This window comes from Oncorhynchus tshawytscha, linkage group LG33, assembly GCF_018296145.1.
Source record: "Oncorhynchus tshawytscha isolate Ot180627B linkage group LG33, Otsh_v2.0, whole genome shotgun sequence".
NCBI lineage: Eukaryota > Metazoa > Chordata > Actinopteri > Salmoniformes > Salmonidae > Oncorhynchus > Oncorhynchus tshawytscha.
Genome location: NC_056461.1, coordinates 12,827,940 through 12,948,889, shown reverse-complemented (window position 1 = coordinate 12,948,889; position 120,950 = coordinate 12,827,940). Strand labels below are relative to the sequence as shown.

The 120,950-nt window shown below is 45.0% G+C and overlaps 1 protein-coding gene across 9 annotated transcripts; it reads left to right on the top strand.

Annotated features, from left to right (window-relative positions):
- The first annotated feature begins 10,637 nt into the window (after window positions 1–10,637).
- On the top strand, window positions 10,638–108,753 carry LOC112214278 (filamin-C-like). Of its 9 annotated transcripts, none has more exons than XM_042310995.1 (49): window positions 10,639–11,535; window positions 42,955–43,203; window positions 52,865–52,962; window positions 69,947–70,097; window positions 74,380–74,498; window positions 74,647–74,724; window positions 74,958–75,120; window positions 75,411–75,611; window positions 76,100–76,222; window positions 78,051–78,188; window positions 78,372–78,498; window positions 78,851–78,987; window positions 79,688–79,881; window positions 80,054–80,311; window positions 80,788–80,911; window positions 81,145–81,305; window positions 81,403–81,493; window positions 81,722–81,891; window positions 83,443–83,560; window positions 83,989–84,251; window positions 85,639–86,236; window positions 89,146–89,319; window positions 90,535–90,697; window positions 91,010–91,170; window positions 92,300–92,467; window positions 92,596–92,719; window positions 92,989–93,145; window positions 93,484–93,600; window positions 94,303–94,492; window positions 94,639–94,662; window positions 94,805–95,052; window positions 95,791–95,883; window positions 96,804–96,903; window positions 96,995–97,135; window positions 97,243–97,371; window positions 97,584–97,757; window positions 97,946–98,107; window positions 98,325–98,528; window positions 99,566–99,718; window positions 99,875–99,997; window positions 100,260–100,514; window positions 101,204–101,473; window positions 103,883–104,020; window positions 104,142–104,257; window positions 105,723–105,855; window positions 106,180–106,356; window positions 106,602–106,820; window positions 107,242–107,454; window positions 107,638–108,753. In XM_042310995.1, the coding sequence occupies exons 1-49, from the start codon at window positions 11,127–11,129 to the stop codon at window positions 107,823–107,825; spliced, it is 8,484 nt and encodes a 2,827-aa protein (XP_042166929.1). In that variant the 5' UTR covers window positions 10,639–11,126; the 3' UTR covers window positions 107,826–108,753. The 9 variants fall into 9 exon arrangements, with proteins under 9 accessions (XP_042166930.1, XP_042166929.1, XP_042166928.1 ...); XM_042310994.1 differs by having other exon boundaries at window positions 100,260–100,535; XM_042310996.1 differs by lacking the exon at window positions 95,791–95,883 and having other exon boundaries at window positions 10,638–11,535; window positions 100,260–100,535.
- Window positions 108,754–120,950: the final 12,197 nt, after the last annotated feature.

The following is a 120,950-nucleotide window of genomic DNA, read 5'->3' as shown; positions in this document are numbered from 1 at the left end:
ACTTGCCTGCAATGCATGGGACCTTTTCAGTGTCGTTGCTGTAAGCTTGACACGACACATTCCAATGATAGATTGACTTAACAACAGCCGCGATGTGACACTGTTGTCATGGAGAAGAAATCAGAAATGCGTCAGAAATGCGCTTTGCGTTGAGTGAGAACGGTGGTGTTATTTTAGAGCTGTCGGAGTTAAACGGTCTTTGTCCGAGAACACACCACGACTATGACTGAGAGAGCAGTCTGACATAAGTGTTTTCTTTTCGAGAGGATCGTTTGTGAGAAACGTGTACAGAATGCAGTAAGCGTTATAGCTGGTGCCTGGATTTGTAGTGTGCTGTCATGACTGACAGTTAGTTGGCTTGTTTCATAGATGTATGTAGGCGAGCTAATCAGCTAACATTCTGTGGGTGTGTAGGTGACAAGACACTGAAAGCGTGCTTAGCCAATATTCCTCTGTATTCCTATTGTAGAGTAATAGCATTATAAATATGTATAGGTAATTAGTGCTTCTAATTTATGCTAAGAATCAATTCATTACGACTATAAGTATATGCTATTAGTTTCAATACGTGATTCATAATCATAAACGTATGATAGGCAATTAGACACTGAGGTGACCTGAAAAACATGAATGCTTATAGGCTATGTATAGAATATTTTTTTCTACAGTGCAGAGACAATATAAGAACTCATTGGTAGGTAAATGCATGCTGCAGTGTATGTAAAAACAATATCTGTAGTTGTGGACCAACATGTGGTATTTGTATTGTATTGTAAATAGGAAATAGTTTAGCACAGTTAAATAACATGGTTTGTTGATTTGAGAGCAGTTCTAGATTGAGCAGAGGGTTCTTTTTGAATTGGCTGAACACAGCCAGTGCATGAATAGTGTATATGTGTAAGAAACCGTAACATGTTTAGATATTGCATGTTCGACTTAACTTGCATGCCTATAGATGGATAGATCTAGTTCCTGTAGTCACAGTAATTTCAGCCAATCCGTTATGACCTTATTAATGCATGACTAATCAGAATCATTTGTGATTTTTTTCTCTCTCACTATGTCAGTCTCTCTTAGTTGATTTACTACTTTACTGGGTTGTCACTATTAATATTTTCACTTTGGTTTCATACAGTCTATTCTATTCTATTGTACTCTACTTTATTCTACTTTTCTTCTTCAATTGTCTGGTCTCTACAGTGTGTATAGATTTATGTGGAATTTATCTTCTCTGTTGTGCTTCAAATACTGTAAATTCCACTGACTGTGTATTTTCTATTCCAGCATGGAAGCTTAAACAATAAGGGAGAGACACATTACGGAAACTATTCTACATGTCAAAACAACCTGTGCTCTTAACTAGAAACTGGCTGCTGCTCACTGTATGTGATGATGTGAAGTTTGACCTTTGAACTTATGTAAAGCTGCTGCTCATTCTGTATGTCTCTCTGTCTGGTTCTGTGTGACATGGCTACTGTCAATGTCTGTTTTATGCGGTGCTGAATCTGATTTAGCCATAGTCTCTACTACAACACCTTGCCAGTCAATGTCTCTATGAGCTTTTACGGGGTAATGAGAATATTGTGAGTATTTTGGTAAATAGGCTGTACATTTTGTAAATGAACTGAGAAATAAAAGTAGTTTATCCTTATTCTCTCTCTCTCTCTGTCTAAACTCAGCAAAAAAAGAAACGCCCTCTCACTGTTAACTGCGTTTATTTTCAGCAAACTTAACATGTGTAAATATTTGTATGAACATAACAAGATTCAACAACTGAGACATAAACTGAACAAGTTCCACAGACAAGTGACTTACAGAAATTGAATAATGTGTCCCTGAACAAAGGGGGGGGTGAAAATCAAAAGTAACAGTCAGTATCTGGTGTGGCCACCAGCTGCATTAAGTACTGCAGTGCATCTCCTCCTCATGGACTGCAACAGATTTGCCAGTTCTTGCTGTGAGATGTTACTCCACTCTTCCACCAAGGCACCTGCAAGTTCCCAGACATTTCAGTTCCCAGACATGGCCTAGCCCTCATCCTCCGATCCAACAGGTCCCAGACGTGCTCAATGGGATTGAGATCCGGGCCCTTCGTTGGCCATGGCAGAACACTGATATTCCGTACTTGCAGGAAATCACGCACAGAATGAGCAGTATGGCTGGTGGCATTGTCATGCTGGAGGGTCATGTCAGGATGAGCCTGCAGGAAGGGTACCACATGAGGGAGGAGGATGTCTTCCCTGTAATGCACAGCATTGAGATTGTCTGCAATGACAACAAGCACAGTCTGATGATGCTGTGACACACAGCCCCAGACCATGACGGACCCTCCACCTCCAAATCGATCCCGGTCCAGAGTACAGGACTCGGTGTAACGCTCATTCCTTCAACGATAAACACGAATCCGACCATCACCCCTGGTGATGTAAAACCATGACTCGTCAGTGAAGAGCACTTTTTGCCAGTCCTGTCTGGTCCAGTGACGGTGGGTTTGTGCCCATAGGCGACGTTGTTGCCGGTGATGTCTGGTGAGGACCTGCCTTACAACAGGCCGAGAAGCCCTCAGTCCAGCCTCTCTCAGCCTATTGCGGACAGTCTGAGCACTGATGGAGGGATTGTGCTGCTTGTGGTGTAGCTCGAGCAGCTGTTGTTGCCATCCTGTACCTGTCCCGGAGGTGTGATGTTCGGATGTACCGATCCTGTGCAGGTGTTACACGTGGTCTGCCACTGACAGGATGATCAGTTGTCCATTCTGTCTCACTATAGCGCTGTCTTAGGCATCTCACAGTACGGACAATGCAATTTATTGCCCTGGTCACATCTGCAGTCCTCATGCCTCCTTGCAGCATGCCTAAGGCACATTCACGCAGATGAGCAGGAACCCTGGGCATCTTTCTTTTGGTGTTTTTCAGAGTCAAAAATCAAATCAAATTGTATTTGTCACATACACATGGTTAGCAGATGTTAATGCGAGTGTAGCGAAATGCTTGTGCTTCTAGTTCCGACAATGCAGTAATAACCAACAAGTAATCTAACTAACAATTCCAAAACTACTGTCTTATACACAGTGTAAGGGGATAAAGAATATGTACATAAGGATATATGAATGAGTGATGGTACAGAGCAGCATAGGCAAGATACAGTAGCTGATATCGAGTACAGTATATACATATGAGATGAGTATGTAAACAAAGTGGCATAGTTAAAGTGGCTAGTGATACATGTATTACATAAGGATGCAGTCGATGATATAGAGTACAGTATATACGTATGCATATGAGATGAATAATGTAGGGTATGTAAACATTATATAAGGTAGCATTGTTTAAAGTGGCTAGTGATATATTTACATCATTTTGTATCAATTCCCATTATTAAAGTGGCTGGAGTTGAGTCAGTGTCAGTGTCAGTGTGTTGGCAGCAGCCACTCAATGTTAGTGGTGGCTGTTTAACAGTCTGATGGCCTTGAGATAGAAGCTGTTTTTCAGTCTCTCGGTCCCAGCTTTGATGCATCTGTACTGACCTCGCCTTCTGGATGATAGCGGGGTGAACAGGCAGTGGCTCGGGTGGTTGATGTCCTTGATGATCTTTATGGCCTTCCTGTAACATCGGGTGGTGTAGGTGTCCTGGAGGGCAGGTAGTTTGCCCCCGGTGATGCGTTGTGCAGACCTCACTACCCCTGGAGAGCCTTACGGTTGAGGGCGGAGCAGTTGCCGTACCAGGCGGTGATACAGCCCGCCAGGATGCTCTCGATTGTGCATCTGTAGAAGTTTGTGAGTGCTTTTGGTGACAAGCCGAATTTCTTCAGCCTCCTGAGGTTGAAGAGGCGCTGCTGCGCCTTCTTCACGATGCTGTCTGTGTGAGTGGACCAATTCAGTTTGTCTGTGATGTGTATGCCGAGGAACTTAAAACTTGCTACCCTCTCCACTACTGTTCCATCGATGTGGATAGGGGGTGTTCCCTCTGCTGTTTCCTGAAGTCCACAATCATCTCCTTAGTTTTGTTGACATTGAGTGTGAGGTTATTTTCCTGACACCACACTCCGAGGGCCCTCACCTCCTCCCTGTAGGCCGTCTCGTCGTTGTTGGTAATCAAGCCTACCACTGTTGTGTCGTCCGCAAACTTGATGATTGAGTTGGAGGCGTGCGTTGCCACGCAGTCGTGGGTGAACAGGGAGTACAGGAGAGGGCTCAGAACGCACCCTTGTGGGGCCCCAGTGTTGAGGATCAGCGGGGAGGAGATGTTGTTGCCTACCCTCACCACCTGGGGGCGGCCCGTCAGGAAGTCCAGTACCCAGTTGCACAGGGCGGGGTCGAGACCCAGGGTCTCGAGCTTGATGACGAGCTTGGAGGGTACTATGGTGTTGAATGCTGAGCTGTAGTCGATGAACAGCATTCTCACATAGGTATTCCTCTTGTCCAGATGGGTTAGGGCAGTGTGCAGTGTGGTTGAGATTGCATCGTCTGTGGACCTATTTGGGCGGTAAGCAAATTGGAGTGGGTCTAGGGTGTCAGGTAGGGTGGAGGTGATATGGTCCTTGACTAGTCTCTCAAAGCACTTCATGATAACGGATGTGAGTGCTACGGGCGGTAGTCGTTTAGCTCAGTTACCTTAGCTTTCTTGGGAACAGGAACAATGGTGGCCCTCTTGAAGCATGTGGGAACAGCAGACTGGTATAGGGATTGATTGAATATGTCCGTAAACACACCGGCCAGCTGGTCTGCGCATGCTCTGAGGGCGCGGCTGGGGATGCCGTCTGGGCCTGCAGCCTTGCGAGGGTTAACACGTTTAAATGTCTTACTCACCTCGGCTGCAGTGAAGGAGAGACCGCATGTTTCCATTGCAGGCCGTGTCAGTGGCACTGTATTGTCCTCAAAGCGGGCAAAAAAGTTATTTAGTCTGCCTGGGAGCAAGACATCCTGGTCCGTGACTGGGCTGGATTTCTTCCTGTAGTCCGTGATTGACTGTAGACCCTGCCACATGCCTCTTGTGTCTGAGCCGTTGAATTGAGATTCTACTTTGTCTCTGTACTGACGCTTAGCTTGTTTAATAGCCTTGCGGAGGGAATAGCTGCACTGTTTGTATTCAGTCATGTCACCAGACACCTTGCCCTGATTAAAAGCAGTGGTTCGAGCTTTCAGTTTCACACGAATGCTGCCATCAATCCAAGGTTTCTGGTTAGGGAATGTTTTAATCGTTGCTATGGGAACAACATCTTCAACGCACGTTCTAATGAACTCGCACACCGAATCAGCGTATTCGTCAATGTTGTTGTCTGACGCAATACGAAACATCTCCCAGTCCACGTGATGGAAGCAGTCTTGGAGTGTGGAGTCAGCTTGGCCAGACCAGCGTTGAACAGACCTCAGCGTGGGAGCTTCTTGTTTTAGTTTCTGTCTGTAGGCAGGGATCAACAAAATGGAGTCGTGGTCAGCTTTTCCGAAAGGGGGCGGGGCAGGGCCTTATATGCGTCACGGAAGTTAGAGTAACAATGATCCAAGGTCTTTCCACCCCTGGTTGCGCAATCGATATGCTGATAAAATTTAGGGAGTTTTGTTTTCAGATTAGCCTTGTTAAAATCCCCAGCTACAATGAATGCAGCCTCCGGATAAATTGTTTCCAGTTTGCAGAGAGTTAAATAAAGTTCGTTCAGAGCCATCGATGTGTCTGCTTGGGGGGATATATACGGCTGTGATTATAATCGAAGAGAATTCTCTTGGTAGATAATGCGGTCTACATTTGATTGTGAGGAATTCTAAATCAGGTGAACAGAAGGATTTGAGTTCCTGTATGTTTCTTTCATCACACCATGTCACGTTAGTCATAAGGCATAGCCCCTCTTCTTACCAGAAAGATGTTTGTTTCTGTCGGCGCGATGCGTGGAGAAACCCGTTGGCTGCACCGCCTCGGATAGCGTCACTCCAGTGAGCCATGTTTCCGTGAAGCATAGAACGTTACAGTCTCTGATGTCCCTCTGGAATGCTACCCTTGCTCGGATTTCATCAACCTTGTTGTCAAGAGACTGGACATTGGCAAGAAGAATGCTAGGGAGTGGTGACGGTGTGCCTGTCTCGGAGTCTGACCAGAAGACCGCCTCGTTTCCCTCTTTTTCGGAGTCGTTTTTTTGGGTCGCTGCATGGAATCCACTCCGTTGTCCTGTTTGTAAGGCAGAACACAGGATCCGCGTCGCGAAAAACATATTCTTGATCGTACTGATGGTGAGTTGACGCTGATCTTATATTCAGTAGTTCTTCTCGACTGTATGTAATGAAACCTAAGATGACCTGGGGTACTAATGTAAGAAATAACACGTAAAAAACAAAAAACTGCATAGTTTCCTAGGAACGCAATGCCTCTTTAGTGTCCTAAGTTTTCATAACTGTGACCTTTTGCCACCGTCTGTAAGCTGTTAGTGTCTTAATGACCGTTCTACAGGTGCATGTTCATTAATCGTTTATGGTTCATTGAACAAGCATGGGAAACAGTGTTTAAACCATTTACAATGAAGATCTGTGAAGTTATTTGGATTTTTACTAATTATCTTGGAAAGACTGGGTCCTGGAAAAGGGCCGATTTTTTTTTTCTTCTGAGCTCATGTGTGTGAACTCAACTAATCTGAAAGCAATGTTACTGTAAAAGAATGCTCATGAACATGCCGTCTCATATGAACAATCCTGATCAATGTTATTTTGCCATATTCCAGAAACATCCTAATCTCAGTTGGATTGAATACACCACATACATTTCTAAGTGAATTGCATACTACAAGCTTAAGACAGTTCGGTCCGATCTTTATTCGCTGTGTGACTGACCTGTTGACAGGTCAGAGAGGAGGTTCCAAAGGAACAGCGTAAAGAGGAAAGATGATCAACACTCCCTGCATCGTAACCCTCTGCAACCCTATCACACCCCTCTTGGTCCTTAACTGTCTCTCCCTCCTCCAGGGGTTTTATATATAGTTCCAGCGCTCAGTGTCAAAGCCTCTCACTCAGATCCATTACATGACCGCACATGATGGACGCACCCTATTCTCTACTATACACAAACTATTCACTATACTCTAGTCATTATACAGTTACGATGCACACTGTAGTGCGTGGCTGACTTCCTCATATGAAGTTGTTGCATGTTGAGTTTATATTTTTGTTTTCTATATATATTTCTATATATATTGTCCTTTATTATTTCACCTAACCCTACCACCCCTCCCCTAATTAGGCATCTACTTCCAGTTTATACATACTATATACTATATACATACTATATATATATATATATACATTCTGGGCATCCTCACTGAACTTCTGGAGAGAGTTTGCTGCACTGAAAGTAAAGGGGCTGAATAATTTTGCACACCCAATTTTTCAGTTTTTGATTTGTTAAAAAAGTTTGAAATATCCAATAAATGTCGTTCCACTTCATGATTGTGTCCCACTTGTTGTTGATTCTTCACAAAAAAATACAGTTTTATATCTTTATGTTTGAAGCCTGAAATGTGGCAAAAGGTCGCAAAGTTCAAGGGGGCCGAATACTTTCGCAAGGCACTGTAGATATTCTGGGCCTACTGCCTCTGAGTGTGTGTGTGTTCCCTTCCTGTGTCCCCCACTGTTTAAGCTAACTCTCCTTATTGAGGGTAAAGGAGTCAACACTGACCATTACAGCTGCATTTCTGAATCATACAGAGCATCCCGGTCCCATTAGACAACGCTGCCCACTGGCATTCAGAGTTGTGGCACGCATAATTATGATGAAATTATACTATTGGAAAGCACAAAAAGTTGCGAGTAACCTGTGTGCTGCCAGATACATGTCTAACTTGTGTATTTTGTTTTTGTAAATACTGAAGATCTGACTGATAATCAAGAGGTGTCATATCAAGGTGGAATGTTGGATAAAGAATCATACTCATCACATTCATTGTTACTCTAGTCCTCTGATGCAACCATTCTAGTTCTGCTAATTTATCAGTTGCCAAAAGAAGATTTACGTGGGAAGATCCAGTGATGACATCATACATTAATTCCTGTGATATTCTAGAATTTTGACAATGTATATAAACGTGTGTTACAATGACTCCTGACAAATCCTCTTCTTCTCTAGCTATAATCACCAAACTGGGCAAGAAAGCTAAGGCTTTTTAAATGTTCAAAAGTCAAATTTGTCTGTAAAATAACTCATGCATAAATGTAATGTAATTCAATAACGGAAAAAATACATGTGGCTTTGTCTCCTGTTCAACACTTGACTTACAAATCTGTCTTCCTTTGAAAACAGAAAACATTCCACTTCGGTCAGGATGGCTGCCCTCAGTTGTCCACATTGTGAAGAAGACATTCTGGGTGTCTGAAGTGTCTGCACCAAGGGCCCAGCCTACCAAAGACTGCCTAGAGCTGAAGGACTTCCAGTCTTACCTGGTGCTGGATGTGTGGGAGCCTAACATGGAGTCCCTTCAGAAGTGCAGTGTCCTTCTTGCTGCCTCCAGCCAACCTGGCCACAGCCAACCTGGCCACAGCCAACCTGGCCACAGCCAACCTGGCCACAGCCAACCTGGCCACAGCCAGAGCTGAAGAAGGGAGAGTCACCCTAACCTCTACTGCTACTCCAGGCCCAGCCATTGTGAGAGGCATAGGGGGAGAGAAGTGATGTGGCTTGGCTTCTCTGATGAGAGAAACAGTCACCAGAGCCATGACTTACTGCCAGTGCAGCATGAAGAGCTCCAGAGAGAACCAGCAGGACCTCTTCTCCCAGCTGTCCAAGTCCCGTAAGAGGAGCAGGGAGGGTGGGGAGGACCCTCAGGCCAACCCAGACTCCAAGAGTAGCAGAGTTGAGCACCCCACCCACAGCATTGTGTGCACAAGGTACTAAAATGACAGACTTTTTGATTCATGAAATGTTATGCAAGTTTTTGTTTTTCACATTTGCCGTGTTTTGGAATGAGTTTGAGTATTTTTGGTATTTTTTTTGTTAGAAATGTCTTACCTGTTATTTAACTCTTGAGTGTCTGTGTGTGGTAACTGCCAGGTAACTGCCAAAATAAAGGAAACATCAACATAAAGCATCTTCATAGGGCTTTGGGCTACCACGAGGCACCAGAACATCTTCAATGTGCCTTGGCATCGATTCTACAAGTGTCTGAAACTCTATTGGCGGTATGCAATACCCTTCTTCCACGAGAAATTCCATAATTTGGTGTTTTGTTGATGGTGGTGGAAACTGCTCTCTCAGGCACCGCTCCAGATTCTCTCCAATAACTGTTCCATTGGAATGAGATCTGGTGACTATGACACACACACACACACACACACACACACACACACACACACACACACACACACTCACACACATACACACTTTAAACCCATGCTTCTTTGAGACCCCTCTTTCAAAGTCACTGAGATCTATTATTCCAGCCATTGTAGCCAAAATAATGGGCAACTGGGATTTTTTTATACATGACCCTAAGCATGATGGGATGTTAATTGCTTAATCAATCAATCAATCAAATGTATTTATAAAGCCCTTTTTACATCAGCAGGTGTCACAAAGTGCTTGTACAGAAACCCAGCCTAAAACCCCAGAGAGCAAGTAATACAGACGTAGAAGCACACTGGCTAGCAAAATCTCCCTAGAAAGGTAGGAACCTACGAAGAAACCTAGAGAGGAACCAGGCTCTGAGGGGTGGCCAGAATACTTAACCCCAGACTGTTCTTCAAGATGTTCAAACACTCATAGATGACCAGCAGAGTCAAATATTAATAAGCTCAGTGGTTATAGAGGGTGCCACAGGTTACCACCTCAGGAGTAACTTTCATTTGGCTTAATTAATTCAGGATGAAAGACCCTCTCTAACCTCTTACGTATGTATGGACCCTACATCATGGGTCAGAGGTCAACCGTGACCACATAGCTACCAGTGTCACTTCCAGGAAAAGACTCAGGCCGCATAGCATTTACATAGCTCACCACAGAGTCAGCCATGGGGCGGACAACACCAGACATGCAATCAAACACTGTTTTAACATTACCCCATTTGGTTGTGTGTGTGTGTGCGAGCGAGCAAGCGCGTGAGTGAGAGAGAGAGCGAAAGAGTGAGAGACCAAAAGAATGAGAGAAAGAGAGCCGCTTTTGAAACCCCTGTCAACCCAAGAATCCGGTATGATCTTCCTCTTGTTAATTAAGCGTCAAAAGGTTTGATGTTATCTTATTAATAAGTTAGCTTGTCATGTGAGTTTATTTATTATGTTGACAAATATATATGTTTATAAACACAATTCTGCGTCAGTGGACATATGAGTGACAGCAAGAATAACCCTGGCTGGTAAAGGTTGGATCTGTTGAAGACGCTGGCATCATTTTTCCCTTCATAGTCCAATTGTTATTAAAGGCCCAGTAGGCCCTGGTCACCGTTCACTTTTACAACAACCTCAAAGCTCCGTCCCCCTCGCCCAATTTGGAGAGCCTAAAAATAAGGAGAAGTGTCACAACTGTTATGGCGCCCCAGGGCCAATCGTTGACCCCCTTCTCTTATGTTACCCAATGGTGTTGCATCTCGCTATCTTCGTCTGATTAGAGAATACCCATCCTGCAGTTGTATATGGTCATGACGGGGGCATTCCAGGGAGTTGAGGGGCCTGACGTGAGCTTCAGGGGTGCCGAGCTTTTTAAAAACCTGTCCTGCCTAGAGCTTCATTTAGCTACTCAAGTGTAACGGACATCACCAAGCAGGCTGCCGCCGCCGAATTCGTAGGGCTACTAGCGGTCCTGTCCACAGACAACGCCTTCATCTTTCTACAGTCTATTCTTCTTCCGTGCCAAGGTGTCTATTAGGATGCAGTCACCACTTTTTTCACAATTCTGATAAATTTAAAGCCAGGAGACCGTCCACATTGGAAACGATAAACGGATTATTTAATTAATCCCACTGACAGACTGCTTGGTTTGACAAACTCCACTCCCATCACAAGTACAAACAAAAATCTCGTTTACTCTTGCTTTCATATTTTTCCTAGTTTTACAACTTTTTTCACGGCCAATGCGCAAGCTTGGCACTGCCCCGCAATAAACCGTTTTTTCTTTCTTTCCACGCTCCCTTGCGTGCCGTAACGTTCACACACTGGGCCCACTGAATGTGGTATAAAAAGGGCACGGAAACCGACAACATGATGAGCAATAATACGTACTACGAGCAGCAGCAGCCGCCGCAGTACTACAAGAGTACGGACAACGGGGACGACGAGGAAGAGATGCCGGCTACGGAGAAGGACCTCGCTGAGGATGCGCCCTGGAAGAAAATACAACAGAACACCTTCACCAGGTGGTGCAACGAGCACCTCAAGTGCCTCAACAAGCGGATCAACGACCTACAGAAAGACCTGACCGACGGGCTCAAGCTCATCGGTCTTCTGGAGGTTTTGAGCCAGAAGAAAATGTACAGAAAGTACCACGCCAGACCTAACTTCAGACAAATGAAACTGGAAAATGTGTCCGTTGCGCTGGAATTCTTGGAGAGAGAACACATAAAGCTGGTATCGATAGGTAAGTGGTGTTTGTATTTAGGACCGATATAGCGCAATGGTTGGGTTTCTCGGGACATGTTGAAAGTTGATGCTTTGTCCACTCTGTCTGCGATAGCCACTTTTGGGGGTGCCGTTACTGTTTAGAGGGCGTATTTGAGTCAGGGGAATGAGTCTGAGATTGATTTATCCTCAAAATGAATTAAACACATTTTGATCTTATAGAAAAGTAATGCGCAATGCAGCTTTTTATTTATTAGAGTAAAACGTATTCCTAGTTGTGTTGTTGATTGTTCCATGAATATATTGTTCAGAGTTGTGTTTTCACTGTATACACTTCTCCATAACTGTTGTTGCATGCATTATAAACTGCATAACTGAAATGCACGGTACTTTTTGACGCAAATTACGCACGTCGTCGATATGTACTTCTGTGCGTAAGAGTGACCAGACCACGGCGCGATGTGTTCAGGATGCGCCAAACAAGAAATGTCCCCTTTCTGACTGCCCGACAAAGACTGCTTTCAGCTGGATCCGGGAAACAGAGAGATTCTGGATTCGGTGCATGCCTTTGGATCCCTGTGTGTTATTACTGTGTATCTCATGCATGGTCCCATTAGAAACGATATTGCCAATTGAGAGTCATTACAATCTCAGGTTTAACCAACTTAGCTGCTGTCATTTGTTGTTCATGAAATGAAATACTGAATGAGTCATTTGGAGCGTTCTCATCGAATGGATAGTCTACAATTTGGATTAGGCAATGTCTTTATAGTTGCTTCTGAATGATGTAGTGATTTGGCATCTCTATCTCATGTGTTCAAGCATGTGGACCAAAGATGAATAAGTAACAAGTAGTCTACAAAACATTTGTATATATCCAGCTATTTGTATATACACTGAGTGCACAAAAGGAACACCTGCTCTTAGGAACACCTGCTCTTTCCATGACATAGACTGACCAGGTGAATCCAGGTGTAAGCTATGATCCCTTATTGATGTCACCTGTTAAATCCACTTCAATAAGTGTAGATGAAGCGGAGGAGGCAGGTTAAAGAAGGATTTTTAAGCCTTGCGACAATTGAGACATGGATTGTGTATGTGTGCCATTCAGAGGGTGAATGGGCAGAGACAACATATTTAAGTGCCTTTGAACAGGGTATGGTAGTAGTTGCCAGGCACATCAGTTTGAGTGTGTCAAGAACTGCATCGCTGCTGGGATTTTCACGCTCAACAGTTTCTCGTGTGTATCAAAAATGGTCCACCACTCAAAGGACATCCAGTCAATTTGACACAACTGTGGGAAGCATTGGAGTCAACATGGGGCAGCATCCCTGTGGAACGCTTTCAACACCTTGTAAAGTTCATCCCCCCTCCTTTTGCCCTCAGAACAGCCTGATTTTGTCTGGGCATAAACTCTACAAGGTGTCGAAAGCGTTCCACAGGGATGCTGACCCATGTTGACTCAAATGCTTCCCACAGTTGGCTGAATGTTCTTTGGGTGGTGGACCATTCTTGATACACCCAAGAGACTGTTGAGCATGAAAAACCCAGCAGTACCCCGTTCAAAAGACATAAATATGTTGTCTTTCCCATTCCCCCTCTGAATGGCACACACCCAATCCATGTCTCAATGGTTTCAAGGCTTAAAAATCCTTCTTTAAACTGTGTCCTCCTGTTCATCTACGCTCATTGAAGTGGATTTAACAGATGTCATGAGTAAGGGATCATAGCTTTCTCCTGGATTCATCTGGTCAGTCTATGTCATGGAAAGAGCAGGTGCTCTTAGTGTTTTGTAATGTAATGTTTTAGAACCAGAGGCTCCAGGATGTAGGATTTGTTCTTGGAGAACCAATAACAACATCAGAGAGGCAGGGGCTCAGCCTGATGTCCCTAACTGGTTTTAATGTGGATTCTGATGATTTTTTAATATATTTTTTTATTAGGATCCCCATTACCTGTTGCAAAAGCACCAGTTAATCATCCTGGGGTCCACATGAAACATGAAACATGACATAATACAGAACGTCGATAGACAAGAACAGTTCATGGACAGAACTACATACATAAAAGGCACACGTAGCCTACATATCAATGCATACAAACAAACTATCTAGGTCAAATAGGGGAGAGGCGTTGTGCTGCGAGGTGTTGCTTTATCTGTTTTTTGAAACCAGGGTTTCTGTTTATTGGAGCAATATGAGATGGAAGGAAGTTCCATGCAATAAGGGCTCTATGTAATACTGTACGCTTTCTTGAATTCGTTCTGGATTTGGGGACTATGGAAAGACACCTGGTGGCATATGATTATGATGATGATGATATGATTATGATGATGATGATGAAGCAGCCAGCAGGACAAACAGTAGTGTATTGTTAAGACTGGCCTTGTAGAGGGCTCCTCTGTTGCTGAACCTTATAACAGTGATTTATGAATGCACCTTGTGCTCAGAGAATGTGGTTCTCAGGAAAACATTGATTTTTAACCTTAATTTAACTAGGTAAGTCAGTTAAGAACACATTTTTATTTTCAATGACGGCCTAGGAACAGTGGGTTAACTGCCTTGTTCAGGGGCAGAACAACAGATTTCTACCTTGTCGGCTCGGGGATTCGATCTAACAACCTTTCGGTTACTAGTCCAACGCTCTAACCACTAGGCTACCTGCCGCCCCAAAATAATCCTTGGCTGAGCGTTCTGCCTTAAAACTAATCAATGCTACAATATTTATGCTCAGAATCTAAAACAGGTTCATGAGAAAAGGCGGCACACCAAAGCATCCTTGTTGTCAACATCTGTTGTGCTGATGTGTTGTGGCTGATAAGAGCATGGCAACAGCCATCAGTGGTACAGACCCCAGTTCCCACTCTGGCCTTTGTTGTTTTCTTCGTCTTATACATTGTTTACTTTCTGTCACATACAGTGCCATCAGAAAGTATTCACACCCCTTGACTTTTCAAACATTTAGTTTTGTTACAAAATGGGATTCAAATTGATTTAAATATCCTTTTTTTGGGGTCAAGGATCCACACAAGATATATTACTGTTACATTTTTCATGAATTATTAACTATCAAAATAAAGAAAGTCACACACTCCATGTGTAATGGCCCAGCAATTTAATGGGTATTTACCAACGTTTCGGCATCACTGTGCCTTCCTCTGGGTCATGAATGAAATAAAATATCATCGATTTTTTTCTTCCTCTTTGACCAAACTCTATGATATTTAATTGTATTTATGTAAAATAAAACAGTAATTTAATAGATACGTATTCATCCCCTTAAGTCAATAGATGTTAGATTCACCTTTAGCAGAGACTACAGCTGTGACTGTTTTTGTGTAAGTCTCTAAGAGCTTAGCATACCTGGATTGTACAATATTTGCCCATTATTCTCAAAAACATTATTCAAGCTCTGTCAAGTTGGTTGTTGATCATTGCTAGACAGCTATTTTCAAGTATTGCCATAGATTATCAAGGCGATTTAAGTCAGAACTATAACTAGGCCACTCAGGAACATTCAATGTCATCTTGGTAAGAAACTCCAGTGTATATTTGGCCTTATATTTTAGGTTATTTTCCAGCTGAAAGGTGACTATGTCTCCCACTGTCTGTTGGAAAGCAGACTGAGCCAGGTTTTCCTCTCAGATTTAGCCTATGCTTAGCTCTATTCCAATGCTTTCTATCCTAAAAAACTCCCTAGTCCTTGCCGATGACAAGCATACCCATAACATGATGCATCCGTCACCATGCTTGAAGAGTGGTACTCAGTTATGTGTTGTGTTGGATTTGCCCCAAACATAACGCTTTGTATTCAGTACAAAAAGTAAATTTCTTTGGCAATTTTTTTTGCATTATTACTTTAGCGCCTTATTGCAAACAGGATGCATATTTTGGAATATTTGTATTCTGTAAAGGCTTTATTCTTTTCACTCTGTCATTTATGTTAGTATTGTGGAGTAACTACAATGTTGTTGATTCATCCACAGGACAAAATCCACAGGTCCAATATCTGTTAGGGCTACCCAGGATGCAGTGTGATAAAGGGGAAATGGGTCTACAAGCAGACAGAGTCATTGGGAAGGGTCGGACCAGGGTGGCTGAGTGACATTGGTGAAAAGAGTGATCCTTTCAGAAGGGCACCTGCCATGGCTCTCTCTCTCTCAGTGGGGGGTGGAGGGGAGTGTTGGCTAACAGAAGAGCTGGAGAACTCACACACTCACACACTCATTCACTCTGCCTTACTCCTTCACACACATGATACACACACACTCATGGATGCCAGCAGGCAGGGAAGGAAGACTAGAGGGTGTGTGACATGGAGGTTTGGAAATCAGTGTGTGTCACAGAGTGTGTGACATGGAGAGTTGGAAGTCAAGTAAGTACGGGAAAGGTTACTGCCACAGGAAATTCAGACTGATATCCCCCTCCCCCCTGGTTCTGGTGGTTTGGCCTTCCGGCTCTCTGGTTGTCTGGTAGTCTGGTAGTCTGGAGGGGCAGTGAGGGGCCAGCCTGGCCCAGGTCAGCTTCACTCATTTGGGGAAGGGGGGAGCTGATTGATGAGCAGACAGCTGGGCTCTGGGGCTCTGGGCTTCCTCCACTAACAGGCGCCTAAAATAGACCCACATAGAGCCCCAGAGTGGCATGGGGAGAGGGGGCGGGGGAGAGGACTGCGAAAGAGGGGTTAGTTAAAAGAGAGGAGGCAGGGAAGTGGGGAGAATGAGAGGGGTTAGGAGAGAGGTTGTGGAGAGAGGGGGTCGGGAGAGAGGAGAGGGAAATTACGAGGGTATGACGGGGCGAGGAAAAGGTGACTGAGACCTCTGGCGCTGAGGGGGGTTTTAGGTGGGGGTCCTGAATAGTTGCGTATCCCTTTTCCCAGCACTAAGACACAGTAGTATATGACATTATGACTCAAACAGACCATCCGTTATGACATTATGACTCAAACAGACCATCCGTTATGACATTATGACTCAAACATGCCATCCGTTATGACATTATGACTCAAACAGACCATCTGTTATGACATTATGACTCAAACATGCCATCCGTGATGACATTATGACTCAAACAGACCATCCGTTATGAAATTATGACAAACAGACCATCCGTGATGACATTATGACTCAAACAGACCATCCGTTATGACATGATGACTCAAACAGACCATCCGTTATGACATTATGACTCAAACAGACCATCCGTTATGACATTATGACTCAAACAGACCATCTGTTATGACATTATGACTCAAACATGACCATCCGTGATGACATTATGACTCAAACAGACCATCCGTTATGAAATTATGACAAACAGACCATCCGTGATGACATTATGACTCAAACATACCATCCGTTATGACATGATGACTCAAACAGACCATCTGTTATGACATTATGACTCAAACAGACCATCCGTTATGACATGACTCAAACAGACCATCTGTTATGACATTATGACTCAAACATGCCATCCGTGATGACATTATGACTCAAACAGACCATCCGTTATGAAATTATGACTCAAACAGACCATCCGTGATGACATTATGACTCAAACAGACCATCCGTTATGAAATTATGACTCAAACAGACCATCCGTGATGACATTATGACTCAAACAGACCATCCGTTATGACATTATGACTCAAACAGACCATCCGTTATGACATTATGACTCAAACAGACCATCCGTTATGACATTATGACTCAAACAGACCATCCGTTATGACATTATGACTCAAATAGACCACCCGTTATGACATTATGACTCAAACAGACCATCCGTTATGAAATTATGACTCAAACAGACCATCCGTGATAACATTATGACTCAAACAGACCATCCGTTATGACATTATGACTCAAACAGACCATCCGTTATGACATTAGATGGACCTCCGCTTACTCATAAAGTTAGAACTTACTCTGCTCTTTGATGAATGAGTACATCTCTCTCTCTCTCTCTCTCTCTCTCTCTCTCTCTCTCTCTCGCTCTCTCTCTCGCTCTCTTTCTCTCTCTTTTTCTAATTCTCTCTCCCTCTCTCTCTCTCTGTGTCTCTCTCTCCATCCCCCCTCTCTGACTCAGTCCTGATGAGAGAAAAAGAGAAGTTGAGCGGGGCCCTCTGATTGGTTGGTAATTTTATTTGACTGCGGTATGATTGACCCCATTGTGGGTTCACATTGTAGTTGTGAATTTAACAGGGGGGAAAGTTGTGGTATCTCCAGTAGTAACTGTGTGTATGTGTGTATGTGTTTCCTGTATCACTATCCAAGGCTAAATACTGTGGTTCTGTAATGGGTCTCTGATATGACTGTGCAATGTGGTGGGGAGCAATGACAGAGAGAGAAAAGGGGAAGAGAGCAGTATGGAGAGAGAACGAGGGAGAGAGCAGTATGGAGAGAGAACGAGGGAGAGAGCAGTATGGAGAAAGAACGAGGGAGAGAGCAGTATGGAGAGAGAACGAGGGAGAGAGCAGTATGGAGAGAGAACGAGGGAGAGAGCAGTATGGAGAGAGAGCAAGGGAGAGGGCAGTATGGAGAGAGAACGAGGGGAGAGAGCAGTATGGAGAGAGAACGAGGGAGAGAGCAGTATGGAGAGAGAACGAGGGAGAGAGCAGTATGGAGAGAGAGCAAGGGAGAGGGCAGTATGGAGAGAGAGCAAGCAAGGGGAGGGCAGTATGGAGAGAGAACAAGGGGAGGGCAGTATGGAGAGAGAAAGGGAGAGGGCAGTATGGAGAGAGAACGGGGAGAGGCAGTATGGAGAGAGAAGGGCAGTATGGAGGGAGAGAGGGCAGTATGGGAGAGGGAGAACAGTATGGGAGAGAGAGCAGTATGGAGAGAGAACGAGGGAGAGAGCAGTATGGAGAGAGAACGAGGGAGAGAGCAGTATGGAGAGAGAACGAGGGAGAGAGCAGTATGGAGAGAGAACGAGGGAGAGAGCAGTATGGAGAGAGGGAGAGAGCAGTATGGAGAGAGAGGGGCAGTATGGAGAGAGAGCAAGGGGGAGGGCAGTATGGAGGGAGAGCAATGGAGAGAGAGCAAGAGAGGGCAGTATGGAGAGAGAGCAAGGGGGAGGGCAGTATGGAGAGAGAGCAAGGGAGAGGGCAGTATGGAGAGAGAGCAAGGGGGAGGGCAGTATGGAGAGAGAGCAAGAGAGAGGGCAGTATGGAGCAAGAGAGCAAGGGAGAGGGCAGTATGGAGAGAGAACGAGGGAGAGAGCAGTATGGAGAGAGAGCAAGGGAGAGGGCAGTATGGAGAGAGAGCAAGGGGAGGGCAGTATGGAGAGAGAGCAAGGGAGAGGGCAGTATGGAGAGAGAGCAAGGGGAGGGCAGTATGGAGAGAGAGCAAGAGAGAGGGCAGTATGGAGAGAGAGCAAGGGAGAGAGCAGTATGGAGAGAGAGCAAGGGAGAGAGCAGTATGGAGAGAGAGCAAGGGAGAGGGCAGTATGGAGAGAGAGCGAGGGAGAGAGCTGTATGGGAGGAGAGGGAGAGCAGTATGGAGAGAGAGCAAGGGAGAGAGCAGTATGGAGAGAGAGCAAGGGAGAGGGCAGTATGGAGAGAGAGCGAGGGAGAGAGCAGTATGGAGAGAGAGCGAGGGAGAGAGCAGTATGGAGAGAGAGCAAGGGAGAGGGCAGTATGGAGAGAGAGCAAGGGAGAGGGCAGTATGGAGAGAGAGCAAGGGAGAGAGCAGTATGGAGAGAGAGCAAGGGAGAGAGCAGTATGGAGAGAGAGCAAGGGAGAGAGCAGTATGGAGAGAGAGCAAGGGAGAGAGCAGTATGGAGAGAGAGTGAGAGAAAACGAGAGCGGGAGAGAGTGCAGGGAGAGGATGGAGTAGAAAGAGAGGGGGATAGAAGCTGGATGATAGAGGGAGCGAGAGAGCAGTATGGAGAGGGCGAGAGAGAGGGTGGTGAGGGTGACTGGTTCTTACGTTGATGGTCTCACTCCTTCAGCAAGTCTCTGGGGTGTGTGATAAAAATGTAACCTTACCCCCAATGTTACCCCAACACTCTGAGAGGTTCCAAGTTACCTCCTGGTCTCCTGGTGTTAGGCAGTGTTCAGGCTCTGTGGTAGTAGACCCTATGGGGTAGTAGAAGTATTAACTGTTGCAGATCCCTCCCTGATATCTTACTTTACTGGAGCTGAGGGAAATGAGTGAGACCACTCTCTCTCTTTCCTCATCTTTCTTTTTGTCTCTCCTCTCTCTCTTTTCATCTCTGTCTCTGTCTCTGTCTCTTCATCTCAGCCGCTCTCTCTCTCTTCCTCACCCTCTCTCTCTCTCGCCCGACAACAGTGTCTCTAATTGTTAGCATGTGTCAGAGGCAGTCAGCTCAGAAGAATGTCCGAGCAGGGCCAGAACCCCCCAATCACCCCCTACCCTACATGCCACACCCCCTACCTCTCTAGCAGCCACCAAGGATAAGCAACTCTGGCTAGCCAAGAGAGGAGAATAACTCTGATTGCACCACCACCTCCCCACAAAAACACCTCACCCCCAAAACACCTCACCCTCTGTTAATATCTTTCTTTATAAAGGAAGTCCTCTATGTTGGATTGATATGGTTTCTCCCCCCACAGACTTCCAGCCATTTCTCTTGTGTCGTGTACAGCATTTAGATACAGAGGACTTAGGAAAAGGTCCAGCTTTTCAACAGCCAGTTGAATATGTCGCCTTATTGTTAGAGGGCCATGTGTTTAGTGTTGCAGTCTGGGTAGAGGGAATTGAATGGGCTATATGTAAGATCTTTTAATTGGGTGGAAGCACATCAAATCAAATGACAACATCAGTCTCACACTGAGAACCCCTGAAATGATATTGGTGTAATAATCATTTTGCTCTGTTATATAGTATTCTGTGTAAAACAATATATATTTCCATGTATCTAATCCAGCTGTCAATTTTGCATTGATGTACTGTCTATTTCCACTGGTTATCAGAGGAGGCTGAGGATATGCTCTGTATTTCATCTTTGGATTCAATGAACCTGAGCAGAAGTACAGGTATATGAGATTATAAAACGGTTGTGTCTAATACTGGATGCTCATTGGCTAAAACCGCAGTCCAGCCGGTGTCTATTCCACAAGTTACCACCGGCTAAATCTATGACGTTGAAATGCCCATTTACTCTGTTCCATCTCACTGCGCAATCCACTGTCTCATCATCTCAGCCAGGCAATTTATAAACTAGATCTTCCCTGTAAAAAAGCATCTAGAAATGATCTCCCATTTCTTTTAGACTAACATTTAGTTTTCAACAGCGGAGATTAGCAATAACCTTGCCGTCTGTCTCTCCGGCATTTGCAACATATTGAAATTCCTTCTCCCATCTGTCCGATGGTAATGAACGTGTCGGGAGTCTGAACGAGACAGACAGACTGGCATACACACAAAGAAATGTCTGTAGAAAAACACTAAATGCAGCTAGTTTGCTGTCATTCCAGCTTCAGTTTCTTCTGAACAGAGAGCAAATGTTCTACGCCAGGCGAAATCGCACATCATTAGCTCATTTTTATGGATGTATAAAAAAAAAAAAATCATTAGAAAACAGCTTAAACAAACTCAAATGCAGCTACTTTGCTGTTATTCCGGTTGCACTGTTTGACGTGACTGTGTTAGACAAAGTTGGCTAGCTAGCAAGCAAGGGATAAGAAGGTTCACAGCCATCATGGCAAGTGAACATTTTGAACGACGGACTGGGTCACGTCCATAGTTTTAGATCAAAAAGACTTAACGATTGGGCCACGTATCTAGCAACCGGACCGATTGAACGAACGACCAGCCTGCTTGGGTATCAACCCTTGATTTGTGTCTGGACTATATCTCGTGGAGGGTGAAATACAGTAGTGTGAATAAATGAATCAAAATAATGTTTTTAATTCAAATATGTCAATCATTATTTGAATATGTTGGAATCTCATTGTATAAAAGGGATAATGCCCTCGAAGCCGTTGTTGTTAGGTCCGAGACGAAGGCCTAACAGCACCTGTGCCAAAATCCTTCAAACACCAGCTTCTCGGGCATCACTTAATTAGAATTCATCCATTGTCTCCTCTTCATTCTCAGTGGCACAGATGGTCAGTTTGCCTGCTCTCTCTCTCTCTCTCTCTCTCTCTCTCTCTCTCTCTCTCTCTCTCTCTCTCTTTCTCTTTCTCTTTCTCTCTCTCTCCTCTCTCCATCTCAGTGGTCTGCGTGAAGCGTGAGGAGGAGCATAGTGAGAGGAAGAAGTCCGTCCACAAGTTAAATGTTCCAAAAGGCACTGCTCGTAAAGGTTTTAGCACGGCACCACAGCCAGGGTCAAACGAGGACCACAGAGCAGTTTCCACTGGAGAGAGAGAGGGAGAGATTAGGAGCAGAGTGAAAGATAAAGTAGAGAGGAGACACAGAGATATGGACAGGAAGAGAAGAGTGGAAACAGGGGATAGGGTGAGTGGAAGAGTGAAGAGATGGACAGGAAGAGAAGAGTGGAAACAGGGGATAGGGTGAGTGGAAGAGTGAAGAGATGGACAGGTAGAGAAGAGTGGAAACAGGGGATAGGGTGAGTGGAAGAGTGAAGAGATGGACAGGCAGAGAAGAGTGGAAACAGGGGATAGGGTGAGTGGAAGAGATGGTCAGGGAGAGACTGGTTCAACATAATGTGTTATTCCAGAGACTGACGTTTCCAACAGACAGACCTACCAGACAGTTGACATTCCTTTGAGTCCAGCCAAGAGAGCCAAAATCACAAGGTTGTTTGGGATGAGATATTTTGAATCCGTGTCAATACATGTTTATTATGACTAGCCACAAAGTTTTTTCACCGATGACGAGCGGGATTAATCCAAGGGGTCCTGATGATGGTGATGTTAAATGTCAGGCAGTGACACAGCCGCCTGCTTCCTGTGAGGATGTTTGGGTATATGAGTTTCCAGTACATCACTTTGTTTGTTACTCTGTCCACATAGACTTGGCACCATAAACATAGATAACGGTCCGTGTCCATAGCAACAAAACGTTTCCAAACCACATTTCCACAATTTCTATGTTTAAGACAGATGTGATGACCTAATCGTTGCGAGTGGAAACAGGTTATCAGGATTAAGCCATCTGGACCACAGGATTACACAGTGGGGGATATAATATGAAGGGAAGAATAACGGATGAAAGAGAGGGGGGGTGGGGGAGAACTCTGGAGTTGAGAATGGGGTTTGGATCTGACCTCTCCCTTCGACACATACAGGAGCCACCTAACATCCAGTGCTGTGGTGCCTGGCAAAGGTAGGTTATCTAAATGTGTGTGTGTGTGTGTGTGTGTTTGTGTGTGCTCGTGTGTGTGTGTGGGGTTTGTGCGTGTCTGTGTGTGTCTGCGTAGACTAAGTCACTCACATCTGGAGTGTCAGAACAGAGAGCAGTCGCTTCTATAACCTGATTGGTCAAAGTGAGAGAGACAGAAAAGCAGAGAGGTAGAGTTCCATTGAAAGGTTCCATTGTGCCCTGTTTCAGTGACGTCACCATTAAGGTCCCCTGTCAATGTCTGTCATGCTGTTAAAATAGCCCAGCATTACACACAGTATAATGTAACCTAGCGTATGTGGAGTGCCCTCCATGCTAAATAAACAACCTGTTGTAGTCTATGCACACACTTCTTAGCACCCTGAGAAATCGGCAAGTGCATTCTGGGGCAGTTGGTGTCAGGCACAACTGCTGCTAGCAGCCCAACAATCTGACCCCTTAATCCATTTCACCCAAGTCTGCTCCCTACAGGGTTGCTAGGTCTGACCCTAACTCTACTTCCCTCTGCTCCCTACAGGGTTGCTAGGTCTGACCCTAACTCTACTTCCCTCTGCACCCCAAGGTGTTGCCTGATCTAAGCCCATATTCATCTTCACTCTCCTCCTGGTCCCTATGGCGTTGCCAGATTGGACATTTTGTTTATCCAGGCGCAGGCCTCTCTCCTCACCTCCCACAGAACAGGGTAGGTTCCATTGGGGTGCTGTGAGGTCAGAGCAGGGGAAATAACAAGATGGAGGGGGAAAATGACTGATAACATGTTTAGGATATTTCTCAGCCTCGACACAAATTGGGGATTTTAAGGAATCTGGCACCCCGCCGAATGCGCTGATGACGGTTCAAGGCAAGGGAAGGCTGGGGGAAGGGAGTGAGGGTGAGGCGAGGCAAGAGGAGTGATAGCAGGGTGTGGGGGAGGGCCCAGCTGTGTAGTGCCCAGATGTTTGGCCCTCAGCATGGCGGAAAAAATGAATAATTAACCCTTTGAACCCTCTGCCATTCATGAACTTCTTCCCTTATGGGTCATAAGGCCACTGCCACTCCACACACCTCTTTACCTGGGACAGATCAGAAGTGAGAATGAGGAGAACAGCTTGAGTCTTTCTCCCTTATCATACCAGGGATGAATGTGTGTCTGAGTGACGCTGGGACATTACACACACGCTGGGGAGTTCAAATGATATAGTTCTAACACCCACATCCTTGATCAATTAGATGTAGTTCCTTTTGAAGCAGCTAAAATGGCTGGCTGTTCATTCTATGGGCTAAGATAGGGTTTCTACCTGTCACTCTCTCCATCTATTTTTGGCTCATGTTTGCCTGTCTCACGCTGTGGGCCCTGGGATGTGTTCTTTGGTGAGGTTTTTTTCATGAATGACTGTTCTGGGTCTTCTAAGATGTGCTTGTGAATGGAGTTTAAGGCTCTGTCATTCACAACATGCTTCATATGGTGACTTTAAAGGCTTATGAAAACGTCAGAGGATTTTACGCACACACATACATGCACACGCACGCACACACTTACACACATACTGTATGCAAGCATGCATGGATACACGCACACACAACACACACACACACACACAAATACACACACACTCAAACACATACACTCAAACACATACACACACTCTCTCTCTCTCTCTCTCTCTCTCTCTCTCTCTCTCTCACACACACACACAAGCACATGCACATATGCACTCACATACACTGAGTGTACAAAACATTAAGAACACCTGCTCTTTCCATGACATTTACTGACCAGGTGAATCCAGGTGAAATCTATGATCCCTTATTGTGTCACTTGTTAAATCCCCTTCTATCAGTGTAGATGAAGGGGAGGAGACAGGTTAAATAAGGATTTTTAAGCCTTGAGACATGGATTGTGTATGTGGGCCATTCAGAGGGTGAATGGGCAAGACAAAATATTTAAAGTGTCTTTGAACTAGGTATGTAGTAGGTTCCAGGCAAACCGGTTTGAGTGTGTCAAGAACGACAATGCTGCTGGGTATTTCATGCTCAACAGTTTCCTGTGTGTATCAAGAATGGTCTTCCACACAACAACATCCAGCAAACTTGACACAACTGTGGAATGCATTGGTGTCAACATGGGCCAGCATCTCTGTGGAATGCTTTCAACACCTTGTAGAGTCCATGCCCTCACACCTTGTAGAGTCCATGCCCTGACACCTTGTAGAGTCCATGCCCTGACACCTTGTAGAGTCCATGCCCTGACACCTTGTAGAGTCCATGCCCTGACACCTTGTAGAGTCCATGCCCTGACACCTTGTAGAGTCCATGCCCTGACACCTTGTAGAGTCCATGCCCTTACACCTTGTAGAGTCCATGCCCTGACACCTTGTAGAGTCCATGCCCTGACACCTTGTAGAGTCCATGCCCCGACTAATTGAGGATTTTTTGTGCTGCAAAATGGGGTGAAGCTCAATATTAGGAAGGTTTACCTAATGGTTTGTGTACTCAGTGTAAGCACGCACACACGCACGCACGCACACACACACACACACACACACACACACACACACACACACACACACACACACACACACACACACACACACAGAGATGGCTGCCATGTGTTTCCTGATCTGACAGTAGATTAGTGTTTAATGATCCAGTTTCAATGCAAGGCCCCCAGCTAACTTCCTACAATTCTATACATTTTGTCATGGTGCAGAGGAAAACATTTGCATTTTTAAAGCTAAATTCATGCTATCCTATACATTGTGCCATGAGGCGGAGCATTTCCTTCACAGTTTTACAGCCAATTTCCTGTAATTCTATTTTTTTTTTGCCATGGCTCACGACGTGTTCAAACGCTATCTGGGACCCTTGGGGCTGCCGGAGTATGTGTTATACCAGTGATACCATCTGTATCTATCTGCCATTCCGCAGCACATCTACCACTCTTCAGAAGACAAACTCCAAACTCTGCATTCCTGTGTAGTTCTGATCTACAACTTTGTGAAGTTAGTTAGCTTATTTCAGTTAACTAGTATGTAGTAACTATCTCTGTTTCTTCGTCTGTGTCTGTGTCTCCTGCCCTGTTCTGTTTTTAGTCTGTGCTTTCTCTCTGTAGTCTGCTGACTGTCACACTGTTGACCTATTCCCTGCTCACCACGCACACGCGCACACACACACACACACACACACACACACACACACACACACACACACACACACACACACACACACACACACACACACACACACACACACACACACACACACACACACACACACGCACACGCGCACACACACACACACAGCATATCTATCTGTGCCATCTTTCTGTGTGATCCATATTTATGGGCCAGTCTTAGTGTATTGCTTTGTATTCATATCTGTTCTGCACATACAGTATGCATAAGTATGTGTGTCTGTGTTTATGTAGCCATACAGTATGCGTGAGATTCCTCTAAGTGTAATAGAAAGTGTAGGGTTTCTGTCTGTACTGTAGCGTTGATGAGGACGTGGGTTAGTTGTATTCCACTGTGGTCCTCACAGTTCCCTCATGCAACACCAGCCCAGAGCAGAACAGATCACATGGGAGCCAGGGGGTGGGGGGGGAGACAATACCGCCTGTGTGCCGGAGTTTTGGGGGAGGGGGGATCAACCAAGGAGAAGGACTGTATACAGTGTATGTGACTGTGTGTGTTACTGTCTGTTACATCCCCCTAGAGGTTGTTGACCCCCCCAGTTGTTGGCTAGAGACGCCTGTGAGCAACTGGGCCGGCAGCTGAGACTGCAGACTGGGTCCCACCAGAGAGAGAGAAATATTTAGAGTGAGAAATAGAGGGAGAGAGCGAGAGAGTGAGAGAGTGAGAGAGAGCGAGAGAGTGAGAGAGAGAGAGAGAGAGCGAGAGAGAGAGAGAGAGAGCGAGAGAGAGAGAGAGCGAGAGAGAGAGAGAGAGAGAGAGAGAGAGTGAGAGAGAGTGAGAGAGAGCGAGAGAGAGCAAGAGAGCGAGAGAGAGAGAGAGCGAGAGAGAGAGCTCAGTCATCCTCCCTACGCCACAGCAGACCATACAAGTCCTCCGCTGCCCTCACTCCTTTCTCCCACACCCCCTGAGCACAACACTGGTAACCACTACTTGAATGTAAAATGGGCTGTTAACTCAAATACTCCCTTCGAGGACAATACAGTCTAGTCTATCAATCTACAGTAGGAAACATCCCACAAACTGATTTCCAACATTCAGTCAACACTCCTATAGAACAGAGTATTCCCTTCTTTATCTCCATTACTCTGACTGGGCCCAACCAGGTGACAAATCTAATTCACTTCTGAGCTTTCCTGGCTCAACCTCTAACTCAGGAAAAAGAGAAAGGGAGAAAGGTCCCTTTCTTTCTTGTGTTCTGTTCTTCTTTGTTAGTTACCCAGGCTACTATTCTGTTGGTAGAGAAACACCTCTGGGCCTGTGTTCAAAAAGAGTCTCAGAGTAGACGCGTGATCTAGGATCAGTTTAGCATTTCAGATAATAATAACCATGCTTCTATGTACAGGGGGGATCTGGTCCTAGGCCAGCACTCTTACTCTGAGACTCTTTGTGAATACAGACCCTGGTGTTCTTGAGGGGCTGGCTCAGGGTTTGGCATGAGGAGAGAGTGCTTGTTCCTGTAACCTGTTCACCATGACAGGGTTATTACCGAGTGGTATACAGTGTTTACTTTGGAGACTGCACCATGCCAAACACCCAACCAAGGGGGATGAGAAAGGGGGGAGTTAGGTAGAGCAGCCAGGGAGTAGAGGATTCATTTAGGAGAGATGTGAGCTGAATAGAAATGTGATCCAAGACGAAAGTGTGTGGAGGTCTGTTATAGCAACCATGTCTTGGTGTCTGTTTTCTATGGAGTGTTGAGAGATGTGATCTTACTGACGCTTTAGACACAGAACAGTTTAGAGTGAGTGTGTGAGTGTGTGGGTGTATTAGTACATGTCTGTGTGTGTGTGTGTGTGTGTGTGTGTGTGTGTGTGTGTGTGTGTGTGTGTGTGTGTGTGTGTGTGTGTGTGTGTGTGTGTGTGTGTGTGTGTGCCACATGTTTAGTTACTCGCTGTGTTAGACAGCTCTGGTCACAGCTCTTGAAATGGCTAGGCCCTTCAGTCTTTTATAAGTCACAGGTGATGTGTGTGTGTGTCTAATTTCCGTGGTCTTTATATAGCACTGGGCCTTTGTAAAGCCCTAAATTACACATCCAACATTTATCCAGCTGCTGGAGCTGACCCCGAGGCCTATTGTGTGTGGCGGAGGAATGCAGCAGGTCGTCAGCTGGCCTGTGTGTTTGTGTGTGTGTTTTTATGTGATTATGTTCGATTTGTGTGTGTCGATGTGTCTCTGTTGTGTAAAGGAGGATATGCATATTGTGTGTGTGATGATGATGAGGCTGTATGTTGTGTGTGTGTATCTGTTGGTTGTGCATGCGGGACTGAGTTTGTGTGTGTTTGCGTGTGTGTGTGTATGTTTGTTTGTGTGTTTGTGTGTATGTGTGTGTGTGTGTGTGTGTGTGTGTGTTTGTGTGTATGTGTTTGTGTGTTTGTGTGTATGTGTTTGTGTGTAGGAGTGTGTGTGTTTGTGTTTGTGTGTGTGTATGTTTGTGTGTGTGTGTGTGTGTGTGTGTGCATTGTGTTAGCAATTTATAAGCATCATTCATCTGTGTGTGTGTGTGTGTGTGTGTGTGTGTGTGTGTGTGTGTGTGTGTGTGTGTGTGTGTGTGTGTGTGTGTGTGTGTGTTATGTGTGTGTGTGATTATGTGTGTGTGATTATGTGTGTGTATTTGTGTGGTCCTATCCATGATGTAGTCTATGTATCTGTTCGTAGATTGAACCCTGGGTTTGTATACAGTACTCCTCCCATAATGGCATTTAACAGGGCTTTAATTGATGAGGTGGTGAGAGAGAATAATGGCATTTAATAGGGCTTTAATTGATGAGGTGGTGAGAGAGAAGGTGAGAGTTTGGTCAGCTGAAGCTCTCAGTCACAGTTCAGCTCTGCTTTGATTCATAAGGTTGTAGTTATAACTGTTTATTCAGGCCTGGCAGAGATACATGGGGAACCCTATGCCTGCAGGGGTAATACTCCAGCCAGGTCACCCATGATACAAGTCAGTATTCGACGTCCATCTATGTCTGAGGACGCCGAGAGATGATGTGGAAACCAGCCACTAGGGGCAACAGTGAGCGCTGTTACCTTCAAGTATATTTAGGTTTTGCTATGGTGTTGTGGACAGCGATGGCGGATGGACGTAAGCATCTGCCTTTGATTCAGTGTGTGTGTTCGCTTGTCCTGATGTCCCAGTGACAGACGGAGTGAATAGAGTGAGTGTTCGATAGAAAGTTGTTATTTTAAGCCTATCCCAAAACTTAACCCTTACCTTAACCATTCAGAGTTAACACCTAAACCGATTTTGGAGTTAAATGCCTAAACTTAACCTGAAACACTTCGAAATTTGACGTTCGGAACAACTTCGAAATTTGAGAAACATAGATGAACGTAATTCTGACGTGAGACTGTGAGAGTTTGTTACTCTGCGTTGGTGCACTAAGTGACTTTGTTTCCTTCTTAGGGATTGAAGTGTTCAATCATACTACTTCAGTGTGTGTCTTATATAAGCATAACCTTTTGACCGTTGTGGCTCTCAAGCCTTCGTTGTTCAGAGAAGCAGAAATGCAATTCATGCCAAGGAAAGTGATTTATCGATGTATATATGTGTGTGTGTGTGTATAAATGTGTGTGAGTCTGTTAAAAACTGCCCCTGGGAATCCCTCTCCAACAACTGTTTGACATTGGCTCCAGCTGGTGTCTGTGTGCATGTGTTTTCTTCCTTGGACATTGTCTTTGGGAAATCCTGTGGAAAATGTGAGTCTGAGTGGCTCGCATCCACACTGTCATTTGTTTTTTTCTGTCTTTCTTTCTCCTGTTGGAGAGATACGGTCACTTTTTCCCTCTCTCTCCTCTCAACTGTCAAACACTCACTCTATCTATTCACTCTATCCACTCACTCTATCTACTCACTCTATCTACTCACTCTATCTACTCACTCTATCCACTCAATCTTTCCACTCACTCTAAAGTATCCACTCACTCTATCCACTCACTCTATCCACTCACTCTATCTACTCACTCTAAGTATCCACTCACTCTATCTACTCACTCTACCCATTCACTCTATCCACTCACTCTATCCATTCACTCACTCTATCCATTCACTCACTCTATCCATTCACTCTATCCACTCACTCTATCCATTCACTCACTCTATCCATTCACTCTATCCAATCACTCTATCCACTCACTCTATCCACTCACTCTATCCATTCACTCTATCCACTCACTCTATCCACTCACTCTATCCATTCACTCTATCCATTCACTCACTCTATCCATTCACTCTATCCATTCACTCACTCTATCCATTCACTCACTCTATCCATTCACTCACTCTATCCATTCACTCTATCCACTCACTCTATCCATTCACTCTATCCATTCACTCACTCTATCCATTCACTCTATCCATTCACTCTATCCACTCACTCTATCCATTCACTCTATCCATTCACTCACTCTATCCATTCACTCTATCCATTCACTCTATCCATTCACTCTATCCATTCACTCTATCCATTCACTCACTCTATCCATTCACTCTATCCATTCACTCTATCCATTCACTCACTCTATCCACTCACTCTATCCACTCACTCTATCCATTCACTCACTCTATCCATTCACTCACTCTATCCACTCACTCTATCCACTCCTCTATCCATTCACTCTATTCTATCCATTCATTCACTCTATCCATTCACTCACTCTATCCATTCACTCTATCCACTCACTCTATCCATTCACTCACTCTATCCATTCACTCACTCTATCCATTCACTCTATCCATTCACTCTATCCATTCACTCACTCTATCCATTCACTCTATCCATTCACTCTATCCATTCACTCACTCTATCCATTCACTCTATCCATTCACTCTATCCATTCACTCTATCCATTCACTCTATCCATTCACTCTATCCATTCACTCACTCTATCCATTCACTCTATCCATTCACTCTATCCATTCACTCACTCTATCCATTCACTCACTCTATCCATCCATTCACTCACTCTATCCATTCACTCACTCTATCCATTCACTCTATCTCTATCCATTCATCCATTCACTCTCATCCACTCACTCTATCCATTCACTCTATCCATTCACTCTATCCACTCACTCTATCCATTCACTCACTCTATCCATTCACTCTATCCACTCACTCTATCCACTCACTCTATCCATTCACTCTATCCATTCACTCACTCTATCCATTCACTCTATTCATTCACTCTATCCATTCACTCACTCTATCCATTCACTCTATCCACTCACTCTATCCACTCACTCTATCCATTCACTCTATCCATTCACTCACTCTATCCATTCACTCTATCCATTCACTCTATCCATTCACTCTATCCATTCACTCTATCCATTCACTCACTCTATCCATTCACTCTATCCATTCACTCTATCCATTCACTCTATCCATTCACTCTATCCATTCACTCTATCCATTCACTCTATCCACTCACTCTATCCATTCACTCTATCCATTCACTCTATCCATTCACTCACTCTATCCACTCACTCTATCCATTCACTCACTCTATCCATTCACTCTATCCATTCACTCACTCTATCCATTCATTCACTCTATCCATTCACTCTATCCATTCATCTCATTCACTCATCCATCTCACTCACTGTATCCACTCACTCTATCCATTCACTCTATCCACTCACTCTATCCATTCACTCTATCCACTCACTCTATCCACTCACTCTATCCATTCACTCTATCCACTCACTCTATCCATTCACTCTATCCATTCACTCACTCTATCCATTCACTCTATCCATTCACTCACTCTATCCACTCACTCTATCCATTCACTCTATCCATTCACTCACTCTATCCACTCACTCTATCCATTCACTCACTCTATCCACTCACTCTATCCATTCACTCTATCCATTCACTCACTCTATCCACTCACTCTATCCATTCACTCACTCTATCCATTCACTCACTCTATCCATTCACTCTATCCACTCACTCTATCCACTCACTCTATCCATTCACTCTATCCATTCACTCACTCTATCCACTCACTCTATCCATTCACTCACTCTATCCACTCACTCTATCCATTCACTCACTCTATCCATTCACTCACTCTATCCATTCACTCTATCCATTCACTCTATCCATTCACTCACTCTATCCACTCACTCTATCCATTCACTCTATCCATTCACTCTATCCATTCACTCACTCTATCCATTCACTCTATCCACTCACTCTATCCACTCACTCTATCCATTCACTCTATCCATTCACTCACTCTATCCATTCACTCTATCCATTCACTCACTCTATCCATTCACTCACTCTATCCATTCACTCTATCCACTCACTCTATCCATTCACTCTATCCATTCACTCTATCCATTCACTCACTCTATCCACTCACTCTATCCATTCACTCACTCTATCCATTCACTCACTCTATCCACTCACTCACCATTCACTCATCCATTCACTCACTCTATCCATTCACTCACTCTATCCATTCACTCACTCTATCCATTCACTCACTCTATCCATTCACTCACTCTATCCACTCACTCACTCACTCACTCACTCACTCACTCACTCTATCCATTCACTCACTCTATCCATTCACTCACTCTATCCACTCACTCTATCCATTCACTCTATCCATTCACTCACTCTATCCACTCACTCTATCCATTCACTCACTCTATCCACTCACTCTATCCATTCTATCTATCCATTACTCACTCTATCCACTAACTCTATCTCCATTCACTCACTCTATCCACTCACTCTATCCATTCACTCTATCCATTCACTCACTCTATCCATTCACTCTATCCATTCACTCACTCTATCCATTCACTCATCTATCCATTCACTCTATCCATTCCACTAACTCTATCCACTCACTATCTATCCATTCACTCTATCCATTCACTCACTCTATCCACTCACTCTATCCATTCACTCACTCTATCCACTCACTCTATCCATTCACTCACTCTATCCATTCACTCACTCTATCCACTCACTCTACCCATTCCATTCACTCTATCCATTCACTCACTCTATCCACTCACTCTATCCATTCACTCACTCTATCCACTCACTCTATCCATTCACTCACTCTATCCATTCACTCACTCTATCCATTCACTCACTCTATCCATTCACTCTATCCATTCACTCACTCTATCCACTCACTCTATCCATTCATTCACTCTATCCATTTCCCTCTATCCATTCACTTCCTCTATCCATTTCACTCTACCCATTCACTCACTCTATCCATTCTCTATCCACTCACTCTATCCACTCCCTCTATCCATTCCTCTATCCATTCACTCACTCTATCCATTCACTCTATCCACTCACTCTGTCCATTCACTCACTCTATCCATTCACTCTATCCACTCACTCTATCCATTCACTCTATCCATTCTATCCACTCTATCCATTCACTCACTCTATCCACTCACTCTATCCATTCACTCACTCTATCCATTCACTCACTCTATCCATCACTCACTCACTCATCCATTCACTCATCCATTCACTCCATCCATTCACTCATCCATTCACTCATCCATTCACTCTATCCATTCACTCTATCCATTCACTCTATCCATTCACTCTATCCATTCACTCTATCCACTAACTCTATCCACTCACTCTATCCATTCTAACTCTATCCACTCACTCTATCATTCACTCTATTTCCACTCACTCTATCCATTCACTCTATCCACTCACTCTATCCATTCACTCACTCTATCCATTCACTCACTCTATCCATTCACTCACTCTACCCATTCACTCACTCTATCCATTCACTCACTCTATCCATTCACTCACTCTATCCATTCACTCCCTCTATCCACTCACTTCCTCTATCCACTCACTCCCTCTATCCACTCACTCTGTCCATTCACTCACTCTGTCCATTCACTCACTCTATCCATTCACTCACTCTATCCATTCACTCTATCTATGGGGCATTAGGACAGGGGTACACACACACACACACTTGAACGTTATCTGCAGGAAAAAACACAGCAGAGTGATTAGATACCACAGCACTGTGCACACAGGACGTGCCTGAAGCAGATAGTGTGAGGCTGTGCGTCGGTCAAATGCTTCCCCAGGAGGAAGTGAACCCATCAGCAGGAAACAAGAGCTGTTCTGTAGTGTTTCCTCATGGAATCCCCCCCCACTTTGTGGTGCCATCATTCCCACTCCACTAAACTCTGTCTCCTTACTCAACCCTTACACATTACTAGGCTACACACACACACACACACACACACACACACACACACACACACACACACACACACACACACACACACACACACACACACACACACACACACACACACACACACACACACACACACACACACACACACACACACACACACACACACACCATAAGTCTGGATGTCTATGCATTGTGTCTATGTCTGACCATTGCATACAAACACACACTCAACCTGTACTGTCTTTTCTTCTGTTCTGCACTGATCTAGCTGATATGGGAGGATTCTGTTCCCCTGTTCTTTGAACTGGATTCCAGAAGTCGTTGGAATCATCTGTCTTATTACTTGCCATAGGAAGACAGAAGTGCTTGAGGCTCCTTCTGATCTAGCCCATACCTCAATGGATTCTTCTAGCTGATATTACATTGTCCCCAGTGAGTAAAAGAGTTGAAAATACTAGTTTTCACTGGGCCTTCTGTTGTTCTGTTCTGGCTCTTACAGGCCAGGTGTCTGAGCTGCATCCGTCTCTTTGTGTTAGTTCTCTATTTGTTAGAGACAGAGCGGACAGATCAGAATACACAGAACACACACACCCATGTCTTCATTACCCTTGAGTTCGCATCAAATCCAATGTTATTTGTCACATGCTTCGTAAACAACAGGTGTAGACTAACAGGGAAATGCTTACTTACAATGCAGAGTTAAAGATAAAGATACAAAATGTAATACAAAAATAGAACTATTGACACATGGAATAAATACACAGTGATTTGGTGGAGTATTGTGAGTGTGCAGTGAGCATGGTTATATGTCAGCATGTATGTGTGCAAGTGTGTTTCATAGCAACCATAGAGCCATAATAGACTGAAGTAAAGAGTGGAGCAGTGGGGATCTGTTAGCAATCTGCCAGTCAGAGAGCTGGGTTCTGAAGGGCCGCTGTCCAAACGCCAGCTCTGTCCACCCTACTCACTGCTGACCCTTCACGTCCGTCCATTCTGTTTATGGAGCGAGAGAGACAGAGCGAGAGAGAGAAACAGAGAGAGCCCAGGAGAGGAGCGGAAAGAATGAGACCTGGACTAGGGCCAGACACCTTCACAGTAACAACAAGGGCTTGTTTTAACACAACCTCTCCTGCGAAGGCTGTACGCCCATTGGAGTGCTACAGTCAGTGTCAGTTTGAGTGGGTTACAGTTTGGCGTTGCCAGGGGTAACCAAACAAACAAACCAATCAGAGCCTTAAAGGTCACTCTGCTCCGAGATGGAGGCGAAACAATGGGTTCCGGGCAGAAAGGCCACATTGAAAGGCCACATTGAAAGGCCACATTGCCCCCTCCAGTCCAACTGGAGAAAATGTGTTATGAGTGAAGTTCAGACATCAGGGACTTGTGTCTCCGAGCAGCGACTTACAACAGGGAACAGGAAGAGAGAGGGAGAGGGGGGGTTGAAGGGAGAGGAAAGAATGAGAGAGGGAGAGACAAACAGGGGGAGGCAAAGGGGGACAGAGTGAGAAAGTGAGATGTGTTAGGGGAGTAACAGAATGTGCCAGAAAGATAAAGAGGAAAATGAAGACAGAGGGAAAGGGAGGAAGGAGAGAGAATTGTGTGATCCAGAGAGAGAGAGAGAGAGAGAGAGACAGAGACAGCAAATCATTTTAGCAACTTAGTACTTTTGTGCTTTACTGCTCTAGTGGAGGAACTCAAGTGGGTTAGTGTGAGCTATTGGATGCCCTCTATTCTCACCCTCTGTTCTATTATCTCTCTTGACTCCATGTGGCAGTGTGGTTGGTGAATGGCACAGGATGATTTGAATGGGTGTGGGAGATACACTGCTTATCTCCTGTACAGAGAGCAGATTTTGTAAAGGGTCAGGCCAGGCGCCATGAGACTGAGAGAGGGAGGCAATCAATCACACACTAATGCTTTGGCTCCAGAGACACAGATGCCTCACACACACACACACACACACACACACACACACACACACACACACACACACACACACACACACACACACACACACACACACACACACACACACAGACACACACACAGACACACACACAGACACACTCACACACACAAACACACTTGTCGACTGGGCCAAATTCATTGTTCCCGTCAATACCCCCCAACCTCAACCTCTGTATGACCCCTCTGGAAATTATCAGAAAACATTCTCATTCGCCATCCCAGCTCCAGTTTGGAATTCTGTCCCCCTCCTTCTCCCCCCTAATGCACCTTTCCTTTTCCCCAAGCCTTTAAGTCATGTGTTCGTTGTTCTTTCCCACTGTTTGTTCTTCCATGCATGTTGACTTTGATCCTGCTGGATTCCAGGACCATGTTATCAACCCCGTCGGATGTTTGCAAGCTGTTTGTTTGCCGAGTTCAACTTCAAGTTACGAGGAAACATTTTGTTTTGTTGAGTAAGATTAGACGAGGCAGTTTTCCAAGATCGATTCAAAGTAGTGGAGGTGTAGCGGTCCTATGCGAAGGGTCGTTAACTGTCCAGTAATGTAAAAAAAAACATTGCAAATTGTCAACATTGCAAGTGATGACAGGGTGACAGCCTTGTTGACAGGCGAGACTACTGAGCCAGGGAGTCTGGGTTATGTCCCCTCCCAATACAGTAGGACACACATGAATGCACTTGGTCGACCATTCTGATGCAGTCCTATAGGAATGTCCCTGTTCAAGCCAGGATGCTCTCACCATAGACTCAGATCCTACACACCCCAGTGCCGGAAATATCAGGCTTTCAAATGTTGGACCTGGACCAAACCACTGAAGGGATTGAATCGCTCTCTCTTATCGCATGTCTGATATGTGTGTGTGTGAATATGTGTGTGTGCATATGTGTGTTTAGTACTCTCTCAGGAGTGCTGAAGGAGAAGTGTCAGAGTGGGAGAGTGTGAATGTAAACTTTTTTAAACGGGCACAGTATACCTGAGGGGTCCTCTCTTTCTGGTGTGTTGCTGGTGCAGTAATATCGCTCTGCAGGGTTCGTTAGTGCTGATCTGCTCTCAGCACCTTGCAAGCTAAATGAAACATGAAACTGCCCCCTCACTGAGCCAAAATGGAGACCATCAGCCAAAGATATCAATCTTTCTACATCTGTCCTAGCTCTCAATATCACTCCCCCTAGCCTACCACTTCCACTAACCTCAAACTCCCCCAACTACTGTAAGCTCCTATCCCCACACCAGAGGAGGCTGGTGGGAGGAGCTCTAGGAGGACAGGCTCATTGTAATGGCTAGAATGGAAAACATGGAACGGAGACAAACATTTGACTTCCATATGTTTGATCTGCATGATACAGTTCCATTTATTCTATTCCAGCCATTATAATGAGCCCGTCCTCCTACAGCTTCTCACACCAGCCTCCTCACCCCCACACCTGTATATCCCAACAGTGCCTCTACCCAGTCCTCCAATTCAAAACCTCTTTCCCTTCTTTCCCTTATGGTCCAAGCCCAAACTACTAGCCATCCCTGCCTACAACTCCACTCCCCTACCCCCTTAACCCCCCTTCACCCTCACATCACCTCCCCACCAACCCCCAACGTTACACCCCCTGTACTTATTTGACTGAACCAACTCATAGATAAGGCTGTTGTGGGGACCGTATTACCGTCACACCGGTGGTCATGAGTCATGAAGGCAGTCAAATTCCACGTGACCATTTAGTCATGGTAAATAGACTTCTCCATGCTCTGATGCTGCTGATGGTCATTAGTATGATGGTCATTAGACTACCAAACTTGCTAACTGCCTGGTACTCAGCACTCTATTGTCCCTCTAATCACTCTGACATCGATGCAAATGTATTCAAAAGAAGAATCAAACACTTCATGAGAGCCCATGAGCTAATGTCCCATAAGCCCAGGCCTCTACTAAAAATAGGATAATCAGCTTTCTATAGGCTAGGCCTACTATATTTATTTCTCAACTTTCCTAATATTAAGCACATTGCATATATTTACAACAGGAGTGTAGCCTACCTGGCTGGCATGAAAATAAACCACGGGAAAAGTGTCCTCCACTTGCTATTTAAGTGCATAATTGACATGTATTTTATCCGCTGCCCCTGTTTCAATAGAGGTGCATGATGATGGTCCAGTCTAAATCAAAACAAACAAACATTTTACACATATATTTTTTTAGCATATGTAAAGACAAGATTAAATCAAGAATAGTCTGATGGTGACAATATTAGCCCATCACATGTGAATTGTATATTAACACTTGTGAATGATGCCCAGTATAAGAAACAATTTCTTTTTTTGCAACTTTTTCTAATCATAGTCGCACACCTCATGTAGCCTAGCCCTCGGGCCTATATGTTTTAATAAGGTTTGTTCATCGACTACAGCTCAGCATTTAACACCATAGTACCCTCCAAACTCGTCATCAAGCTCGAGACCCTGGGTCTCGACCCCGCCCTATGCAACTGGGTCCTGGACTTTCTCACGGACCGCCCCCAGGTGGTGAGGGTAGGTAACAACAATCTCCACCCCACTGATTCTCAACACTGGGGCCCCACAAGGGTGTGTTCTCAGACCTCTCCTGTACTCCCTGTTCACCCACGACTGCGTGGCCATGCACACCTCCAACTCAATCATCAAGTTTGCAGACGACACTACAGTGGTAGGCTTGATTACCAACAATGACGAGACGGCCTACAGGGAGGAGGTGAGGTCCCTCGGAGTGTGATGTCAGGAAAATAACCTCACACTCAACGTCAACAAAAATGATCGTGGACTCCAGGAAACAGCAGAGGGAGCACCCCCCCTATCCACATCGACGGGACAGTAGTGGAGAGGGTCGTAAGATTTAAGTTCCTCGGCGTACACATCACGGACAAACTGAATTGGTCCACCCACACAGACAGCGTGGTGAAGAAGGCGTGGCAGAGCCTCTTCAACCTCAGGAGCCTGAAGAAATGTGGCTTTTCACCAAAAACACTCACAAACTTTTACAGATGCACAATCTGTCGGGCTGTATCACTGCCTGGTATGGCAACTGCTCCGCCCACAAGCGTAAGGCTCTCCAGAGGGTAGTGAGGTCTGCACAACGCATCACCGGGGGCAAACTACCTACCCTCCAGGACACCTACACCACCCGATGTCACAGGAAGGCCATAAAGATCATGAAGGTCAACAACCACCCGAGCCACTGCCTGTTCACCCCGCTATCATCCAGAAGGTGAGGTCAGTACAGGTGCATCAAAGCAGGTACCGAGAGACTGAAAAACAGCTTCTATCTCAAGGCCATCAGACTGTTAAACAGCCATCACTAACATTGAGTGGGTGCTGCCAACATACTGACTCAACTCCAGCCACTTTAATAATGGAAAAATTGATGAAAAAATGTATCACTAGCCACTTTAAACAATGCCACTTTATATAATGTTTACATACCCTACATTACTCATCTCATATGTATATACTGTACTCTATACCATCCACTGCATCTTGCCTATGCTGTTCTATACCATCAATCAGTCATATATTTTTATATACATATTCTTATTCATTCTTTTACACTTGTGTGTATAAAGTAGTTGTTGTGAAATTGTTAGGTTAGATTACTCGTTGGATATTACTGCATTGTCGGAACTAGAAGCACAAGCATTTCACTACACTCGCATTAACATCTGCTAACCATGTGAATGTGACAAATACAATTTGATTTGATTTGATTTGAACTAAAGTAGCCAAATAACTTAGAATTAAGCACATTAGTCCGCTTTACAAGGGGTGTAGAGTTTAACTGGCATATATAAGCCGTTTCAAGTTTGGGGAAGATCATTTTCACCATACAAATGCCTTCATAATAAACCTTCATAATAAAAGTAATAAAAGTATAATTGCATTTGTGGTCACTTTTGATAATGGTGTTTTCCGCTAATGGAACATTCGTGTTTATAGCCTACTGTCATGTGTTCCCTCTCCGGCCTCTAGGTCACCAGGTTCTCATTATGGCACACTCCTGTCCCTCACCTGGACTCCAGAGCGTTATGCATATAATGACACTCACCTGGACTCCATCACTTCCTTGATTACCTCCCCTTTATACAGTGCCTTGCGAAAGTATTCGGCCCACTTGGGGTATGTCTCTATCAGTTTTGCACATCGAGAGACTGAAATTTTTTCCCATTCCTCCTTGCAAAACAGCTCGAGCTCAGTGAGGTTGGATGGAGAGCATTTGTGAACAGCAGTTTTCAGTTCTTTCCACAGATTCTCGATTGGATTCAGGTCTGGACTTTGACTTGGCCATTCTAACACCTAGATATGTTTATTTTTGAACCATTCCATTGTAGATTTTGCTTTATGTTTTGGATCATTGTCTTGTTGGAAGACAAATCTCCGTCCCAGTCTCAGGTCTTTTGCAAGACTCTTCTTCCAGAATGGTCCTGTATTTGGCTCCATCCATCTTCCCATCAATTTTAACCATCTTCCCTGTCCCTGCTGAAGAAAAGCAGGCCCAAACCATGATGCTGCCACCACCATGTTTGACAGTGGGGATGGTGTGTTCAGGTGATGAGCTGTGTTGCTTTTACGCCAAACATAACGTTTTGCATTGTTGCCAAAAAGTTCAATTTTGGATTCATCTGAACGGAGCACCTTCTTCCACATGTTTGGTGTGTCTCCCAGGTGGCTTGTGGCAAACTTTAAACAACACTTTTTATGGATATCTTTAAGAAATGGCTTTCTTCTTGCCACTCTTCCATAAAGGCCAGATTTGTGCAATATACGACTGATTGTTGTCCTATGGACAGAGTCTCCCACCTCAGCTGTAGATCTCTGCAGTTCATCCAGAGTGATCATGGGCCTCTTGGCTGCATCTCTGATCAGTCTTCTCCTTGTATGAGCTGAAAGTTTAGAGGGACGGCCAGGTCTTGGTAGATTTGCAGTGGTCTGATACTCCTTCCATTTCAATATTATCGCTTGCACAGTGCTCCTTGGGATGTTTAAAGCTTGGGAAATATTTTTGTATCCAAATCCGGCTTTAAACTTCTTCACAACAGTATCTCGGACCTGCCTGGTGTGTTCCTTGTTCTTCATGATGCTCTCTGCGCTTTTAACGGACCTCTGAGACTATCACAGTGCAGGTGCATTTATACGGAGACTTGATTACACACAGGTGGATGGTATTTATCATCATTAGTCATTTAGGTCAACATTGGATCATTCAGAGATCCTCACTGAACTTCTAGAGAGAGTTTGCTGCACTGAAAGTAAAGGGGCTGAATAATTTTGCACGCCCAATTTTTCAGTTTTGATTTGTTAAAAAAGTTTGAAATATCCAATAAATGTCGTTCCACTTCATGATTGTGTCCCACTTGTTGTTGATTCTTCACAAAAAAATACAGTTTTATATCTTTATGTTTGAAGCCTGAAATGTGGCAAAAAGTCGCAAAGTTCAAGGGGGCCGAATACTTTCGTAAGGCACTGTATGTCCCTCCCTTTGGTTTCTTCCCCAGTCGTCATTGTTTCTGTTTCATGTCGGTGCGCTGTTCATGTTTCTTGTTTTGTTCATTTATTTCTTAAATGTATTCACTCCCTGAACTTGCTTCCCGACTCTCAGCGTACATCGCTACACCTACTACCGTGTGCGCATTGCTGCGCTTATAATGTGAAGAAATAACCTAATAGTTTAGCAACATTTTGATCTGTTATGTCAGCACATTGCATAACAAATGTGGTTGTATTCATTTGGGATCTATCGCATCCCACAATTTCCCCAGAATACAGTATGTTTGGAATATTTATTCCAAATGAATAGGTGGACCTTTGTACTATGGGGGAATAGTAGATTGACATAGGCTAGAGCTTTTGCTGTTCGTTAGGGCTACTCATATTGTTGGCTGACAAAAAGTAAATGTGGACAGTTCTTCCAATATCTTCAATATGCACCTTGAAACTGGATGAGTGTGTGAGGGATCATCCAACCAGACAAGACAAATGGATAGCCGCCGGAAGAGAAGCGTAAACATCAGTATTATGAAGATGGTGACTGAGGAGTCCTAGAGTGATACCATTGCCTAATCCCCCCCCCACCATCTCCCCCTGCAGCCTTATATGGGATCTCCGTAGTGATCACCGTGGCGATAAGGCTGGGGCGGCCAGGGTCTCATAAGAGCAGAGTAAACACACAACACACTGTTTCTCTTTAGAACAGACCAATCAGATGGCAGGTGTGTGTGCGGTAGAGCCCCCACACAAGGGGTTAGGGCTAGACCTAACCTGCTCCCCAGTTTGTGAGTTAAGTTGTAACTGTATATGGAAGAGGGCGTAGCCCTTTCCTCCAATCAAATGACCTAGTGGCCTCATGGGTGGAATGTTATTAATATTTTAATAAGCTGCTGAAAATCTGGTGTTTCTATATCAAGCGGTTTTGATATATTTTAGTGGTCTGTGATGTAAATAAAGTGTAATATTAGGATGCAAACTCAAAATTGAATACATTTGAACTCTATATCATACATGGTACAGGTGTCTCCTTTTTTGACCCCCAACAATGTGTCTGAGGTGTATAGTTTTGTTTTATAGTAGATTTGTTTAAGACTATCAGGAAACACTCGATGTGACCCTAATTTAGCCCACTGCAGTAAAAGGTTAAACTTGAGTTACCTGGGGAGACAATTTATAGAGGCCAGTATTGCTTTCTTGGGTGTATTGCTTTTTTTGCACAATACCTTCAGTCTATTACTATGTTCTTTATTCAGTATTAGTACCTCAGTAAATGACCTGACCTTAACCCTCCCCTCTCTCCCACTTTACAGACAGTAAGGCAATCGTGGATGGGAACCTGAAGCTTATCCTGGGTTTGATCTGGACTCTGATCCTGCACTACTCCATCTCAATGCCCATGTGGGAGGACGAGGACGATGAGGACGCCAAGAAGCTGACCCCCAAGCAGAGGCTGCTGGGATGGATCCAGAACAAGGTGCCCCAGCTGCCCATCAACAACTTTCACCGTGACTGGAGGGACGGCAAGGCCCTGGGAGCCCTGGTTGACAACTGTGCCCCAGGTAAGAGCTGATCCAGGATCTGTGACTCATTCTGTTTTCCCTGGCTTGGAGCTGACTCAGAAACAGTTTAGTGTTAGTTAATTAGACTGGATGGATGGCAAAGCCCTGGGAGCACTGATTGACAACTGTGCCTGAGGTAAAGGCTTTGAGGAGCAGTTTGAGTGCAGATTGTCAATCTGTAGGAACTGTAAGAGTTTTGTAAGAGCTGATCCAAGATCTGTGCATCATACGTTTCATTTGTTGACAATAGTCTTCCAGGTTGTAACTCATTTGAGAGCTGTTTGAGGGTTGATTAATCATCCATAGTATTCACTGGAACAACACTAAACACTAACCTCAGCCATCATTCCAAGTATGTGTCACAGAGAAGTTCCAGAGAAACTCCAGTGTTTTTGAAACAGTCTTGTTGAAACACCAAGCCTAATGAGACCAGGTCAGGGGTAAGGGTTATGTATGTTCAGGGCTGACTAACTGGTTGATATTAAATGTTAAAATGTTGCCGGAAGAAATGGTAGCAGTTTTACGGAAACCTAACCATGTAACGGTTGTCGTCTTCCTCTTCTGAGGAGGAGTAGGAAATATCGGACCAATGTGCAGCGTGGTAAGTGTTCGTCATATTTATTCCACTGAACACAGAAAACAAACGAACAAGCGAATAAAGGAAAACCCAAACAGTCCCGTATGGTGAAAACACTGAAACGGAAAATAACCACCCACAAACAAGAGTGGGAAAACAGGCTACCTAAGTATGGTTCTCAATCAGACACAACGATTGACAGCTGCCTCTGATTGGGAACCATACCAGGCCAAACACATAGAAATATAAACACAAGAACAAAACATAGAATGCCCACCCCAACTCACGCCCTGACCAACCTAAAATAGAGACATACAAAAGGAACTAAGGTCAGGATGTGACAAACCAATTATGCTATTATGTGTTTTTTTTCGTGTTATTTGTAACTTATTTTGTACACAATGTTTCTGCCACTGTATCTTACCGCAAAAAAATAGCTTCTGGATATCAGGAGAGCAATCACTTACCTCACCTTGGATAAGACAACGATTTTTCCTTCAACAAGCAGGACGCACAGGATGTACTGCGAACACCCAACATGGCCAAAATCCCTGTCATTGGCAAGAGAAAGAGACACAGGTACAGAGGACACAGAGCGGGGTGCCTCGTAAGGATCCACAGAAGGCGAGTGGGAAGCTGCCGCTATGTCAATATTACTTGCCAAAGTGCAATGATTGGACAATAAATTAGACGAGGTATGATCACAAATATCCTACCAACGGGACATCAGAAACGGAATCGTGGCTGAATGATGACATGGATATTTAGCTAGTGGGATATACGCTACACCGGCTTGATAGAACAGCACACTCCGGTAAGACGAGGGGGGGTGGTCTGTGTATATTTGTAAACAAAAGCTGCTGCACGAAATCTAGGAAGTCTCTAGATTTTGCTCTCCTGAAGTAGAGTATTTTAAGATAATCTGTAGACCACACTATTTGCCAAGAGAGTTTTCATCCACACTTTTCATGACTGTTTATTTACCACCACAGACGGATGCTGGCAGTAAAGACTGCACTCAGTCAGCTGTATGAGGAAATAAGCAAACAGGAAACCGCTCACCCAGAGGCGGCGCTCCTAGTTGCCGGGAAGTTTAATGCAGGGAAACTTAAATCAGTTTTACCTAATTTCCATCAACATGCTAAATGCGCAAAATTCTAGATCACCTGTACTCCACACAGAGACGCATACAAAGCTCTCCCTTGCCCTCCATTTTGTAAATCTGACCACAATTATATCCTCCTGATTCCTGTTTACAAGCTATATTTAAAGCAGGAAGCACCAGTGACTCGGTCTATAAAAAAGTGGTCAGATAAAGCAGATGCTAAACTACATGACTGTTTTAATAGCACAGAATGGAACATGATTTGGGATTCCTCCGATGGCATTGAGGAGTACACCACATCAGTCACTGGCTTTATTTATAAGTGCATCGAGGACGTCGTCCCCACAGTGACCGTACATACATACCCCAACCAGAAGTCATGGATTACAGGCAACATTCGTACTGAGCTAAAGGGTAGAGCTGCCACTTTCAAGGTGTGGGACTAACCCAGAAGTGTATAAGAAATCCCGCTATGCCCTCCGACCAACCATCAAACAGGCAAAGTGCCAGTACAGGGCTAAGATTAAATCGTACTTCCGATACTCTTCTTATGTGGCTGGGCCTGCAAAGTATTACAGACTACAAAGGGAAGCACAGCCGCGAGCTGCCCAGTGACACAAGCCTACCAGACGAGCTAAATCACTTTTATGCTCGAGGCAAGCAACACTGAAGCATGCATGAGAGCATCAGCTGATCTGGACGACTGTGTAATCACGCTCTCCGTAGCCGACGTGAGAAAGACCTTTAAACAGGTCAACATTCACAAGGCCGAGGGGCCATACGGATTACCAGGATGGGTGCTCCGGGCATTTGCTGACCAACTGGCAGGTGTCTCCACTGACATTTTCAACATGTCCCTTACTGAGTCTGTAATACCAACATGTTTCAAGCAGACCATCATAGTCCCTGTGCCCAAGAATACTAAGGCAACCTGCCTAAATTACTACAGACCTGTAAGCACTCACGTCTGTAGCCATGAAGTGTTTTGAAAGGCTGGTAATGGCTCACATCAACACCATTATCCCAGACACCCTAGACCCACTCCAATTTGCATACCGCCCAAACAGATCCACAGATGATGCAGTCTCTATTGCACTCAACTGCCTTTTCCCACCTGGGCAAAAGGAACACCTACGAGAGAATGCTATTCATTGACTACAGCTCAGCGTTCAACACCATAGAGCCCTCAAAGCTCATCACTAAGCTAAGGACCCTGGAACTAAACACCTCCCTCTGCAACTGGATCCTGGACTTCCTGACGGGGCACCCCCAGGTGGTGAGGGTAGGTAGCATCACATATGCCACACTGATCCTCAACACTGGAGCCCCTTGGGTGCATGCTCAGTCCCCTCCTGTACTCCCTGTTCACCCACGACTGTGTGGCCAGGCACAACTCCAACACCATCATTAAGTTTGCGGATGACACAACAGTGGTAGACGTGATCACCGACAATGACGAGACAGCCTATGGTGAGGAGGTCATAGACCTGGCCGGATGGTGCCAGAAAAACAACCTATCCCTCAACATAATAAAGACAAAGGAGATGATTGTGGACTACAGGAAAAGGAGGACCAAGCATGCCCCCATCCTCACCGACGAGGCTGTAGTGGAGCAGGTTGAGAGCTTCAAGTTCCTTGGTGTCCACATCACCAACAAACTAGAATGGTCCAAACACACCAAGACAGTCGTGAAGAGGGCACGACAAAACCTATTCCCTCTCAGGAAACTAAAATGTTTTGGCACGGGTCCTCAGTTCCTCAAATGGTTCTACAGCTGCGACATCGAGAGCTGGCTGGTCGCATCACTGCCTGGTAAGGCAACTGCTCGGCCTCTGACCTCAAGGCACTACAGAGTGTACGGCCCTGTACATCACTTGGGCTAAGCTGCCTGCCATCCAGGACCTCTACCTACACCAGGCGGTGTCAGAGGAAAGCCCTAAAAATTGTCAAAGACCCCAGCCACCCCAGTCATAGAATGTTCTCTCTTCTACCGCATGGCAAGCGGTACCGGAGCGCCAAGTCTAGGACCAAATGGCTTCTCAACAGTTTTTACACCCAAGCCATAAGACTCTTGAACAAGTAATCAAATGGCTACCCGGACTATTTGCATCGTAAATATTGTAGTACAAAACATGTGATACATGTTTCATTATGGTACAACACATAAGTACATCACTGTAAAAGGACTAGTAGAGAGAATACTACAGACTGTCACGTTCATCGAATGGAGGAGACCATGGCACAGCGTAAGATAAATACATACTTTTAATGAAGACGAAGAACACTTAACAAACTGTACAAAAGTGACACTATAATAATACTAGTGGAGACACAGGCAACTAGACATAGACAATAACCCATGAAATACCCAAAGAAGATGGCTGCCTAAATATGGTTCCCAATTAGAGACAACGATAAACAGCTGCCTCTAATTAAGAACCAATCTAGGCAACCATAGACATACATAAACACCTAGATAGTAAACGACTCCATAAACCTACAAAACCCCTAGACAGTACAAAAACACATACATCCCCCATGTCACACCCTGACCTAACCAAAACAATAAAGAAAACAAAGAATACTAAGGTCAGGGCGTGACACAGACACAGTGGAATCATTGAACAAAATATGTAATTTATTGATGAAATACAATAAAATCAATCATATGTTTCTTTGAATCAAAGCAAAAATAATTAGCTTAAAAAAAATAGAAAAACTACAGTAAAACAGCAACTGCAGTGTTCCTCACCTGGCTTACTGTAAAAAGCAAAACAAAGGATTGATTTCTGTACTTCTATATTTCCCTCAACTCTGTCTTGTGGATTTGGCCATAGAATCTCATCCACATGACAATGGATGTCTTCATTAGCCAAACATCTTGGGAAGAATCTTCTTGCATGGCGAATCCAGGCCTGACACTGGTCTGCTATGATGTCATTGCATGCGTCATCCATGACCTGGAGAAGTGTGGCTTGTTCGTGAGGGCTCCTATCATATACCCCCCCCCCCATCTCCATGTGGAGAAAAATTCCTCAATCGGGTTTTAGGAAAGGAGAGTATGAGGGTAAGTACAGGGTGGTAAATTGTGGATGGGCCTAAAACCATACTTGCACCATTTGAGAATGGTGGAATCTGACAGTATCCCACACAATGACATGCCATCAGCTCTACAGACCTGATTTAGCTCATCAAGGAAGGTTACATTCGAACAGCGAATCATGTGGCTGCCTGCAACTCAATATATAGAGTATATAGAGTAGAGAGTTTTAGATGATGTTCGACCAAACATTAGAATGGGCAAGATGCGTAATCTAAGCAACTTTGACCGTGGTATGATTGATGATACTACACATGGTGATTCCAGCATCTCAGAAACAGCTGCCTTCCTGGGATTTTTATGCACCACAGTCTCTAGAGTTTACAGAGAATGGTGCGATAAACAAAACACATTCAGTGAGCGGCAGTACTGTGGGAAAAACACCTTGTTAATGAGAGAGGTCAGAGGAGAATGTCCAGACTCATTCCAGCTAACAGAAAGGCCACAAACGCTCAACTAACAGCTGTTTAAAACCGTGGTGGGCAGAAGGGGATCTCTTAACGTACAACACCGTGAATAATTGTGATTGTAAAAAATGGTAAATATCCCACTGTTTGTTTTTGCCCGTAAGTAAGCATTTCACTGTAAGGTTTACACCGGTTGTATTCAGCACACGTGACAAATAGACTTTGATTTGATGACAATGAGAATGTTTATTTTTGGTACGTGTATGCATGGCATGTTCTGTGGGGTGGGGGTAGAGGTTATGGTGCAGGGACTACCATAGAGCACGACATCAATGAGGAGATCCTATTCAAGGTGGGGATGTGGGCGCTAAGTATGAATGGATGAGGCCAAAAAAAGCATACAAGCTGCATTCAGTACGCAATATTCCTGAACTGCACCACATCAGAGAAGGGGAGTCCGAGCTGAACCAGAATGAGATGTGTGTCTTCCGTATGCTCTCCCCTACCACCCCTAACTCTTAATCAGAACCAGCCGTTTCATCATTAGAAAACTCTCTGATGAGAGAAGAATGAGGGAAAGGGAGAGGAGGAGGATGAGGAAGAGGAGTGTAGGGGGGTAACCAAAAACACAGACATATCGAATCCCCAAACCACAGAGAGATAGTGCATAGCCGGTAATTAGAGATCAGGGTCGTCAGGGCCTAGCCAGGTGGACTTGCCCGACATCTGCCCTAGATAGAGTGATCCCCGCTGGGGAAGGTTTCATAACTCTAGGCTTGGCTCTCTCGGTGAAGGCCTCTACTAACTTGGACTAGGCTCCTGGCAGGCAGTAGGGCTTTCTAAGACATGGTTCCAAGGCAAACTCAGACTGACCTTGGGTCAGTAGACACATCTTGTTCAACAGAGCCACTAATCCTGTGTTTGTACAAATGGTGTGAGACCAGATGAGTGGAATGGCATTAATAGGTTCACAGAGTTAGTTACTCCAGAGAAATGAAGCAAAGAACTGAGGTGCGCTGTCTTTTTGTTTACTGAGTGTCTGTATGTGTGTATAGGTGTTTTGTCTTTTGTAGGTGTGTGCTTGTGCATGTGAGAGAGAGCCTTTGTGTGAATGTGTGTACTTTATTTGTTTTCATGTGTTTGCATGCTTCTGAGTGTGTGTTTATGTGTGTTTGTGTGCCTGACAAAGAGTGTTTGCTCAGGCAGGAAGTTGAGAAGTGTTTTGGAGGGGGGCTACGGTGGGTGAACAATAAACAAACAACGACTCCATTCTCCCACATACTGAACCTGTCTAATTCACTTACCCAGAGCAGCGGGGTCACAGAGCGGGTGTGTGGATGCGTGTGCGTTTGTACTTTACATGTGAATTTATGGTGTACGTGCCTAATCGTGTGTGTGTGTGTTCATGTGTGCGCACATTTCAGTTTTTCAGAGTAAGTGTGTGTTTATTGTCTAGGTGTCTGTATTAGCAGTGCTTACACTGCTGCTACACAGAGCTCTGTCTCTGACACTGCGCAGGACTAAGTAACAGGTTATATTCTAGGCTTTGACCATACAGGGCTCTGTTTCTCTCTGCTCTCACTGAAACATTTACACTGATAGATCCAGGACAAGCTATACTCTCACAGTACACGTAGCGTTAGGGCAAAGTGCAATTCTCTCACATTCTCTCGCAGTACCACCTCTGCCTATAAGCAGACTACGAGCTGCAACTTGGCCCGTACTCAGGGGCCCTGACCTCCATGGGGCCCCGTTTGATTTTGTTAGCCACTCATAATTCATGGCAAACAGGGAATTAGCTTTGAAAATGCACATTTTTTTCTCCATCCCTGGCAAAACCAAATCTCACTTAGGGTGCCTAAAACGCTAGAGGTGGCCCTCTTCTCGTCAGCACAAAATGGAACATTCAGGACCGCTCACCCATTATGCAAGACATGTGAAACATACAGTGGAGCATAAAAACAATATTGCACTTTTATTTTCCTACTAGCATTGACTTTGCTGATAACTTCTTTAATGAGGATAAATGTACTTATTGTGATATGTGCTTGTCCTACCTAGCTATGAATGAATGCACCAACTGTAAGTCACTCTGGAGAAGACCGTCTGCTAAATTACTAAAATGTAAATGTCAAATATAATAACTGTTTTGGGTGAAACTCAAACTGCTCTCAGACCTGCTATCCTCTATTGCGTAACTAATTGGTCCTGACACCTCGAGTTCCCCTGGTTCAGCCAAACCCCTTCCCCGCAAGGCGCTGGACATGGGTGTGCTGCAGGCTGCAGTGAGTTTCTGGCTGTTGTAACAGCATGGTGAGTGTCAGAGTAGAGAACACAGCAGCGAGGAACGCAATAAGTGAAAACACATGTAGCGCACCGCATTTCCTGCCGAACACATTATTGTGTGTGTGTGTGTGTGTGTGTGTGTGTGCTCATGTATGTTGTTAAGGAACAAAAGGAACAGGGCAGAGGCCTCTCGTTAGAAGTAAGGGTGGACAGTAAAACAGTGAAAGTAAAGAGTAGTGTCCGTAGAAGTAAATTAAGGAAAGGTTTGCTCGTGGCTTGAGTCCATGCCTTGTGATTAGAATACAACAATAAACCAGGACTAAGCAACAGCGAACAGAGAGGGTTTGGACACACACACACACACACACACACACACACACACACACACACACACACACACACACACACACACACACACACACACACACACACACGCACACACACACGCACACACACACACACACACACACACGATTCCGCAGCATCCTATCCTGAGGTTGTTCCCCTCTCCTCAGTGTGAAATGTTACTCATCAGATTTTTACCCAACACACCCCTCTATCCACCCCCTCTGAATGGCCCTCGCCTACCCTCACACTACCTGGTCACAGACCCACCAGGGCCAGTAAATCACACCTCAGCCTAACAGAGGCACATTAAACAGGTATGAGTTGGTTTGAAAAGGTACTCGTTTATACTACTGGCCAGCTGTAGAGGGCTCATTAAACATAATGACCCATCTTGAGAATCACTGTTTGTGCATGTGTATTGAGTGTATGCTGGTGTGTGTGTGTTTATGGAACACAAACAAATATGAGGGTCAGGTACAGTTTTTTAGCAGTGTGGGAGAATGCTTTAGGGGTTTATGTTCCTCTTCTGTTTGTTTTTCAAATTCCCCCTAGAGCCCCCTCACACACTCACTCTCTGCCATGTATTTGTTTAGTATCCTTTTGCCTCACACCTCTGTTTTCATACCGCTCCTGGCAGTAGTGGGGTTTGCGCAAGGAAGTCACCCTGAGCTGAGAACATTCTGGATGGAATTGCAATAGAGACAGCCATGACAGCTAATGAGACTTGTGGAAAATGTATTGCCATTTAGTGAGGTGGGAGAAACAGCAGTAAAAAACACCAAACCACTCTGTCACATTGAGTAGTGCTCCCGCTCTCCAGTTCCACAGTCTGTGGATACAGCCTGGACTCATAGACGAGACTAGACATAACATAGTACATACAAATCCGGGACACTCAAATGAGTATTATGCTGTATGTTACGTTTGGTATGGTTATATAAGACAGAAGGTTACTTAAGACAAAAAATAAAAGGAGGGTGCTTGGTTTTGGTGGATGGGTGGGCATACAATGCGAATGTCTAGCAACACAAAGGTTGCGTGTTCAAATCTCATCACGGGCAACTTTAGAATTTTAGCAACTTTTCAGCTACTTACTTCTTTTTAGCTACTTAGCATGTTGGCTAACCCTTCCCCTAACCCTTAATCCTTTTAGCTAACCCTTCTCTTAACCCTAACCTTAATCCTAACCCCTAAACTTGCTAATGTTAGCCAGCTAGTGATTGTTAGCATTAGCCACCTAGCTAACATGTTGTTTGTTTTGGAAATTTGTAACATGTTGTACATTTTGCAAATTCGTAACATATCATAGGAATTGTTATTCGTAACATATCATACGAAATGGATGATGGACATCCACAAATTAATACATACCATATGAAACGTAACATATACTAAATCTAGTGTCTCGGATTTACGTACAAAATAATACAAAATGCTGAGACCAGGTTGGTGGATAGAGAACTGTGTAGTGATGACATGTGTAGTGAGAACTGTGTAGTGTTTGTGTGACGTCTGAGGCTTCCTACATCTCTCATCCTCACGCCACTCCCTGATAATCCTATTAACTGAATTGTGTGTGTGTGTGTGTGTGTCAGCTTTGTTCAAAGTGACCCACAGTCGGTCAGGAAAAAAGTAACTCACCGCTCTCGAAGAATTTACCAGCTCACTCTTCCTTGTGTCTACTGTAGAGGCAAAGTATTGTGGGTAAACATGGTTTGGCAGTTGTTGTCATGATTATAGCGAATCGTAGTGGATGGACCTATGTTGATTCTGTGTGTACTGTGGTCCCATGACTAAATGCTCCCTCTCTCCCCTCTCCCTCCCTCCCTGTCATGTAGGCCTGTGTCCTGACTGGGAGACGTGGGATCCTAGCCAGCCTGTGGAGAATGCCAGGGAGGCCATGCAGCAGGCTGACGACTGGCTCGGAGTGCCCCAGGTAACATCACCACACCACCTACACTCACCATCACTCCTGGTCTCACCTGGTTTAGTTCACAAAACCTGAACTCATTCGTACTTGTTCAACTCGTCTAGTTAAACTCATATCCACATACTTGGTTTAGACTCAGTTACTCTGAGGCAACTGGCTTCAGTGGTAAACAGCAGGGCAATCTTTGATAACACTTTACGCTTAAAGATTGGTCAAATGTATTATGACGTATTTATAAATGCACTGTAAGACTTGTCATAAGCCTGTATGATAAATCTGTTCTTTGAGTGAGTGAGTGAGTGAGTGAGTGAGTGAGTGAGTGAGTGAGTGAGTGAGTGAGTGAGTGAGTGAGTTGGAGTTGGTGGGTGTGTCCCAGGTTACAGTCCACAGCCACATAGGCCAATGTGGATAAGTGTATGTGGGATTGTGTTTGGCTAATTACTTCAGTATGTGGTTGTGGAGGTACATTGGCATGCTGCTGTACTGGGCTGGGTCTTGGAGAGAGGAGAGGCCAGGCTGGCATCAGGTTAGGCTGGATTCTGAAGAGGCGAGGGTGGGTTAGCCAATGCCACAACCAGGACCGCTGGAGCGTGTTCATATGAAACCACAAACTGTTTCCCAGTCACACACTAGTCTATAGCACTTCTAGATTCCAAGATAGAAAACATGAACAGAAACTCTATATTCCCTGTGTGTGTGTGTGTGTGTGTGTGTGTGCACGCTTAGTGGTTTTGTCCACTTGTCCAGGGTCAACCTGTGTTTTATCGTGTCAATAATCACTTCCTTCAGTGTATTAATTGGCCCAAACATTAGTTACCAATAGCTGAAACAACCTTCTGCTCCTTAGTCAATGATTTTAATGCAGACCAAGGGAACTTGCAACTATTCACAGAGAAATGAGCCGAGGGGAGAGAAAGCAGATATATGGCGACATAAATATTAGGGATTAGAAGGATTGGTGAGACCATGACGGGCCTTGCTATTTTTCAGGCTGTTCTTAAACTTGTTATGGCTGCAATCCCGTTAACGGGATAAATTGTCACCAACAACCTCTGAATTGCATAGCGCCACATTCTATGAATATTACAAAACATATTTATATTCATGAAATCACAAGTGCAATATAGGAAAACACAGCTTAGCCTTTTGTTAATCCACCTGTCGTGTCAGATTTTGAAAATATACTTTACAGCGAAAGCAATCCAAGCGTTTGTGTAAGTTTATCGATCGCTCAACAAAACATTATGTACACTTAGCATCACGTAGCTTGATCACGAAAATCGGAAAAGCATTCAAATTAATCGTTTACCTTTAATGATCTTTGGATGTTTTCACTCACGGGACTCCCAGTTACACAATAAATGTTCCTTTTGTTCCATAAAGATTATTTTTATATCCAAAATACCTTGGTTTGTTTGGCGCGTTATGTTCAGAAATCCACAGGAAAGGGCAGTCACGACAACGCAGACAAATTCCAAATAGTTTCCGTAATGTCCACAGAAACATGACAAACATTTTTTATAATCAATCCTCAGGTTGTTTTTAAAATATATAATCGATAATATATCAACCGCAAATGTCTTTATCAGTAGGAGAGGGAAAAGCAATGGCTGTCCAAACTCTGTTGCGTGAGCAAAACTCATGCGACCACTTGACGCGATGTTATCTTTCTGGCTCATTTTTCAAAATCAAAGCCTGAAACTATGTCTGTGTCACATTCTGACCTTAGTTCCTTTGTTATGTCTTTGTTTTAGTATGGTCAGGGCGTGAGTTGGGTGGGTTGTCTATGTTTGTTTTCCTCTAATTTGGGATTTCTGTGTTCCACCTGGTATGGTTCTCAATCAGAGGCAGCTGTCAATCGTTGTCCCTGATTGAGACTCATACTTAGGTAGCCTGGTTTCACTTTTGAGTTGTGGGTGTTTGTCTTCCGTGTCAGTGTTTGTTACCACACGGGACTGTTTCGTTTATTCACATTTATTGTTTTGTTCCAGTGTTCTGTTGTGTTTGATTAAACATTATGGACACTTACCACGCTGCGCATTGGTCTTCCGATCCTTCTCGCTACTCCTCCTCAGAAAAGGAGGACGAGATCCGTTACAGTCTGAAGACTGTTGACACCTTGAGGAAGCGATAGGAAAAGGAATCTGGTTGATATCCCTTTAAATGGAGCAAAGGGAAGCTATGGAACATGGAGTTTTCAAAATAGAAGCCACTTCCTGGTTTGATTTGCCTCAGGGTTTCACCTGCAATATCAGTTCTGTTATACTCACAGATAATATTTTGATAGTTTTAGAAACTTTAGAGTGTTTTCTATCCAAATACTAATAATAATATGCATATATTAGCAACTGAGACTGAGGAGCTGGCCGTTTACAATGGGCACCTTTTCATCCAAGCTACTCAATACTGCCCCTGCAGCCATAAGAAGTTAATGCATGTGTATAGAGGAGGGAGTGTGTGTGTGTGTGTGTGTGTGTGTGTGTGTGTGTGTGTGTGTGTATGGGAGGGTCCAGACCATCACTGTATGGGGGAAATCTCAGCATGCTTTGAGCACGGGTCACATGGTGGGAGTGACAAGGTCGTGGGATGTGTTTACATCTTGAACATCTGCACCAGGGTCAGCTCTTGTTACCCCTGTCTAACCTTAAACATTGGGATTCCCAAGACACCACTGATCCTGTATCAGTCGAGGAACACACAGAGAATAGCATAGTGGTTAACCTATTGAGTGGCCATGCTAAATAATGGCTGGTCTATTTTCAGGCTCACCCCCTGGCATCTACAGCCAAGGGTTAAATATAGCTAGAATACCTTCTGACACCCCTCAGAGAGAGAGAGAGATATGCGTCAACAGCAACCTTGGGAAAATCCTCTGCATTATCATTAACAGCAGACTCGTACATTTCCTCAGTGAAAACAATGTACTGAGCAAATGTCAAATGGGCTTTTTACCAAATTACCGTACAACAGACCATGTATTCACCCTGCACACCCTAATTGACAAACAAACAAACCAAAACAAAGGCAATGTCTTCTCATGCTTTGTTTATTTCAAAAAAGCCTTTGACTCAATTTGGCATGAGGGTCTGCCATACAAATTGATGGAAAGTGGTGTTGGGGGTAAAACATATGACATTATCAGATCCATGTACACAAACAGCAAGTGTGCGGTTAAAATAGGCAAAAAACACACACATTTCTTCCCACAGGGCCGTGGGGTGAGACAGGGATGCAGCTTAAGCCCCACCCTCTTCCAACATATATATCAACGAATTGGCGAGGGCACTAGAACAGTCTGCAGCACCTGGCCTCACCCTACTAGAATCTGAAGACAAATGTCTGCTGTTTGCTGATGATCTGGTGCTTCTGTCACCAACCAAGGAGGGCCTACAGCAACACCTAGATCTTCTGCACAGATTCTGCCAGACCTGGGCCCTGACAGTAAATCTCAGTAAGACGAAAATAATGGTTTTCCAAAAAAGGTCCAATCGCCAGGACCACAAATACAAATTCCATCTAGACACCGTTGCCCTAGAGCACACAAAAAACTATACATACCTTGGCCTAAACATCAGCGCCACAGGTAACTTCCACAAAGCTGTGAACGATCTGAGAGACAAGGCAGGAAGGGCCTTCTATGCCTTCAAAAGGAACATCAAATTCGACTTACCAATTAGGATCTGGCTAAAAATACTTGAATCAGTCATAGAACCCATTGCCCTTTATGGTTGTGAGGTCTGGGGTCTGCTCACCATCCAAGATTTCACAAAATGGGACAAACACCAAATTGAGACTGCATGCAGAATTCTGCAAAAATATCCTCTGTGTACAATGTAGAACACCAAATAATGCATGCAGAGCAGAATTAGGCCGATACCCACTAATGATCAAAATCCAGAAAAGAGCCGTTAAATTCTACAACCACCTAAAAGGAAGCGATTCCCAAACCTTCCATAACAAAGCCATCACCTACAGAGAGATGAACCTGGAGAAGAGTCCCCAAAGCAAGCTGGTCCTGGGGCTCTGTTCACAAACAGACCCCACAGAGCCCCAGGACAGCAACACAATTAGACCCAACCAAATCATGAGAAAACAAAAAGATAATTACTTGAGACATTGGAAAGAACTAACAAAAAAACAGAGCAAACTAGAATACTATTTGGCCCTAAACAGAGAGTACACAGTGGCAGAATTCCTGACCACTGTGACTGACCCAATCCTAAGGAAAGCTTTGACTATGTACAGACTCAGTGAGTATAGCCTTGCTATTGAGAAAGGCCACTGTAGGCAGACATGACTCTCAAGAGAAGACAGGCTAGGTGCACACTGCCCACAAAATGAGGTGGAAACTGAGCTGCATTTCCTAACCTCCTGCCCAATGTATGACCATATTAGAGACGCATATTTCCCTCAGATTACTCAGATCCACAAAGAATTCGAAAACAAACCCGATCTTGATAAACTCCCATATCTACTGGGTGAAATTCCACAGTGTGCCATCACAGCAGCAAGATTTGTGACCTGTTGCCACAAGAAAAGGTCAACCAGTGAAGAACAAACACCATTGTAAATACAACCCATAATTATGCTTATTTATTTTCCCTTGTGTACTTTAAACATTTGTACATCGTTACAACACTGTATATACATAATTTGACATTTGTAATGTCTTTATTCTTTTGAAACTTCTGTATGTGTGATGTTTACTGCTCATTTCTCTTGTGTATATTATCTACCTCACTTGCTTTGGCAATGTTAACACGTTTCCCATGCCCACAATGCCCCTTGAATTGAATTGAATTGAGAGAGAGAGAGAGGGATCCACATGGATGACTATAAAGAGAAAGAGAGACTATTAGAAAGGGAGAAAATTGGTCATTGTGTCACAATGGGAAGTGCAGCATGATGCAAGCTGGTTCAGATCAACATTCTCAGTCTGAAAATAGAGAACTTGTTGACAGACAGTTTAACAAGGTTGGGAAAGTCTTGAAGTTGTTTTGACTGGCTTCATTTGGCTAAACTCATTACTTCTTCTGACCATGGGGCATGGTTTAAGAGCTCTTGAAAATGTCAGTACGATTTCAGCATTATACACTGGGAGTAGAATACCTATAGTAAGAGTCTGTGAATGTATGTATATATGATTGTACAGGTATGTACGCCTGAAGCAGTGGCACCTCTTTAGCATGAACAACCTGTTTCCTCTCAGAGCCACACACCCTATGGGTATATAGGTTGTAAGTGAGCATGTGTGTGTGAGAGTATGTGAACGTGAGTGTGTTTTCTACCTGTAAGTCCCCATGTGGTGGTTGTGTATAATTATGGATTCCATTATCCAGAGGGCTGTTTAAACACAGACATTTCATGTGCCTATCAGCTGCTACAGAACTTTACATCTCTCTCTCTCTCTCTCTCTCTCTCTCTCTCTCTCTCTCTCTTCCTATTAGGTGGTTGTAGAATTTAACGACTCTTTTCTGGATTTTGCTCATTTGCGGGTATCGGCCTAATTCTGCTCTGCATGCATGATTTGGTGTTCTACGTCATACATGGAGGATACATGGAGCAGCTTCCGGCGCCGACAGAGATGGCCGCCTCGCTTCGCGTTCCTAGGAAACTATGCAGTTTTTTGTTTTTTTACGTGTTATTTCTTACACTAGTACCCCAGGTCATCTTAGGTTTCTTTACATACAGCCGACAAGAACTACTGAATATAAGATCAGCGTCAACTCACCATCAGTACGACCAAGAATATGTTTTTCGCGATGCGGATCCTGAGTTCTGCCTTACAACCAGTGTAACCGAGTGGATCGCATGCAGCGACCAAAAAAAAAACGACTCAGAAAAAAGAGGGAAACGAAGCGGTCTTCTGGTCAGACTCCGGAGACGGGCACATCGTGCACCACTCCCCAGCATTCTTCTTGCCAATGTCCAGTCTCTTGACAACAAGGTTGATGAAATCCGAGCAAGGGTAGCATTCCAGAGGGACATCAGAGACTGTAACGTTCTCTGCTTCACGGAAACATGGCTCACTGGAGAGACGCAATCCGAAGCGGTGCAGCCAGCGGGTTTCTCCACGCATCGCGCCGACAGAAACAAACATCTCTCTGGTAAGAAGACGGGCGGGGGCGTATGCCTTATGGCCAACGTGACATGGTGTGATGAAGGAAACATACAGGAACTCAAATCCTTCTGTTCACCTGATTTAGAATTCCTCACAATCAAATGTAGACCGCATTATCTACCAAGAGAATTCTCTTCGATTATAATCACAGCCGTATATATCCCCCAAGCAGACACATCGATGGCTCTGAACGAACTTTATTTAACTCTCTGCAAACTGGAAACGATTTATCCGGAGGCTGCATTCATTGTAGCTGGGGATTTTAACAAGGCTAATCTGAAAACAAGACTCCCTAAATTTTATCAGCATATTGATTGCGCAACCAGGGGTGGAAAGACCCTGGATCATTGTTACTCTAACTTCCGCGACGCATATAAGGCCCTGCCCCGCCCCCTTTCGGAAAAGCTGACCACGACTCCATTTTGTTGATCCCTGCCTACAGACAGAAACTAAAACAAGAAGCTCCCACGCTGAGGTCTGTCCAACGCTGGTCCGACCAAGCTGACTCCACACTCCAAGACTGCTTCCATCACGTGGACTGGGAGATGTTTCGTATTGCGTCAGACAACAACATTGACGAATACGCTGATACGGTGTGCGAGTTCATTAGAACGTGCGTTGAAGATGTCGTTCCCATAGCAACGATTAAAACATTCCCTAACCAGAAACCGTGGATTGATGGCAGCATTCGTGTGAAACTGAAGGCACGAACCACTGCTTTTAATCAGGGCAAGGTGTCTGGTAACATGACTGAATACAAACAGTGCAGCTATTCCCTCCGCAAGGCTATCAAACAAGCTAAGCGCCAGTACAGAGACAAAGTAGAATCTCAATTCAACGGCTCAGACACAAGAGGTATGTGGCAGGGTCTACAGTCAATCACGGACTACAGGAAGAAACCCAGCCCAGTCACGGACCAGGATGTCTTGCTCCCAGGCAGACTAAATAACTTTTTGCCCGCTTTGAGGACAATACAGTGCCACTGACACGGCCTGCAACGGAATCATGCGGTCTCTCCTTCACTGCAGCCGAAGTGAGTAAGACATTTAAACGTGTTAACCCTCGCAAGGCTGCAGGCCCAGACGGCATCCCCAGCCGCGCCCTCAGAGCATGCGCAGACCAGCTGGCCGGTGTGTTTACGGACATATTCAACCAATCCCTATACCAGTCTGCTGTTCCCACATGCTTCAAGAGGGCCACCATTGTTCCTGTTCCCAAGAAAGCTAAGGTAACTGAGCTAAACGACTACCGCCCCGTAGCACTCACATCCGTCATCATGAAGTGCTTTGAGAGACTAGTCAAGGACCATATCACCTCCACCCTACCTGACACCCTTGACCCACTCCAATTTGCTTACCGCCCAAATAGGTCCACAGACGATGCAATCTCAACCACACTGCACACTGCCCTAACCCATCTGGACAAGAGGAATACCTATGTGAGAATGCTGTTCATCGACTACAGCTCGGCATTCAACACCATAGTACCCTCCAAGCTCGTCATCAAGCTCGAGACCCTGGGTCTCGACCCCGCCCTGTGCAACTGGGTACTGGACTTCCTGACGGGCCGCCCCAGGTGGTGAGGGTAGGCAACAACATCTCCTCCCCGCTGATCCTCAACACTGGGGCCCCACAAGGGTGCGTTCTGAGCCCCCTCCTGTACTCCCTGTTCACCCACGACTGCGTGGCCATGCACGCCTCCAACTCAATCATCAAGTTTGCGGACGACACAACAGTGGTAGGCTTGATTACCAACAACGACGAGACGGCCTACAGGGAGGAGGTGAGGGCCCTCGGAGTGTGGTGTCAGGAAAATAACCTCACACTCAACGTCAACAAAACTAAGGAGATGATTGTGGACTTCAGGAAACAGCAGAGGGAACACCCCCCATCCACATCGATGGAACAGTAGTGGAGAGGGTAGCAAGTTTTAAGTTCCTCGGCATACACATCACAGACAAACTGAATTGGTCCACTCACACAGACAGCATCGTGAGGAAGGCGCAGCAGCGCCTCTTCAACCTCAGGAGGCTGAAGAAATTCGGCTTGTCACCAAAAGCACTCACAAACTTCTACAGATGCACAATCGAGAGCATCCTGGCGGGCTGTATCACCGCCTGGTATGGCAACTGCACCGCCCTCAACCGTAAGGCTCTCCAGAGGGTAGTGAGGTCTGCACAACGCATCACCGGGGGCAAACTACCTGCCCTCCAGGTCACCTACACCACCCGATGCTACAGGAAGGCCATAAAGATCATCAAGGACATCAACCACCCGAGCCACTGCCTGTTCACCCCGCTGTCATCCAGAAGGCGAGGTCAGTACAGGTGCATCAAAGCTGGGACCGAGAGACTGAAAAACAGCTTCTATCTCAAGGCCATCAGACTGTTAAACAGCCACCACTAACATTGAGTGGCTACTGCCAACACACTGTCAATGACACTGACTCTACTCCAGCCACTTTAATCATGGGAATTGATGGGAAATTATGTAAATATATCACTAGCCACTTTAAACAATGCTACCTTATATAATGTTACTTACCCTACATTGTTCATCTCATATGCATACGTTGATACTGTACTCTATATCATCGACTGCATCCTTATGTAATACATGTATCACTAGCCACTTTAACTATGCCACTTGGTTTACATACTTATCTCATATGTATATACTGTACTCGATATCATCTACTGTATCTTGCCTATGCTGCTCTGTACCATCACTCATTCATATATCCTTATGTACATATTCTTTATCCCCTTACACTGTGTATAAGACAGTAGTTTTTTTGGAATTGTTAGTTAGATTACTTGCTCGTTATTACTGCATTGTCGGAACTAGAAGCACAAGCATTTCGCTACACTCGCATTAACATCTGCTAACCATGTGTATGTGACAAATAAAATTTGATTTGATTTGATTTGATTTGATTTGATTTTAGCAGAATTCTGCATGCAGAGTCTCAATTTGGTGTTTGTCCCATTTTGTGAATTCTTGGTTGGTGAGCGGACCCCAGACCTCACAACCATAAAGGGCAATGGGTTCCATAACTGATTCAAGTATTTTTAGCCAGATCCTAATTGGTGTGTTGAGTTTTATGTTCCTTTTGATGGCATAGAATGCCATTCTTGTCTCTCAGATCGTTCACAGCCCTGTGGCGCTGATGTTTAGGCCAAGGTATGTATAGTTTTTTGTGTGCTCTAGGGCAACGGTGTCTAGATAGAATTTGTATTTCTGGTCCTGGAGACCGGACCTTTTTTGGAACACCATTATTTTCATCTTACTGAGATTTACTGTCAGGGCCCAGGTCTGGCAGAATCTGTGCAGAAGATCTAGGTGTTGCTGTAAGCCCTCCTTGTGTTGGTGACAGAAGCACCAGATCATCAGCAAACAGCAGACATTTGACTTCAGATTCTAGTAGGGTGAGGCCGGGTGCTGCAGACTGTTCTAGTGCCATCGCCAATTCGTTGATATTTATGTTGAAGAGGGTGGGGCTTAAGCTGCATCCCTGTCTCACCCCACGGCCCGGTGGGAGGAAATTTGTCCGTTTTTTGCCTATTTTAACCGCACACTTGTTGTTTGTGTACATGGATTAAATAGTGTCGTATGTTTTTCCCCTACACCACTTTCCATCAATTTGTATAGCATACCCTCATGCCAAATTGAGTCAAAAGCTTTTTTGAAATCAACAAAGCATGAGAAGACTGCCTTTGCTTTGGGTTTTTTGCATGTCAATTAGGGTGTGCAGGATAAATACGTGGTCTGTCGTATGATAATTTGGTAAAAAGCCAATTTGACATTTGCTCAGTACATTGTTTTCACTGAGGAAATGTATGAGTCTGCTGTTAATGATAATGCAGAGGATTTTCCCAAGGTTGCTGTTGACACATATCCCACGGTAGTTATTGAGGTCAAATATTTGTAGAATGGGGTGGTCATTCCTTGGATCCAAATATCGGGGAAGATGTCAGAGCTAAGGATGATGTTAAAGGGTTTTATTATAGCCAATTGCAATTTGTTGCTTATTTGATTATTTCTTTGAGGATACCATCAAAACATGTTTTGTCCTGTAGTTCATTCAAGGTAATTGGAGAATCCAGTGAGTTCTGGTAGTCTTTAATAGTTGATTCTAAGATTTGTATTTGATCATGTATATGTTTTTGCTGTTTGTTCTTTGTTATAGAGCCAAAAAGATTGGAGAAGTGGTTTACCCATACATCTCCATTTTGGATAGATAATTCTTTGTGTTGTTTGTTTAGTGTTTTCCCATTTTCCCAGAAGTGGTTAGAGTCTATGGATTCTTCAATTACATTGAGCTTTTTTCTGACTTGCTGTTCCTTCGTTTTCCATAGTGTATTTCTGTATTGCTTTAGTGATTCACCATAGTGAAGGCATAGACTCAGGTTTTCCGGGTCTGTATGTTTTTGGTTGGACAGGTTTCTCAATTTCTTTCTTAGATTTTTGCATTCTTCATTAAACCATTTGTCATTGTTGTTCATTTTCTTTGGTTTTCTATTTGAGATTATTAGATTTGATAGGGAAGCTGAGAGGTCAAATATAATGTTAAGATTTTCTACTACCAAGTGACCCCTTCACTATTACAGTGGAACATTTTGTCCAGGAAGTTGTCTAAAAGGGATTGAATTTGTTGTGGCCTAATTGTTTTTAGGTTTCCACACTACAGTCCTTCCATCTATAGCATTTCTTAATATTACTCAGTTCCTTTGGCTTTGATTTCTCGTGATTGAGTATTGCTCTATTCAAGTAGACTGTGATTTTGCTGTGGTCTGACAGGGGTGTCAGTGGGCTGACTGAACGCTCTGAGAGACTCTGGGTTGAGGTGAGTGACAAAGTAGTCTACAGTACTACTGCCAAGAGAGGAGCTATAGGTGTACCTACCATAGTAGTCCCCTCGAAGGCTACCATTGACTATGTACATACCCAGCGTGCGACAGAGCTGCAGGAGTCTGATCTGAGGGGGCCTAAATGGTGTGTGGTTATGGTTGACTTTGGGGGGTGTTGATTGGTGGGGGTGTGTATGTGGCTTGTGTTATTGTTGTCTGGATGTAGGTCCTCCCATCGTTGCACCTCTACGTGTAGGGGGGGTCCCGCAGGTCTGGGAGAGTGTCTCGCTGGTCTGGTCGGAGTGTCTATTGATCTGTTGCTCCTGTGTGAAATGTTGGGGCTGTGTTTGAGAGCGATATCCTTTTGAGTCCAGGCAAAGGTGGGCTCTGCTGCCTTGTATAGGTGGACCTGGTCATAGAGGCTGTTCAAGTCCAGGGTTGTGGGTCAGGAAAACATTTGGTTTTGAGGCACAGTCATGGGAAATACTTGCGTTTACCCACTGTATGGTAGCAGGGTTGAAGTCTTTTCGTGGTAGCAGGGTGGAGTTAACCACTTGTGCATTGGGGAAAGTAGAAGAAGCTTTTTCAATCACTCCCTTCAGTGCTGTGGCCACCCTTTCCTGCTGTGTTCGCAGGTTGTTTGTGCCTGTGTGTATTATTATGTGGCTAGGTGAACCTAGTGGGTCAGAAGGTCTAGGGCGCGCTGGGTGTTTGGACTCCAGAGTTTAGACACACTGTGTTTGGGAAAACTTTTTTTTTCTTGTATATATTTCCCATTTCAGTCCATAAGGAGTACAATCTGTGTCTTGTGTATATCAAATAAAATAACATTGTATTTGTCACATACACATGGTTAGCAGATGTTAAAATGCAAGTGTAGCGAAATGTTGTGCTGTTGTGCTTCTAGTTCTGACAATGCAGTAATATCCAACGAGTAACCTAAGAATTCCTCAACAACTACCTTAAACACACAGTGTAAAGGAATGAAAGAATATGTACATAAAAATATATGAATGAGTGATGGTACAGAACGGCATAGGCAAGATGCAGTAGATGGTATCGAGTACAGTATATACATATGAGATGAGTAATGTAGGGTATGTAAACATTATACGAAGTGGCATTGTTTAAAGTGGCTAGTGATACATTGATAACATACATTTTTACATTATTAAAGTGGCTGGAGTTGAGTCAGTATGTTGGCAGCAGCCATTCAATGTTAGTGGTGGCTGTTTAACAGTCTGGTGGCCTTGAGATAGAAGCTGTTTTTCAGTCTCTCGGTCCCTGCTTTGATGCACCTGTACTGACCTCGCCTTCTGGATGATAATGGGGTGAACAGGCAGTGGCTCGGGTGGTTGTTGTCCTTGATGATCTTTATGGCCTTCCTGTGATATCGGGTGGTGTAGGTGTCCTGGAGGGCAGGTAGTTTTCCCCCGGTGATGCGTTGTGCAGACCTCACTACCCTCTGGAAAGTCTTACGGTTGTGGGCGGTATCAGGCGGTGATACAGCCCGACTCGATTGTGCATCTGTAAAAGTTTGTGAGTGCCCTTTGTGACAAGCCGGATTTCTTCAGCCTCCTGAGGTTGAAAAGGCGCTGATGCGCCTTCTTCACCACGCTGTCTGTGTGGGTGGACCAATTCAATTTGTCCGTGATGTGTACGCCAAGGAACTTAAAACTTACTACCCTCTCCACTACTGTCTCGTCGATGTAGATAGGGGGGTGCTCCCTCTGCTGTTTCCTGAAGTCCACGATCATCTCCTTTGTTTTGTTGACGTTGAGTGTGAGGTTATTTTCCTGACACCACACTCCGAGGGCCCTCACCTCCTCCCTGTAGGCCGTCTCGTCGTTGTTGGTAATCAAGCCTACCACTGTAGTGTCGTCTGCAAACTTGATGATTGAGTTGGAGGCGTGCATGGCCACACAGTCGTGGGTGAACAGGGAGTACAGGGGAGGTCTGAGAACACACCCTTGTGGGGCCCCAGTGTTGAGGATCAGCGGTATGGAGATGTTGTTACCTCCCCTCACATCCTGGGGGGGTCCGTCAGGAAGTCCAGTACCCAGTTGCACAGGGCGGGGTCGAGACCCAGTGTCTATGGGTACTATGGTGTCAAATGCTGAGCTGTTATCGATGAACAACATTCTCACATAGGTATTCCTCTTGTTCAGATGGGTTAGGTCAGTGTGCAGTGTGATTGCGATTGCGTCGTCTGTGGACCTGTTGGGCCGGTAAGCAAATTGGAGTGGGTCAAGGGTGTCAGGTAGGGTGGAGGTGATATGGTCCTTGACATGATGTCGGAAGTGAGTGCTACGGGGCGGTCGTCGTTTAGCTCAGTTGCCTTAGTTTTCTTGGGAACAGGAACAATGGTGGTCCTCTTGAAGCATGTGGGAACAGCAGACTGGGATAAGGTTTGATTGAATATGTCCGTAAACACACCAGCCAGCTGGTCTGCGCATGCTCTGAGGACGCAGCTGGGGATGCCGTCTGGGCCTGCCGCCTTGCGAGGGTTAGTGCGTTTAAATGTTTTACTCACATCGGCTGCAGTGAAGGAGGGTCCGCAGGTTTTGGTAGTGGGCCGTGTCAGTGGCACTGTATTGTCCTCAAAGCGAGCAAAGAAGTTGTTTAGTCTGTCTGGGAGCAAGACATCCTGGTCCGCGACGGGGCTGGTTTTCTTTTTGTAATCCGTGATTGACTGTAGACCTTGCCACATACCTCTCGTGTCTGAGCCGTTGAATTGCAACTCTACTTTGTCTCCATACTGACGCTTAGCTTATTTGATTACCTTGCGGAGGGAATAGCTACAATGTTTGTATTCGGTCATGTGTCCGGTCACCGTGCCCTGATTAAAAGCAGTTTCGCTCGAATGCTGCCATCAATCCACGGTTTCTGGTTGGGGAATGTTTCAATAAACGCTGTGGGTACAACATCACCGATGCACTTGCTAAAAAACTCGCTCACCGAATCAGCGTATGCATCAATGTTGTTGTATGACACAATGTGGAACCTTTCCCAGTCCACGTGATTGAAGCAATCTTGAAGCGTGGAATCAGATTTGTCAGACCAGCGTTGAACAGACCTGAGCGCGGGAGCTTCCTGTTTAAGTTTCTGTCTATAGGCAGGGAGAAACAAAATGGAGTCGTGGTCAGCTTTTCCGAAAGGAGGGCGGAGGAGGGCCTTATATGCGTTGCAGAAGTTAGAACAATGATCCAGGGTTTTACCAGCCCTAGTTGCACAATCGATATGCTGATAGATTTTAGGGAGTCTTGTTTTCAGATTAGTCTTGTTAAAATCCCCAGCAACAATGAATGCAGCCTCGGGATATGTGGTTTCCAGTTTACATAGAGTCAAATGAAGTTCGTTCATGGCCATCGATGTGTCTGCTTGGGGGGGAATATATGCAGCTGTGATTGTAATCGAAGAGAATTCTCTTGGTAGATAATGTGGTCAGCATTTGATTGTAAGGAATTCTAAGTCAGGTGAACAGAAGGACTTGTGTTCCTGTATGTTGTTATGATCACACCATCCTCAGTCGATGTGGGGGTGTTGTCAGAAGGGCTATCAGGGAGGCTGACAGGGGGGGCTCAGGGGGGGTGAGATCCGCTGGTCTTGGGGTTCTTCATTTGTCTGTTCTGCTGTGATGTCGACGCTATGGTCAGGGTCTGGTGTGAACTGTTCTGCTGTGGTATCGAGACTTTTGTCGGGAGCTGAGGTGGGCTGTTCTGCTGGCTTCTCTGCGGGGGTGGCCACCTCACTAGTGGGTTGTTCTCTGTCACACACCATTCCCCCCAACCTCTCTTCCAGTAGTCTGATCCTCTCCACTACTGCTCTGTTCTTCTCCAGCTCTTGCTTTTTATATTGTTGAAGTTGTCTCACCACAGTCCAGAATGCAGATATGTCTCCCTCCACCTCCAGCTCTCCGGGTCTAGTTAAGTGGGTGTTGTTGTTCTGGACTGTTGTCTGGGTCTGTGCTGACTGGAGTGTAATCACCTGTTGTTCCAGCTCCACCTGCCTTACCTCCAGCTGGATAAATGTATCCTTCATTTCAATGAGAGAGTAGTACTCTGTGCTGGGAGGTTGACTTTCTGCTTGGGCTTGCTTGTCTGTAGGGTTATATAATGAAGAGGTCTGGTCTGACCCACTTGGGGTGGGGGTAGCTTTCTCAAGGGATAGCTTCTCCTGCTGGGCTAATTCTTTGATTCGGTGAAAGTCCAGCTGAAACTGTTTGGGGTTGCCCTGTACCAATACTGTTCCACTTATAGAGATTTAAATAACCCTTAACAGAGGGGTAGTGTGCTAATATATCACTGTGCCATGCCAAGGGGTGGTTTGTGTGGAAGATGATGTTGCTGATGTTCCCATTTTTATAATAGTCAGCAAAAAGTCTCTTGATTTTCCATAAGGAGGTTAATTTTGTGATCTTTTCTTGCTTTATCATTCTTTACATACACAGGGAACTGTATTTTAATTACCTCTTAACAGCGGGAGTCAGCTTCTAAAGCTTCTGAGTTTTGATCTGGAGTGAAGGGTATGTTGTAGAGGGTAGCATCCTGTATATGTTCCTGACAAAAACTCCAAGTTTATCTAACTCTAAATCTATCTTTTTTTAAAGAACATGCTTTAGAACATGCTGAAAAACGTAGGAGCTCATCTATCTCTCTCTCTCTAATGTTTTTTTTATTTTTCCTTACATCTCCCCCTTCCCCCCTCTTTCTTTCTCTATATCACTTCCATCTCTTATCTTCACTTGTTCTAAGTCTCTCATTGTCCTGCTCTCTCCTTCCCCTTCCCCCCTCTCTTTCTTTCTCTATATCACTTCCATCTCTGATCTTCACTTGTTCTAAGTCTTTCATTGTCCTGCTCTACCCTTCCCCTTCTCCCTCTGCTTTCTCCTCCCCCCTCTCCCTCTGCTCTCTCTTTTCTCCTCTCCCTTTCTCCTTTCCCCCTTTCTCTCTACTCAAACCTCACTCCTGTAGCTCACTCTAGCTCCACGTAGGGGAACTTTCTTTCTCAATAAATCATTAAACTACTCCAACGTGATTTCCTGGTGGCATTTCTCGCTTTTCTATTCCCCCTCTCCGCCACCCTCTTTCCACTGCGATCATAAGGAAAACACATTGTGATGTTGGACAATACAATTAGCCTTTCATTCCATTAGAGTTTCTGCTTTTGATTCCACTGCCCTGGTTTTCTCAGTCTTTTCACCAGCCTGTTGTTTTACATCAACTTTACAGGCTCTATGTCTATTTCATGTCTTTCTTTGAATTCATTTGAAGTAAGTTCTTTATCCTCGGGTTAGTAGTTTTTAATACAATATTTATTATAACGTTATTAAATCATGCTCTGATTGTATGTTAGGAGAAACAGGAAGTGATAACCTTTGACTCCTGTGTGTGCTGCGCCTCTTCCTGTCCCCTCTTCTTATGAAATCAGGCTTTGATTGTGTACGGAGAGGAAGAGGAAGAGAGAGGCCCAACTCTGTGGAAAATCTGTCTCCCTCCAGCAGGAGGCGTTTTGTTGTTGTTTCGCCCACCAATCAAGGAGTTTTTGTATGGAGGTCAATGAGAGAGTGTAAAATTATGGATTGTTTGCTACATTAGATTTGTCTGATCAAATAGCAGTTTTGTAATTCTTAAGTTGTTTCGAGTGTACTAATATAAGTAGGAAACATGACATTACTTCAACTTTGAGAAACAATACTTGATATCGGAGTTGTTTCGAGATTGCTATGCATATTCATGGAATGCGGCTAGAAGCATAGCCTCTTTCTCCATTGAATACATGCGGTTGAAGTCAACAACTCTCGTCTAATATTCAAAAAAGGATTTCAATAATAAGATGTATCCACCAATTCAAGGAAAGGATAGGCAGGAGCTAGACACGACGCCGTGCCGCTTTGTGGACAATGACTCACATTGTTAGAGACATGTATCTTATATCTTGTGAGTATATCCATAGAGAAACAGGAAGTGATGATAACCTTTGACCCTGTGCACTGTCTATTGTCTTCTCCCTCTCTTTAGGTGATAGCCCCTGAGGAAATAGTGGATCCCAATGTGGACGAGCACTCGGTGATGACCTACCTGTCCCAGTTTCCCAAGTCCAAGCTGAAGCCTGGTGCCCCGCTGCGCTCCAAGACTCTGCACCCCAAGAAGGCCAAGGCCTATGGACCAGGTGAGAGAGAGAGATTGGGAATGTAATGACTTCCTTCCTTCAAAGACTTCTTTATCTTCTTTATCTATAAATAAACTATCTGGGCTCCCGACAGGACTGACCTCTATAATATGTAAACAACTATTGGAAAGCTCATGTTCTGACCTAGCCATTAAAAAATATGGTCCACAGATGTAATTGAATCTGAACAACCCTTTAACTGGAACAGAATATGGAAAAATATGACCTTGGCATCCCATAATCCGAATCGTCAATTTACACATTTTAAGTTTATTCACGGACTGTGTTTAACAACAGGGAAATATTTTATGATGAAATGGGCCCCAACTCCCCACTGTTCACTGTATCCCCTAAATCAGGTAGACACATTCCTCCATATGATGTGGGAGTGATCTGCAGTTAAATGCTTCTGGGCAAGTTACAAAATGAACCTAGAAGTGCATGAATGTAAATATTCAATGCTTTGCATCTATTATGTTACTTCACGATGATAGCTCCTTGAATCTCTCAATCAATCAGAGATGATTACTGCTGGCTGGCAGCACTGCCGCAAAAAAGATGTTGGCTCTTAGATGGTAATCACCTCACTCTCTCCTAATCGCAAGTGGATACAGTTGTTATTGACAGCAAGAATGAATGGTGCTAGTCAATGAACAACATTGCTCAACATTGACATTATCCCACCACTGGTTAGCCACTATTGGCTTAAAAAGCCAAACCTAACACTATCTGCCAATTAATTTCCAGCAATATTTCACCTGTCTGTCTGTGTGGTGCACATGTTTGTGTCTATCGCTCCGTGTGTAGCCAGTTGATGTGGTAACCGTCTTGTGGGTTGACAGAAATACTTTCCCCAAAACCTTCTCAATTAAATGTTAACTACAAAGTATGCTTACCTGGCATGAGTAAGTATATCATTTGTATCTATTATTTGTTATTTGAAAACTTTTCCATGAAAATGATTTAAATTACATTGGCTTGCGAAAGTATTCACCCCCTTGGCATTTTTCCTATTTTGTTGCCTTACAACCTGGAATTAAAATAGATTTTTTGGGGGGGTTTGTATCATTTGATTTACACAACATGCCTACTACTTTGAAGATGCAAACTATTTTTTATTGTGAAACAAACAAGAAATAAGACAAAAAAACTGATAACTTGAGCGTGCATAACTATTCACCCAACAAAGTCAATACTTTGTAGAGCCACCTTTTGCAGCAATTACAGCTGCAAGTCTCTTGGGGTATGTCTCTATAAGCTTGGCAAATCTAGCCACTGGGATTTTTTGCCCATTCTTCAAGGCACAACTGCTCCAGCTCCTTCATGTTGGATGGGTTCTGCTGGTGTACAGCAATTTTTAAGTCATACCACAGGTTCTCAATTGGATTGAGGTCTGGGCTTTGACTAGGCCATTCCAAGATATTTAAATGTTTCCCCTTAAACCACTCAAGTGATGCTTTAGCAGTATAATTAGGGTCATTGTCCTGCTGGACGGTGAACCTTCGTCCCAGCCTCAAATCTCTGGAAGACTGAAACAGGCTTCCCTCAAGAATTTCCATGTATTTAACGCCATCCATCCCTTCAATTCTGACCAGTTTCCCAGTCCCTGCCGATGAAAAACATCCCCACAGCATGATGCTGCCACCACCATGCTTCACTGTGGGTTTGGTAATCTCGGGGGGTGATGAGAGGTGTTGGGTTTGAGCCAGACATAGCATTTTCCTTTATGGCTAAAAAACTCAATGTTAGTCTCATCTGACCAGAGTACCTTGTTCCATGTGTTTGGAGTCTCCCACATGCCTTTTGGCGTACACCAAATGTGTTTGCTTATTTTTTTCTTTAATAAGCAATGTCTTTTTTTCTGGCCAGTCTTCTGTAAAGCCCAGCTCTGTGGAGTGTACGGCTTAAAGTGGTCCTATGGACAGATACTCCAATCTCCGCTGTGGAGCTTTGCAGCTCCTTCAGGTCTCTTTGTTGCCTCTCTGATTAATTCCCTCCTTGCCTGGTCTGTGGGCTTTGTGGGAGGCCCTCTCTTGACAGGTTTGTTGTGGTGCCATATTCTTTCCATTTGAAAAAAAATGGATTTAATGGTGCTCTGTGGGATGTTCAAAGTTTCTGATATTTTTTATATCCCAACCAAATCAAATCAAATCAAATGTATTTATATAGCCCTTTGTACATCAGCTGATATCTCAAAGTGTTGTACAGAAACCCAGCCTAAAACCCCAAACAACAAGCAATGCAGGTCTAGAAGCACGGTGGCTTGGAAAAACTCACTAGAAAGGCCAAAACCTAGGAAGAAACCTAGAGAGGAACCAGGCTATGAGGGGTGGCCAGTCCTCTTCTGACTGTGCCGGGTGGAGATTATAACAGAACATGGCCAAGATGTTCAAATGTTCATAAATGACCAGCATGGTCAAATAATAATAATCACAGTAGTTGTCGAGGGTGCAGCAAGTCAGCACCTCAGGAGTAAATATCAGTTGGCTTTTCATAGCCGATCATTAAGAGTATCTCTACCACTCCTGCTGTCTCTAGAGAGTTGAAAACAGCAAGTCTGGGACAGGTAGCACGTCCGGTGAACAGGTCAGGATTCCATAGCCTTAGGCAGAACAGTTGAAACTGGAGCAGCAGCATGGCCAGGTGGACTGGGGACAGCAAGGAGTCATCATGCCAGGTAGTCCTGAGGCATGGTCCCAGGGCTCAGGTCCTCCGAGAGAAAGAGAGAAAGAGGGAATTAAAGAGAGCATACTTAAATTCACACAGGACACCGGATAAGACAGGAGAAGTACTCCAGATATAACAAACTGACCCTAGCCCCCCGACACATAAACTACTGCAGCATAAACCCTACTCAGTACTTCTCCACAACTTTGTCCCTGACCTGTTTGGAGAGCTCCTTGGTCTTGCTTGGTGGTGCCCCTTGCTTAGTGGTGTTGCAGACTCTGGGGCCTTTCAGAACAGGTGTATATATACTGAGATCATGTGACACTTAGATTGCACTTTATTTATCTAATTATATCACTTCTGAAGGTAATTGGTTGCACCAGATCTTATTTAGGGGCTTCATAGCAAAGGGGGTGAATATTTATGCACGCATCACTTTTCCATTGTTTATTTCTTCAAATATTCTGAAACAATTTTTTTTCATTTCACTTCACCAATTTGGACTATGTTGTGTATGTCCATTACATGAAATCCAAATAAAAATCAATTTAAATAACAGGTTGTAATGCAAAAAAATAGGGAAAAGGCCAAGGGGGTGAATACTTTTGCAAGACACTATATATTATTGAAAATAATATATGGGGGATTGTAAATGATGCAGACAATTACAATGATACAAGCCACAATCTATTTGCAATATTAAAGCTGATCCACCCTCTAAAGAATACAAAAACAATAATAACTATAACTTTGCCATGAAATGAGCAGCAGCGGTACAGAACCACCGCTAGCCCGGCACATTAGACGGCACATTCCTCACTCGCTAAATGCACAATTAAAGAGCCAGATGCACAATTAAAGGGGAATTACACTCACTTTTAGTTCTTGCAGACCTCCAATAAAATGATCTTCTAATGTAATTTAACCATATATATGGACTCAGAACATCCCATTTAGTTGTTTCTCTATGAACAATTGTAATTTTGAGAGTGAAAAACTATCTAAAACAAGGAAAAATAAAACTGAGAAAACAATCTGGGGAAAAATCACAGATTTGATAGGGCCCCCCTTCCAGTTGTTAATTAACCATTATTTTACCAGGTATATTGACAGAAAACATAGTGATTTTCTTTCTCTTGTACACTAAGGACCCGGGGTTGGATGGAGGCATGTTGGCTGGGTGGGGTTGGAGGAATGGGATGGGATGGGAGGTTGGGGGTGGAGGCCCACTTGTTTTTCTTTTCTTATCCTGTTTGTACTGAATGTATTATTACTTACTTAAACTCTGTATGTATTTTTCTTCTTTTGAGTGACAGCCTACGGGTATATGTTTTATAAACATAGAATTTGAAACGGAGAATGCACCGCCACAACAAAAAAATAACAAAACAAATTAAATGTAGGTAAAAAACAGACTTCCTTAACAATCTGCATCTTCTAAAGTCTCAATAGGCCAAAGGCCTTCTGGTTTATTCTGTATATTAGGTGCAGGAATTATTGTTGAAAAGGAAGGTGTTTTATCCTGTTTACACCTGTCAGCACAGAATAAGTGACAGAGGGCTCTCACATCTAGTTCTGTACTCCTGCTTACTGTCTCCATCCTTTTCCCCGTCAGGTATTGCGCCCAGAGGTAACATGGTGCTGAAGCCGGCTGAGTTCATCGTGGAGACAGTGGAGGCGGGGCTAGGGGAGGTGCTGGTCTATGTGGAGGACCCAGAGGGACACACAGAGGAGGTGGGGCACTCTCACTCACATTAACCCTTAGCTCCTCAATCCATTACTCCTCCATCCCGAAGATGCTGTTCATTTGACCACACAGTTCTTCACATTCAGTTTCTATCTCTCCCCTTTCTCCGGTTCTGGCCCTCTCTTTCTGTTCCAGGCCAGAGTGATCCCCAACAATGACAAGAACAGGACGTACTCTGTCATCTATCTGCCCAAAGTGGAGGGCCTTCACAAGGTAACATACTTACAGTACCCGTATATATATATATATATATATATATATATATATATATATATATATATATATATATATATATATATATATATATATATATATATATATATATATATATATATATATATATATATATATACCGGAAAATATTTTAAATCTCAGTTTATAAACGTCAGTAGTATAGGATTTCCTCCAGCTGTCTAACAGGGGTCTATCCATGTTCCTCTCCCCAGGTGAAGGTGCTTTTCGCTGGGCAGGACATAGACAGGAGTCCCTTCGTGGTGAGTGTGTCCAAAGCCATGGGAGACCCCAACAAGGTGCAGGCCAGAGGACCAGGACTGGAGCCTGTAGGCAACGTGGCTAACAAGCCGACCTACTTCGACATCTACACAGCAGGTAACACACACATACACATCTGGGGAGGACCATGTTTATGGTATGGAAGTAGATCATCTATCTACCTTTCCTATTGAAATCCCCTAGTTTCGTCAATTGGGTCGTAAGTAAATATAAGGATCTTTTAGAATGATCATTAGCTTTGCAATATTAGCTGATATTTATTCCTTCAATCATGATGACAAAGTACATGTATGTATTTGTTCTCTCTAATGGCCCCCAGTGTTACATCTTTTTCTGTCCCCTGAACACACAGTAGAAGGTGTTAGTTCATCTCTTTTTGTCCCCAGGTGCCGGTGCTGGAGACGTGGGTGTAATCATCGTGGACTCCCAGGGCAGAAGAGACACCGTGGAGATCATTCTGGAAAACAAGGGGGACAGTATTTTCCGTTGCACCTATTGCCCTATCCTGGAGGGGTCTCATGTTATCTATGTGACGTTTGCTGGGCAGCAGATACCCAGAAGCCCTTTCACCGTCCACATCTCAGAGGGTAACACACACACACACATGCCTGCGCGCGCGCACACACACACACACACACACACACACACACACACACACACACACACACACACACACACACACACACACACACACACACACACACACACACACACACACACACACAGATTTGGGTGATTGCACTGACTTTTTACATCCACTATGTGACTCCCTCCCTCTTGTTCTAATCTGAGTAATATTGAGTATTAATGTCTAGACTGACCTCACTACTAGACATTTGATCTCCATAACAGACAGTGACATCCTGCCATAACAGACAGGCCACCGGCATGGTATTTTGGGTTCTTCTGAAAATTGTTGAGTTATGGTTGGTGAACTCTTGGTTTGTGGGAGGACTCTGGATGGGTTCTGAGTGTCAGAGAGGCAGGGTTCTAAGCTGTGGATTCTGGTCGTTCTCCAGAGTGATCCTGTCCTGTTCCTGCGTGTGTGTCATGTCGTTGTTGTTCCTCCATGCAGCTCCACCGAGCTCCCTGCCCCCCGGCTCTCCGGTGCAGATAGTGCCCCAGTCCATACGCACCCCACCCACAGACAAGGCCAAGAGAGTGCCCCCCCCAACACCGCCCAAACCCAGGCGACCAAGTTAGTACAGGCCTGCCCGTGGAGGAGAGACTGGAGCCTGCCTGCGCTAGCCTTGTCCTACCTAAACTCAAAACTATACCACCAACCCCCTTGACGCACCGCACCAGCGGGTCCCCAGCTTGATGGCATGTGCTGGCGCTTAGCCCTCTGTGGCTTCACCACCCCCCTCTCCCCCCCTTCATCCCAGGCAGCTTCCAAAGAGCGAGAATGAGAGGGAATGAGTGTGTAACTGAAAGAAGAAATGAAAGGCTGAGAGAGAGAGAGAGAGAGAGAGAGAGAGAGAGAGAGAGAGAGAGAGAGAGAGAGAGAGAGAGAGAGAGAATGCAAGAATGAAAGAAAATGAAGAGAGTGAATGGGAGAAAGAAATGCGGTTCCTCCTCATTTTAACAACAGTGGCAGCATTATCCATTCATGTGATTGGCTGGTTTTGGACGGTCACCTTTACAGACGCTCGGCAGGTCTTTGAAACACAGAGGTCACACACTTACAGTACATCACCTGCTTCATAAATAGAAGTACATTACAATTGGTCTTCCAACATTGTCTTATTGCAATAATATTTGACTACTGCATATCAAAAAAGTTATCAAATAATCCCACACACGTTCATTTGATCCAGTTTGTAGCTCACTTTGGCTTAATATCCTGTAACACATGTGATTTGATTTCTTCCACGTGTGACGTTAAATTGACTTTAGAACAGAACTAACGAGTAACAACACCCACAAATTAACAAAAATAGATTTTTAACAAAACAACAGCACCCTAGTGTACCATAACACTGTTTTTTTAATGATAGATTCCCAATTAACCCAGAAACAAACAATCTTGTTCAAGTCAAACGGAAATCGATGGTCTTAACCTTTGACTTTTGTTTCATTTGACGAGAGCGAAAGTCAGCGTGACCGTCCAGACGTGTGCGAGTCTTACATACCTCATTACACTGTCTGCTCATCATCCTCATCTTCATCCACCCAGACCAAAGCAAACGCTCTGTGTTGTCAGCCATTTACAATTTAATATTTTCTGACTAACACTGAACATGCAAATGCTCCTCCATTTTTAGCTTCACTTTTACCCGACATTTTTCAAAAGCTTTTTCATAATATAACAGAACAATAACATTGTTTGTCTTCATAACCCATTCTAATAACAGCCTCTCTATAAAGAGGTTTTCCATAAATCTATTTGAGTTTTTATTCAGTTATTTTATTTTCCTTGTTTTTCTTTTGGTCATTTATTAAATTTAGCGGTCTAAAATGATGATGAATTGGGAGAGTTAGCTGGTTATTTCTTCCTAATTTGATAAAAATGCTGTAATGTTTTCTGTGGCCGAGGTATTTTTACAGTCCTATTACAGCACTGGTAATTAGCTAATTGAAAGCCTGCAGAGTCATAAGTCAAGATGTTAGCATAGTTATGCTAGCTATATTTCTTTGGAATGTTTTGCCATCTAACTAGAGTGTAACGTCATTGTATTCAAGCGCATAGAGATTATTCCAGAATCCTTTCAATGTGTCTTTTTGTTTTCATTCTGCCAATCTTATCCATTCAAGCCCAGTGTGTTACAGTAACCCGCCTTTGTTCTCTGTCTAGCTGTTCTGCAGGTTTATAACTTCTGTTCAATGTCCATCTCTCCTGTTGCTTCTTCCCTGGTAGCCCATGTAGACTGTAGCCCATGCAGACTGTAGCCCATGCAGACTGTGCTTCATGCACCACCATTCAACCGACTAACTAACAGCCAACCTCTGCCGCAGCCTGTGTGTGTATGAGTGTGTATCTTGTTATCTTCTTGTCTAACCGAGTTACCCCCTCGGTGGTCCCACAGCCAGCAACCCCAACGTGTGCCGGGCCTCAGGGAGAGGTCTCCAGCCTAAGGGGGTGAGGGTGAAAGAGGTGGCCGACTTCAAGGTCTACACCAAGGGCGCCGGCAGCGGAGAGCTCAAGGTCACCGTCAAGGGGCCAAGTGAGTGTGTGGATATGAGTGTAATCTTTCATGTTGTTTATGACTTGTCACCACATTCATTTATTGGTTTCATAAGGGCATAAATATTCTTCATGAAATGTAATGGTTTACAATGGTCTAGTTGTGTGACTAGCCGTTGACCTCTGAGCTGCTGTGTGTGTGACCTGTTTGTGACTCCCTCAGAGGGACTAGAGGAGCCTGTGAAGGTGCGTGACGTGGGAGAAGGGGTGTATGAGTGTGACTACTACCCCATCATGACTGGCAAATATACCATCACCATCACCTGGGGCGGACAGACCATCCCACGCAGGTGAAACCCTATCCTCCCCCCTGTTCTGCTGTGGACACAACCACATGAAAGCTATAAAGGCAGTGGGCTGAACCATTAAGGGATTTCCAATTGTTGAAATAACTTAAAGGAGCCGAAATGACCTGTAATGAGTCATGTTATGAAGCGTACATTCCTGCATTCCTTGGAGGTTAATGGCTGGGGGGAGGGGGGGTGGAACTGGAAATATCACTGTCCAACATCAATTACGTACATTTTACTGACATTACAGTCAATGGGGCTGACTAGACCACCCCTGACTGTACAGTATGTGTGTCTATGTATGTCTGTGTCTGCATTAACATGTATGTGTGCGTGTGTGTATTCCCTGCAGCCCGTTCGAGGTGGTGGTGAGTGAGGACGTGGGGCCCCAGAAGGTGAGGGCGTGGGGGCCGGGCCTGGAGACAGGCATGGTGGGGAAGTCAGCTGACTTTGTGGTGGAGGCCATCGGCACAGAGGTGGGAACTCTGGGTAAGTCTGACAGACGGCTGTTAGAAGTGAAAGACCCAGGATAACGCTGCAGAATGCTGTCCCATTATTATATTGGCCAGAGGGGATGGACTCTTTTCCACTGAAATTCTGACATGACTGTCAGGCAACTTACACAGATTCCATTTCTCGCACGCACGCAAGCACGCACGCAGAAATGCACGCACACACACACACACACACACACACACACACACACACACACACACACACACACACACACACACACACACACACACACACACACACACACACACACACACACACACACACGCAGGAGGCTGTCTGTGATTGTTAGCAGTTGGAGGGATTAAAGCCCACATTTTGGGGGTCACTTGTCACGGAAACCAGCACAAGGCCTGAGGGCTTCCTGTTCCTGTCACATGATCAGTCTGACCTGCCAGTTGTGGGAAAAGGTCATGACCCCTGGCGATTCACCTCATCACAGTTATTAGATGAATTAGGATGAACTTACTCTCATTTCTCTTCTACCTCCATCAGAAGCGACAACAAAACCAACCTGCCAATATCTCTTAGTCTGTTGCCATCTATGCCTGTTTGTCTCTTTGCTGCCAGTGTATCGGTGTCTGTGTGCGTTTCTGTGTGTGTGTGAGCTTATATCTCTACCCACCTCCATATAATGTGTACCTATATCTCCCTCCCTGTCCCTGTTCATCCCCAGGTTTCTCCATCGAGGGCCCGTCGCAGGCTAAGATAGAGTGTGATGATAAGGGCGACGGGTCATGTGACGTACGTTACTGGCCCACGGAGCCTGGCGACTACGCTGTTCACGTCATCTGTGACGACGAGGACATCAAGGACAGCCCCTTTATGGCCCACATCCTCCTCACAGCCAATGATGTGTTCCCTGAGAAGGTTAGACCCCACCCCTTCATATTTACCATACCAGCTTGCCAGCCTGTAGAACGAGAATATTAAAGTGACGTAACAGTAAGAGAATGGTAACATACTGTAATAGGGACGTAATAATGACATAAAGGCTACGTAAAGATGACATAACAGCATTATGAATACCCTTTCCTTGCAGGTGAAGAGCTATGGCCCAGGTCTGGAACCGATTGGCTGCATTGTCAACAAACCAGCAGAGTTCACCATTGATACAAGTAGAGCCGGCAGGGGCCAGCTGAAGATATACGCCCAGGATGCAGAGGGCTTCCCCATAGACATCCAGATCACAGAGAACGGAGACAGCACCTTCCTCTGTGTCTACATTCCCACCAAGCCCATCAAACACACCATCATTATCACCTGGGGAGAGGTCAACGTCCCCAACAGTCCCTTCAGGGTAAGGCTGACCACCCATCTAACAGACTGTAGACAAATACCTGTTTGGTCAAGGGCTTTCCAACCCTGTTCCTGGAGAGATACCCTCTTGTAGATTTTCATTCCAACCCCAGTGGTAACTAATCTGATTCAGCTTATCAACCAGCTAATTATTATAATCAGGTGCGCTAGATTAGTGTTGGAGTGAAATCCTACAGGACGGTATCTCTCCAGGAACAGGGTTGAAGAGCCCTGTGGTAGATACACATACAGTAGATACATACATCACTTACTGCGTTCTACAGCATATTCAGACTCTAGAGTGCATTTGCAAAGATAGTATACAGCTTTTTACAATGTTCTGGTACTAGTAATGTATGTTCATTGCTGTGTGTGTGTGTGTGTGTGTGTGTGTGTGTGTGTGTGTGTGTGTGTGTGTGTGTGTGTGTGTGTGTGCGCATGCATGTGCGTGTGTGTGTGTGTGTGTGTGTGTGTCAGGTGACCATCGGAGAGGGCAGCCACCCAGATAATGTGAAGGTGTACGGTCCAGGTGTGGAGAAGTCAGGTCTGAAGGCCAACGAGCCCACCTACTTCACTGTGGACTGCTGCGATGCAGGACAAGGTTAGATGCAACAGAGAAATACAACACATAGAAGGGTCTTCACTACTCAACGTTGTAGCTGACAGTTTGCAACCTGAATGGGTGTTGTTGAGTGAGTTCTAGCACTGATGAGTATTTTCTTGCCATCTGCCTTCTCAATGTTAAACAATCTTACTTGTTTTTTCCACTCCAATTCTTACCCCCTTCCTGAATTCCCTAATCCTGGACCCTTCACTCCCATTCCCATTCCTCAGGGGATGTCAGTATCGGCATCAAGTGTGCTCCCGGCGTGGTGGGTCCGGCAGAGGCAGACATCGACTTTGACATCATCAAGAACGACAACGACACGTTCACAGTGAAGTACATGCCCCCCGGCCCCGGACGCTACACCATCATGGTGCTGTTCGCTGACCATGTGAGAGAAAGAGAAACTACACCACCATTTTGAATTTTTAGCTTAATTATTATCAAACCAGACAATAACAATGACCCCACTTTGACCCCTGCCACAGGAAATACCCATCAGCCCTTTCAGAATCAAGGTGGACCCCTCTCATGACGCTAACAAGGTGAGGGCGGAGGGACCCGGACTCAACAAGACAGGTGAGACTTCTAGTAATCATGATAACAAGCCGCCGACATGACCAATAGATCAAAATCACATACAGTAATGTAAACTATGATGCTATAATGACTATAGAGTGACAAAACAATGGACATCTATGTCCAATTCTGGTGTTTTATTTAATTCTATGCTAATGACTGTTAATACAACTGATTACTGGATCAGTTGTATTGATCATGAATGTCCCTCTGTGTGACAACGTCTAGGTGTGGAGGTAGGTAAGCCCACCCACTTCACCATCTACACCAAGGGAGCGGGCAAGGCCAAGCCTGAAGTGCACTTCACCGGAGCAGCCAAAGGGGATGCTGTCCGAGACTTTGAGATCATTGACAACCATGACTACTCCTACACCGTGCGCTACACTGCAGTGCAGCAGGTATGAGTTCACATAAGGCCAAGATTCATCACAATCTCGTTAAAATCTGTATTGTTTGAAGTATGAGTTATTTCATGGCTCCTCTTTTTGGATGATGTGTTTTTTGGGTTAAAATGGGGAGGAAGGCCTTGGTAAGAGGGTGATTGAAATGTTTAGGCTACAGAAGTCTGTATACATATACTATTGTTCAAGATTTTGGGGTCACTTAGAGATGTCCTTGTTTTTGAAAGAAAATGTTTTCTAATGATCAATTAGCCTTATAAAATGACACACTTGGATTAGCTAACACAACGTGCCATTGGAACACAGGAGTCATGGTTGCTGATAATGGGCCTCTGTTAGCCTTCATTTCTCAGAACAAGAATAGACTGATGAGTTTCAGAAGAAAGTTCTTTGTTTCTGGCCATATGGAGCCTGTAATCAAACCCACAAATGCCAATGCTCCAGGTACTCATACTGTATACATCTATAAGTCTATGCTAGGTAAAACTCCGCCTTATCTCAGTTCACTGGTCACAATAACAACACCCACCCGTAGCACACGTTCCAGCAGGTATATCTCACTGATCATCCCCAAAGCCAACACCTCATTTGCCCGCCTTTCCTTCCAGTTTTCTGCTACCAGTGACTGGAACGAATTGCAGAAATCGCTGCAGTTGGAGACTTTTATTTCCCTCACCAGTTTTAAACATCAACTATCTGAGCAGCTAACCGATCGCTGCAGCTGTACATAGTCCATCTGTAAATAGCCCACCCAATCTACCTACCTCATCCCCATACTGTTTTTATTTTATTTACCTTTCTGCTCTTTTTCACACCAGTATCTCTACTTGCACATCATCATCTGCTCATTTATCACTCCAGTGTTAATCTGCTAAATTGTCATTATTCGCTCCTATGGCCTATTTATTGCCTACATCCTCATGCCTTATATAGACTTTCTTTTTTCTACTGTGTCATTGATTTGTTTATTGTGTTATTGGGTTGTTTATTGTTTACTCCATGTGTATCTCTGTGTTGTTGTTGTCTGTGCCACACTGCTTTGCTTTATCTTGGCAAGGTCGCAGTTGCAAATGAGAACTTGTTCTCAACTAGCCTACCTGGTTAAATAAAGGTGAAATAAAATAAATAAAAATACTCAACTAGTCTAAAGAAGGCCAGTTTTATTGCTTTTTTAAAATAACCTGGCTACAATAGTCATTTACAATGTTAACAATCTATACACTGTATTTCTGATCAATTTGATGTTATTTTAATGGACAAAAAATGTGTTTTTCTTTCAAAAACAAGGACATTTTAAAGTGATCCCAAACTTTTGAAAGGTAGTGTATGTTCGGTATGTCCATATGTCATACTATAACAACCACATTCATCTTTTTCTGTCTCTGACCATCTTCCATATCCTCTCTCTCCCTCCCTCTTTCCCCACCATATCTCCCTCTCTCTCTCTCCCTCCCTCTTTCCCCACCATATCTCCCTCTCTCTCTCTCTCTCTTCCCCCTTTCTCCCTCTCTCCACCTCTGTCTCCCCCCTCCGCTCTCCATCTCTCAGAGTAACATGTCTATCTCAATCTGCCACGGCGGTGACCCCATTCCCAAGAGCCCCTTCAACATCACTGTGGCGCCGCCCCTTGACCTCAACAAGGTCAAAGTTCAGGGGTTGAACAACAGTGAGTACCCCCCCCCACACGTACTCTCATTTTACTAAGAAACTGACCAGGAAGTAAACTACTGTTCATCACCTGGAAGAGTTTGACCTCATGTCATCCAACACATTTGTCTTCCCCAGAACACACAGCCACAGGTAATACATTGGCCTTCTTCTAACTTCCTTTAAGAGGTTATATAAAATCATCTGGCCCTCCCTCGTGATATTCAATACTGCCAAGGAATAATTTGGCCGATGCACCAAGGACAGTATAGTATTTGTTTTGTATGATGGCTTGGCTCCATAGTCATTTAGAAAATAATTATGATCCCTTAGGTATCTAATCATTTCAGTCTGTTAAATTAAAATCTATTGTTTTCACTTTGCCAAACAGGAATCTATGCTATAGCCCGGCCTGATACCCTGTGTGTGTGTGTATGTGACCTACAGAGGTCGACGTTGGGAAGGATCAGGAGTTCACAGTGAGCACGCACGGCGTCGGTGGCCAGGGCAAGATAGATGTGAAGATCACCTCGCCCTCTCGTCGGCCAATACCCTGCAAGCTGGAGTCTGACACGGCCAATGAAGTGCACACTGTGAAGTACATTCCCCCTGAGGAGGGCCCCTACAAAGTGGACATCAGCTATGATGGGAACCCTGTGCCTGGGAGCCCCTTCACCGTGGAGGGGGTGATGCCCCCTGACCCCTCAAAGGTAGGATACACCTGAGATGAACACACACACACACACACACACACACACACACACACACACACTGTGTACTGTACAGTAAGCACTGTAGAATACATAGTGCAGCTGAGATTACATCACCAAAAGATTGAGTGGATAAAGCTAGTGTGTTTTACACTTTGAGCTCTGCTGGAAGGAATGTTCAGACATTTCACAACTCTGTGTGCTGCTCTATAGAGCGATGGGTCCGGTCTGCATGGGGTTAGACGGTAAGGAAGACCTGGCCTTGGTCCAGTCTGCATGTACTGTATCAGTCTCTTTAGGGCCTGTAGGGTCGCTGTCCTGGTGGTCCCGTGGAGAGCTATAGGGAGGAACTTCCATTAGTACATGACTTAAGGAGGCTTCCTGTCTGATGACACACATCATTGCATTCAGTTTCCATTTAACAACTGTCTGTGAGGGTCTAACTCAAAACCCAGTGTGTCCCATCTTAGTAGTGAGTATCTCCCCCCTCTCTCTGTCCCTTTTTTCCATCTCCCGTTCTCTCTCTTTGCCCCACTCCCCGTCTCCTTCTCTATCCCTGTGTTCTTGTCCCATCCATCCTCTTATCCAGTTAGTCTTTAGTATAGTAACGTCTTCCCTTGGCACAGTTTCTCCATACTGTACTATTTCCCCCCTGGCTCTCCCCTGGTCCCCTGGTCCCCTGGTCCACCAGAGTCAGACAGACAGGTCCAGGAGCAGTAGAAGTGTAATACAGTGATAATGAAACATATTCATCACTCTGATCACCTGGGGGCTGTTTGCTTTGTCCAAGACTCATCCAGAGAGTACCAATCATTAACCAACGCCAGGAGGTGTGTGTGTGTGTGTGCGTGCGTGTGTGTGTGTGTGTGTGTGTGAAAGAGACAGCGAGAGATAGTATGTGTGTGAGTGAGTTTTTACGTTTAGTCGCAGTTGAGTCAGGCGGTGAGGTCACTGCTGTCCCATGTGGGACTGAGGCGTTGGACCATAACACACCTGACCCCCTTCACCAGATGTTCCCCAATACGTCATCCTCCCTCCCCCTCCCCACCGCCAAACAGGAAGAGCTATATGTCAGTCACTGGACTGCGCCATCACTCTCGGAAGGCATTACTGGGAGGGTTTAGAATGCGCCGGTCATGCAGAGAAAGAACTGAAATAGTTATTGTGGTCATAGACATATGCATTTTTAATGTTGGTCAGATGCAGTCATCTTTCAAGCATTTGGCAGATGAGACTCCTGTAACTTCTTCACTTTTGATGGCTCCATTACTGAAATTCCTAAAGCGCTTAATATTGCGTGCTTCATTTTATTTGTAACATAGAGCACCCATTGAGATCTAATCACCCCCCTGTTAGTCTAAGGGTTTCTCCCCCTGCTGTCTCTCAGGTGCGTGCCTATGGCCCAGGCCTCCAGGGGGGCATGGTGGGTAAGCCGGCCCCCTTCGCCATTGACACCAAGGGTGCGGGCACCGGCGGGCTGGGCCTGACCGTGGAGGGGCCATGCGAGGCCAAGATCGAGTGCCAGGACAACGGCGACGGGTCCTGCTCTGTCTCCTACCTGCCCACAGAGCCCGGCGAATACGCCATCAACATCCTGTTTGCCGAGCAGCACATCCCCGGCTCCCCCTTCAAGGCCATGGTACAGTCTGTGTTTGACCCCAGTAAGGTCACGGCCAGTGGGCCAGGCCTGGAGAGAGGGAAGGTCAACGAGGCAGGGTCGTTCGTAGTGGACTGCGCCAAGGCTGGGGACGCCGAGCTGACCATTGAGATTATTTCCGATTCGGGGTCGAAGGCGGAGGTGCATGTTCAGAACAACAGTGATGGGACCTATTCTATCACGTACATCCCACAGTTCCATGGCATGTATACTATCACCATTAAATATGGGGGCCACGCCGTGCCCAAGTTCCCCGCCCGTGTGCAAGTGGACCCAGCCGTGGATACCAGCGGGGTGAAGGTGTACGGACCAGGAGTGGAACCCAGAGGTAAGAACATTCACAAATGTAGATAATTGTCATCATCATCATCATCATCATCATCATGACGATGACAGACAATAGGCTTTTCACTTTGATTGTTTTTCACCGAATCAGAATTCAGGCTTCATTGCACTTATTTGATACAGAATTCAAACAGGATTTCCACTGAATAGCTTCTGTGTGATTCAAACAAGGTTTAGGACTGTAGTTTATAAAATATGCAGTATGTAGCCTACTCTTAACAGTACATAGAAGAGATATTTTCAGAGAGAAAAAGAGTAATATGAATGAAGAAGTTAATTCTTACGGTGCCAAATACAATATAAGTAACTGTCACGTAAAGTTTGTAGCTTAAATCAGAGGCTACCACATCCCTGCTGTTCAAAAGACTCTGGCTGTATGCAAAATGGCACCCTGTTCCCTATATGGTGCAAAAGAAGTGCTCTATATAGAGAATAGACAGCTAGTCTAACTCTTGACTGAGTTCAGGCCAGCCATTACATCAAACACAGGGTGAGTGTCACAGTAAAGCAAAATGAACCAAGAGCTCTGGCCCAGAGACTTCCATCTCTTCTCTATCCCTCTGTCATTCCATTGTGTTTCAAAGCACAAAAGCAATGTTTCCTGTCTTTATCACTCCCCTTGCTTGTCCAGCGCTTACTCCGTTGGTTCTAAGCTGACATATGGAATTGTTTTAAGATGGTCATATCATGGATCATTTAGCTATTTATTTGGAATTTTACGACCCCTTTAGGTATAAAATATATATATATAGAAATCTGTTTATCACTAACTAGCATTGACGTTTACTTTGATTATTTGTGGGGGTTTTCCAGTAGGTGATATATTTTTGTTTTTCCTTTGTGATAATTTGGGGTGCTGTCCTGAGGATTTGTTGGGTTGGTAGTGGTTAGTGAATTGAGTCTCAGGCTCTTTTTCAATACTAATCAGAAGAGGGAATTGGCCTAATTCTGCTCTGCATGCGTTGTTTGGAATTCTTCTCTGTACTCTTAGGATCCTCTTAGAGAATTCCTCATGAAGTGTTTGAGTTTGGTGTTTGTCCCATTTGTCAAATTCTTGTTTTGTAAGCGGACCCCACACTTCGCTGCCTTATGGTGCAATTGGTTCTATTGTTGATTTGACTATTTTGAGCCGGATCCTAATTGGTATGTCTAACTTGAGAGATATTTTAATGGCATAGAAAACCCACCTTGCCTTGGCTTTAAGTTCATTCACAGCCAGGTCGAAGTTTCCTGTGGAGCAGATTTTTTTGGTCCCAAATGTGTAGGTGTTTGTGGAGCCCAGTACAAATGGATATCGGTTTCCCTGTCATCTGGATCGTTTCTGTTACATATAACATTTTGGTCTTTTTGAGATTGAGTGTCAGGGCCCAGGTCTGACAGAACTGTTGCAGATGATCTAGTTGTTGCTGTAACCCCTCTTTTTGGGGGGACAGCAGCACCATGTCATTTGCGTACAGGAGGTATTTTATGTCTGAGTGAGACCGGGGGTTGTCGATTTTTCTAGCGTTTTTGCCAATTCAGTAATGTATATATTAAATAGACTTGAGCTCCGGTTGTCCCCCTGTGTCCCCCTGTGTCCCCCTGTGTCACTCTGAGTCCTTGGGAAAATAAAGGTGTATGTTTATCTCCAATTTTGACTATATTTCTACACATTGATTTGATGACGTCACACAGTATGTTTTTCTACCACTTTCTATTCAAAATGCCTTCATGCCAAATGAAATGAAAGACTTTTTGGAAATCCACAAAGCAGGAGAAATGTTTTGTTTTGATTCTCATGTTTAACATTTAGGGTGTGGAGGGTATATCAATTAGGGTGTGGAGGGTATACATGTGGTCTGAAGTTGGATCATTTGGTAAGAATTCAATTAGACTTTTGCTCAGGACATTGTGTAGTAATATGCTATTCATGATGGCGCAGTCTTTTTTTGCCAGGTTTCTGTTGACACAAATGCCACGGTAATTGATCAAATTTGTCTCCATTTTCAGTCCTTGGTTCCAGATGTCAGGGGAATAGCCTACACTCAAAACCTGACTACTAGAGTGTGGCAGTGCTAAATTTGTGGTCTGTGTATTTGATCATCCCTCCCTCCCTCCCTCCCTCCCTCCCTCCCTCCCTCCCTCCCTCCCTCCCTCCCTCCCTCCCTCCCTCCCTCCCTCCCTCCCTCCCTCCCTCCCTCCCTCCCTCCCTCCCTCCCTCCCTCCCTCCCTCCCTCCCTCCCTCCCTCCCTCCCTCCCTCCCTCTTTCCTTCTTTCTCTCTCTCTGTCCTTTCTCTCCAATCCTATTCTCTCTCCCCTATCTCTTTCTGTCTGTAGAGGAAGGAAAATAAACTGACAATTAGCCGTAGCGACCTGACAGCTTGAATGACATTACTGGCCTGCACAGCTCTGTCTGGCTTTGATTAGACTTGGACGATCCTGATTGGCCATGTCTGACAGTGAGGGGTTGTAATTGCTTTGTGATTGGCTGGATGTGTTCCTGATTGGCAGTGATTGGCTGGGCTTTTAAAGCCAGTGGAATCGATACTGCAGACGCAGACGTGCGGCTTGCAATGGAGGTTTATGTTAACTCAGACAGACCTGCTGTCGAAATAGTCTCACCTTAGATCCCTAGGGAAAAGTTCCAGATAGAAAGGGGGAGAGAGAGAAAGAGAAATGTGTGTCTATCACATAGAGAGAAAGAATATGTGATCAGAGTGCAGGAGGCTGCTGAGGGGAGGACGGCTCATAATAATGGCCAGAACGGCGCAAATGGAATGGCATCAAACATGTTTGATGTATATGATACCATTCCACTGATTCCACTCCAGACAAACAGACAGACAGATCACCTGTGAGAGACAGACAAATCAACCAAGCTCCACATACATACTGTATCTGTGTTGTCCACAGGGGTCCTGAGGGAGGTGACCACCCATTTCATTGTGGATGCCCGTGCCAAGAGCAAGACCGGGGGCAGCCATGTCAAGGCCCGCATCGTCAACCCTACAGGCGCCAACACAGACGCCTACATCACTGACAAGGGGGAAGGCACCTATAGAGTGGAATACACTGCCTATGAGGATGGTAAGGCTGAGTCATGCATCTGCACCAATAATGTGATGTACATTCTATCTAGAGGACATTATGATGGAGCAGAATATCAGGCACAATGTATTATCTACCATTCATAACACCAAAACTCATTGGAAAGTCATTAGGTTGCCTTGGATGTTATTGTAACTGAATGAGCCCAGAGCCGCTTCAGTACACCCATCTGATTGACTTATAGCCCCTCTGAGGCCTGAAGTGAGGGAGTCTGGGTAGCCTTGGGGCTCACCTTGTTTTATGAATGTTTTTCCAGCACGTCGTAATTCCCCAAAAATAAACCAAGTGGCTTTCATAAAACTAACTTTTTCCCCTCCCCTTTAGCCATGGGGAAAAGAGCCAAGCTCAGCTGTTCTGCCCTTCATGACTTTAACATACTCTAGCCTGCCAGGAAGCAGTGTGATTTCTCCCAGTGTAGGCCCCTTGGCGCATATTCACCAAGTGGCTATGAGTAGGAGCACTGATATAGGATCAGTTGGGGGGGGGTCTGATCGTAGCTCAGCACTCATACTATGATATAATTTGTGAATATTTGTGAGTTATTGAGAAGTGGGAGGGGGTTGATGTGTGTATATATAGGCCCAGGTTGTTGAGGACACAAGGGGGAAAGAGAGCACACACTTTGAGATCACTTGGAAAAGGGAGAGAGAAGATCAGAGAGACACACAGAACAGAAAGAGGGAGGATAAGGTAGAGAGGGGAGAGAGAGAGAGGGAGGAGAGAGAGAGGGAGAGAGAGAGAGAGAAGGAGGAGGGAGGGGGAGGAGAGAGAGAGAGAGGAGGAGGGAGGGGGGGGAGAGAGAGAGGGGAGGAGGGAGGGGGAGAGAGAGAGAGAGAGGAGGGAGAGAGGGGGAGGGGGAGGGAGAGAGAGGGGGGTATTAGTAGCCAGGGTAGGGGATGTCTGTTACGTTCAGGCCTCAGCCCGCTGGATTGGGGGACAGAAATACGCATCCTTGTGGCAGCCTCTTTGACATCGACTTTTCAAAATGAAGTTCACATACAGTTTTTGTAGCAGCTTAGTAATCTAATCAGTATTCCCCTAGCGATGGCCACCGTGATTTGTAGTTGAGATTGGGTTTTTGGAGGTCACACTGCTTTCAACAGAAAGTAGTCCAATGTGATTTTGTGTGTGTGTGTGTGTGTGTGTGTGTACTGTCTTACTGTGTGTGTGTTCTCTCCCTGTGTGTGTGTTCAGGGATGCACCTGATTGAGGTGCTGTATGATGATGTGGCGGTGCCTAACAGTCCGTTCCGTGTCCCGGTAACGGAGGGTTGTGACCCCAGCCGCGTCAGAGCCTACGGTCCTGGTCTGGAGGAGGGCCTGGTCAACAAACCCAACCGCTTCACTGTGGAAACCAGGTACACACACTAACTTACTTATGTAATCATCATCCTTACCATGTGGAACATAAGGCTTCTATCAGAGAGCTGCATCCTTTTGTCACACTGTTCATGGGGTACACACTGGACACAAACTGGGGTGAAAATGAGTGGTTGAAATGGGGTGTAAGTAGGGTGAGAAAGGTTAAATGGTGTGGCAATTTATTTTCTCAGTTATGAGATACTGGTTTGTTTCAATTCAGCATTTAGGTAAAACATTCTTCTCTTCTCCCTCTTCACCACCCCTCTCTCTTTCTGTCCCCCTCTCTCCGTCCCTCCCTCCCCATCTAGGGGTGCTGGTACAGGGGGTCTGGGTCTGGCCATCGAGGGTCCATCAGAGGCTAAGATGTCTTGTAAGGACAATAAAGATGGCAGCTGCAGTGTGGAGTACATCCCCTTCACCCCGGGAGACTATGATGTCAACATTACCTTCGGAGGCTTGCCCATCCCAGGTACTTTGTGGAAAGAATTTAAACTATTCTTTATTGTGTTGATAAAGAGTTTTGTTAGTGTTATGGAAGATGTTTTGATTGGTCTCGGCTTTCTAAAAGGTACGTGTATCGATGTACACTAGATCTGTATATAACACATGCTATAAGTATGGAATGAGAATGTTTCGCTTGGTCAGAGAGGATGAAGTAAAGCGAGATGTTTACTCTGCCCAAAATCTCTGTCCAATGAATTTTTGTATGGAGGTCAGAGAGAGTTTAATTGCTCATTTGTTAGGTGAGGGTTATTTGATCGAATAGAAGTTTTGTAATGGCTAGCTTGTTACGAATGCACTGATATAAGTGGACGCATGTGGCATTTTGGCAACTTTGAAAAAATATATGTTTATCGGAGTTGTGCATGTCATAGAAATAGAGGACTCATCATGGATATAACCAGTTTTAGCATGGACATTGCCATTGAGGGCTTCCCAATGACTGTATATATGAATGGACAAAACCATTGATCATGTGACACCTTTCATTCCTATGTGAAGACTCAATAGTGCTTGGAAGTCAAATTTAGTCCGTTAAGATGGTGTCTCATGTAGACATAACATGAGCAGTTTGAGCTACTCCAGGAAGTGACGTTGCATGCTAACTCAGTGCTCCCCCCTCATTGAGTAACTCAAGTTGAAGGCCGGCCGGGGTACTGGAGGCTGCCTTTAGCAACTAAATTACCCTTACAACTTCTTCTGTGTGCAATTTTAAAATAGTCGGTTCAAGGACATCTGTTTTATTTTGAAGCAATTATTGGAACTATGATTTTCTTTAAATTTCTATGGCCTGTTGTAAACATGCAGATCTGCCCTCTCATTGGCAGGAATGGTCCCATCTGATCTCGTCTTCCCCTGCTTGCTTTCCATCTTTGAGGACATGTATTTCCATTGTTAGAGCGGTCACTCGAATATCTTGTCAATACAGGGCCTGTTTAACACATGCTGCAAGTATGTAATGAGAAGGTTTTGTTTTGTAAGGGCTTTCAAAGAGATACATAAACCAATGAATACTCATCAATGTACACTTAACCTGTATACCTATAAGTGTGCAATTCCATCCTGTCTGTGTGTGTGTGTGTGTGTGTGTGTTGCAGGGAGTCCTTTCCGTGTGCCAGTGAGAGAGCTGGTGGACCCAAGTAAGGTGAGGTGTTCAGGCCCAGGGCTGGGTAGTGGAGTCAGAGCCCATGTTCTTCAGACCTTCACTGTGGACACCAGCAAGGCTGGCCTCGCCCCTCTGGGAGTGGTGCTGTACGGACCAACTGGTAAGAGGAGAGAGAAAGAGAGAGAGACACACACACACAGACACACCCCTCCCTCCTCCGCACACACCAAATAGCTTTCGTTTTAAGGTTTCAGACTGTGATCAATATTTAATTACCTCCCACCTCAGGAGTGGCTGAGCCAGTGAACATCACAGATAACGGAGACGGAACACACACAGCGACCTACACCCCGGCCAAGGACGGCCCGTACACCGTGTGTGTGAAGTACGCTGACCAGGAGGTCCCTCGCAGGTCAGAACAGCAGGAGGAGGAACCAAACTGTGATCACAGAGAAACATCTTTGATGTTTTCATCAAATCCTTGTACTGACTACGCAATGTTTTCATCCCTCTGTCATTCTCTCTTGATGCTCTTTTCCTTTCTTGAAGTGGAAATTCAGTTGAACTGAAACATTTAAATCCTTGAGAGATTGAAATCTTATGTCTTGCTTGATCTTTCATAAACCGTTCAGTCGTGACACTCCTTTCTTTCAAATGATGTTTTTCTCTCTCTCTCTGCAGTCCGTATAAGATCAAGACATTGCCTGCTCATGATGCCAGTAAGGTGCGTGCCAGTGGGCCAGGTTTGAACGCCCAGGGTGTGCCTGCCAGCCTGCCCGTGGAGTTCACCATCGATGCCCGCGATGCTGGCGAAGGTTTGCTCACTGTGCAGATACTGGTGAGTCACCTATTCCTCTGTCACTTCCTCTCTAGACAGGACACTCTCATACACTGTGAGCTCAGCCATTGAAATCCTCAAATCCTCAAATACCTCAAATATTTTTTCTTTGACCTTAAGATGATAAACATCTCTTCAAGCTCCCTGTTATGATTCATACTTATTACCAATTTGGACATTTCTACCTTATTTTCTTATTGTGTGATTAAAAAAAAACAAAAAAAATGTCAAGTCAGCCCCTCCACCCATTCTACCCATTCCTTTCTCTCTCCCCCTCCCTGATCTGGGATGTGGTTGGGTTGTGGCTGTGACGTGTCTGCCTGTTGACTTGTCTGCAGGGTCCGGATCGGTCCAGGCGCGAGGCCTCAGTGTTTGTGGAGGACTGGGGCAGGAGGGTATGGGAGAAGCATATAGTCAAGGGGACCATACCCTTCAGTATTCTTAAGAAAGGCTCCGTAAGGCCTGCTCTCTTCTCTTTCACCCGTCCCGCTGTCTGCCGTCTCCCCTCGCCCTCTTCTTCCCTTTTCGTCCCCTTCTTCCCTAGTCCCCTCGTTCCTTTATCCCTTGTCTTTTTTGTACTTGCTGAGGACCCTGGGAGGATTATTTTGTCACCTCTGTCTCCTTTCACTCTCCTCTCTTCTTACTGTGAGAGAGGAGGGAAGGGATTGTAAACCAGATCAAAAGGGATTGTAGACCAAAGTTAAAACAATGCATAAACAAACGATTAACTTGACTCCCTGGCTGAAACTTCACTGAAACTATTGTGGTTCTGTGATGAGTTGGGACAGTACACATCAGTACAGGGAGGAACAGGTATCTCTTGGATGTTGGATGTTTGGAAGTGAACGTTTCTCCTAAGCAGTAGTACACATGAAAGACATTCTCCATCCCCTCAATGTCCCTCCTCCCCAGTCTGTGTGGACTGACCTCCATTGGGTTTGGCTAATTGGCTAATGTGGTTTTCTTTATCCCACTAACTGTAGAAAATGGCGCTTCCCTAAACACAGCACCATCCATTTTCAAAGATAATCACTCCCATTGTTGCATTGTGCACAGATTAGTGTAGCGTCATGTTGAAAAGATGACATACATAGAAAAGTCACAGTTTACATGAGTACACACACTCACCCACTCATACCATATCCCTATACCTGTAGGACCCAGAAGGCAAGCCGAAAAAGGCCAACATCCGTGACAACAGAGATGGGACGTACACAGTGTCCTACGTACCAGACATGGCAGGGCGCTACACCATCACCATCAAGTATGGAGGAGACGAGATTCCCTACTCACCCTATCGTATCCATGCCCTGCCCATTGGAGACGCCAGCAAGTGTCTGGTCACAGGTCAGTGAGAGGACTACATGTAAATGTACATCTGCACTGTATATCTCTATGGAGGAAGGCCTGGATAATCATTGCTCTGATGAAGTAGCTTGAGTGGGTTTAACCCATGAGGCACCATAAACAATGGTTTTATTTTCTATTTACAGTTTCCATCGGAGGACATGGATTGGGTGAGCATTGTTAATTCTTCTGAAAACTAGCATGCATATCAGTATATGTACAACATGTGATTATATTGACTTGATGTTAGTGATGACGGGATAGTTTCAGTAGTTTTGTATGGTCTCCTTACATGTCAATCACTCTTGACAGGTTCAGGCCTCGGACCCACCATCCAGATCGGCGAGGAGACCGTCATCACCGTGGACGCAAAAGCTGCTGGGAAGGGAAAGGTGACCTGTAAGGTGTCGACGCCAGATGGGGCGGAGCTAGACGTGGACGTGGTGGAGAATTCCGACGGAACTTTTGACATCTACTACACGGCTCCGGAACCTGGGAAATACGTCATCACCATCCGCTTTGGAGGAGAACACATTCCAAACAGCCCCTTCCACGTGGTGGTGAGTACTTTCTGGTACTACAGTGCGCATGGAATCATGGGTACTGTAGTCCTTACCTGAATTTGTTGGGAAAGTGGTGTTTGTTTGTCAAAGTGTTGTGTGACAATGTTGTGTGATCTCTAGGCTGGTTCCCATACTGTAGGTTTGACTCATATCACATAACAGTAATTACAAACTGTGTGGTTTGAGCCCTGAATTCTGATTGGCTGAAAGCCATGGTATATCATACCATATACAACAGTTTTTTTGTTTTTTTTGTTTTACTGCTCTAATTACGTTGGTAAACAGTTTATTATAGCAATAAGGCTCCTCTGGGGTTTGTGATATGTGGCGAATATACCACGGCTAAGGGCTGTGTCCAGGCACTACGCGTCCAGGCACTACGCGTCCAGGCACTACGCGTCCAGGCACTACGTGTCCAGGCACTACGCGTCCAGGCACTACGCGTCCAGGCACTACGCGTCCACGCGTTGCGTCATGCGTAAGAATAGCCCTTAGCCGTGGTATATTGACCACATACCACACCTCCTCGGGCCTTATTGCTTAAATGTATTACACAGTTCTATGATAACATAGGAGTTGCGCATGGTGTGCCACTTACATGAACCTACGATAATCCTGGAGGATTACTATAACTGTGTACGCATGGTGATTTGTAAGTTACCCATAGAAATCCGATGAGTAATTCGTCGATTTCTATGACGTTTTCCTAAACGTGTGTCTTACCCTCCCCACCAGGCCAGTGATACCGTCCCTATAATAGAGGAACCGTGTGACAAGCTCCAGTTACAACAGCCCTACCAGGCCTACCAGGGCTACCCCCCTCACTGGGTATAAACCTACCCCAAACCCCGCCTCACCCCACCCCACCCTGCCAGCACTTACCTCCACCTCACCTCCACCCTCTCCTTCAGCTTACCCACCTCCTTCATATCCCAACGCCATGAGTCCTACTTTACTTTCCATGCACATCTCAAAAACTGTGTTGCTTGTCCTCAGATGCTGCTCGCAAAGAATCATTGTATGTCCACTTCATTTCTGTTGTGCTTGTCTACTTTATGGCGATAGCCATTGAGCATCTATATGTCTGTTGTGCTTGTCTACTTTATGGCGATAGCCATTGAGCATCTATATGTCTGTTGTGCTTGTCTACTTTATGGCGATAGCCATTGAGCATCTATATGTCTGTTGTGCTTGTCTACTTTATGGCGATAGCCATTGAGCATCTATATGTCTGTTGTGCTTGTCTACTTTATGGCGATAGCCATTGAGCATCTATATGTCTGTTGTGCTTGTCTACTTTATGGCGATAGCCATTGAGCATCTATATGTCTGTTGTGCTTGTCTACTTTATGGCGATAGCCATTGAGCATCTATATGTCTGTTGTGCTTGTCTACTTTATGGCGATAGCCATTGAGCATCTATATGTCTGTTGTGCTTGTCTACTTTATGGCGATAGCCATTGAGCATCTATATGTCTGTTGTGCTTGTCTACTTTATGGCGATAGCCATTGAGCATCTATATGTCTGTTGTGTGTGCGCGGGACGCTTTCGCATCGCTTTGACTGTTTTTCTTTCAGCTTATCTTCATACCGCTCAGGCCTTCAAAGCCTGGACTCTCGCCTGTCCTGTCTGCCCAGAGTCAGGGCCTTTGTCTGGGCTGTGCTTTCACCTCCATCCCCTCGTACTGTCCCTGAGCAGAGATATAGACCAGAATGCCAATGTTAATTTCATAATTTCCCTTTCATAGGCCACAGAGGAGCCCGTCACCCCCGGCGATATCATGGAGCCTATGCTCCGCCCCTTCAACCTGGTCATTCCGTTCACCGTTCAGAAGGGAGAGATCACAGGTGAGATTTAACTGATGTCTGACAATTGTGTGTGTGGTGTTTCCTGTGTTATGAATGATAATAATTTACCTGTGTGTGTGTGTGTTTTCAGGTGAGGTGCGTATGCCCTCAGGTAAGACAGCCCGTCCTAACATCACAGACAACAAGGATGGGACAGTAACAGTGAAGTACGCCCCTACAGAGAAAGGCCTGCACGAGATGGATATCAAATATGACGGAAACCACATCCCAGGTACATATTGCATAGAGAAACACACACGCCCATAAACAAACACACACACACAAATTCAATACAGGAAGTAGATCTACAATTGGTCGTTTCATACTGTTCCATCACAGGAAGTCCCCTCCAGTTCTATGTAGATGCCATTAACAGTGGTCATGTGACAGCCTATGGTCCTGGTCTGAGCCACGGCATGGTCAACAAACCTGCCACCTTCACCATCGTCACGAAGGATGCAGGGGAAGGTAAGGAACTAAACAAAATAATACCATACACTACTGTGCTATGGTCAAATTCTATCATGGTATTAAAAATGGTATTCAACAATTCTCAAAGTCTTTAATCCCTTTCCCCTGCCGGATTTTCCTCCATCCCTCTCTCACCCCTTCTGTCTCCCCTGACATTCCCCCATCTCTCCTCACTTCTGCTCTTTCTCTCTCTCTCCTCTCATGTCTAGGTGGTCTGTCCCTGGCGGTGGAGGGTCCCTCTAAGGCAGAGATCAACTGTAAGGATAATAAGGATGGAACCTGCACTGTGTCCTACCTTCCCACTGTACCAGGAGACTACAACATCATCGTCAAGTTTGACAACAAACACATCGCCGGCAGCCCCTACACTGCCAAGATCACAGGTAGTGTGTGTGTGTGTGTGTGTGTGTGTGTGTGTGTGTGTGTGTGTGTGTGTGTGTGTGTGTGTGAGAGAGATAGTAATATGCAACAAGGCTAGAGCAAGCCAAAGGTTGTATTCATTATATGCATTATTTGCTTTTCATTTTCTCGCCTTCATTCTTGTTCTCTCCTGTCCGTCTCTCCCCTGTAGGAGATGACACTATGAGGACATCCCAGCTCAACGTCGGCACGGCAACAGACGTGTCATTGAAGATCTCAGAGACAGACCTGAGCAGCCTGACAGCGAGCATCAGAGCACCGTCGGGCAACGAGGAACCCTGCCTCCTCAAGAGACTGCCCAATCGACACATCGGTGAGCCACTCACCAGGCCCGGGTCCCAAAGTTCATCAATCTATTATTTAGTCAGTAACACAACTGTTAGTCGTGTAAACCTCTTTTTTTTGTGTCCAAAGAGACCTGGTAAGATAGCAGCAAGGGTAAACATCTGTATGTTTGAACCATAAAGAGGCACAGATATAGTCATTCCATGTACCTGATTGCGTTCTCCTCTATCCGTCCTCCTCTCTAGGTATCTCATTCACTCCTAAGGAGGTAGGGGAGCATGTTGTGAGCGTGAAGAAGAACGGGACGCACGTGACCAACAGCCCCTTCAAGATCATGGTGGGCCAGTCAGAGATCGGCGACGCCAGCAAGGTCAAGGTGTTTGGCCAGGGACTGGTGGAGGGACACATCTTTGAGGTGGCTGAGTTCATAGTTGACACCAGGAACGCAGGTGAGGGTGTTTTCATTGGTATTCATTGTGACAAGTTCACGATTGGACATTATAGAGGGTTAAGATAATATTCAACTTTAGACGTTCAGAAGTTTTAAGTTAGTAGTTTTTGCTGTGTGTGCACTGTAAAAGGGTTGCAGTGAATTTGTCAGTAACTTGCAGGCAGCTCATTGGCAAGTAAGTTACTGTATTTCGTATTGCAGTACACCTACTGTTATCTATCTACTGTATCAAAGCAAGTACTGTGTAATGACACACAGTACAATACCGTATAATTGACTGTATTATACTGTAAAAAAGTAAATGATATTGTAATCGTAATGAATAAATGGATGGATGGATGGATGAAAATCATTGAGGGGATTAGGATTTGTATTTGACAGTATTTGACTGTAATTACATGTGATTGGTGTAAGAAAATTGTCTGCTACTTAGGTAATGTGTTTTTCTTTACAGCATAGCAATGAATATTTGGTGTTTTATATCACTTGCATTTCTAGAGGCCTTAACAAAAACCACCCACTAGTGGTCAAAAGCTTTTTGGCACTCCAAAAATCCAGTACGATACTGTATTCGGTGGGATAGAATTACAGTACACTTAACTTGTTTTTGCGGTAAGTGCTTTCTTTATAATGTACAGTTAATCCAAAATTTCTTTGGGATTTACAATAATACTACTGTACTCTACTGTACTTTTTTTTACAGTAATTTACAGGTAACAGGCTGCCAGTAACTTTCCGCAAAAACAAGTTATGGTTTTTACAGTGTACCATTCAAAATACAGCAATAATTTCCCTGCCTACAGAATGTTCCCACAATGGACCATCATTTACAGTATGCTGCAGTAAAATGTTTCACATATTTTACTGTTAATAATTCTCAAAATGGCTGCATAAATGACAGTTTTCCATTACAATGTGGATATGGCTGGTGTAACCAACACTCATCTTCTACTGTGACATCTTCTCTCATCCCTCTACTCTTCTCATGTCTCTCTCTTTCCCTCCCTCCCTCTTCTCTCCCTTTCTCTCTATCAGGTTATGGTGGTCTGGGCCTGTCTATCGAGGGTCCCAGTAAGGTGGATATTAACTGTGAGGATGTGGAGGATGGTACCTGTAAGGTGACCTACTGTCCTACTGAACCAGGAAATTACATCATCAACATCAAGTTCGCCGACCAGCACGTCCCAGGTGAGTTCAGGGGGCCTCGGGTGGCCTCGGGTGTCTTACAACATGCCTGTATACAGTTCAGCTCCTATCTAAACAGACTTATCTTGCTATGGGTGGTCTTGCATTTTTTTTGTCTGATTTGGGTTCCTGACAGGCTGTGATTGGTCTATCCCACAGGAAGTCCTTTCACGGTGAAGGTGTGTGGTGAGGGCAGGGTGAAGGAGAGCATCACTAGGAAGAGACATGCTCCATCCATTGCTACTGTGGGAAGCACCTGTGACCTCAACCTCAAAATACCAGGTGAGAACCGTTATGGTCTGTGTGTGGTCAAGGATTGGGATTCCAAAAAGCCCACTGGCTCTCCTCCTTTCTATTTACCATCCCTCCTTTTCTCTTATCTTCCTCTCCTTGCACAGTCACATGCTTTCACATACCTTTCTTACACACTGTCGTGACCCCTTGCTTGGTCTTCCTACTGCATAGTTCTATTTTCATCTCTTGCCCTTTCTTCCTCCTTCCCTTCTTCCTTCCCTCCCTCCTTCCACCCTTCCACCCTCTGTAGGTAATTGGTTCCAGATGGTGTCGGCCCAGGAGCGGCATACGCGCACGTTCACGCGCAGCAGTCACACGTACACACGCACGGAGCGCACAGAGATTAGTAAGACACAGGCGGGGGAGACCAAGCGGGAGGTGCGCGTGGAGGAGAGTACCCAGGTCGGGGGAGACCCCTTCAGGGACGTGTTTGGAGAGTTCCTGGGTAGTCAGAGTCTCACAGGCTTCAGTGGGATACCAGCCACTACCAGACAGCCTCAAGAGGGTGTGTGTGTGACACAAGAGGGTGTGTGAGGCCTGTCTAATGCCGATTAATTGATTCAGAATGTGTATGTTTTGTGTGGAGTGTCCAATTTGGCTATGCTTTTTTGTTTTAATCCAGAATAATAAATACATCTAGAATACAAATATATGTCAAACTACTGCTTGATTAAGTTTAATAAAAAATATAAAAAATTGCATGATACAATGATGTATGTAAATAGTCCATTTTATAAATCTGGTGTTAGCATGTCTGGATATTAATGTGTATGCCTTTGTGTGTGTTGAGTTGGGGAGTCGCTCCATGTTTCTCCCATTGTCCCAGATTGGAATTTATAGGAGGGCGTTTAAAGGAGAGAGCACAGATGGAAAATCTGAGCAGTTCATGGCTGTCACCTCTGTGACCCAGCCATCTTACTCTGCCATCACACAGAGACAGGGACTGAGCCACACACCACTGAATCCACATCTCAGTCTGACTAACCTCATACAGTCTCTATGATTCTCTACTGCCCCTACTGACAACCTGAATGTTTGAAGAGTGAGCAGTATTTTGAAGTTTGTCTGAAGCACTTCTCCTCCTTGTGTCCTTCTCTCCTTCTCCTCTCTCTCTTTCTTCATCCCTCTCCCATATATTTACCTCTCCACCTACTCTCTTTCCCTCTTTTTTTTCTTTCCCTCCTCCCAATCCAGGTGACCAGGGGACCCAGGAGATGACGGCCCAGGTGACCAGTCCGGGGGGTAAGACGGAGGACGCAGAGATCATCGACGGCGAGGACAGCACCTACAGCGTCCGCTTCATCCCCCAGGAGATGGGGCCCCACACGGTCAACGTCAAGTACAGGGGCCAGCATGTCCCCGGGAGCCCCTTCCAGTTCACCGTGGGGCCCCTGGGAGAGGGAGGGGCACACAAGGTCCGGGCTGGGGGCACGGGGCTGGATAGAGGAGTGGCAGGAGTGGCAGGTAGGTTGGCAGTAGAGCTCTCTTAGCAAGTGATAGGCTGGGTATGAAGCTTCTGAATAGGAGAGCCTTGCCTTTTCAGTCACTAAATGTAGGGCTATGTTGGGCTTTTGATCAAGATAATGAAACTATCCACATTTTTCTATTCATTTTATATTTCACCTTTATTTAACCAGGTAGGCTAGTTGAGAACAAGTTCTCATTTACAACTGCGACCTGGCCAAGATAAATCAAAGCAGTGTGACACAAACAGCAACACAGAGTTACACATGGAATAAACAAACATATAGTCAATAACACAATAGAAAAAAAGTCTATATACAGTGTGTGCAAATGATAAGATAAGGGAGGTAAAGGCAATAAATAGGCCATAGTGGCGAAATAATTACAATTTAGCAATTAAACACTGGAGTGATAGATGTGCAGAAGATGAATGTGCAAGTAGAGATACTGGGGTGCAAAGGAGCAAAAAAATTAAAAATAACAGCATGGGGATGAGGTAGTTGGGCTATTTACAAGATGGGCTATGAACAGGTGCAGTGATCTGTGAGCTTCTCTGACAGCTGGTGCTTACAGTTAGTGAGGGAGATATGAGTCTCCAGCTTCAGTGATTTTTGCAATTCGTTCCAGTCATTGGCAGCAGAGAGCTGGAAGGAAAGGCGGCCGAAGGAGGAATTGGCTTTGGGGGTGACCAGTAAAATATATCTGCTGGAGCGCGTGCTACGGGTGGGTGCTGCTATGGTGATCAGTGAGCTGTGATAAGGCGTGGCATTACCTAGCAAAGACTTCTAGATGACCTGGAGCCAGTGGGTTTGGCGACAAATATGAAGCGAGGTCCCGCTAACTAGAGCATACAGGTCGCAGTGGTGGGTAGTGTATGGGGCTTTGGTGACAAAACGGATGGCACTGTGATAGACTGCATCCAATTTACTGAGTAGTGTTGGAGGCCATTTTGTAAATGACATCGCCGAAGTCAAGGATCGGTAGGATAGTCAGTTTTACGAGGGTATGTTTGGCAGCATGAGTGAAGGATACTTTGCTGCGAAATAGGAAGCTGATTCTAGATTTCATTTTGGATTGTGAGTCTGGAAGGAGAGTTTACAGTCTAACCAGACACCTAGGTATTTGTAGTAGTCCACATATTCTAAGTCAGAACTTCCAGAGTAGTGATGCTGGACGGGCGGGCAGGTGCTGGTAGCGATCGGTTGAAGAGCATGCATTTAGTTTTACTTGCATTTAAGAGCAGTTGGAGGCCACGGAAGGAGAGTTGTATGGCATTGAAGCTTGTCTGAAGGTTAGTTAACACTGTGTCCAAAGAAGGGCCAAAAGTATACAGAATGGTATTGTCTGCGTAGAGGTGTATCAGAGAATCACCAGCAGCAAGAGCGACATCATTGATGTATACAGAGAAGAGAGTCGGTCCAAGAATTGAACCCTGTGGCACCCCCATTGAGACTGCCAGAGGCCCGGACAACAGACCCTCCGATTTGACACACTGAACTCTATCAGAGAAGTAGTTGGTTAACCAGGCGAGGCAGTCATTTGAGAGACCAAGGCTGTTGAGTCTGCCGATAAGAATTTGGTGATTGACAGAGTCGAAAGCCTTGGCCAGGTCTATGAATACAGCTGCACAGTATTGTCTCTTATCGATGGAGGTTATGATATCGTTTAGGACCTTGAGCGTGGCTGAGGGGCACCCATGACCAGCTCGGAAACCAGATTGCATAGCAGAGAAGGTACGGTGGGATTCGAAATGGTCAGTGATCTGTTTGTTAACTTAGCTTTTGAAGACCTTGGAAAGGAAGGATAGGATAGATATAGGTCTGTAGCAGTTTGGGTCTAGAGTGTCTCCCCCTTTGAAGAGGGGGATGACTGCAGCAGCTTTCCAATCTTTGGGGATCTCAGATGATATGAAAGAGAGGTTGAACAGGCTAGTAATAGGAGTTGCAACAACATCAGTTGATAAGAGGGTCCAGATTGTCTAGCCCTGCTGATTTGTAGGTGTCCAGATTTTGCAGCTCTTTCAGAACATCAGCTATCTGGATTTGGGTGAAGGAGAAATGGGGGAGGCTTGGGCAAGTTGCTGTGGGGGGTGCAGGGCTGTTGACCAGGGTAGGGGTGGCCAGGTGGAAAGCAAAAATGCTTATTGAAATTCTCAATTATCGTGGATTTATCAGTGGTGAGAGTGTATCCTAGCCTCAGTGCAGTGGGCAGCTGGGAGGAGGTACTCTTATTCTCCATGGACTTTACAGTGTCCCAGAACTTTTTGGAGTTTGTGCTGCAGGATGCACATTTCTGTTTGAAAAAGCTAGCCTTTGCTTTCCTAACTGCCTATGTATATTGGTTCCTAACTTCCATGCTTCTTTCCCCTTTGTATATACTGTATAACTGACTGTCTGTGTTCCTCTGTAGCTGAGTTTAGTATCTGGACCAGAGAGGCTGGTGCAGGAGGTCTGTCCATCGCTGTAGAGGGGCCCAGTAAGGCAGAGATCAGCTTTGAAGACAGGAAGGATGGATCCTGCGGAGTGGCCTATGTGGTGCAGGAACCAGGTCAGACCAATATATTATACACACTACATTCATCTAATGTACACAACAACATACTGGACATATTCTACACCTGAAATCACAAGGTTGACTATGTGCCTTCTATCTCTCTTTCTCTCTCCAGGTGACTATGAGGTGTCCATTAAGTTTAATGATGAGCACATCCCAGACAGTCCCTTCATAGTCCCCATCGCCACTCTGTCTGATAACTCACGCCGCCTTACAGTCACCAGCCTACAGGTTAGAACACACACACACAGGCATACACACACACATATACACTACCTTTCAAAAGTTTGGGGTAACTTAATTAAGAAATGTCCTTGTTTTTAAAAGAAAAACACATTTTTCTGTGCATTAAAATAACATTAAGTTGATCAGAAATACAGTGTAGACATTGTTAATGTTGTAAATGACTATTGTAGCTGGAAAAGGCTGACTTTTTAATGGAATATCTACATAGGTGTAGAGAGGCCCATTATCAGCAACCATCTCTCCTGTGTTCCAATGGAACGTTGTGTTAGCTAATCCAAGTTTATCATTTTAAAAGGCTAATTGATCATTAGAAAACCCATTTGCAATTATGTTAGCACAGCTGAAAACTCAGAGCTCAGATTAAATAAGCAATTCAACTGGCCTTCTTTAGCCTAGATGAGTATCTGGAGCATCAGCTTTTGTGGGTTTGATTACAGGCTCAAAATGGCCAGAAACAAATACCTTTCTTCTGAAACTCGTCAGTCTATTCTTGTTCTGAGAAATGAAGGCAATTCCATGTGATTGAATGCCAAGAAACTGAAGATCTCGTACAATGCTGTGTACTATTCCCTTCACAGAACAGCACAAACTGGCTCTAACCAGAATAGAAAGAGGAGTGGGATGCCCCGGTGCACAACTGAGCAAGAGGACAAGTACATTAGAGTGTCTAGTTTGAGAAACAGACGCCTCACAAGTCCTCAACTGGCAGCTTCATTAAATAGTACCCTCAAAACACCAGTCTCAACGTCAACAGTGAAGAGGCAACTCTGTCCAGTGTCTGTGTTCTTTTGCCCAGCTTAATCTTTTATTTTCATTGGCCAGTCTGAGATATGTCTTTTTCTTTGAGATTGCTCTTTTGCGGATACTATTTAATGAAGATGCCAGTGGAGGACTTGTGAGGCATCTGTTTCTCAAACTAGACACTCTAATGTACTTGTCGTCTTACTCAGTTGTGCACCGGGGACTCCCACTCCTCTTTCTATTCTGGTTAGAGCCAGTTTGCGCTGGTCTGTGAAGTGAGTAGTACACAGCGTTGTACAAGATATTCAGTTTCTTGGCAATTTCAGACCTTATTCTGATGTCTGTCATTATTAGCGAGGACTGGAATGGTATTATACAGAGGGCAGAGTTCACTGCTATATGAATAGACACACCTGTCATAACCTCTTCTTGGATTTAAACCAGAGGTGTAACGTCATCTATATTTGAGTTGTAAATGAATTTAGAATAGTTTTATTAGTGGATAGATTTGGCAGGCCACTCTAAAGTCTATATGCAGTGTGTGTGTGTGTGCGTGTGTGTGTGTGTTCAAGTTGGGGGGTGAGATGGTTGGATAATTATTATTATTAGCTGCTTCTGCTTTAGAGGAAATGTGTTACCCCACACCCTGTCATCAGTCTGACCACATGGGCTTTATTAGATCATTGACCTTTAACCTTTGCGATTGAAGGAGATGGGGTTGAAGGTGGGCCAGGAGGCGTCGTTCGCGGTGCAGTTGAACGGGGCGAGGGGGTTGATAGATGCTAAGGTTCACACCCCGTCCGGAGCTGTAGAGGAGTGTTATGTTACTGAGCTGGACAGCGGTAAGTCATAGCACTTTACAAACTGACGATACAACAACTCACTACTACACAGTACAGAAAATATCCAAGATACTGCCTTTTCCACCAGACTGATTCAATTCCTTTGATAATTAAGAAAATGCATCAAGTCAAAAACCAGCAGGACATGCAGTAGTAGTATTTTACAGTAGAGGGCTTGTACAACCAAAGCACCAGGTGCTCTTCCTACATTATAAATAAGTTCATCTCAATTGCATGTCTTGCTAAATGAAAGGTTCAGTAAGTCAATTGTGAATATTGTAACGTGTTGGCCATTTTAACCTTCCCCTTCCTGTTCCCCTGCAGACAAGCACGCCATCCGGTTTATCCCGAGGGAGAACGGAGTCCACTCCATCGAAGTGCGTTTCAACGGGAGCCACATTCCCGGTAGTCCCTTCAAGATCCGTGTGGGAGAGATCGGACAGGTCGGAGACCCGGGAATGGTGTCAGCCTTCGGACCTGGGCTGGAAGGAGGAACCACAGGTATGAGGAACATTGTGTCTTACACACACAAACACATACAATAAGGTAGACAAATACGGTAAGGGTTTATTAGAATTTTAACACCGTTCAGTAATTTGGTCGTTTCAAATACCCAAAGAAGGCCTATAGACCACTGTAAGGAAAAATCCACAAAAATGTATAAATTACCAATATTGGCTCACATGTCTCTTCTAACTCACCTCTGATTGGATGTGTTCCCTGTCCATCTCTGTCCCCTCCTGTAGGCGCGGCGTCAGATTTTGTAGTGAACACGTGTAATGCGGGGTCGGGTGCTCTGTCAGTGACCATCGATGGGCCGTCTAAGGTCAAGATGGACTGTCAGGATTGTCCCGAGGGTTACAAGGTCACCTACACACCCATGGCCCCCGGCAGCTATCTCATCACCATCAAATACGGAGGACCATCCCACATCGTAGGCAGCCCCTTCAAGGCTAAAGTCACAGGTAAGTCCTCTATAGAGCAACGCTACCCAGACACTAACATTTGAGTGTTGAGTCCAGAATGTGTTGATGGAGAGATGGCAAGTGTGTGTGTGTACTGGTCTACTAAAGAGTCCTCAGACCTTGCTTGGTGTAATGAGTTGGAAGATTCCCTAGCCTCTACACACTCCTATTATATTAGACATGATGTATTTGTCCAGAGGGCACCTAAGCTGTGTGTGTTTATATTTTATATGAGGAGAGATTATGCAACACGCCAGATGTGTTTATAGATCTTACGCAACCCCACTTATGCAATCCCACTCTCTCTTTCCCTCTTTCTCTTTCTCTTTCTCTTTCTCTTTCTCTTTCTCTTTCTCTTTCTCTTTCTCTTTCTCTTTCTCTCTCTCTCTCTCTCTCTCTTTCTCTCACTCTCTCTCTCTAGGTGCTCGTCTCTCTGGTGGTCACAGTCTACATGAAACCTCGTCCGTTCTTGTGGAGACAGTAACCAAGACGTCGTCGTCTTCGTCGTCGATGGGCGTGGCCTATGGCCCTAAGTTCTCTTCGGATGCCAGTAAGGTGGTCTCCCGGGGCGCCGGCCTATCAAAGGCCTTTGTAGGGCAGAAGAACACCTTCACAGTAGACTGCAGCAAAGCAGGTGAGAGGCGATGGTCATACACACAGGTGTGCACACACGCAGACATACAGGTGTGCACACACGCAGACACACACGCAGACACACACGCAGACACACACTGTACAAATGCACCCACATACAAATTGTATACGCGCACATACACTCACACAAATACTTGAAATTGCCGTATTTCGTCCCCTATAGGAACTAACATGTTGATGGTGGGGGTACACGGCCCAAAGACCCCGTGTGAAGAGGTCTACGTTAAACACCTGGGCAACAGGATGTACAACGTCACCTACACCGTCAAAGAACAGGGCAACTACATCCTCATCGTCAAATGGGGGGATGAAAATGTCCCCGGCAGCCCCTTCCATGTCACCGTCCCCTAAAATGGACTCATCCATCCCTTGTACAACCCCCTGCTGTATCCCAGAATGGACTAGTCCAACACCCCCACAGACACACTAAAGATACAAAAACTTTTCCCGTCTGTCCAGGGGGGAATTAATATACCCATCATGCATTGTGCCAAATTACTCTGATAACTTATCCAGGTGACATCACAAAGATCTGAGGTGCCAATCCTACTATGTATGCGCCTCCCCTATTTTCTACGCACCACCCACCAACCAGGCATCCTGTTGCTGTTTACCTTCAATGAGAGAGAATGTACAAAGAGAAGTCTAAAGTAAAAATCATGTTTTCTGTCTGTATCGACCTACGTTAGTATTTTCAGAGCACAAACACAGTATGCAGTCACCAACATGTGCTTTTTAGCTAGTCCTCCAAAGGTGTCCCCCACTGCCTGTACTGGCCTGGCCAAAATGGCTGCCTTACATGAGGGAAGATGGCTGTGATGTCACTGTCTGGGTCACAGACAGACAGAGAGACAGACAGACAGACATGCAGACAGACAAGAGTTATTTACCTTTATTTATTCAGTCCTTTTATTTTCTTTGACAGAAAATGGTCTTATATTGTTTCAAAGGAGAAGGTTTCAGTCGATCTTAGAAACTATTCTTCCTCATACCGGGCCTTCCTGTGTCATTTCGGGTGTAACCATGGACACAGAGATGTGGTTGGCCAAGGATTTTGTACTGAGGAAGAGAGCACGGCATAGCAATCGGTTTATCGTGTGAATGTTTCATTAAGAAGTCCACAGAGAGATGCTACAGTGGAACAGTATCATTGAGTGACATTTTATAGTGATTTTATATGTATGAAAATGAACAGAAAAAACTCTTAATTGTTTGATATACTAACCTTCTGTTTGGTACGGATGTGCAGCCATAATAAAACGTTTAACTGCTAACTTTCCATTGAAAACCAAAAATGTGTTGTCTTGTGTCTTAATTTGAAGTGTGTGTTTGCGTGGGTGTATTTTTGTTTGCGTTCAAAAACATTATGCCCAAAACAATTTAGTATATTTAGTTGAGAACAAAGGTGGTCCTCTGTAGCTTAGTTGGTAGAGCACGGCACTTGTGACACCAGAGTAGTGGGTTCAATTCCCATGACCACCCATAATGTCATGTGTAATGTCAGAACACATGACTGTCACGTTGGATAAAAGTGCTCACTAAATGGCATGTGTTTTTATATTAGCCTTTTAGCATTTTGTATATCTGCACAACAGTACCACTGGCTGGTGATAATGGGCTATTACAGATGGTTGGTGAAATCACTCAGTTAAAACAGTGTTTCCCAACCCTGGTCCTCCAGTACACAGGTTAGTTGTAGGCCTGGACAAACACACCTCATTAAGGGCTTGATGATTAGTTGACCAGTTGAATCAGGTGTGTTTGTCCAGGGGGTACAATAAGCACGTGTACTGTTGGGGGTACTGGAGGAGCAGGGTTGGGGAACACTGAGGTAGAATGAACTAAAATGTCATGTGTTACCTGGTTTTCTTATGGTCCTTAGGAAAACTATAGCATCATTACAGAGCTTTTTCCTGTACTTCCTCCGTAAATATACTGACTACAGGAATGTCCCCTCTCTGTCCGAGGGCAATATTACCACTGTGGGACTCTAATGCACCCCCTGATCCAGTGTAATCACGTTGTCATTACAGACCAGTGGGAGTTAAACCTTCAGCTGGGACAGAGGCAGGCAGGAAGGGAGCTGCGTTCAGGACTATTACCCTGTACTGTCAATAATATGTTTAGTACGTTGCACAATGTTTTGAACGCCACTAAACGGCATTACTTTACTGTATGGTGTGTTGTTACACTGTGCAGCATCACCCTGTGTGTTGGTTTCAGCCATAGTCCAGTGGTACGATCAATCTTTGATCAATTCATTGGGGGATTCGTTAGTTGATTGGTTGACTCACTAATGATGCAGTTGTTTTATTGGTTGAACGTAATGAACTGAAGAGTGGAACGGAAGCCTCCACTCACACAGAGAGCTGGTGCCTCTCTGGAGAACCAGAGAGCAGCGAGTCTCGCCTCCAGAGATCTAGAATCTATGAGCTGTGTGTGTGTGCGCGCGCATGCATGGGGAGTTTTTTTTCCATCTGTGTTCCGTCCGAGTGCTGATGGTCTCTCTTTGTCACACATCCTCTGCTGTGACAGGGAGTGGAAGTGGAATGGGTGTTGCTATCAGAAAATGCAATCACCAGAGTTTTAATGTGAAAGTCCCATAGTGACAACAGAGATGGGGAACTGTGATCAGACAATCACATTTCACGCCTTTTCATCTATCGCCAACACTATGTCAACACAACAGCAGGCAGGCGAAACCTGCAGGCTCGTACGCACGCAAACACACACAAACACACACACACACACACACACACACACACACACACACACACACACACACACACACACACACACACACACACACACACACACACACACACAATTTCCCTGCTGCCTCTTTCTGACACACACATTTGTCCCTGTCTCTTCTGCTGTCACTCTATTCAGACCCCCAGTACTGTGCAGCTGTGCAGTAGACACAGAGGGAGATACCCTACACAATCCCTGTAATGGAAAATGCACTGCTTTCAATTCATGCCTCATACATCATTTATAGTGAGTGGAATTGATACTCTTTCTGCGCGGGATATGAAATGGAAAGGACTCCTGGCCATTGGGGAGGCTGGCACTGTATGGTAAGCTGGGCTAAATTATTAAGGAACTGTGAAAAAGCATGGTAAGCATACAGGCCTAGGAGCATTAATCTCTCTCTCTCTCTCTCTCTCTCTCTCTCTCTCTCACTGGGATAACATATATTGTAAACGATTCTCACCGTTTGCATAATGGCATCAGTCACTTAAGGCAAGCTAACTCAGGGAAACTGTATATCGATAAGAAGTTGGGGTCAGAGGTTAGAACTAGGGTTCTGCAAAAAAAACTAAAAGTGTTCTGATTGGTAGAATTGTACACTTTGGCTCTATCATAGACCTTTGTAGCCCCCCCATACTAACCCACCTGTTTCCATGGTAGAAGTTCTCCAAATGGCCTTTAGGTGGAAGCAAAGATCTAGGAACTGTAAGAACACCTCATCTATCCCGGTATGCACAGTACAATCGGCTACTAATGCAATGCAGCTAAGTTACACTTATTAAAGACGGAAAAAGTCAACCCTGAATAGTTCTACGTTGTGGGAGGACATATCATTGCCAGGATAAAATGCTTGCGTCATTGAGAGGGAGGGAGGGAGGGAGGGAGGGGGAGAAATAGGGGCGAGAGAGAGTTAGAGAGGGGGGGGGGAGAGAGAGAGTGGGAGGAAGAGAGAAAGAGGGGGAGAGATAGAGAGAAAGAGGGGGAGAGAGAGAGAAAGAGAGAAAGATAAAGAGAGAAAAAGAGAGAGAGAGAAAGAGAGTAGGGGGGGTACAATTAGTGCTTAGCATGGTCCTTGTGTGCCTTGTCTGTTTAACAGGCTGTGATTCCACACGGGTTATCACTGAAACCAAATACAGATTGGTGAAGGGAGAAATGGATGGAGAAATGGAGGGAGCGTAAAGGAGAGTTAGAAAGATGCTGAAAGAGAGAAATAGAGAACGATTTAGAGAATGGATGCAGAGATAAACAGGTACTGATGACAGAGTGAAGGAGAGATGGAGAAATAGAAGAGAGTGATTTGGTGTTAGTGTTGTTGGTTTCTCACAGTTGTGTGACGTGTGTGTGTGTGTATGTGTGTGCGTGCGTGTGTATGTGTATGTGTATGTGTGTGTGTGCGTGTACGTGTGTGTGTGTGTGTGTGTGTGTGTGTGTGTGTGTGTGTGTGTGTGTGCGTGCGTGCGTGTGTGTGTGTGTGTGTGTGCGTGTGTGTGTGTGCGTGCGTGCGTGCGTGCGTGTGTGTGTGCGCGCGCGCGTGTGTCGTGTTAGGCCGCATGGTGATAAGTGGTCCATGCTGTTTGCTGTCCTCCTTCAGACCATCTGGACCAGCAGCACTAACTGGACAATTACGGCCTACTCACACACCCACACACACACACCCACACACACCCACACCAGTGGCAGTCGGTGGCATTTAAGATTAGGGAGGACAATATTCGATTATTAGTATTTCTATTACAGCATATTGGATGTCAATTGTATTCCATTCACCCAGCTCAATATAACATCGATAGACTTAGGCTACTGCATGATACTCAAAATTTGCCCTATACCAATTATGAGGTTGCCTAGCCTACTAAGATCACCCTCTGGCAGTCCGACGGACGAAACTGGGTTTGGCAGATGCCAGGAGAACGCTACAGTACCTGCCCGAATCATTAGGTAGTAATCATTAGTAAGACAAGTTTATATTGGTCAATTTCAGGAGGGTTCATGCCTGTTTCGTTCCGTTTGCTTGCGTTTTGCAACAGAATCGGTGGAATGAATACACCCCTGATCACCCACCCACACACACAGTTCACTTTCATAGCAGCCATACATCTGACATAATGGAAGTCTATAGATTTTTAAGCATTTAGAACAAAGACCTGTTCGGGAGCCAAATGAGACGTCTCTTTTACGTGAATGGAGCCAAATGTGACGGCTCTTTTACGTGAATGGAGCCAAATAAGACGGCTCTTTTGCGTGAATGGAGCCAAATGAGATGGCTCTTTTACGTGAATGGAGCCAAATGAGACGGCTCTTTTATGTGAATGGAGCCAAATGAGACGGCTCTTTTACGTGAATGGAGCCAAATGAGACGGCTCTTTTATGTGAATGGAGCCAAATGAGACGGCTCTTTTACGTGAATGGAGCCAAATGAAACGGCTCTTTATGTGAATGGAGCCAAATGAGATGGCTCTTTTATGTGAATGGAGCCAAATGAAAAGGCTCTTTTATGTGAATGCAGCCAAATGAGATGGCTCTTTTATGTGAATGGAGCCAAATGAGACGGCTCTTTTACGTGAATGGAGCCAAATGAGACGGCTCTTTTATGTGAATGGAGCCAAATGAGATGGCTCTTTTACGTGAATGGAGCCAAATGAGATGGCTCTTTTATGTGAATGGAGCCAAATGAGACGGCTCTTTTATGTGAATGGAGCCAAATGAGACGGCTCTTTTACGTGAATGGAGCCAAATGAGACGGCTCTTTTATGTGAATGGAGCCAAATGAGATGGCTCTTTTACGTGAATGGAGCCAAATGAGATGGCTCTTTTATGTGAATGGAGCCAAATGAGACGGCTCTTTTATGTGAATGGAGCCAAATGAGACGGCTCTTTTACGTGAATGGAGCCAAATGAGACGGCTCTTTACGTGAATGGAGCCAAATGAGACGGCTCTTTTACGTGAATGGAGCCAAATGAGACGGCTCTTTTACGTGAATGAAGCCAAATGAGACGTCTCTTTTATGTGAATGGAGCCAAATGAGATGGCTCTTTTACGTGAATGGAGCCAAATGAGATGGCTCTTTTACGTGAATGGAGCCAAATGAGACGGCTCTTTTATGTGAATGGAGCCAAATAAGACGGCTCTTTTGCGTGGATGGAGCCAAATGAGACGGCTCTTTTACGTGAATGGAGCCAAATGAGACGGCTCTTTTATGTGAATGGAGCCTAATGAGACGGCTCTTTTACGTGAATGGAGCCAAATGAGACGGCTCTTTTACGTGAATGGAGCCAAATGAGCTGGCTCACGGAAAAGACTCGAAATGTCCATAACTACAACACAGCCTACATCATCGTTACCATATTAGCTACCGTCACAGTCAGCGTACATTATGTGCTGTGTATATGTTGTCGATTTTAAGAAATGAAAAGATATGAAAATCATTTAAAAAGACTCAAATTGTGGACTGTGTGAAACAGGGGAAGTCTGCCTTTGTACAGCAGGGTCGTATTAGGGCCGGCGTGGAGTTGCTGATTGGAAGTGACGTTCCACAGGCCATCTCCCCTGCTGATGATGCTAGTGTTGGAGATGGACCCCACACCACTGTGACCCAATTGGTGTGGGTCTTTGGCGGTCCCTTAGGAGAAGGTGGTGACCACCCAGGACAGATTGTCTGCCCTGCTGTTATTGCCCACCCCATCTACATGTGAGACATGCAGGAATGGCAAACTGGGTCCTACAGGATGCTGCTTTGTACGACCCGTCAAGCTATTACACAGCTGACCTTGCTATAGGCTGAGCTGGGGCTAAGCTACTACAGAGCTGACCTTGCTATAGGCTGAGCTGGGGCTAAGCTACTACAGAGCTGACCTTGCTATAGGCTGAGCTGGGGCTAAGCTACTACAGAGCTGACCTTGCTATAGGCTGAGCAGGGGCTAAGCTACTACAGAGCTGACCTTGTTATACAGAGCTGACCTTGCTGTAGGCTGAGCTGGGGCTAACCTACTACAGAGCTGACCTTGTTATAGGCTGAGCTGGGGCTAAGCTACTACAGAGCTGACCTTGTTATAGGCTGAGCTGGGGCTAAGCTACTACAGAGCTGACCTTGCTGTAGGCTGAGCTGGGGCTAAGCTACTACAGAGCTGACCTTGTTATAGGCTGAGCTGGGGCTAAGCTACTACAGAGCTGACCTTGTTATAGGCTGAGCTGGGGCTAAGCTACTACAGAGCTGACCTTGCTGTAGGCTGAGCAGGGGCTAACCTACTACAGAGCTGACCTTGTTATAGGCTGAGCTGGGGCTAAGCTACTACAGAGCTGACCTTGTTATAGGCTGAGCTGGGGCTAAGCTACTACAGAGCTGACCTTGCTGTAGGCTGAGCTGGGGCTAAGCTACTACAGAGCTGACCTTGTTATAGGCTGAGCTGGGGCTAAGCTACTACAGAGCTGACCTTGTTATAGGCTGAGCTGGGGCTAAGCTACTACAGAGCTGACCTTGCTGTAGGCTGAGCTGGGGCTAACCTACTACAGAGCTGACCTTGTTATAGGCTGAGCTGGGGCTAACCTACTACAGAGCTGACCTTGTTATAGGCTGAGCTGGGGCTAAGCTACTACAGAGCTGACCTTGCTGTAGGCTGAGCTGGGGCTAAGCTACTACAGAGCTGACCTTGCTGTAGGCTGAGCTGGGGCTAAGCTACTACAGAGCTGACCTTGCTGTAGGCTGAGCTGGGGCTAAGCTACTACAGAGCTGACCTTGCTGTAGGCTGAGCTGGGGCTAAGCTACTACAGAGCTGACCTTGTTATAGGCTGAGCTGGGGCTAAGCTACTACAGAGCTGACCTTGTTATAGGCTGAGCTGGGGCTAAGCTACTACAGAGCTGACCTTGCTGTAGGCTGAGCTGGGGCTAACCTACTACAGAGCTGACCTTGTTATAGGCTGAGCTGGGGCTAAGCTACTACAGAGCTGACCTTGTTATAGGCTGAGCTGGGGCTAAGCTACTACAGAGCTGACCTTGCTGTAGGCTGAGCTGGGGCTAAGCTACTACAGAGCTGACCTTGCTATAGGCTGAGCTGGGGCTAAGCTACTACAGAGCTGACCTTGCTATAGGCTGAGCTGGGGCTAAGCTACTACAGAGCTGACCTTGCTGTAGGCTGAGCTGGGGCTAAGCTACTACAGAGCTGACCTTGTTATAGGCTGAGCTGGGGCTAAGCTACTACAGAGCTGACCTTGTTATAGGCTGAGCTGGGGCTAAGCTACTACAGAGCTGACCTTACCTTGTTATAGGCTGAGCTGGGGCTAAGCTACTACAGAGCTGACCTTGTTATAGGCTGAGCTGGGGCTAACCTACTACAGAGCTGACCTTGTTATAGGCTGAGCTGGGGCTAAGCTACTACAGAGCTGACCTTGTTATAGGCTGAGCTGGGGCTAAGCTACTACAGAGCTGACCTTGTTATAGGCTGAGCTGGGGCTAAGCTACTACAGAGCTGACCTTGTTATAGGCTGAGCTGGGGCTAAGCTACTACAGAGCTGACCTTGCTGTAGGCTGAGCTGGGGCTAAGCTACTACAGAGCTGACCTTGTTATAGGCTGAGCTGGGGCTAACCTACTACAGAGCTGACCTTGTTATAGGCTGAGCTGGGGCTAAGCTACTACAGAGCTGACCTTGTTATAGGCTGAGCTGGGGCTAAGCTACTACAGAGCTGACCTTGTTATAGGCTGAGCTGGGGCTAAGCTACTACAGAGCTGACCTTGTTATAGGCTGAGCTGGGGCTAAGCTACTACAGAGCTGACCTTGTTATAGGCTGAGCTGGGGCTAAGCTACTACAGAGCTGACCTTGTTATAGGCTGAGCTGGGGCTAAGCTACTACAGAGCTGACCTTGTTATAGGCTGAGCTGGGGCTAAGCTACTACAGAGCTGACCTTGTTATAGGCTGAGCTGGGGCTAAGCTACTACAGAGCTGACCTTGTTATAGGCTGAGCTGGGGCTAAGCTACTACAGAGCTGACCTTGTTATAGGCTGAGCTGGGGTTAAGTGCTAGCAACCTCTGGCCCTGAAGATCCCTCCATGAAGACACATTCACACACACCCACCGTTGGCTCCTTTTTTGCATTTTGTAATAATAGTCAGAGAACGATTAGGGGCCAGTGTGTAGGAGCCATTTTGGCCTGTTTATGTGTTGTGTATGTGTTTTCTTTCGGGTTCATTTGACTTGTTTTGTACACTAGAGGGCACTATATGTTGGGGTCATGGGTCACTGGTCAAGTGTGTGTTTTTGTAAGTAGCACAGGTGACCAGGAAGGGTTATCACAGGTGAGAGGAGAGCACATCCAGTTGTTACCGTATCACAGATACAGCTTATAGAATGCATCTCTCTGCACCTTTTCTATAGGAATATGTGTTTTGGAGTTATTTCTATTTTTTATTTAAATAGGATAAATGGGAACTTCACCCAAAAAGAGTGATGTTTGAAAAGCTGATTTTCGTGGACCTGTTATGGACAGCTCTCTCCTGTGCCAGTGACTTTTCATAGGGAATCGCCACCACAGTTACAATTACTATGGAAGCCTATGGAATGAGGTGAGAACCATGAGCCATGAGGTTTTGTGTTGAATTTAATATACACAGAGGAGGATGGAAAATACCTGTCCTCCGGCTACACCATGGTGCTACATTACAGAGTGCTGCTGAGGCTACTGTAGACCGCCATTGCAAAACAGTGTGTTATAATAATTTATTTGCCGACTTTAATATATTTAGTATAGTTTTATCTAAAAAGTATAATGTTTCACTGTTTTTATTTGTATGCAATTCACTGTGTAGAATGGTCCACCACTTCCTCCGCCGAGGAGCCTCCACACACACACATATACACACACTTATTTTCTTGCCTCCATTGTTCTACTATTTCTCCCACTAACCCTCTTCCTCCCTCTCTCACCCTCCTTCACCCTGTTTTTCTTCTTTCTAAAATAACAACCTTCCTAGAACAGTATAATTGAACATCCTGTTGCTCTCTCTTTTCTCTTCCTGATGCTCCAATGTGTGATTGTGTACCCTGCTGGGCTGAGTGGCAGCGTGCATGTTTGTGTGTATGTCTGATAATACAAGTGTGTGTGTGCATGTGTGTTGGCGTACATTCGTATGTGTGTGGCCCCTTGCACTGTGGCTCAGAGCAGAGCAGCAGAGGCATTGAGTGCAGCAGGCCCTTTTAATAAAGGCATTAATAATGGTATTATTAGGCTAAATGGATGGGATGTAATTAATACTGTTCAGAAACGAGGGGATGAGGGGAAAGAGGGGATAAAAATACACCTTCTATTTTTACCAGCCAGAATTCTAATCCAGGAGGAGAAATGACGTATCGTACCAGACCCAGACTCCCTGGCCTGATCTCCTCTCTACCTCCTCCCCTGACTCCCTGGCCTGATCTCCTCTCTACCTCCTCCCCTGACTCCCTGGCCTGATCTCCTCTCTACCTCCTCCCCTGACTCCCTGGCCTGATCTCCTCTCTACCTCCTCCCCTAACCCCCTGGCCTGATCTCCTCTCTACCTCCTCCCCTAACCCCCTGGCCTGATCTCCTCTCTACCTCCTCCCCTAACCCCATGGCCTGATCTCCTCTCTACCTCCTCCCCTAACCCTGTGGCCTGATCTCCTCTCTACCTCCTCCCCTAAACCCCTGGCCTGATCTCCTCTCTACCTCCTCCCTTAACCACTTGGCCGGTTCTCCTCTCTAACTCCTCCCTTAACTCCCTGGCCTGTTCTCATCCCCTAACCCCATGGTCTGCTAACCGGGCTGGCGATAGAGCATCACCTCCTTCTCCTTCTCCCTTCTCTCTCTACCTCCTCCACCTTATTCCTCTACATCCCCTTCTCTCTCTCTACCTCTCAGATCTGTGTCCCATTATCTCTTCCACCTATTCTTTTTACCCCCATATATTTTCCCTCATCCCTTCTCTACCTCCTCCCTCCCCCTCTAACTATCCCTCTTCTCTCTCGCCAATCTATTTCTCCACCTACTCCCCCTTTCCCCATTATGAACCTCCTCACCCCTCTCATCTCCCTCCCTCTCTAACCCACATACAACTCTATTCACTTGTCACATGCATTCACACTTGCATTCTCTCATCCTGTGTTCTTTTTGACTGATAACAGCTCACATATACATGAACACTATTCAGCCCTTGAATATTGCTCCCATTTCCAAATCTCTGTCTCCTCTCCCCTTTTCACCTTCTCCTGCTCATGTTCTTTCTCTCTCTCTCTTTCTCCTGCTCTCTCTGTCACTCGCTCACTCATTCTTTCTTCCTCACTCTCTTTTCACTTAATCTCCTAGCCTAGATTGGCATGTCCGGACAAAAAGAGACCTGAACCGGGTCATCTCTCTGCCGGGTGCCTTAACTGTGTGTGTTTCTGTGTTGGTTTCTGTCTGTGTGTGTGTGTGTGTGTGTGTGTGTGTGTGTGTGTGTGTCAGCCATTCATACAGTAAATACAGAGATGGATTCAGGAGCCTGTATTCTGTGGATTACAGTGTTGTACAGAACAGGGGGATCAGTTCCTGCTCGCTGTTCAGATGAGGTATTAGCCACAGAACTACTCAATTGCCTTACATGTTTGACTTTAGAAAGTGGCTCTGTACAATAGGATAGGATTTAATGGTCTCTCCCTTTGTGTTTGTTCTCTCTTTTCATTTCACACACACACACACACACACACACACACACACACACACACACACACACACACACACACACACACACACACACACACACACACACACACACACACACACACACACACACACACGCACGCATGCACACACGCTAGGGCGCACATACATACATACATACATACATACATACATACATACATACATACATACATACATACATACATACATACATACATACATACATACATACATACATACATACATACATACATACATACATACATACATACATACATACATACATACATACATACATACATACATACATACATACATACATACATACATACATACATACACACACAGAGTGGCAACATATTGCATTTGTTCTTGTTGGAAAGGGCACACCCTGGGTCAGTGCGATGTGGGTGAACACGGTGTTTGTAGTCATTTAAATGCATTAAACATTCATGATGCACTATTCAAATGATTGAATTGTTGGTCTCTGCTCAGCGCATTGGTCCCCCCCGAATCACAGGTCCTAATTGAAAACAGCCTGGATTCAGAAATGATTATCCCTCTCTGTGTCTCTCTCCCTCCGTCTCTCTTCAGCTCCCTCCCAGAGAGAGAGAGAGAGAGAGAGATCATCGGAACAGAGACTGATCTGCATATCTTTAATGGGCAGAGTCTGCCTATACATACATATTTGGCTGGCGATGTGCCAGGACACCGACTCGTGTTTTTTTTTTCGTGAGAAGGCTGAAGAGAGATCAGTGAACAGCAGAGCTAACGCTAGTTGGCTAACAACAGGTTGAATGTGTAAACGACTGTTTACCGACATTAGCATACGTTTGTCAAGTTGACTGCACCTCAGGTTAGCCAGTCAACCCATTAGTAAGGGTTAGCTGTAGGCTAGGCCAGGGTACATCAGGCTACAGCTGGAATGCTAATCCATGTGTGTGTTTTGAGTGGCAGCAGACCCCAGTGTGTTGGGCAGTGTCATGGCGGCATGTAGGCACCTACCACCCCATTCTCTCCCCAGACCTCGCCATACTGGCTCTGATTGAGAGGTGGGAAATTGAGGTGAAAAAGAGAGCACAGAGCAGCAATATTTTTTGCTTGTGTGTGTGCTCTGCGCTGTGTTCAATTCCACATGGAGTTGGAGAAATTGGGGAGAGAAAGGGAGGGGGGGGGCAGAGAAGAAGCGAGGGAGTTTAAAATTTGCAGTGAACAACTGTAGCCACTTGACTGACAGCAGCAGCATGGATTTACTGAGCCAATCTCATCCACCTTGTAGAAGGTCATGACCCCTTCCTTCTTTTATTAATCCACACTGGCTTTTGTGTAGCCTCTCTATCTAGGGGAGACTGTATATGAGTGCGTATTTCGTTTTTTTTATATATAGACAGACACACACACACACACTGCATGATTCTACTTAGGAAATATACTGACAGACAGGCTAGCTTCCCTCTACTGTTGCTCAATTTTGTTAGCAATTAGCTGCTTTGTTGTGGTCAGTCAAGGTGCGCGTACTCCAATGAATACAACGCAAAACAGGCAGAGATGAGCTAATTGTTCATGAACTTGCCCGTCTTGCTTAGATTGCTGCCCTGATCAGTACATGGTATAATTTGGACAGTTGGTCCCATGCTTCATCAGGGAAGAGTCGGTAGGAGACTGAAGAGAGTCAGCATTTGTCTCTGGTGAACAGCTGGTCTAAGTGGTGTAATGGTGAGCACATTTATAATCTGGAATCCAATTATAGAGATGTGATTTCCAACTGAGTGTGGGGTCTCCTCCAAACACCCAGGTGGATACACTCCACACCTGACAGAATCTTTACTGCGCAAGGAATGTTCTTCTGAGCAGTAGAAAGTAGCTCATTGGGATGAATAATGTTGCAGTGCAGTATGAATTGACGGCCATTGTTGCAGCATTATAAACAGCACAGTTTAGTAGTGTCACCATTAGGGTTATTAGTGCAGGTCATGTTGAATACAACAGCTGAGGTTAAACAGCGTGACATAGTGAATGGTGCACCATAGTGTTCCTAATACAGATACAGATTTC

Excerpts from the sequence above, each read along its gene's own strand:
- LOC112214278 (XM_042310994.1), top strand. The coding sequence starts at position 11,127 with ATGTGGTATAAAAAGGGCACGGAAACCGACAACATGATGAGCAATAAT. Across the intron at positions 52,963-69,946 it reads ACTGGCTCGGAGTGCCCCAG|GTGATAGCCCCTGAGGAAAT; the intron begins GTAACATCACCA and ends CCCTCTCTTTAG. Across the intron at positions 80,912-81,144 it reads CTGCTGCGATGCAGGACAAG|GGGATGTCAGTATCGGCATC; the intron begins GTTAGATGCAAC and ends CCCATTCCTCAG.